Here is a 144,179-nt window from a genome sequence, read left to right on the forward strand (position 1 = left end):
AACACAAAACACTGGGTCAACGACCCAGGGACCCTAACAACTTTTAAGCTCCATAGATGTTCGGGCAACTCACTAGCTGGTTGTATTGTTTCATTTTCACTCATATGTATTCAACCTTGCAGTTATAGTTAGCTGTGATTTGGGCCTTGTTGGAAAAACTTCAGTTCAGCTGTCTTGAAAAAGAAACACATGTCAAAAAGAACATTTAAAAAGTGTAGCTAGATGTGCATTTCAATGTAATTTGTTATGTTTTTCATGGAACAATAGTTGTACCTCTTGTATTGTTGTAGATGGCATCATACTGTAGCAATACAGTGCAATAAATGTTTTCCTCATATTTTTCAGAGTGCACCCAGCAACTGACAAGTTGACCTTGAATGTATAATGCAGTAGATGAAGCAGTTATTCTAGACAAAGCTGGTTACAACAAAATTCACAACCTTAAACCTAAGAATATGCCGAGATTGTTATCTTTAAGCGTTCTGTCCTAAATCCTGGAAAAGATTGAAGTTATTAGGGGAAAAGTATCTAAAATCCTTTTATTCAGATGTCTAAAGGTAAGGGCAAATATGTGACCACAGTGGGGTTTTTTGCCAGTTAGGAATAATTCCCTACTCTAAGACGGTAGATAAATACGGGTTTATTTTAATTCATCTGCAGCTGGAAGTCAGAAAACAAGCTGAAATAACACATATCACAACCCATTTCTTTGCGATTAGCCATGCTTCTCAGCCACTAAAGGGATTTAAGACACGATAATAAAGATAAAAAGGAAACATTAATGATTTTGTTATGTTAATTAAAGGCAAGAGGATTAGCAACAACACAGGAGCCTTGTAAAGAAATAAACAGACAGGGACTCTGACATTTTTCCAAAAACATTTATAATAATAAATGAATTTGGTCCATGCTGTGATCAAACAAATTGTATGGGAATTGGGGGGGGGGGGGGGGGGGGGTAAAACATGAAAAAATTAAATAAATAAATAACACTTCTTTTTTTTTTTTTTTTTTTTTTTTTTTTTTTAAATGACATCAGAAACAGCAGTATGCGACATTACGTGATGGCAGAGCTTCAGTTCATCCTTTGTCATTTTTTTTTTTTATTTATTTTTTTTTATAATAAATAGGACAGGGGGAATGAATGAGAGAGAGAGGGGGAGAGAAAGAAAGAAAACCAAAGAGGAGAAGAGACGGTGAGAAGGGGGGGGAAGAGAGAGAAAAAAAAAAAAAAGAACTCCTGGGTCACCTGTATGGAAAAAAAACAAACAAACAAACAAACAAAAAAAACAAACAGAGGAGACAGCAAACAACAAAGAGCAACATAATAATAGAGAAAACAAAGCACCATCACAATAAACTAGCTAGTCATAGATATCAATATTTACTAAATAATAAACGATATTGTGCAGCACGCAAGATAGACAGCGCACAGTGTGCTTTGAGGCAGCAGCCAAGAAAGCTTTAGTCCGTGTCTGTGAATACCCATGTGTGCATACCTGTGTGGATCAGCATGCTTGCATTCCAAAGGTTTCTCCATGTAATGATCTGCTAGGGAGTGTGGGGGGGCCACAGCCCCGTCCTCCAGGGTGTGAAGCGGGTATGGAGGAGATCAAAACTCCAGACATCCAGAGGCCCCCAGAACACAAGAGACCATGGAAGACCAACAGAGGGGCAGCCGCGCCACTGTCCCAGTAAGAGCTGAGGAGAGTCCCAGATGAGGGCTCGCCCAGCAGCCGCGGAGCAGAAGTCAGGGGGAGTTGCAGTGACGCGCCCGTGAGCTCCGCCGGCCCCCAGCTGCGCCTGAGTGACCGAGCCCTAGGCCGAGAGGCCGGGGGCACCCCACCTCCAAAGGGGCCCGAGCGAGCCCCAGGCCCCAGGCCCCGACAAGCGGCCGCCAAGGAGTGAGCCGGTGTGTACCCAGACGCCCACCCCCAGACACAAAGAACCACCAACACACCGACACCTGAGGGAGTCCGCCACCGGCAGGGGAAGTGGTGGTGGGTGGAGATAGGCCTCCAAACCTTGGAGGGCCTGAGGTGTCCCCAGAGAGGTGGCGTCTGATACCCAACCTGACATATAGACACAGACATACAGGCACACACAGATACAAACATCCATTCCCACCCTCATGCTCTCATATGCACTCACTCCACACTCAACCAACGTGGAGACAGACATAAAGAGACGCTGTACACACAATCACACTCCCCAAGCGTACTCTACAAACCGGGTCTAGGTACCCTTGCCCCTGGAGGGGGGAATTGCACCCAGACCCAGGTGGTGTTACCCTTTTCCCTGCGGTGGGGAGAGGCAGACCACCCCGACTCCGCAGCAGCAGGGAGGCCCCACACCCCAGACCGCAGTCGGACGGCCAACTCCTCCTACTAGCCCTCCCGCTCCAGCAGGCCGCAGAGAATGGGGGTGGGAGAAGACTCCAAACCTCCCTCCACCCGCTCATTGTAGTGTTGATGCATATGTGTTCTAAGGTGCAATTAAAACCCAGGAGGGCATGGAGCTACCTGCCAAGGAGCAGCAGGTAAGCGCATAGTCCCTCCTCCTAAATAACACTTCTCACTTGTCTTGAGGGGCAGTTAGAGTTTGAATTCTGTGGTGTGTAAAAGTGTAGCATTAGTAGTGTGCACTGCTGGTCAAAAGTCAGCAGCTACTGAGATAAGTTGTTAATTTGTAAAGAAAAACATTGATTTTAATAAAAATTAAGAAATTGATGAGAAATGTTATAAATTACAGTTAACGATTAATAATAAATAATATTGCCCTGTCTATACAGAAAACATTCAGATACTCGCTTTCTGTAACCACTTTTTTTTAATGTTTAAAGATATTGTTAAAGACTTTCTTATACATCTGAAAACTGTTGTAATGCAATATTTTAATGCAATAGATTTGGCTGTTTAGGTATCTGGAGCATCAGACTATGTGGATTCTGAAAATGATCCAAAAAGATCTAAATCTAAATATTGTTGGATTCATAATTACACCAGTCTCTGCATTCCCAATATACACATCTTAAACCTTGGGAGAACTTAAGACAGAACAAATGAAGATACAGAGTTCTTAATGCCATCTGTCAAGCATGGCAGATACTTTTTATTGGTTGTAAAAATGAAGATTTCTACAGGATAAAATTAATTTTGATCAAGGAAGGCCATCATTCCAATTTGCTGTGTCAAAGCCTTTGGATGTCACTTTACTGGAGGCAATTTCCTTCTACAATGACCCACATCTCACATCTCCATACTCTGCTGTAAACTGTTAAGACAAACCGCTAACAGCTTGTATTTTGTCTATAATGGTGTGGCCAAAGCAGTCACCAAATCACAGTCCTAATGTTGTCCCTCTTGTGGGAAGAGCTTGATCGTATGATATGCAAAAAAAATGGCAATGAAACCAACTTTCATTGCCAGGAAGCTTTTGAAGGAAACATGGGGGAAATGTCTTCATTTACTTTAAACAACTGACAGAAAATAGTCTTCAAGGCTGGCATATGTGCCGGTACAATAGCTATGTGCAGCTTGCTGTTCTTGCACAGTGCCAGGTGGCTATAGAGGGAATCTTTGGGGATGTGACTGTTGTCCATGTGGTGGACATGACTAAGCCAGCATCTGTGTTGCCTGAGCAGCCTGTACAGGCTGGTGTGGGACAGAGCCCGAGATGCAATGGAGGCAGTAGAAATGGAAGGTGTTGAGCCTGGTGCCACCATTCAATAGTGTGCTGATGTTGCAAGTGCAGTAGACTTTCATCAGAGAACCATCATAAGAGTACCCATATGGAAAAGATATATATAAATCTTATAAAGTTTGTATCTGTCTTGTGTGAAACTTGTATGAAAAGCATGTAAGAGTGAAAACAGATATAAGATCCCTTGAAAAATTATATAATGAAACGTGTATGTTTTGGATACTTACTAAAACAATGTATGAAAGTAATGAGAAAGTGGCCACTTTCATGAGTAAATCATGTAAGCCTTATATGATTTATATGGCCACTTTCATGAGTAATCACATATAAGTTTTTACTATTTCTTTTCCATATGGGTATGCACAGGGAGAACATGCAAAGTTGACTAAGAAGCTCTAGCTGGAGCTTTCCTGTTGTGAGGTGATCCATGCATCCATATGCCACGCTCACCCCTGTATATGAAGAACGATATTAATACTACTCAACTGATTATTTTTGTTTTTAGCATCATTGCAGTATGAAAATATACAATAAAATTTAGTGAAATGCACTGAACAGCAAAATTAAATGTAACGTGTGCTAACATTTATCTTTAAGTAGGTGTAGAGCAGACATTTTGACTTGTGATATTAATTAATGTACTTGTTTTTTATCTATATACACTGTCAAGTGTCTTCTTTGAAAAATGTAGTCTGTTGAAGCTTTCTTTATTCGCTTACCCAATTCCATTTTGCAATCAATGGTGCCCTTGTTTATTCATAATTTCAGCGCACCCTTTCCTTTACTGCAGTGCACTTTTTCTCTTCCATAAAAGCTCAGAGCCATCGCTCTCCATCTAGCTGTTTGCTGTGTAGTTTAACTCAATGTTAGCAAGAGAGGTAAACCATTTAAGGTGTTAAGAAACATGTTGTTTTAAAGGATTTTAACTAGGAAGGACAAATGGTTTGGATTACCAGATGTCTTAAAATGTTATTTTTACATTCGGTGCATGCCTGATTTTCCAAATTCAGCAAGTAACAGGATTACATATTTGTAATCTCAAGTTTGGACAAAATAATCAGTTATAAGTATATATTTCCATAAGAAAGCATACATAACTGCAGATCCTGTGATGACAATTGTAGGTGCCTTGAACCTTTTTGCTGAATCGGATGTTCTTTTCTGAATTTACTGACTGCTTGAAATGTACACCACCCCCTGATGATATCTCTTATACTAATATGACTGATCTCAAATTGTCTGAAGATCTTTTTAACTCCTTTGGAAGACTCATAGTACCCAAAGTATTTGTTATGCAAGGCCTCAGAGAACTTGGAGAACACTATACAGTGGAAAACAGAACCACAGACACTTTTAGAGGTTTAAATAAAAAAAAGTTCTACTTGACTCTCCTGAGATTCTTAACAGTCTCAACTAATCTCAAACACCTCATTCAACTTTTATGTTTTCTTTTTCATTTAATTACTCATTGTTTGTTATTTAAAAGATGGAAATAAATACAATTATAAATTGCTGTCATTAGATTAAGAATATTAAGTTCATAGATATTTTTTGTTTCCAAGATGATTATCTGGAAAAAAACAAACATGAAATGCATTTTTGTGAAACAATAACTGTATGTATCTGTGCATTGCTAATATATATTTTTTTGTAATATATCAATTCCTAAAGCACTTTCTGGATGGATGCAAACTGCATTTCATTGCCTCGTAGAGCAGTGCGATATGGCCAAAAATATTTATCACGATATATATTTGAAAATTTGCGATAACGATATAACTGACGATATAATTGATGCGAGACAAAATACAACTCCACAACATTACTAGCGCAAAAAGACAACCTTCCATTTATTTTCACTTAAACAAGAAGCTGGTTTTTATGTACATTAAAGCTTTATAAAAATGTAACAGTGCAAATGCAAATTCCTTGCTGAAAGTTTAACCAAAAGGCATTTCCAGTAGAAATGGGCTGACATATCCTGAGCATAACCATGTATAATATCCACTGAAGTTAAAAAGAGGTGCTTTGCAACATTAAAATGCAGTGTGCAGTATGTATTTTTCGGACCATAAGGTGCACGGGATTATAAGGCACATTAAGCGAAACAAAGCAGTCAGATAAATCAAACTTTATTAAACTCATTCTTCTTGCTTCCTCCACTTCTGTACCATTGATTTATTAATGTTGAATTCTCTGGCAGCTGTTCTATTCCCATGTTGTTGCAGTATATTAATGACTAACCTTGTATTGTGGATGGATTATCTCAGTTGTTCTCCTGACTGAAGTTTGGTGTTTACAGCATCCTGCCATGCGATTGCATTTGTCTCTAACCATGAGGAACCTTCACGTTAACTTTTATAAGTGGAAAAGTGTTAGTGTTCGTCCTCCAGCTTCACTGTTTATGTTATGCTAACATAGCTGTGTCGCTAGCGATCACGTAGCACATCATACCAGCTAGCCCAACTTCAGTAACCCTACAAACGTCACTGCTGTTTAGTTTCCTGTCTTCATTTATGTTAGAAGTGATAGCAGAGCTGTACGTTTGAATTTTTTCAGAAATCTCTCAGTCAGAACATGCAATATCATGCTTAGGTAACTAGCGAAACTAGCGAGCTAACTTCCGCTAGCTTGCTGCTAACTTCTAACTCCGTTAAATGTAATAAATTTTGTTTTCACGGATGCCTGGAAGTTAAACTTCATAGTTACACCTGGTAAAGCAGCAATGCTGATCGTTTTATTAAAGATGAAAGAATTTAGACAGTTTTTAACTCTCAGTGATGCTGCAGTGTTGTTTGACCTGAAATATACGGAGTTTTAGACCCAGATTACTCCCAGATTTAAGAGCATCTTAGTCCGACAATAACGACGGCCGCTTGCATGTTCTGCAAAAAAATGTGCTTTGTCGTGTATCTGACGGACAAACACCAAACCAGTTCCACATCACTGAAGTTGCACAATTTTTACAAACCAATTCTGGTTCATCTGTTTCACTCAACAATCGGCCATGTGCGTATGAAAACAAAGGCACTGCGCATGCGCGTTTTACTCATACTCTATCGCGATATTTCATTTTCCTATCGTTGCCTAACATTATACCGGTATTACCGTGAACGGTATAATATGGCCCAGCCCTATTGCCTCGTACTTGTGACATATGCAATTACAATAAATAAAGTTGAATTCTTAATGTTGCATTAAGGAAAACCAATAGTTTGCTTAATTTATTCAATAGAAGTAGTGTAATTTGTTTGTTTTCAAGTGTCAAAGAGGAAACTGCAGTCCCCGATCACATATAGTTTGGGACTCTGAAACAAATTATGTTCATTAAGTAAGAAAATGATTACAACCCATTAGTGAGGCTGCTAATCAGCCCACTACTGTAACCTGCAGCTGTGCCTGCCTGTCTGAGCTGCTCTTTGCTCTTTGCCATTCAAACCGTTTCCCCATTCAGGTTTATACATACACCATTTCTACTGTGGAAAAATATAGCACTGTCAACACTATATATGTTTCATTATTTATGTTTGTGTCCTGGACGTCGTAATGAGAAGATTATTGGTATTAATATATTTATCCCATATTTATCCCTGTGACCTGCTATGTATACAGTGTAATCTCCTATAAAATTTAAATATGACTGTCCACAGACATTTAAACATTTTAATGCAATAAAACTTCAGCAATACTCTGCTGTTTAAAAAAAAAAAAGGCATACCAACATTCTTCTTCTTCTTACCCCTCTACTTTTGGAAATGAACACCTTTAACACCTAGAGCACGCAAACTAAACATAATTATCATAACTACCTGAGATTGCTCTCACAGTGCTCTCCTTTTTAAAATTCAGATTTGCAGCTGTGGCAAATGTGTTATTTTTTCCTTGTAATTTGTGACATCATTTTTTAAATATAATTTCACTTTTTTAAGTGTTATTAAAGGTAAATAATAGTTTAAAAACTTTGTTGATTTGACCTTTAACAGCTTTGTATTTATATAGAAGGTCAGTATTTGTTTGAACCAGTCTGTTGAGGGTAGGGCTGGGCCATATCATACCGTTCAGGGTAATACTGGTATAATGTTGGGCAACGATAAGAAAATGAAATATCGTGATAGAATATAGGTAAAACGTGCATGCGCAGTGCCTTTGTTTTCATACACACATGGCGGAAAAAGCATGGCGGCAACGGAGAATGAAAAGGGCGAAAACGGATCGTTGAATTAAACGGATGAACCAGAATTGGTTTGTAAAAATGCTGCAACTTCAGCGGTTCACTGGTTTAGCTTTTGTCCATCAGATACACAACAAAGCACTATTTCTGGTATCGCATGCTAGCGGACCGTCGTTATTACCGTGTTTTTGGGAAAATACGGCACATTTAAAATCAATCCTTTGATTTTTCTGAAAATCGACAGTAGCCCTTATAATCCCGTGTGCCTTATGTATGAATTCTGGTTGTGTTTACTGACCTCGAAACAACTTTATGTGGTACACGGCGCTCGAAAATCTGTCACATTTTAGTACGACTTTGCTACGCTACGAACCCGCACCGCTTGATGGATTGTCGGAGCATTACGGCTATCGTAGGCAGGAGCCTCGCGGAGTGATACGTACTGTACAGTACGTACGTAATATTATGGCTCCGGTAATATTATGTTGAAGCACGTGCTTCAACATAATATTACTATGTTGTATGTGTATAACCTCTTTTTTTTAAGTTTTGTGGATATTATACATGGTTATGCTGAGGATGTGTCGGCCAATTTCCACTGGAAATGCCTTTTGGTTAAACTGTCATCAAGGAATTTGCATTTGCACTGTTAATTTTTTATATAACTTTAATGCACATAAAAAACAGCTGCTTGTTTAAGTGAAAATACATTGATGGTTTTTTTTCTTTTTTGCACTAATAAAGTTTTGGAGTTCTAAAGTATTTTGTCTAGTGTCAATTATATCGTCAGTTATATCGTTATCGCAAATTTTCAAATGTATATGGTGATAAATATTTTTGGCCATATCGCCCTGCTCTATTTGAGGGTAATTTAACCCTGCTGTTGTTAAGAGCAGAGATGGGCAGTAATGCGTTACTGTAATCCGATTACTTTTTTCAAGTAACGAGTAAAGTAAGGGATTACTATTGCTAAAAAGGTAATGCGATTACTGTTACTTTCCCGTAAGCATGCCGCATTACTGCGTTACTAAAACCGTGATTTTTTTTTTTTTTTTGCGAGAGCGTCTCATGACAATGACGTGTGTTTTATGTGCATCTATTTAAAAGAGTGAGTAAACACAAAAAACTATTTTATTTTATATGCTGGAATATGCAGAAAATAGGTTTAAATGTTAAACAAATTTCTTCCGGTCAGAGAATGTTGCATATAATTTAATGTTTGCTTGATGCATAAAGTTACAAGATTGTTTTAAAACTTTTTCATTTGATTACATTTTGTATGATGGATTATGCAGAAAAAAATAGAATTGGGCTAAAAGATCTATTGCTTTATTACCTATTCAGGTTGTAAATCATTTTTTTTAAAAGTAACTAAGTAACTAATAACTTTTTGAAAATAAGTAATCGATAAAGTAACGGGATTACTTTTTTTTGGGGGGGGGGGGGGGAAGTAATCAGTAATTAGTTACTGATTACTTTTTTCAAGTAACTTGACCAGCACTGGTTAAGAGACATGTCAAAAAGGGTTTGATAGATTCAGTGAAGTATGGGAATCCTGGTTCATGGTTATGTTTACTCACACACCGGAAATGCACGGTCAGCATTAATGTTGTTCATTGTGCTTTTCCTGTCTGCCATGAGAAAGAGGTCTATTAGGTGTTTAAAGGTTAACGATGAGTATAGCGCCATAGATGCTTTTGTGGACACACCACCTGCTGTACACTGTTCGTCATGGTCACTGATTTGTAGACAAATGTCATGGAGAGCTGTGGACAAATGGAAAACCTAGTTGCTGAAAAATTACAGGTAGTGTGAAATGTATGAATCATACATGAATGTATGATTGGCTCACAGATTATCTCACTGTCTGAGGGGTTAATAATTTATGGTCTAAGTTAAAAGTTATATATACACTGATTATTTTTATGTATTTATTTATTTTTCATTTCCTAACATAATGAAACTGCCTGGCTTGCATGGTCTTTACCGAGGTTACCAAGTTTTGCTTCTGGGTGGATAAGGTAAAAATCACATATGAACGGTTCTGCTCTATGGAATATTTTATAACCTTTATCAGTATTCTAAATGTGTGCACATAATTTGTAAATCTCCTATTTTTAGAGATGGCTGTGAAGATGTGGGCTTTTAATTATTTAGCTGCTAAAGCTTATTATCAGGGCTGTTTAATGGGGTATTAAAGTATTAGTCTGTTCTTTAAGAAAAATAATATTTTGTCCTGCTCCTGAAAACATTTTTTTGTAAATCTTAACAGAACCATTATTGAAGTTATATTTCCACCTGGGCAGTGGGTGGCTCTCGCCATTTAAATTATTTTAATTTCCCAACCATTCGAATGTCACGAATATGGTCTTCAGCTTTGGGATTGGCTGCCTGCAACAGCTAGCACAAGCTGGTAGTCTGTGTGCCATAGCTGATTGTGCCCGGGCTCCCACTCCTTTTTTTATTCTCCTTTTCATATTGAGGAAAACTGTTTCTACATTATACCACTTCCCTCTAGCAGCCTTCTATTGAGGAAATGCAAGCTGATCTCCAGTGCTATCAGAAGCAGGTGTTTGGATCTGCAGGAAAGGACTACCTTGGTGTGTTCATCTCATCAGAGAGCAGGACTTGCTTAATGACAGACTGGCTGAGAAGAAACAAAATGACTTTATCTAGTGAGGTAGGGAGCTGTGAAGAGGGCGTGGGATAGGGAAGGTGGCTAGTGGTATGACACTTCAGGGAGCACACCCCATCCCGGACATGCCCATAAAATGTATGAAAAATGATTAGGCTGTGACTAATTACCCGTTTAGTGTCGTCGAAAGTTGTTAAACAGACCATTGCCTTTTAATACCTAAAGTAAGGAATGGGATTAATTAAGCAGAAATGTATTCTTCTACTCTGCCAAGTCTCTTTCTCACAGTCTGTAAAAACACTATGTGATGGGGTTTGCACCTCAGGGAAATAGCTGGTAATGGCCTGAGAAAGGGATCTCCTTTTCTCAATTCAGTACTTTTTTTTGGGTGACTGAATGAATGAATAAGTGCATGAGCAGCTGCCTCTATAAAATGGAGGGCATAGGGAAAAAAATTAAGTTTCTAAGGCATAGGATTTATGACTGCACAACTGTTCCCCTCAAATCTATGACTACTGAATAAAAAATCCATAATGGCTTATAATGTATTATATCATAATATACAGTGTACTAGACATATAAATGATTAGGGCACTGAAATAATACAAATTGTTTAAAAAAACAACAACAAAATAAAACAAAACAGTGTGCTGTTATAATATAATAATACACATGGGGTCCTTCTGCATTATTTTAAGGTCCTTACCTCACAATATAAAGTGCTTCGAGGCCACTGTTGTTTTGATTTACATACATAAATAAAATTGAGTTGAACTGAACCTGTCTAGTCACATGACGGCCACGTACTGTCACATGAGTGAGTGGTATTCACGCTTCATACCAACAGCAAGCATTTCATAATCACAGCACTAGATGCACCATCACCCCTATTTTAGGGTGAATTATGAAACACTACAGATGCTTGTTTAAAATGCTTTAAGACCTAAATAGTGTTTGAACTTGAGGCTACTAGGGTTCTCAGTTATTTATACTGTTTGAATGATATAGCCTAAAAAGGTTATTTAACCTCCTAAGACCCAAACTCTTCCACGGCATGCATTTTTAATTTCTCTTTGATTATTGGGCACATTAGGGCCCGATGAATGTAAAAACAAAGAATTACCAGATTTTTTTTTTTTTGCCTGATTTTTTTGTTTCTAAGAGAAATGAGAGCAACATATAAGGATATTCATTTGAAATTGCGATAGAACAGTAGCATTATAATGTCCTTGTAAGTGGATATCAGGCCCTTGTAGAGCAAAATTGAGTATTGTGGTCTAAATAACCCAGAATGTGATGTCCACATATGTGGACGCCAGGTCCTAGGAGGTTAAACACACACATATGTACACAAGACCATATTGTATGGTGTAACCTCTGTGTACTTTATCAATTTATAAATTCAACTAAAAGAATTGTAAAGAAATAAGCTACATATGTTTCCTTAAGATGCTCTGATCACCAAGAGCCCAGTTAGTGAGTTACCTGTCAGTCTGGATGAGTTCATGTTATTTACACCTTATTTGTGGCTTAAAGGTTAGTGTGACAGTTAAGTGTTGCACTAAATTAATGTAACTCTACCCACTATAATGCTAATTGTAACAAAACTGTGGGAAATGTTCTTACCGTATGGTAAAGAATTATCCAGCCTACCATAATCTATAATGGAATCTGTAGTGGAAATAAGAAGATCAATATCAGCTGAACAGGTGAAAAAAGTATGAAGGTACAATACTTGACACCTTTTTAAAACTACTTTAAAAACTTCTTTGGAGTTTTTCAAGCAGTTTATGTTTTATTTTTTGTTTATTTGTTTGTTTTGAAATGTCTAAAACAGCTGCTAGCAAAGAAAAAAAAAAAGAGTTCAGCTTTCACTGCTCTTTTTCAAAACTTTTACTATAAGTCAGAGCAGTGGGAATATATTTTCCCCTAAAGATTTCTATCAAATAAATTGATAACGAGTAGAGTATCTAGATGTTCAAGGTCTGTATTGGCTAACCGCGTTAACACTGAAGTATGCCAGTATGTGTGTAAGAAACAAAATCAAGATGAGTGTTGTGTGTGTATCATACTGTGAATAATTTGTCTGCCCCTCATTAAAAGTTAGCAGCTACCACATTCATTATTTGACAGTTTCTCATACAGTGCCTGGAGCATTGTGTTTTTAATTGCAATACTAATAGGCCAATGGCTGTGACAAACATGATGTGGTGCAACATTATCAACACAATCAGCTGTCATATAAATCCTGTAATTAATGAAAGTTGTTGCTTTTAAAAGTCATGTAACATAAAAAGTACAAATTTTGGTCAGTGTTGTTTCCCAGAATAGCTACATATTTAGCATGTAAAGTTTAGTGGCTGTAATCTGCTTTGTATGAGGAAAGATATTATGCACTCGGTGGCATAGCTGAGTTCGATTTTGATCTAGTTCTCCATTGTTATTGGTTCAGTTTTTGTTTGTATGAAAATGAGCTGTAGCTGGATGCGCCTTAAATTTCTTGTTCAGGAGTATGTCTTCCTGTGCCTATTATGATGACAACATAAGTTATAGCTATATATAGTATACAGTTTAATGTTTGCTTGACGATAATTCAGTGTGGAGTGAATTACCAGTTAAACAGCGCTTCTATTCCATCCTGTGCATATTAAGACAACATAACATTGATCTGGTACAGGTGTTGATTAAACTCTCCACACAAGAGCAAAACTCATTTGATAGCTGTTTGCTATTTGGAAGTTTTCAGCTATCAATGAAACAGTATAATAAGGTCCATAAGTATTTGGACATCTACAGACTGTACGCCACCACATTGACTTTTAAATGCTGTTTCATCACATATTGACTGTTTAAAATCCAGTGTAGTCATGTACAGAGGCAACATTACCATTCAGACTAGAACTTTTGTCTTCATGGAAGACTTTTCTTATGCACACTTGCTGAGCTGTAGTATTGGGGGTAGAAATCTTTGACAGTTATTACTGCACAACTGACTATTTAGTTAATTAAGCTTATAGTTGAAACTGATTAGCTAAGGAGCTGTATTGAAGTGATTTATTATAGTGCAATGCACGTATTCAACTGTGAATGGTATGGACAAGATAACAGGACTCATGGAACAGAAAAAAAGACCTCTGAACCGGTTTTGGAGTAAATTAGGGTCAATGTAAAACTATTTGTTAGCACCAGCATTTGCATATCATATCTGGCCAGGCCACTTATGCCCTATGTATTGCAGTAGGAAGTGTAGTAGTTCCTTCAGTAGTCTCAGGATGCTTATTATGTCAGGATTTGTGCTACAAAAGTTGCGATACTCAGCAGGAATTGCATAATAACAACACATTTCAGATCAGGAGACTCTGTAAATCAGATTCTTCAATTAATGTTAAACCACCTTGGATGAAGCTGGAACACAAATTAGGCTATACTAGCCAAGGGATCATCAAATAAGGCTTTATCTTGTTCATCTATAGCAACGAGTGAACATACGTGAACTAATATCAGCTGAGCAGTGCATAAAACCAATCAGTATCTTAGCTTTTACTTTTTCTCTTTACTCTTATTTATTTATTTATTTATTGCCACTATATACCCTGGTGAAATGTCATTTAGATATGAATGTATGAAAAATATAGATAGTGCTCAAACTTACAGAGCACCCACTACTAGCGTATGCAAAAAGGTATTCATAATTCGTACATTTCCCTTGGGAATAAGATGTTGATACAGCTAGCTTTTTATAGCTCTGTGCAAGGTGGTAAATTCAGTCTGGAGACAGCAGAGATAAGTCTGTCAGCTGCAAGATTTACATTTTACATGCTCTTAATGTCCTGGTTTGACTGCAAGGATGCCAGAAACTCTTGCCAGATTGCCAAACACCAGGCCAGAAAAGGGCCCACACAGCTACTTTACAGCTGGCCTTCTAGGCTTTATAGTCCATGGTGATGCACTGAGGACACAAGCAAAAGAGAACATTGATTGGCCAGCTGGACAAGGCCAAGATGCCATAACTTCAAACTTCCGACTGATTGATTTTTATCCAAGTTGCATTACAAGCCTATTGCTTCCTTAGGATCAATTTTAATAGAAAAGCAGTAGATCTTTGTTTATAATGCAGCTTGGCAGGTCACCAGTTGTGCTACATCACTTATTCCGCTTTATTTAACTTTTTTTTTTAAATGTATAAAATTTAAATTATTTAATAATTTCAAATTAGTATCTATAAAGAGGGCCAGATGTATTTTCAACATAACAAATTTTTGTATTGATTTTGACTCTGTACATTAGCAATCATACAATCAGGTTTGATTGAAATGCAGACTTTGCTCTTTAATTCAGCAGGTTTAACTAAAGATTTACATTAACTGCTTTGGAATTGGAGCCATTTTACAAGGCTCAAAAATAATAGGACATTTGACTGACAAGCAATTTTATGGCCAGGTGAATCATATTCTATTATAATTCAGAGTTCATTCTAAGTTTTGAACTTGCACATGGTAGCTGTTGACTGGAATTCTGAAAATGACATCCAAAAAAGATGCTAATGCAAGTGATCGCAAGTGGTTGTCACTGGTCTAAAATTAAAATGAAACCTATCAGAGCTATAGCAAAAACATTAGGATTGGTTAAATCAGTTAAGAGAGGGAATGCACTCGTCAGCTTATTAACAACAACATACCCGAAAGAGCACAGGAGACAGCTAAAATGGATTGCAGAATTCTGTCCTTGGTCAAGAAAAATCCTTCTCGAAATCTAGTCAAGACAAAAAAAATTATCAAGAAGATACGCGTTTCATTGTCACAGTCTGCAATCAAGAGAAGCCTTCATTTATGTAAGTGCAAAGGGTTTACAAGTTGCAAACCACTGGTTAGACTCGAGAACAGGAAGGGCAGATTAGACTTTGCTAAGAGGGGATCTTTGTACAGATGAAACCAAGATCAACTTGTACCCAAATGATATGGATAGAAAAGTATGAAGAAACTGAAAGGGTTAGAGTTTGGAACAGTTTGTGATCTGAAGTACAACCTCATAACATAAAACCTCGTCATTAAACATGGGGGAGGCAATGTTATGGCATGTATTGCTGCCACTGGAACCGGCTCAGTGGTGTTTATTGATAATGTAACTTACTGATAGAAGTAGCAGGATGAACTGGAATTCTGAATATGACATCCAAAAAACATGCTAATGCAAATGATTGCAAGTGGTTATCAATTAAAATGAAACTTATCAGAGCTATAGCAAAAACATTAGGACTGGCTAAATCAGCAATCTGATGATGTGACTTGCTGATAGAAGTAGCCCGATGAATGCTAAGACCCATCCAATTTTACAGCTCAAGAAACGTTGGTAAAAACATTTTTACTGTTTTGTGTGTTTTATTCACCTTTGTAATCTAACAGTAACTAGTTTTTTTGTCCAGTAAATATAACAATAATTGCATGGTATTATAAGAGTAGTAATGAGCTTTAATGAGTTATGACTGTAAAGTATGGCAGGCCAACAAAATAATTGGCTAAGCCTAAAAAAAAATCAAAAAAAAAATCTGTGTGCTTAATTATGGACTAAACTTACACGAAAGCACTGAAGTTGTAATTAATTTTGTTTATTCCTTCAGTTTCCTTCTAGCACCTTATTTAATAAAATCCCTCAGCTATTAATCTTTTGACATACCTCTGAGCTACTTTGTGCACTCATGGTGGCTCACTGACAAACCAAGCCTGACATTTGACTAATTGCAGTCATTTCAGAGTGATCACTGCTATAATGTATTGGAAATGCACAGCAGCGTAACACAACATGCAGGCACTTCTCTCTGTCTGGTGACCCACTTTATAGTTTGAGTAAAGGGGAAGCTGTTAAAATGCTAAAAGATTCTTCTCATTAAGTACAGTTGTAATTATTGCAATCAGAGCCTTTTTACAAGGTCCACTCTCATTTTTGCAAACAGAATGCAGGAATCAGTCTATGGTACATGGTCGTGTAGCACAGCTGAACTGTAGCTTTCTCCCCCTCCCTTCTGCTCCACAATGGAACAGCAAAAGAATGACTCTTACCTGTCCTTGCCACCTTTAAAATATCTGCGTTTTTGATGAAGACCTCAGTTAGAGCCTCCTGGGCTAGAGCGGAGAGCTCATTACAGCCAGAGGAGTGGAGGATAGCGGAGAGAATGAACAGAGGGACGTAATTGCGTGTGTTAGTGTGAGAGAGAAGGAGAGAGAGTATAGGGTGTGGACTGTGGAGAAAGTACTAAATATGAGAGACTGGGAAAGCCCTTTGTAAGGTGAAATAAGGGGCACTTGGGGACTTGCCGTATACATTGCACCTGTCTTATCATCATTTGACTCTTATTTGTTGGTCTTGCAGTGCTAAACTGTCAGCAATTCCCTGCCTTCTTGGCCTTTACCTGTAAGATCTCATGGAAATGCTGACAGACTGCCAAACCAGAGCTGTCTAGAAAAGGCTGCTGCTGCTTTTACTTGACTTCCATGCGCTGTCAGAATTAGATCTATATGCACAGACCTGCACTTAGGTAGTATTTCAGACTGACACTCAATTAACAATGGATTTCTCTAAATTATTCTTTCCTTCCCGTAGTTTAGTAAGAACTTGGTAATATCTGTTTTGTGTTCATGGGGGTTCCCTGTAACATGCATCTCCCATTCCCGCAGTGTGTCAGTAATGTTTCCTGTAATTATATATTTTTCTGGACCAATTCAATTGTCTCTTGATGTATTCCTCGCTCAGCTGAGCATGTCATTACACACATCATTTGTGTGCAATTTAATGCAGTATGCAACAAGGTTATATTTCTATGGTGGTTCAATTTGAGGGCTCTTAGTTTTTCAGCCACAATCATTTCTCTCTGTCTTTTTTTTTTCTTCTTTCAACTGGCTTTCAAAAAATTGCCTCTGCAATGATTCTGCACTCCTGCCTTGCTCGGTCATGCCACATTTTAAATTCACATTGGAAGATATTCCAATTATCAGTCAGGTAATGTGATGAAAATGGTAACTTTCTGTCTTTAGCCTGGGTGTGCTGATCAATTATTATCAAGTGCATTACATAATGAAATTATATCCATCTGTTTGGTATTTCTCTTTCCCCAGGTGGAGCAGTTGTAGGAATGATCATTTTTCGTTGGCTTTTGACTCTGTGCAGTAACAGGAAAACTAAATACACCCTTTAAGCTTCAATCCGGTTGTTCAGTGATGACGCGACGAATCCTACTTCCGGGTCTAAAGTAGTCTGCGTTTAATATGGCTTTTGTGTTGTTAACATGTTTAATGTTATGTATTTTCTTCTATTTGATCTCAAAAAGCTCCTAAAACAGTCAGTGATCCCTGTTGACCTCCCTCGGCTTTTATTACCGCTAATCATTTATTTAAGCTCAGTTTTTAAAACCTTAGGATGTAACTACAGCCCAGCCCATGCAGCAGTATATGAATGACTAACCTCGTATTATGGATGGATTATCTCAGTTGTTCTCCTGGCTGAAGTTTGGTCCTTTTACAGCATCCTGCCATGCGATTACATTTGTTCCTGACCACCGAGAACACTCATGTTAACTTTTATCGAGTGGAAAAAAAGTTAGCTTGTTTATATTATGCTAACATAGCTGTGTCGCTAGCGGTCACGTAGCACATCATTATACACCAGCTAGCCCAACTTCAGTAACCCTACAAACGTCACTGCTGTTTAGTTTTCTGTCTTCATTTATGTTGGAAGTGATAGCAGAGCTGTACGTTTTAATTTGTTTCCAAAACCCTGCAGTCAGGACATGCTATATTGTATTTAGATAGAAGCTAGCGAGCTAACTTCCTGCTACTTCTAACTCTGTTAAATGTCATAAATTCCATTTTCATGGATGCCTGGATGTTAAACTCAATTGTTACACCTGGTAGAGCAGAACGCTGATCATTTTATTAAAGATGAAAGACTTTAGACAGTTTTTCAACTCTCAGTAATGCCATAGTGATCGTTTGATATATGGACCTGCAGCGGAGTTTAGACCCAGACACGGCTAGTGACGTCAGACTGAACAACCGGATAGGAATTAGGAGGTTAAGTAGCTGCCAGATACTGTTAATTAAATGCACTTGATTTAGTCTTTAATAACTGACTAAACACATTTAAAATATGTGTGTCTGTTATAAAAGCAGTTTAATTGTCTGGACTATTTAGGTGGGGAAAAAGCCTTTTCTCTGGAAAACTGAACGATAACTTCAGTTTTCAAAGTTGCATTTGAACAAACCACAAAACTTTAGGAATTACTAACGGTGGGTATGCACAACTCTATGCGTAAATTGTCTGCACGAGTGTTTCACAGAAAAATGTGTTTTTAAATATTTTTGCGTAATTATGCTTAATTTTGCTTTTTGGTCATCATTTACAGTTTTGCAAGGAATCATAACACGCGAAATGCTCAGAATTACAATAAAAAATGCACGTAGGGAAAACAAAATACTAAACGGAAAGGAGTAGGCTTTAACCTCCCTCTGTCCATTTTTATCCGCTTATCCGGGACCAGGTTGTGAGGGCAGCAGCATAAGCCCAGAAGCCCAAATGACCCTCTCCCCAGCAACTTCCTGAAGCTTATCTGGTGGAACATCAAACACTTCTCTTTAACGATAAGCTCTCTCTTTACCATCTCTTTATCTTGCTTGACTAGTGTGCAGCATTTACATTGCAGCCTCAGTCAGTTTAAACATATTCTGTTATTCCATATCTCATTTCATTGTATCTTACATGTAAAAATGACTGTCATTGCTAGATGTTGTTATCTATGGTATAATTTTTTGGCTTCATCGCATTGATGCTTGAGAATCTGGATTTTTTTTTTCGTTTTTCTTTTCTTTTTTTTAATTGCATGTAGTTTCTCATGTGGAGCTAACAGAGATAACAGACTACATGACCCTTGTCCTTTACCTATATTCTTCTTTTTCTTTTAGTCTGTTAGTGTTTTTCATATCATCTTTGATTCAATTTTTTAAAACTTGAGATTGAGTGTCTAAGGGGAAATGATATTCAGAACTCCTGTTATTTTTAGTCTGAAAGTTTCTATTTATTCATTTTGTTTTGTTTCCATTCCTGTGGAGATACTTTGGAAACTTGTGCCTCTTCTGACTTCCTCCTTGGACCTCAGACAATATTATTGAATTTTCTACCGCCAGACTGTCTCCTTATTACTTGCCTTAGATGTGCAGTCTTCTTTCTTACAACATCATCACCAGTTTCTCAGCTTTACCAGGAGGTATGCATGTATGCATTTCCTTATATAGAGAAATTGGGTAAGGCCAGCATGCGGATAGTTAGCAAATTGTATGGAAATTCCACAGGTTATTGGTTCCAACAATTCAGATTTGCTAACATACCCATGGTGGTGAGAACAAAATGTCCTCAATGTCCTGTGGACGTGCAAGAGATGTTTGGCTGCACCTCTCTTTCAAAAACCAAACCACAACAGATTAGCAAACATACCTCATTTCAACTGTCAGTAGGTGGAGGGGAGATGATCTTTTGGGCTTGTTTTTCAGCCACAGGGCCTTGGGTGCCTTGCAATCAGTGGGTTGACCATGAACTCCTCTGTATAGCAAAGTATTCTAGAATGAAACATGAGGCCATCTGTCCCACAACTACAACTTAGTCAAATTGGATTGTGCAACAGGAAGATGAGCACAGCACAAAATCTACAACAGAATGGTTAAAAAAAAAAAAAAGAGAATCAAGGTGTTGCAGTGGCCCATTAAAAGTCCAGACCTCAACCAAATTGAAATGCCGTGGTGGGATCTAAAGGGACCGGTACATACTGTAAACAAATGCCCACAAACCTCAGTTAACTGACGCAATGTTGTAACTCCATCCTGTAAAAATAACTGTTGCATTAGACAAGTAATTTTACTTTTTTCCATATCGCAGATGATAAAAGGACAATTTGCCACCCAAAATTAAGAGTGATAGCGGCAATATGTAATTTGATTTCCTGTCAAGTTTGTTTCTAGGGTGCACATTAATATAGTGTTTCCTACCCATAGTCTAGTACAAACTCTAGAATTTATTGGGTATCTTTACTTGATCAAGGCCATATAGTTATCGTCTCTTTGACCTAGAATAATAATTGGGCTCCTTTGACCTTCCATTGTTTTTTATTACATATATATCATCCTGATAAATCATAATGGCATGGTGTATGCAAAAGTGACTCTCATTAACTTTAATTACAGTGTGCCAAGTCATCTGAAGGCACTGTTTCGTCCCAAGAATCACCCAGATCCTCCCTCATGGCCACAGGCCCTGTCCTTCATCACCTGTGAAGGTGTATCTTATCTATTACTCCTGAATGGCTATTCATTAATCATTCCCTGATTCCAATCAGATGGTACTTGATGGTTAACATGGCTTTGTTTGGCCATCCTTCAGATGGTGGTATTGGTTTTTGGTTGACCATGGCACTATAGATCCTGCAGCCTATTGCTACTGGTACTTCTGTGTGCATAAGAGCAGCATTCCCCTATATATGTAGAAAACTGAGCCATGTAACTATGTGCAAACTGTTCGTCAGGAGTGTTGTGTTCTTAGCCTGACTTTGATATCCAAGTGTTTTAAATATTGGTTGGAGACCATAATCCTCTACTCATTGACAAAAAAACTTTCTACTAGTTTGACCAGAAACTGAGATGCAAAATTACCATCCCATCTCTTTGTCAATCACTAGAAGATGCTTGATGTGACTAATTGCCACAAATAGAAAATGGTGTGTGCAATGGAAGGAGATTGCAGGTAAAGAAAAAAAAAAAGAGGGAGATACAATAGAAATAGTTTGCTCTTGTGGCAGGATATCAATGGCACAAAGATGAAACAAATCAACCTTAGGTAGCCCCGGCTGTTAGCCAATCCATAGTAATCAGTGAGACTGCATTGAGCTCTCCGCTTCACGGACCCTTACCAATCAGCAGAGAAAACACAGATCTGTCATCTGTTTTCCTGTGCTCACTGATGGAGACAAAGGCCAGTGAGAGTAAAGTGTGGTAATTATTAGGGGTGCAACGATACACAAAATCCACGGTTCGGTTCGGTTCGATACTTTGGTGTCACGGTTTGATGTTTTTTCGATACAAAAAAATGTTCATGCCTTTTTAATTTGTCATTTATTAAAATTATAAATATAGATTTTTAACTTGAAAGTACAGTTTTAAATTTAATGTTGCTGAAACAACAAAATAATAATAATTTTAAAAAATCCATCTGATCGAGAAATCACTCATCTTTGGAAAAGAGAATTTATTACAGAGAAATGGCTCTTTCCAAAATAAAAGCTATACTATCCGCTTCTTCTGGGCTATATTCTCAGCAGCATATTAAACATATCAGGTCCCCATAAGGACAATCATGTGCTAACGGCTGTCTAAATGACTCGGGTAAAGTTTGTAGCATGCGTGCTTTTTGTTTTTGTCTGCTTTCACTTGTCTTTGCACTAAGATGATGTCAGCGTAAATGTGCAGTCATATTCGTTGTGTTCCCACTAGTGCTGTCAGCGTTAATCTCGTTAAAATGACATTAACGCCATAACGCGGCAAATCTCCGTTAACGAGTTACCGCGGATCGCCCCGTGCGTGGGGCTGGACGGCGTCAACACGTTAACAAGCTAACTGTGCTAATGCACTAGTTCCCACCAATTGAGCATTGCGTGGCACATCCGAAATACTGTTTTACTTTTGTCCATGACACACTTACCATCAGGGTCATGCTTCACATGAAAACCAAGATAGTTCCAAAGGCCAGATCTGAATGAGGGTGGGGGAGGTTCAATGTCGGGTAGCGTTGAGGCAGTTGCCATGTTGCAACGAGCTTAGCTTCTGTCTTGCTAGCTTGTGCTGTGCTCAGTGGATCTGCACTCGACAGTGCAGCCTCGGCGGAGTAGTCGAACGCAGATAACACAGGCAGCATCGTCAGAAGAAAAGCTGATAAAGTAAATAAAATTATCTTGTATTGTTCGATACATATGCGTACCGAACCGAAAGCACTGTATCGAACGGTTCAATAGGGGTGCAACGGTACCGTTGCACCCCTAGTAATTATATATGAAGGGTGGGTAAGGAAACTGTGGCCCATGTATATTTCTGCCATAATGACCTTTTAAAGTCTTTTGTTCCCCACATTATTTGTCAGTCATTCAACAGTGTCCCGCTGGCTATCATTAGAAAATTGATTAGGGATTTGAACTAATGCATGCCCACTGCTAATGTCATAATACAGATGGCATGACTCACTTCAGCCTTGTTAAGGAGATTTTGTCTAATCTTGTCTTATGGACTAGTCTGGCCAAATGACTTCCAGAGGGATGTGCTGTGTCTATTTGTATTGATCCCCATTAATTGCTATGACAGGGAAATATAAAATTGTATGTTAGGTGTAATTCAGAAAATACCATGCATCTCCTCAGAGAGTGTGTAGACATAAAGGCAATGAAGATACAGACAGAGACGCACATGCACACACACATTCACAAACACACATCTGTTTTTGTGTCTGGTGGCATCATGAAATGAACTTCCTGGTAGGCAGATGATTTGGCATCAGTGTGCTCAGGTTTTCATAACCTTTGGATGCCTCCCACCCTTGTCCTACAGAGAACCGAGGACAAAGCTCTGTCCTATTAGAGATGAATAATGAGCCTGTTGGCAAAAGAGACGTTGCTAATGTTTTGCCCAAAACTCTAAAATCTGTCCCCAATGATAATGTATTCTATGCCTGTGCCAAACAGGTCTATATTTGAAAAAGTGATTTCATTGCAGATATGACTTATAAAACCTGTAGAGTGGAAACGCATTGTAATATCTGGCAGGTGTGTAGGCATCAAAATAAGGGCTTAGTTTGTTTTCCTGTAATTGATGTCTTTCCTGTGTGGTGGCATAGCTTTGTTTGTTTATGCTAATAAACAACACCAACTTGGGAATGTGGAATAATTCTTTATAAAGTCTTTAGGGTAATCTTTTGAATACAAAGCTTATTTACTTCATATTTTTTGCAATATTTCATGTTTGTTTTTTTTTATTAAGTGGAATAAGAGAGTGTATGGTAGAATAGTATACTGCAAGCAGAGTCTTCCTACCGTGAAAGGTTATGGTCATCAGAGGCAAAAAGGTCAGCTTCATGGGAGACAAAGAGGGTTTTCCTATAAAGACTGCAACATTTAACTTTTTCTTTTGAAACTCCAAGTCAGGGACCATACTCACAAAGCTGTTCCCCAGGGTAGATTATTGCTTTGTAGAAGAAAATCTTTGAACGTTAACGGTCTCTGTTTTTTCACCATCAACTCTCACTCTTGGACACACAGTTTTTGAAATGTCAGTTCTTTAGGGCAACAGTTCTAATTTTTGTTTCGCTTAGTGTAAGTAAATAGATCTGACTGTGAGTTTTTGTTCAGAGATCCCAGGAGAGTGGCATGCATGCTCAGCAGAGAGACTTCTCACTGCAACCTCCCTCGAACATATTGATCAGGAATGCTTATTGGCGTCAGCCCTGTGAATAAAATGCTGCTCTATTGAGTTCAGTTCCCCACTGGGCAACTGAATGAAGAGACAAAAACCTTTAGCACTTTTTTGTGGACTGCTATTCAGCTCAAATCCTAAGCCTAATGACGTCACCGGTAGGAAGAGAAAAATTGAAAATGGCACCTTTGTAAACTGCACCTTTTGAAATGACAATGTATATATCTGTTTTTCTTTTCTTTTCCCCCCTTTCTGTCAGTTTTATGTTATGTGTTGCAGCTTCTCCAGCAGATCGAGAAGAGCGCCGGATTTGGTGTTTATAAAATCAAGGGCAGATAAATAGTGTTGTTCTCCGGCTCTTCACTCAGAATCATTTGTTGACATCAGTGAGAAGAAGAGGCTTGACATGTGCATCCAGATACATATCCCTGCTGGAATCAACCATCCCATTAACATTTAAAACCCTGGAACATGAAAAATGACAGTGTTTATACAGATTCAGAGTACAGAATGAGCAACCTTCTGTATCCACATTATAGCAATTTTTAAGTTATAGTGTGGTGTGAGGAGTGGGAAATAAACTTTTCATATTTTTATTCTTGTGATTTTAAGCACTTAAATGTTGTGGGAAAAATTATTGTTTTTTTAATCTCTGAAATCATTTGAAATAATCCAACATGTTGAGTCCACTCAGTATGTGTTTTAAAATTAGAACCTTTTGATCTGCCTCTAACTTTTCACCCTTTTGATCTGTTTGACTTCAATTCATCGTGTTTTCCCTGAGCCTCAGAATGACTTTATGTAGTCAAGTGGTTTCCCATATATCATTTATTTATTTAGTAATTAATTTATTTGTGTATTAATCTATGAGCTATGTATTTAATATTAAATAATGCACAGTCCTTCATGAGATTTTACGATAAACTTCGGGCTTTCTCAGTGGTCCTTTGTTTTCTGTTTGGTTGGAATATAGGGCAGTACAGTTTGGGTGCTCTTGTCAGAGACAGTTTGTGTGCTGCTATTTCGTAACAGTTTTTTGCGGCAGCCGGGGTTTAAGAGACCTTTCCTGGGTAGTGTGTGAGCTCCTGTCGTCCCCTTCACAGGTGAGGAGACATAAGAAGGGTCCAGACAGTTATGGAGGAGTGAGTGCTCGGAGGAAGAACGTTTGGGGGCAACTGAGCTGGCCAGGAGGCTGGGCTCAGTATCGCTATCTGGTGTAGCATAGCCACTCTTATCCTCTTGTAACTCCTCTTGCTCCTCCTCTTCATCATCGTCACAGCACAATGCATGGTACAGAATTTTGTCACTGAAGCGGACTCTTTCTCTTGTGCCAGAGGTACGGGAAGTCTTGTGGCTGTGCGTGGAGCTGCTGGCCTCCTCGCTCGATGAATCTGGAGTAATAATGCGTGGCCCATTGGGGATGGGCAGCCCGCCATTCATCTGAGAGTAGACAGACGCAGTGGTGGGGGGTGGGGTGGGGGTTTGTGTTTGGGTGAGGTTGGTCCCACGACCCATCTCCTGCTGTGGATCTCCTGGTTGCCCGCAAGATCTGCGAGCGGCTGCACCAGCAGCCTCCAGATAACTGCAGAACTCCCAGCTGTCAGAAAGGACATCTGCATTGAGGAAGTCCAATCGGAAGGCCTCTCCCAAGCCCCGCTCACTGCTGGACGTGCTGCTGGCTGTGGCCACGGTCCAGTCATCTGGCTCCAGGTCAAAGTCAAAGTCAGACGTTAGTTTATCGATTTGACCCACCACCTGTGAAAGAGAATAAACAGTTTTAGGTAAAAGATTTTTTAACCTTAACAGCCACAAAGATCCAATCATAAATCTCTGAACAATGGTTCATATATTTAAGAATTGCTACTAAATTTTTTATGTTGTGCCAAGATTTCCAGAGAATGAATCAATAGCCAACTGTAGTGACTTTTACCTCATGACCTCAAGTTAATGATAAACTTCTCTAAAGCTAATGGATTAGTTTAAGCAATATCTGGTGCAATTATGTCTCTCTTAGATTGAATTGCATTTACTTTCCTAACTCCTGTTTTGGAATCAAGATCTAATTCTACTTCTTGTTAGTTTACGACCAAGCGCTTACAAAAATTCAACTTGACCTTTACTTTATGTTTAGTCCTATAGTAAGTAGCATAAAGTGCATTTTACCTCCAATATGTCCTTGTTATCATTTACCTCCAAAGGCCTCTGTGTCCAAAGGTAAGCTTACGAAGGCAAAATAATTAGGATAAAAGCTAAAAGTTACATTTCTGAAAAAATGATGCGTAATAATGTATATTAAGCTTTATATACATAGCAAAAAGTGCACGTATCACCTGTTCTGTTTTGGCTGGACTTTTATATGCTAACATAATTAGAACACATTGCATGTGCACTTTTGCCATTTTTGCATATTTATGTCATGAATGCATATTGAAAAAGAAATATTTTTGCACTTGTAGGAAAAAATGCAACGAGGGGATAATGGTCTTACTTTTTGCAGACACAGTACATGAATAGACCGACTCCAATTATATGAAATCTCTAGATGTTTCGCATGCCCCTGAATTGCCCCCCACTGGGAAGTTTAACAAAAGCCAACATTTACTCAGTTTGCCTTTACAGCTTGCCATTACTCTCTTTTGATCCATAAATCTATAATTGTTTGTTCATAGTTTGGAAATTGTCTTTATTTCCACCAAGCTTTTCCTCAGACAGGTGTTAAAAAATTTGCTTCATGTTATATTAAGACAAAATTAAACAATCCTTTGGAATGAGCCTGTAGCATGAAAGAGACTTGAGACAGAAAAGGCACCACGTGCACCAAAGAATCCTCTCAGACCAAGCTGTGTATCCTAAATCCAGTAGCTGATTCATTTTAAAATGAGATAAACCTTCTTAGACCTATAGCTTTACAGTATGAACCCCTAATCCAGTGCTTTTGATGCCTGCCCTTTGATGTTAATTGTAGTGCTATTGTAATGCCCATGTCAAATAAAATAAACTCAAATGTTCACCTGCTGCACAGAAATGTACCACAAAAGCATTTCATTTATTGTTACCTCAAAATTAACCTCAATGCCTTTGTCATCAGCAGCAGTGTTGAGTGTTTGATGAATAGAAAGCACTTCAGTGGAAATCATGCTGGTTTGCTGACAGCACCTAAAATCCGAGCCCTCTATACTTGACATTTTAGCACCTTTAATCAGCATGTTCTGCTCTCAACAACAATCTATTGTGAAATGAAAACACTCAGCATTCATGTAGCTTGTAAATGATACATTTCCCCAAACTATTCAGCAATTAAGCACAGTGTTTTGAACTCAGAAAACTTTTTTTTAGAATGTGTACACCTCGATTTGCCCTGTAATTGCTGCCGAACAGCAGAGAAAGTGTAGTTTCACCCTGAGATTTGTTGAATATGATCTGTTTTCGCCCCCCCATAATTATTTGCAGTGCTTGCTTCTTTCTGACTCTTATGACTACAAAATGAGTATGCTTGTATCAAAAACTCCAAGTCTTATCTCTGTATGTGGAATTGCTATTGTAATTCATTCTTTGTCCAACTTTAAAAGCTGTAAATTCAAACTTGCTGCTCGTGTGCTCAATAAAAAGCTTAAGAATAAAACTGAATCAATCTTCCATCCTAAATTTGGCTCAAGCATGGTTAGATTCTCCTTGCTGCTGTTTTATCTCAATCCTGAATTTTTCTTGGTGCTGATAAGTCAAAGCACCTGCATTTTGAATCTGGCTGCATACCTCTGCACGCACAGCATTGGCTCATCTGTCAATGAGCTTCTCTGCAGATCTGCCAGTTATGGCATCGAGCACCTCATGAGTACCTGGACTGTGCTTTTCCACTGGCATGCTGCCCGGAGGGAACTAGGCTGTATGAATCCTCTAATCCTTGAATTACTCCACCTGTTTGCTGTGTGATTTGCAGACTTTTACTCATGGAGCTGTTAATGTAAGATGTTTTCAGGGCCAGAGGAGTCTGAATAGCTTTGTTTACTTGATTGCAAAACCTAATTTAATCAGTGTGTTAAAAGAATAGCTATCAGATGTATTTCTCAACCCTGCTATTAAACCCGAATTTATTATTGTTTGGTTAGTAGTTATTGCCATGAGCAACAAGTCATTTTTATATATCTTCTAATTTGCGTTTAAACAGATGGAGCACTTACAGCATACCGTGGTAAGTTCAGAGAAAGGTAACAGGTAATGCACAAATCGAGATTCTAGTTGCCAAATACATAGTGTTTGCTGTACCTCTGCAGTGACCCTGAACCTGCTTATTTTCTATTTTAAAAGGCATTCCTGCATGCTTCAACTGTTTAGCGTGACCTCTCCCTGCAGTATGTAGTGGGCTAATTTAGTTTGATAACAGTTTCAGCCTGAAGGATCTGCTGATTCTTTTTGTCACAATGCTGCACATGCTCAATGCAACAACAAAGAAGTCTAGTCTCTGCTTTTTTTCCTCCAGAGTGTGTGATTAAGGATCTATGGATGGAATTGGATGAGAAGATTATTTTAGCACAAAGGATGAATGAACACATAAGGAACAAGTTATTAACACTGTGCACAATGTGTTGGAAATAGCAGATGCATTATGAGAATGCATTACGAAGTAATTATGAAACGTGTAACACGGAACTTTATCTCATGTGGACATCACTGCACGTGGGTTATTAATCATATACTGGAAAAATAAATAAATAAATGAAAGCATTCCAGAGATCATGTACACAAACAAGCTATAACCCCCCCCCCCCCATGTGCGTATGGTTTTTATTGTCTGAAACATAGGCCTACAAGGTAAATAGTTGTTAGCTCATAAGGTGCTTATATTGAGTTCTCTTTTGTTTTTATTTCCTCCAAAAATGTAAAAATTCTGGAAGCTTAAAGTTGTGATAAACCTCTGGAGTCAGGCTGTGTATCCCCAACAGACTTCACGGCACATTCATACTACAAAGTTTATGATGCGGTGATGGCATATCCTTGTGACTGAAAAGACTCCATTTGCAACACAGTTAAGCAGTAATGTGTAGTATAAGCATGGATATAAAGTGCTGGGGATTAGACTTTAACTTCAGTCTATAATTTTCTCTCCATGCCTCTGCTGACAACTTCACTTACTTGCTTTACTGTAAAGGCTGTCTTATAGAAGCTATTAAAAAGTATGATGACTATAACAATAACTATGATTTTCTGTGTGGGAATGGTAAGCAGAACATGATTTGTTTATTTTAGATTAACGGTTGCCCAGGAAGAATCGCACACACAAACTGAGTAATAAATGGCATTGTAAATTTTTTTTCTGTTTCATTGCACACTATCAGCCAGCAGTCACAAGTCAATTGAGAGCATATCACCTGATCAACAGAGAGTTGAGTCATTTCAAAGCTCTTTGAGGTGCTTTAAAAGAGAGGCTGCCTCAGTAGCATCAGGTGAGGTTTTATTACTGTACCTCAACACCTGTCTGAAATGATGGTCTGGGTAATTGAGGGTCAGACTGAAAGAGGGCACCCTCCAGCCTTGTCTATAACAGAAAGGCAGAGTGACGGAAAAGACAGGCAAGGATTATCTAGCACAGATTTGTGTAAAAACTATTAATGAAGCCCCCCCTCAGGAGTGGTGATTTTTCTGTAATATTCAGCACCACCTGGTCTCTTGATTTATTTATTGTAGCTGGGCACCTGATTTCTTTCTCCCAAAGTGAGTGTCTTTTCTCTCTTACGGCTAATTAAAATTGTACCAGAACATTAGTACTGTAACATTTTTTCCCAGATCTGATGTTTAATATGTTGTTGAAAATTTCAGACAGAGGTCAAAATCAGCAAATGTGAAAATTTAGGTGTGAAATTGCCTCTGATGAGGAGGGTATATTTACCACATGTTCTAATCACTCAGTTGGTCTTTAAGCAGATGTTTAACTGGAATTGCTTGTTTTGATGCGCATTGATGGTTTTCTGTGTGGAAAGATTTTTGTTAGCTGTCTAGTAAACAGATGGGAATTACAATTCTTTGCAAGTCTTACATAAAAGTGCATCTTTAACATGTTTCTAATGATGCCAGTAGAAAGGGTATCTGGTTTTCCATATGCATTACATATTTTAGTGTTTACCAGAAAGTAGAAAACAGCTCTGAAATATGCTATCAGTAGCAATGCAGTTTGTACATATGTAAAAAAGAAATCAGGTGTGAGTTACCAAAATAAATGAGACATAACACCCTCACTGGGTTCATTTGAAATGCACGCAGTATGAGTGAATTTTCTGTGGATCACTTCATTACGCTGTGTTCAAGTGGCCTCTCTCCATCTGTTCCTGTGCCACCCGTTCTTCCAGGAGTCATTTTCAGAGCAGACTGAGAGAAGTTTGCAGTGCTTGTTCGTTAATTATGCAGCATCCAGCGTCTAGCATAGCTTTGCTTTTTTTTCATGGGAAAATCTCAAATGTTCAGAGGTGCTATTCAAACAAATCTAAGTGTTATTTCTTTCTCAACATGTCACAATAGATTTCCAGCCCTCCACTGTGCAGCACTTTCAGCACTGAAAGCGGTTAATGCCAGTTAGGAAGTCTCAGCAATTATCAAAATGGCCTTGCATGCTGGCTTTGTAAGTAAAGGCTTCACAAATATTGTTTTAATGCAGTTAACTCCAGCAGTTTTGCAGCTCCTTCTTACTCTGTATCCTCTCCTTATTTCCCCTCAATTGAATTCTCCTCAAGCCGAGAAGAGGGAGGCATCCAAGCCACTCATATTTTTGTGATATGGTTTATCTTATCCCCCAGAACCTAATTTATCATCCCCGACTTACTCTGAAAGGACATATTTACCAGATTCACTAGCAAAATTGTCCAGTGACTTGTAAACTTGTGCAGTCTCTTCCAGACATCTTTATTCACTACTGGATAAAATGGAATTCTGGGAGCATTTTAAAATTTGTAATGTACTGAACATTACCCTGCTGTATGTGAAGAACATGCAAGTATTTCATATCTGCACAGAATGTTGCTTGGCTTGAGAGTTTAGACTTCATTGAGTAAAAGCTTCGGGAAGAAATTTACACATGACATTGTTTGCTTGGAGTGTGATTAGGGTTGCGCATCGGGGCAGAGTAATGCAGTACCATTGATAACAACTTAACCACAGTGTCTCTGTTTCAAAACGGAGCAAACTACAAACTAATTTATGAATCACTTTAATAAAGCTTAACATTTTTTCAGCTGCCCTTCAGAATATATTTTTCCAGACTGTGTGAACTTAGGTTAATGCAGAGGAATAGATGCTGCATCATTCCCCCCTAATCATATGCATGAAAGGAGACGGGGCTGCTTAACAGAGGGTTTGCAAACGTGATTCAGATGACAAATGAATATCCGTTACTCTTCATGTCAGATAATATGCACACGCAAGCAAGGTCTTGAAAAATCTTGTGTAACATAAAAAGTGGATGAGAGACAAGATCCAAAGCATTGTCTAGTCTCAGTTTTGTTTTTTTGTCTTGTCAGATCCCCCAGTTTTTATTTTATTTACAGTTGAATAAAAATGTTTTCAAACATACAAAGAAAATCTGTTGATATAACAGGTGTGAAATACTTCCGTTGTGCTGCTTTGCCGTTAGCGTCCCCCATGTTTCCTCAGCTCTCCTGCTAGGTGTGCTAAAGAACAACAGTGATTTGAACAGTTCATCACATTGTTACAGTATCTTATTTATGGTTTTGAATCTGGAGCAGATAGTTATCTGATCCAAATCAGTGCAGTTTGGTGCATCCCTCTAATCACAGCAGAGTCAATGGTGTCGCTGATTTACGGTATGATATATAATACATTAAGTATCTTGACAGACCTAATTTCAGCTTATTTATCACATCAGAATTTTCCCCCTAAAATCTGTATTGACATCTTACCCCAGAAAACCTATTATCACCCAGTGTGTAACTGAATCATTGTGCCACTGATCTTGGACCGTTCTGTGGGACATGTTACAAAAATTAAAGAAGACCTACTTGAGATCGGTTAGCTTCTCATGCATTTCCGTTGTACAAAATTCCATAGTACTTTGTACTAGCCAAGTATATTGAGCATGGTCGGGATTTGAATACAGTTCACTCTGCAGACCAATGAGTCACTGGGCAGAAGACATTGCAGACAAGCTAGGGGGACCTGATTAGGGTCAGGCCATCTTGATTGCTCAGATGTATTGCTTAGTGTTGGCACAGGGATAAATGTCCTTTGAAGTGTTCGCTGGAAGCATTTGGTGTAATTATCCTGTCATGAGAGGGGCTATAAGCTTGAGACTTCATTAGGCACATGCCTGCTGCTTTTTCATCTTTTCTCAAAAAACACTCATCTTTATGGAGGCCTTAAAGTGCTAAACAACGCTGTGATGAGCGTACGGCCAGTACCTCCTGACAACTCACTAATCAAAAGCATCATTACAAACTTCAGCACATAATGGGCCTCATTTATCCCTGTGGGGCTTTAGAAGAGGTGGGCTTCTGAAGTCCCTGTAGGCCTGGGCAATCAACCACTTTCTTGGCCAAATTTAGGTCATTAGACTGTTAGACTGGACTGTCTTGTATTCGAACTCTATGGCAAATTTGGAAGGTTTATCATATCATACTTCGAGCGGCTATGGGTTGTACAATCAGTGAGGGAGGAAAATGGGAAGATTGTCTTCCAGCAATAGGGAGGTAGCAGATGCAGCATGTGTTGGTGCTGGCAGAGCACACTGATCATTTATTGAGGTTCTCCTTCATTGCTTCTATCCGTGTTGAGAGGCCCAGTGCCGGTAATGACCAGAAAAAGATGGTAGGGCCACGCTACGGGGCTCCTCAGTCTGTCTGCTTCCTTGAGATAGCAGGTGGATTAGGCCTGTGTACCGTCAGGTCATGCTGGTCACATGCAAGGAAAAATGGATCATGTGAGTGCAGTCAGGCCACACTGACCCATTTTAATGACTCGGAGTTTTTATTAGCAACATGGTGTCTTTCTGTCAAAGGCCAGTGAAGGTGTAAAGCGATAGTAGTTTATATGTGTTTTTGTGGGTTGGGTTGAAGGGTAAATGTATTTGACCTGCACTGGAAAATGGGGGGAATCTCTTGGGCAGAGGGTAGAATACCACAAACTGCAAGTCTGTCTCCATGCCAGCCAATAAGCAGATAATAAGTGTATCCCGACGAGGGGGAGATGGGGAAATACACAGTCCATTCTATAGCTGCATGCTTATCCCATTTTATGCCAATGACTAATCATAATTTCAATGTTTTAAATAAATTTAGATTTAGCGTACTTACAGTTGATCTGATTTGTTACAGTAACAATTTCTCATGTAATTCCTACTATGGCAGTAAATTGGTGTAAACATGTTACTACATTAACATATCACAGCAGAATATAAACACATTTTCTGGGCTGTCAAAGCTCATTTGCATCAGGCGATGTGCATAGTCGAGCAAACAGTTAATGTTGATGGAATATTAAATATATACCCATCTCATTACTGACTGAATTAATATGTTGAAATAATTGAAGTTGGGTGCATCTTGGGGTTTGAGTTATTTATTTGTGCTGTATTTTAGTGGAGAGCACCGACATATATAAGCAGCAACAGTGGTAGTCCAAGCTTTACATCGTTTGAAATGGTTTTGATCAGCATTGGCCAAAATAGTCAGGCAAACAAAGATGTATATCTGCATGTTAGTCTCCATCTTCTAAATTTGTAAATTCTAATAATCACTTGTAAAACACCTCAGAATCAAAATGATTTTATGAAAAGAAACAGGAAACAGATGCATGAAGGGGCGGACAGATTGAAAAGCCAAACAGAAGGTGAAAGACTGACAGGGAAAATAATCATAATCTTCATGCAGTTTTATTTTTACTTTTAACTTATTTTTTTATTCTTCTGTCTGCTTTACTCCTGCTTTTCTATCCATCTGTGAGGACATATTCATACCTTTAAAAATATGTTCTACAATAAAACACCATTTGCACCTCTCACATTACCACTGACATGCAGATTCACACATTGCCATTGATCACCTGCTCTCTTTCTGTAATTAAAAGTCCTTACAATGCAGTCGTCTTTCCTGGGTTGTGGCTGAAAATATTGCCTAACAACACATCAGTAATGAAGCAGGAGTTACTTTTTTTCCCCCAACTCTAGGAGTGTAAATGGAATTGCAAACCCAGCACACCAAGTTGTTAAAAAACTAACTTGAAGACAAAGGGTTTTTTTAAACAGGAGACAACATGTTTTTTTTCTCTTTCCTTAAAAGAATCTGTGGTCAAATCTATCAGCTCAGTTAGTGGAGAAGTAGAACAGGCAGCTGTATGTGTGGTCAGCTTTTGAAAGATCTGATATGTGGATGTGTAAATCTCAATGACTCCACCCACACAGCTTGCTGTTAATCACCCGTGTATCATGTATGCCAGCAACTGAACTTTATTGCAAAATGTCTCATCTTCTGCCAAGACAATGGGTGGTCTATAAAGCCTTTATCATATCACAATATTTCAAGTACAGGTGATTACAACTTGCAGGCAGCAGCATTTATAAATGTATGCAAATTGAGGACATTTCCATCCTTCTTTTCCAATAAGCTACGGCCATTAACATACTACCTAATTTTAAGTGTCAATCTCTTGAAATAAGGTGCTGGGAGCAGCAGCATTATAGCGCAATAGTAGCAATACAGCACAAGTCAAATTTAAGCACAAACGTAGATGGGGTAGTGTTTTCCCCAGAAAGTATAAAATAACTGCTTAAAACTTTAACATAACAAAAATGAAGGTAACTTAAGCCTGTAACTCTTCAGGAACCTCATAAAATTATAAAAGTATTTTCTGCTTGTAATGATGTAACTCTGAGAAAAGTCTGGGAAAAGCCGGGCTTTTTAACCAGTTGCTTACAGCCCTGCTTTACCACCATATAGTAATGATTTCGATCCACTGTTTGCTCTTCCTGTCATACGGAGTGCAACTAGCGGAAGCATTTGGTGGAGTCTAGTCTGCAGTATGTGCATTGACAGTTCATTGTGATAGTACATATTTTGAAGAATGTATTAATACTTTGGACAAACCTACTGAAAACTGCACAGAAATACCATTTTCATATCATGAAATGCTTTCTGAACTATTCCAAATTCATTACAAGCAACATTTGAACCCCTACAATATATATTACACACTAAGTACTGAGAAAGTAAAAGAAGCTGAGAAACAGTGGTGTCTGACAGTGCATAGATGTTCTCTTCCTTTTTTCAATCCTGTCTAAAACAGTAAATAAAATCAAGCAGCAACATCAAAACAACATAAAAAGGACGCCTTACCAAGTAGAAAGGTCTACTAACATGCACTGAGCGCAGGAGATTATGTTCCTCCACCTCTTTGTTGCTACGTTATTGGTGCAAAATTAGTTGCCTCATACTAGATAAATAAGTGATTTGTTAGGGTCAGTGTTTGTTAATAATCTTTGTTTGTGATTTAAGTGATTTTTAACAGCTTGTCATTGTATGGCCACAGAACATTTTCTATTGTATGTTTGCATGGAAGTTTAAAACAAGCCCATTGCTGATAATCAGTGTCAATAAAGTAAAAATGGTAATGTTTTTCTGTCCGATTGATTATAAATGTCAAACATTCATAAATAAATAACCAGTAACACTATCTATCAGGGGTGCAACGATATTCGTATCGATATTGAACCGTTCGATACAGTGCCTTCGGTTCGGTACGCATATGTATCGAACAATACAACATTTGTAATTTATTTTATCAACTTTCCTTCTGACGATGCTGTCTGTGTTGAGCGCTCAGTGAATCTGCGTTCGACTACTCCGCCACTGTCGAGCGCAGATCCACTGAGCGCTCAACACAGACAGCATAGTCAGAAGGAAGAGCGCAGGGCAAGCTAGCGAGAGAGAAGTTAAGCTCTCCTTGCAACATGGACCTCCCCCACCCTCATTCAGATCTGGCGTTTGGAATTATTTTGGTTTTCATGTGACGTATGACCCTGAAGGTAAGCGAGTCATGGACTAAAGTAAAACAGTATGTTGGATGTGCCATGCAATGCTCAATTACATGGGTGGGAACTAGTGTGTTAGCGCAGTTAGCTCGTTAACGTGTTGGCCGTCTAGCCCCATGCACGGGGCGATCGGTGGTAGCTCGTTAACGGAGATTTGCCGTGTTGTGGCGTTAAGGTCATTTCAACGAGATTAACGCTGACAGCACTAGTGGGAACACAACGAATATGACTGCACATTTACGCCGACATCATCCTAGTGCAAAGACAAGTGGAAGCATACAAAAACAAGCAAGCATGCTACTAACTTTAGCCGAGTCATTTAGACAGCTGTTAGCACATGATTCTCCTTATGCTGCTGAGAATATAGCCCAGAAGAAGCGGATAGTATAGCTTTTATTTTGGAAAGAGCCATTTCTCTGTAATAAACTCTCTTTTCCAAAGATGAGTGATTCCTCAATCAGATACAGGGCTCGCAATATCGCTAGCCCGACGTCCCGGGGCTAGCGATTTTTTTCAGTCGGGCTACCAAAATCTATCTCTGCCCTGCCCGTAGGATGGAAAAATATATGTCAATGCTTTTGCATTCTTTCAGAAATGTAGCTGGGTAATTATGTCATTGGCATCGGTGAGCCACTGTCAATATGTGACATATTGAAATCGCGTTTGAATTTGCGCTTGTTTTTTTTGCTTTCAATTTGCAATCGTGCGAACTGTGTATAGAGAGCGACAGCACCGATCTGTGAGTGATGATAATTTGTGCACCAATTCCTCTGACATCGTCTTATCAATTGTTAGCTTACTATGCAAACATGACAAGTGAAATCTCCCGCAGCAAGCTTAAACATGTGAGAGGTTGATCGCGCAGAGAATCGCTGAGCTTATGTGAGTGCATGTGTAAAAGCAGCAGGAGAAGTTATGACAAATCAGACTATAAGGCAAAAAGAAAGTGCAGCTTTATGGTTTCATGGACAAACGAATATCTTTGGCTGCAATATGATGAGCTAAATAACCAGGGCTGCACATAAGTGGTCCGCAGGTGTGCATTCGCTGTCAAAATAAAAAACACGCACAAGGGTTAGGGTTAAATTTAAAAACTGTACTTTTGAGTTAAAATATATATTTATAATTTTAATAAATGACAAATTAAAAAGGCATGAACATTTTTTTTGTATCGAAAAAATATCGAACCGTGACACCAAAGTATCGAACCGAACCGAACCGTGAATTTTGTGTATCGTTGCACCCCTACTATCTATATATTTTTACATAATGCATCTGCCATGATGAAGTCTTGAACAAACATTGGGCTAAAGTACGATAAATCAACAGACTACTTGCTGCATGTTTCAGTTCACTGTGACTTTCAGTTCACTTGTTCTACATTTCATTTTGTTTTAACATAAGCTTAGTTTCCATTGCAGCTAAATGTTGTCTGACAATGGCTGAACTGTTCGGGGCTGAGAGAGCAGCAGCTAACCCTACTATTAATACAGGGCATGCAATCAATATGCCAGTGGCATTTCTAGGTTTCCTTGGCCTGCAGCGCTTATCTTAATGGAGGTGTGCTCCCATTTTCTTTTATAGTGTGAACACATATATCATTACCCAACAAATATAGCTAGATCTACAGGCCTTTGTGAAAACACTGAGGCACAGAGGAGAAAAAAACCCCAAAAAACTAATGCAATTTATTTTTATTTTAACCTTCTCTCTGAGCCTTTATGGAAGCAATGATGGACCTCAGGAATATTCAATTGCTGTTTCACTTCTGCTCCATCTTCTTTGGCCTTTAGTGAAGATTGGCTATCCAGTGTTTGTGGCAGCATTATTACTCAGAACCATACCACAGAGGATGATGCGGTGTGCATTAGTGGGCAGAAACACATTTCTGTGGAGAAGCATTTTCATTCATCCTCCTTCAAGCTTACCTGGAGTTTCCTTGAAATGATACATGCTTAGTCAGATAGTACATTGTCCTACTAAAAGAGTGTGACCATGTTCAGGTGCAACTGCTATGCCAGCCAAGGATGAATAATTTGTAGCTCCTGAAAACTTTGCAGCTGTTTGAAAGCAAACTCATACAATATGGACAATGACAATCTTTGCCAGAATGACAAATGCTAACCTGCTAATCTCTATCATAATAAATCAAATCATCTTATGACCACATTTTTAACTCCTGTTGTAGATCAACTCTTTTTTGGGGGCTACACTGTTTACCTGGGGAAAGAAAGTCTCTTCTGACCTCTTATCAACAAAGCATTTTCATCCGCAGCCCTTTAACTGTGACTCACTGTCTGGAGGAGTGAGGTGTTTAAAATAAGCGTGGTATCTTACCTTCCCACAATAACCGCTATGCTATCCTATTTACAGTGATATATATTATCTAAAGGTGTTATTGACATAATCCTCAACTTTAAAATAGTTCCAAAAACACACATCTAAAAAAGACACATCTCATTTAGTACAAATACATTTCCACAGTAAATACGTGATCTTTCAAAAGAAATGTCTCTTTAATAATTGTGCTAGTTTCCCCTGAATCACAGATTGAAGCAGAGAACCCTCTGCACTGAAGGCTTCAAGATATAACAACATGTGCCTGCTCTATTAAGAAAGACACTGCAGATTAAATTTGTGTACTCGTAAAATGTTTGTTTGAGCTCTTACACCCAAATGAGTTTTACTTGTTGAGGTGCTACCACTTATGAACCAGAAAATATGCCCATATCTCTGTGAAATCACCCTGGCTTCTGTTACTGTGTTCGCAATGTCCAGTGGAACAAATCAATGATTGCTCTCTTGATGACCTAGAGAGAGTTTTGACTATAATTTTTTTTTATAATAGAATTGTTCTTGTGAACATCCATTTAATACTTTTACCATCAAAGGTAGAGCCCAGTGTTTCTCTTGCAGGTGTGTAACAGCAGCATCATTATGCTGGAAATCAAACAAGCTAAGACCATGCACTTACACATGCTTTGACTGAACGATGATAGCGCCCCTCCTTCCCCACCGTGGTTATGAAGTAGGCCACAGATATTGGCGTGGCTTGCTCTCCTACCTCTTTCTCTCAAAACAATTTGTCATTGCTTCCAGGGTTCTGCCATTTCTATCTGTGACAATCTGTAGGGCGGTCGCCTCAGAGAGTGACAAAACCTGTCACAGTGCGTCACTTTCACTCTCTCTTTGGCAAGCGGCAGGACATCTTTGAGTTGGCAGCACCTTTATCAGATATGGCAGTTCCTAAAGCTCTGCCTATAACAGCAGGCAAGTTGGAGGAAAAGAGCTGGTGACTTTACAGAGACCTATTTGCAAACAAAATCACTGGGAGACATTTCCCACAAGGCACCATCTGGCTGCCACATATACCTGCCTCCATCACTCCCTTGCCACCACCGGGTTTCCTATTTATAGGAACTCTCCTGTCCACCCACCCAAAGAATGCATCTTGTAAAACAGCAACTAAAATCTAGCAAACTGTAGATATTCCTTCAGGCAATCAATCATCAGGGTGACAGATGTCAACACATCTCCCCCTTAATGTGTGGATAACATCTTCTTAACAGTCTGCTGTCGCTAACAATGGAAATGAACAAGCAGCCGGCTTCTTGCCAGACTTCGCAGAGATAGCAAGTCCAGCAGTGACCTTCTTTGTCATTATCTGAACTCTTCTCCTATATTTAGCTTGGCTCTAAGTCGCGAGACAAACTGTGAAAACGACAGAAACGCCTAAACTGAAGGTACCGTGTATGATATAATGTTTGTGTATTGTGGATTTTCTTTAGCAGAATTTGCGATGATTTTGGAAGTCAGCTGTCAACCATCATTGAAGTATCAGAATTATCAATAAAGCAATTAGTGTTTCTGTAAGCGTTGTAGGTTGCATTCTGATTATTGGTATTATGTTATTGAACGTGCATCCCCAAACGAGCACAGAATACTGAGAGCGAAACAGACGTGCACTTGCAAGCTTGTTAGACATTTGCAGTATTTTGATATGGTCCACAGTGACTACGTTTTGAATGCTTTAAGGACACTCACAGCAATGTACTACTTTGATTGGAATGCTGAAATGTTAAATATAATTAAACTTAAGCAAATAAAAACTGCAAAATTCATCCTGACTAATAGATGTTCTCTCTGCCTCCATGCACTCTTTATCATGTTTTTATCTGCACATTTCACATATCCTCCCCTTTATTTTTTTCCTAATCCAAGGTTTTATCATCTGAGAGCAATACTGAACTTTAAACAACTTCCAATGTAAAATACAGCCTATGAATTAGTCATCAAAATCCAGATGTTTTGTCATTGTTCCCCATTAAGTAAAAGCCTCTTTCTTTCTTTCTCTCTCTCTCAGTTTTGGATAGATTTCATCAAGCATCTCGTCAAGAGAACAATTAGTCAATGTGCATGGATCAGTTCCTTTAATTACATATTGAAATACTACCCATAAGCCCAAAAACATATTGATTACGTGCCTGAAATGAGGCAAGAATACATATATGTCCCCCTTGGAGAAATATCACAGCCTATTTTCTGCTTAACAATTCTCTTGATTTGTGATTTAATGTGTCTATCTCTTTCTGTGTGTGTGTCTCTTGATAATTATATGTTGCCGAGTTGGCAGGGAAACACGATGGTGTTTGGAGAAGCGTTACCTCGGTCACACAACCCCTTTGGGCAAAAGGAGCCTGGTAAACACATCTCACAAAAGTGAGAGGAAAGAAAATATTTAACTAGGACAGTATTTTATTGCATATTTAAATAAATAAATAATTTAAAGAATACATTTAAAATTAATATATGCATGACTCATTTGTTTTATACTAAGCCAGAAGTCTGCCCTCGTGCCCTTTGTGGACTGTCAAGCTCAAATACGGCATAGTAGACAGTTTAGGGGCAAGAAATCCACGGCTACCCAACCCAAATATCTTCTGAAGTCTGAGGGGGAAAATGCTGTCTGTATTGACCTCTGTAAACTCTCCTGCTGAGTTCTTGGTCTTAGTCACTCATTTTGAGCCTCATTGAATAAAAAAATAAATATGTTTTTGTAAATCTTTAATAATGTTTGAAAATGGAGACTTAACAGTGGTATTGTTCAACTTGTCCATTGGCTACCAACTGGCCAACCACAATTGTTTCACAGTCAAACCCACCTCACCTTATCACATGCAGTTTTTTGCAACCAAGATGGTGACCTCATCTTAAAGCTTAAAGCTTAAAGCAACTTGTGATGTCACAGTAGCTATATCAGTCGTTCATACTGCCCCTGGTTTTGCTGTGGTATTAATAAAACCAACACAAACACACAGTGCAGCGGGGTTCCCTTTACCTGCATTCTCCAGGGACATTAAAAGGGGCAATTACAGCAGACAAATAACCAATGTACAGTGAAGGTGAACGACAGGAGAGGCAATTTCCCATTCTTTTCTCCTCTCACTTCATCTCCGTTTCATGCGTTGAATTTCTAGTCCATAAACACTGGGCCCATTGTACTGTGTTGACACAAATTGGAAAGAGTGAAGAATGGAGATGTATTGTTCTACGTAAAGCATATTCATCTTTTCAATAAACTTGGCTTTGGCAAGGGAAGAGAGAGTGCGAAGTCAGGCGCAGCATGTAATTAGTTGGTAGAGGTATGGTATGAGGGCCTTGTTGAGCCATCTGTGGAAAACATTTTTGAGAATCGTTCTGACTGAGATTTTGTCGCTTCGTTGTCTTCACCTGCACTTGTCCATGACCCCCTCTCCTATATGCTTTGCTTGCCAGCAAATCCCATCCTCCAAATCTACTGTTTGCAACTCTGCATGATACAACAATCGGTGTTCGCCAAAGCACCTTCTGATACATTCTCCTCGCTTTTCACACACACCGTTCTACAAGGTTCCTGGAAACATTTGAAAAGGGGCTTCATTAATAATCCATGGATTTTGTGTTCATGCATAAATGCGGCGCCAACCTACAAGTGCAAGTCCGTAGTTGGCCACTGTTTTGACACCTTTCATGGGTTTCTCGCTCTCTTTCTTGCAGCCGAGCTTTGATTGATGACAACAAAAGGAGTGGTGAAATCTGAGGGCTGGATGGAGAGATAACTGGCTGGCTGAGAATGACTCAGTCTGTAGCACAGAGTCAGTCTGCTGCAGCCTGGAGGAAGAGACAGCAGTGCAAGAATGAGAGGGAGCAGGAAAGGGAGAAGGTATCACAGGGTAAATGAGGCCTTGCAGTTTGGTAGTGCACATAGCTTCATCATCCTTGGCTCATGTTTGGGAGGCAAACATGACTGGGCTAATGTTGCTTTATTTGAGGAGAGAAACATCACAGAGTCAGAGTGATGTGACCAAACACACAGCAGGGCCTCGCCAGCAGCATTCTATCTAATCAATCTACTGTGGGAGGACAGAAAACACACAAACAGCATGCACTCACAGAACACACACACACACAACACCCCCCCCCCCCCAAAAAAAAACCAAACAAACAAACAAACAAAAACAAAACAAAAACAAGACTACAGTATATACACACGCATTCTCATACTCATAGCTAAACTCATATCTTCTGGCAGATACTCATACACCCACACAAACACATGCATCAATCACTAGCTCTTTTTTCCCCTATAAAATAAAAAAACACTGTCATAAAGGCACAACGGATATATATGTACAGTGCACGCCACGTCAGACTGACTGCCAGACTGGCTCATGTTACTTTGATCCTGATGGGAAATGGTGATTATTTGAATGGCAGCATGTCAATCTGACCTCAGGGTTATTGAGATGTTGTTTTTTAATAGACCAGATATAACCCAAAAAAAATGCATATGGCAGCCCTGACTGCATCTATGACATCATCATGCAAATTCCCCTCTTACGTGACCTTGGATTTATCTGCACGGACTCAGAGAACACGTGATGTGATCAGGTCAGTCACGACAGGAAAAAAATGTCCCCATCCCTTGGCCCTTTGTAGTCATCGCTTATGAATCGTATTTTTTCTCAAAAGGTGATGGCTGCCAGTAATGTTATACTGGTGGGAGGTGCAGTGTGGACATTGGTGTTGGGGGCTCTGGCGTGCTCTCCCTCTTTAAATAGCCCCAGATCTAATCTGCAGACAGCAGCAGAGTTCTGACAGATCTTGCCTTGGTGCCTCCTCCCACTAGGTGACACATTCTTTATTTATTTTTGCTCTCCTCCGCTCTGGTATTCACTCCATGGAGCACTAGCCCCTCAAGCTATTGTCAGTTCTGTTCTCCATCCATGTCTGAAAAACCAAATGGATTTACAGGGTTTACTGTCAACCCCTCCCTTTTTCTGGGCTTATGAATGTGGCACAATCTTCTCTTTCCAATCTTTTATTTCCACACTATCTATCCCTTCATTATGACTTGTTCCTTCTTCACTTTGGGCCACTCCACTGACACTGCCTTTTCTTTGTTTGAGCATTTCTTTTCCGAAATGAATGTAATAATATGTCCTAATCTGAGCATGATATAGTAGATTATCTTAATAAATAAAGTTTATAATGCATTAACGGTTCTCATGAGCGTTTTAAACCTTAATACAAGAGAGTGCCTCTTTTTTTCCCTTTAAAATCAGTAAAAACCACAATTCTCTCATTACTCTGTAATAAAAATGATAACGTAGGTCTAACCTTAATGAAGTATTCATTTTAAATCAAACTAAACCTAGCCAAAATGTAACTATCATCTTGGTAGATCGTAATATGTATTTGTTTTCCAAATGGAGATTGACAACAGCGATGACAAATAATGTCATCTTGTTAATACAGGTGTCAGATCAGGAAATAGTTGTTGTTCTGAAGGGCAGTAATTTCGTTAGTCAGTTTGGAGGACTTGAGTGGTTGACACCAATGTAAAGCTTCTGCTCCCTTAGGCTGCAAATCCTAAAATCTGCAGTGAACATCACTTGTCGGATATAATCAATGCAAATTAATAAGTGGTGGTAAAATTGACATTTTCAGTTGCACATTTTTCATATACTAGATAGAAGAAGCACCTTAAGTGGAACCGCACACTTTATTATATGGCTGAGAAATGACCAGATCTGCAGATTATGATGGCACATAGAAAACTGTTCGCGCCATGCAATTCTAGTCAAAAAGCTGCTATCATTTTATAGTAGTGAGATATTTTCCTTGTAATCTGTGTGAAGTCACTGTTCAGTATCAGGTTCACTATTGCACAGCCACAGTTCTCAAAAAGTTTGGGAGCAGAAATTTAAATAAAAACTGAATGCAATGATTTGCAAATCTTATAAACCCATATTTTATTTACGGTAGAATATAGAAAACAAATCAAATGTTGACAATAAGAAAATGTGCAATTTTAAGAAAAAAATAAGGCCATTTTAAATTTGATGACAGCAAAACATCTCAGAAAACTTGGGACATTGGCATGCTTACCACTGTGTAGCATCCCTCCTTGTTTTAACAACAGTCTGTAATTGTCTAGGAACTAAAGAGAACAGTTGTTGGACTTTTTAAGAAGGAAAGTTGTCCCATTCTGATGTAGGATTCTAACTGCTCAACAGTCTTCTTTGTATTTTCTTTTATTTTCTTTTTGTTGCTCCAAATTGATTAAATTGGTAAAAGGTCTGGACTGCAGGGAGGTCAATTCAGCTCCTGGACTCTTCTAATGCAAAAGCCATGGGTTGTGTGATTTAGCATTATTTCACTGAAACCTTCCATGAAAAAGATGCCACCTGGATGGGAGCATATATTGCTCTAATAGCTGTATACATCTTTCAGCATTGATGGTGCTTTTTCTCATATGAAGGCTGCCAATTTTATAGACACTAATGCACCCCTGTACCATGAGAGATTCTGTCTGAGTGAGAGGGTCCTTCACCACCTTTTCCATGTTTTCCAAAAAGAATTTCTGAGTTTAACTCATCTGACCAAAGAGCAGTTTTCCACTTTGCTTCAGTTCAATTTAATTGAGCTTTCCCACAGAGAGGATGGCAGTGTTTCTGGATGATGCTGGCGTATGGGTTCTTTTCATGATAGAGCTTTCACCTGCATTTGTGGATGCAGGTGAACTGTGTTCACAAACAGGGATATCTGGTGTTTCAAGTGTTCCCGAACTTATGCAATGATTCCCATGACAGAATCATGCCTGTTTTATTGTTTTTTGGCCTTTATGTGCAGAGATTTCTCTGGATTTTGATTTTTTTTAGATGATGACTCCAAAATGCTTTTCTTATATCAAATTCAAAATAAGATTTTTTTCATGCAAAGAGTTCTTGTTGAACCTTTCACGTTTTCTTTTTGTATTGTAAATAAATATGGGTTTATGACATTTAAAAATCATTCTGTTTTTATTTTCATTTTAACAGCATCCCAACTTCTTTTGGAATTTGGATTTTAAAAGCCCTGCAGAGACTGGCTTTAACTAAGGTGCAGACATGAAGTTGGCCATAAATAAGTGCAGTCACTGTAGAAATACCTTATGAGGAGTAATACCTACTGTCTATGCTCCAAAATAAATTAGCAAACTGGCAGGAAAAGCAATATTTCTTAAACTATATTTTTTCAGACTTTGATTTCTTCATCCCAGAAAAATACCTCGGAGTTCACATCACGCAGGACCTGTCATGGTCCTGTCACATCAACACTGTGGTGAAAAAGGCCCGACAGCGTCTCTACCACCTCAGACGCTTGAGAGACTTCCAACTGCCCTACAAGGTGCTCAGGAACTTTTACTCGTGCACCATAGAGAGCATCCTGGCGGGAAACATCTTAACCTGGTTCGGGAACAGCACCATGCAGGACAGACGAGCTCTACAGAGGGTTGTGCGGTCAGCTGAGCGCACCATCCGCTCCGAGCTCCCTGACCTGCACTCAATCTACAGCAGGCGGTGCTGGACCAAGGCCAGGAAGATCGTGAAGGACCTCAGCCATCCCAACAACAGACTGTTCTCTCTGTTGAGGTCAGGAAAGCGATTCCGCTCCCTGAAGACCAACACAGAGAGACTGAGGAGGAGCTTCTTCCCGCAGGCGATACGGTCTCTCAATCACACCACCACACAGTACTGACCCACACATATGGTTCTTACACACACACTGGACTTTCTGGACTTTGGTTTTGCACAACACTGGTCACTATATTCTTCATTTCCGGTTAATACTTGTACAGCTGCTGTTATTGTGTATATATTTATTTATATTTAGATTTCTTCATACATTCTTATATAGTTCTATATTGTGTATTGTGTATTTTGTTGTACAGTTATTTTATTTTCAACTTTAATTTATATATTTATCTTTATCTTATTCTTCCCAGTTAAATTTACCCTTCATTCTAATTTGTGTTGTACAGTTATTTCATTTTTAACCTTAATTTATATTTTATTCCTTCCTAGTTAAATTTACCCTTTTTAATTTTTCATATTTATTTCCTATCTTATTCATAGCCTTTTCCTTTTTTGTTTTCTTTAGGTCACGAGCAGTTGTCCAAGCATTTCACTACATATCGTACTGTGTGTGACTGTGTACGTGACAAATAAAAATTTGAATTTGAATTTGAAACAAACAATTGGCAATTGCGAATAAAGATTCTGAATCATACAAATTTGTTTGTAACATCAAACCAACATGCACATTTTTCAGTCTGTTTCTGTCATTTAAGGCAAGTAGCCCTCCATTAATAATTCCTGCTAAGTTTCATCTAGGGGTTTAAGTGTTCAGGCAAAAGTAACCACTGCATCAGCAGAAGACTTCAAAGCCACTAGATAATCCTAAGGCAGTGGTCTCGTCATGTGTTTCCTTTTTATCTGTTTCAATGTAAATACTGTACATACCACCCCTATTTATTCTGTGGTGACAAGCCTGGAAACGAGCTCATATACAATGCCGCATCATATCTTTGCTTTGCTTTTCCGTGTTTTAGTAAAGGCAGCGACCATGTGCACTCTGCTGTGATCAAAGACAAGAAAACAAAGACTATAGTTCTACTTTATACATTTGTGTGATGACGTGGTGAAATCCATTTCTATGAGATATTCTCTCGACCCTCCTCACTCCATGCACAATTAATTTGATACAAGCTAGAAGCGTAAATCCTAGATGATTATGCTGTGTTCAGGACAACAGCAATGAATATTTTCATCTTCCCAGGACTCAAGAACAGCAGGAGATGAGGAAATTAGTTTTGTTGTATTATGTAGATGCCTGCTCATTTTGCAGCATCGGCAGGATTCAGCAGTTGAGACGGCGGTATTAGGGATGGGGTGGGAGGTTAGGCAGTTAAGGTTGTTAACAGTAAAGCACACATCAAATTTCACAGTACACACTTTCGTCTCATATTTTCTTTGTTTTTTTGGAATGAGAGGTATTCCACGTGTGGTCTGTGGATGATTGTCAGATTGAGTCTCTTGGGCAGTATATTATTGGAATAAGAATATAATCGTTGCAGACCACCCAGTCTTCTCTCCTTAGACCACAAGCACAATTAAAGGCACAGTCTTGCAAGCTGGGAAGTGGCCAGCTGTTCTGGGTTAATAGATGGGTTTGGCCAGACGTCTGCGAGGTGACCGCTAGCTGGCAGCCTGCTGCTGGATAAGGTTGCAGATTGTAAGTGGACATGTACTTTGCTTCCCTCTGTGTGCAGTTGTCGCTGAAGATGATGAAGCACCCTGAATTTTCCCTCCTTCACTGTCTGCAGCTCTCTTGTCTCGCCCTTATTCTACCCTTCCTTACCCTTCTTTCACTAGCCAAGGCCGAAGCAAGCATGCTGACACGTAGGCACTATCCTACTGTACCAGCTCCCTGACTTCAGACCCCAGATGGAGTGTCTCTGTTGACTCAAGGGAGTTCAAGGACTGAAAGAGCATGATAATAAGAAAAGCAGAGCATGAGAGAGACTGCAGAAGGCAGAAACCATGCCCTTTCATAACCCACGTCCCATCTTTGAAAAGAATAACACATAGTGTCAACAGTGCTTACTTGGCACTGTCCTACTGTACTTATACTTGCACTTGCCCTCAAACCTGGAGTTAAATCAGTGAAGGCACAGTCATGATCCACTTTAACCTGGAATCACATGAAAGGGCATGCTAAAATATGTACATTGCTCTAAATATTCACCCAGTGTGTCCTGGTTACAGCTATTTCTTATTTCAGCACTGCTCTGCTTAGCTTAGTGGTTTCATTTGGCATCTGCTCTCATTACCAGAGCAAAAAAAAAAAAAAAAGGAAGGAAGAGAGAACAAGATGGGGGGTTGGTGTGTTCGGTCAGGCACTAATGTTACTCTAGCTTTTCCTGTAGTTGTTGGAGTAGTCTTGTTATTGGTGTTGAACTGAGGCCTTGGTCAGAAATGAACAGTCCTGTGGGCTTCAGGCTGCACGAATAACTAGCGAGGGTTCCCATCCAAGCACTTAGAGTAGAATGAATTATCCATGTGTTACTTTTATGTTATTAAAAATCAAAGATTAAAACATGCTATGTTTGATTGACAAGTCTTTTAATATGCACAAAGGGTTACCATTAATCACAACACAACAGTTTTATTATGTCAAAAGTTTGTCTACATCAGCAGTGTCTGTAAATGTTAGATTACAAAAAATTCTGAATCCAGAAATATGATTGATCGGGAAAAACAAAATGCTGATTTTTTTCCATCTGCAACTCTTCAATGATGTATGTGACTATACTGTATCTGCTCAATTACTTACATAGTCAAACAAATGGCTGGGCTTCAGAAGTGTTCACTGCATCTAATGCAAAATGAAAGGAAATCAGAGTATGCTAGTGGAGCAATGAATAATAGGTAATGTTTGCAGAGTGTCTGATAGATCCCATCAAAATGCATATGAAATATTCATTTAATGGGCTACACTTTATTTGGATAGTCCAGTGGTGAAAATCGGCATCCCATTAAGTGACTTTAATGTGTCGCTAAAATGCCTAAGGTGTTTCAAAAGCTGCTCATAATTGTGTGAGAAGGAGTCAATATATCTCAGGGCTACAGTTAAACTTATGGTTCGGGTTACTTTAGTTGTACGATGTTCTGAAAGCCTGAAAGCTTTAATGCAGTAAAAAAGAGGGAGGAATACAGGAGCGGAGTCTCTTGCAGCTCTCTTTGGCTTTGCACTGGCCTTATTAGTATTCTGTCTGCAGCAGAGGACAATGGTCTAAATTTAACCAGAAAAATTTAAGGAACTGGCCTCACCATCTTTAAGAGAACAGAGCTGACCAGACCTGCATTGTTCCCACACCTGCTGGAGGACCAGTGTTTGTGTTTTTTGCCTGTGGTCATAATTCCAGTACTTGAGCAACAGTCCTGTATCTAGACTGGATTGGGTGCTTCTAATGACATGCCTCAGTGCTGTTGGCAGGGTGCTTCAGGCCCACACTTACACCAGCATATCCTACTGTTGTATTGCTGGGATTTTGCTCAGAGATGGCTCATTAATAAATACGTACTCTCTCAAGCTGCATGTCATTATTGAGATACACTGATTAGTAAGTAACTTGAAAATGTATCTCAAGACCTCCAGTATGCAGACGATTGTGATTGGTAAACTTGTGTTTACAACTGCAACCATTAATAAGTCAGCACTTAGTGATAGGTATTGTATATAACCAATTTTAAATTGGTTCCAGTACCAGACTTGTCTGCACTAAATTGCTGATAAACACCTAGACAACAGTAACGGGTATCTGTTAGGGTTAGAATGTTACATATTCAAGAAGACATTTGTTTTCCAGCGGAAAGGTTCTAATTGATGACATTTTCTGCAGGTATCATTTTCCTCTCTCTGACACATCACAGGCATCGAAGAGATGATGAATCATGGGGACAATTCAGAAAAAGTCAACAATAATATTCTTCACGTCTTAACAACTACTCCTTTTACAAAAATCTTTGAGAGTAAAAGGCCAGTAAAAATCATTTTTTCACAACACCTGCCCAATAGCGCTTAAATAGTTACCAAAATGCTACTCTGTTTTACACAAACGCAATGGCTTGTTAGGCTTATTGAATCAAGAGCAGGCTGACATGAAAAACCCCACCCCAAATAGTTTAAGCTTAGTGTGAGATGTCTAGACTAGTACCAATAAGAATGTCAGTGAGGAGTATCTATTGATAAAGTCCTAACAGTACGCAAATAGGACAAATGGAATAAATGCGAGAAAAAAGAAATCAGAGTATTCTATGTAATGTCAGAGCAGCCATAGCTTTTAGTCACTCATCTTTCTATTGTCACCCTGAACATGTCACTACTGCCAGATAGCAAAGGCATATCCTCATGCAATCACTGCAGTCCACCCAACTCATTAGCCTCCAGATATCCAGCACTGATCTCAGAAACTTACCGTTCTGCTCCGAGTAATGAAAGTGGCGATAAATGGAGAGCTATGTGGGGAGTGGGAGAAAGTGAAAAAAGAAAGAGCTTCCATCTATCAATTAAATGACAGGGGCCAGAGTGTATGTGGTGAATTAAGAGAATTCGATGGCCTATTTTTCCTCTCACAATGGAAATCATCAACACTAAATACAGCAATAGCAGATGAAGGCAGGAAATCCAATAAAGTATAAAATAGATGGAAAATACAGCCACTGGCTGCCGCAAAAGTTTATAGCAGGTTTGTCATGAGAAAAATTCTCTTCTGCTTTAAAACGAAGTGTCACTATAAGAAGTTGCTTAGATGCGGTGTGGTGCACCTTTCATCAAAGTAATGATGTTGCTAAATTGAACTGCTATGTCAGATTATTTCTTTCTTTATTGCCCTCAATATTGTGAGCACACACCACCACTCGCAAAGGCCAACATTTTCTCCAGCAGTTCTGAGCAATGAAACACTTCTGACAGTTATTTTGACAATCTGGTGTGAAAGGAGGGTAAGAAGTGGGTGGGTGGGCTGTGTGACAATGTTGTTAGCGGTGCCAGCGCTCCTTTTTCCGTCCTTTCCTTGAAGCTTGTTTTCGCTTTTAGTGGTTCGATGCCCCTCAATGAGATGATACCCGAGGCAGCCTCCATTTGTTTGTTTTTGTCTTTCCTCTTTTTCTTTTTTAAGATTATCAAACTGAAATTATCTGCTGCTTTTCCCTTTGTCTATCAAAGTGAGTTACATGCATATTGAGAGTGCAAAATAAAATCCAGTACATTGATCTTTTTGGATCAGAGGTTAGTAAAAAAAAAAAATCTAATAATTTTCAACCTTTGTATATCTTATTTAAATAAACTGTTCACAATGCCTGCATATATTATTTATTTAATTGTAATTTTGTTCAGGGATGTGGTAGAACGCATTTTGAAGCCCCACATACAGATGATGTGTTTTGATAGGCTATGTAGCTTAGTTTAGCTGTGAAACAAAGTTTATTCCTCAAGGATATCCACTTGTGTCCGAGAGTTAGAGATCAATAGTGTATCCTCCGCCTCTACTAGGCTCACTGATTTTTAAAAAAAGAAAAAGATGTATATTTGTGAAGTGAAAGTAGCATTTATTGATCTTTATCCCTTTTTTTGTGTCCAAGTGCATAAAATCTGATGCAATCAATTTTAAGTAATTACTCAGATTGCAATTTTTGCAGCAAACAGCATGACAGGTCAGATGATATGTATGAAAGAAATGTACGATGAATAGTATTAAGCCAAAAAACATGTATTAAAAACTGTTAACCCGTGTCAGTAATAGTAACCACCTCTACATTATCTATCATCCATCCACCATGATTATCTTATCTATTAAGACAGCTTCAGAAATGAGAAAAGCCATAGTTTATGGCTGGTTTGGTACTCCTTTCCACTTTGTGAGCACAAACTCATACATATGTATAGGCTTAGGCAGGCAGGCAGGAGTGGGCTGAGAACAGCATGAGGCTGTGTTTTGCACTGTGTATATCTAATTGCCTGACCACCAACAGTTATAGCCAGATTCAAATCCAACACTAAATGTTTCCTGAGCTGTTCCCTGCTTCCCAATCCCAAAGCCAATCTCCCTGGAGCCCCATGGTGGCGGGGCAAAGGCCCATCTACCTGTGGCGCATAGAGGCCGCAGTCAACCTTTAGCAATCTGTCAATCAGGCAGTGACTGTCAGAATGAATTTCAGCCCATCAAGCCCCTGCTACTTCTCCTGCAGAAGTTGGCTTCAGAATCCTTGCCCAACTGCCAATGCTATGTCCCTGCAATTAGGCTGAGGAGAGGTAATGGTGTCGCCCCCCTCCAGGTGTCTGGATGGGCTGCATCTGGTCAAAGGAGGATAGGGATGTTGACAGAGTGCACATTTCTCAGAGGTGTACTTGTACAGGAGTGCCACAAAGCCTTCATGTGGTTACGTCAAAGTAGCAATTTAAAAAAAACAAATCTTTTTGCTCCAGGCATCAATTAGTGGAGTTAAAGAGCTTTGTGTGAGATTTACATTCACAGCTATGTTATGTTCAAAGGTCATCCTGTCTCCAGCTTGTTTCAAAGCAGAGCATTAAGAAAAGGTTTTAAAATAGCTAGGTTTCATTTGACGTAGACGTGACGTCGACGTAAAGCGCGAAATTTGACTGGCGGTCGGAAGTGAAAAAGATAAGCGCAAAATCACAGACAGACAGTACGCAAAATGCCTATGTCCTGTTGTGTTTACGGATGCTCCAGTAGGTCGACCAGAGAAACTGATAAACGGTATTTTAGGGTACCAAAAATAGCCCAACGAAGAGGAGAAAAATGGAAAATTCTAACCGAAAAACGTAGGAAAAAATGGATTTTAAATTTACGTTTACAGTCGGGAGGAGCAGAGTCTGCCAATGCCCGTGTCTGCAGCGACCACTTCGTCAGAGGTAATGTTATGTTTGCAAACGAACTTATTAGCATTAGGTTGTCGTTAAATTCTCGTTTACTTAGTGCTTTTAAGTTAGTAGTCTAATATTGACTTGATTGGGACTATAGGCTGCCCAAGTGCTTTGGATGACGAAGAGTCGGAGGACTGGGCTCCGACGGTCAATCTCGGCTACGAACGAAAACCCAGATCGGAATCAGTTCTCAAACGAGAGAAAAGAATGAAGCTTAAGGCAGAACAGCATCGATGTGCAGAGGCGATTTTGGATATGCAACAGACGGCTGAGAGCCCGGATTTGAGCCTAGTGACAGTGGAGAACAGGCTACTAACCCTGCCATACAATTGCAATGAGCTGCAATCACTTCTCCATCCTCCTTTGCAATTACCCAAGTCTTCAGAGGTGTCTCGTTAGACCTCTGAGAATGGTTTACCTTGAAACAAACAACTGTCACTCTAACGAAGTCCTAAGGATGTGGCATGTTTGTTGACGTTAAAGCCGCTACCGCTAACTGTTAGCGTGTTTAAGATAAAGCAATATAAGAACAAACACTCACCCTTGCAAACACCAAACTGTATCCATCACGGAGACGTTTTGTTCCAAGGTTGTGGACCCACCCGCTGACAAAAAAATTGTACGCCTCCAGACTCTTGAAAGCTTTCATTTGCTGCCTAGTGTAGTAAGAAGTCTGGAGGACCAAGTAGTTGGTGATATCCACAGCCTCGATAGTAGGCAAATCCTTTACTTCTGTGGTGTATTCGGACATTTTCAAAGAATACGGATCACGTCCGATATATTTTTTAACTATCTGTTTATATCTCTCCCGAGAAACGGGGTCTAAAGTTGCACAATAGCTGCTCTCCTGACTCTCCACAGTGTCCTCCATGTTTACTTCCGCCCTCCACTCAAAAATCGCGCTGCCTCCGCACGTCATCAGAACCACGTGACCGCAACCCAACTATTACAATCTTTAACATGTCTCTTACTCTTTTATTTACATATGAGGCCTGATGGTTAGATGCCTTTCCCTGAACTTCACTGACAATAAAGTAAAAAACACTTTGTAACAAGTTATTAAAGACTTAAGAATTAGCACCAAGTTATCTTTCTTTAATACATTTTAGAGCATCATAGTGACAGCTCAGCAAAGTTGGGGCTTTATCTTAAACAGAATGAGAGGGCACATACATCAGAACAAATTTGTATGTTAAGTGCTGTATGTACTATGTGCACTAATATTTTATAAATATCACATATTAAAAGGAAAAAATAATCTCCAGTAAAAGTCATTGTGACTTTAAACGCTTTTTTTAGTGTTTGCATTGTCCTTCGTAATTTAAACGTACAGAAAACACAGATCCCTTTAAAGTGTGTGTGCGCTATCATAAATTTAGCCACTGGCAGCCCATTTAATATTTCCTCCATTTAGGTCATAGCAGATGTCATTGACTAAATGTAGACCACTGCTATTTATGGTTGTTACAAATGACTGTGCAAAGCATTAGTGACGCAAGACAGATGGATCCGATGCTTCTTGGGGGCAAAGGACTTGTGAATTCCAGTATCAGTTAAAATATAAGTAACGTCTACAAACAAGCAAGCGCACAGATGGGTAAAGAGATTTTTTTTCTTTCTCCTTTGTGAACCCTGGCAAATATGCTTTGATTAACAACCTCTAGTTGTCAGAAGCTGGAATGACGTGTTAAATGGATAGCTGTTTATTTTTATTCTTATTATTTTTTGAGCATCTGCAACTGACTTGCAATCATAGAATTATGGGATGAACTGCTGACCCTCTGGCTCATGCACCCCAAAGAGACACCCCCACCCTTTTTCAGAGCTGCGGCTCTGAAAAAGAACTGTTGTCTGCAGGCCAAGAGATAAGCCTTCACTGTGTCTGTCTCTCTTTTCTTTTCCCCCCGTCTGTCTGTGGCTCCACCTCTCTCCTCTTCGATTTCACACTGCCGCCTTCTCTACTTCATCTCTTGATTTTTAGTCTGTAAATATTTTCTCTCCACAGACAGACCCCTATACAGTCTGTTTTGGACGTCGGATGCTGTGCTGTTCTGTATCCTCGTCTTCTTTGTTTTGTGCTGACAGATGCCTCCCCAATCAAAACCACCAACGGGTGACCTGTGTCTTCACCCTCACCTGACTCTGAAAGTCCTGACTTTGGGCAAACCACTCCATCAAGCTGCCCTCTTTGCAAAAATGAACAGCTGATTCTAGAAGTTATAATTTCAGCTATGACCTTAGCAGCCGCTCCTGAGGTCATCAGTGCAGCTCAACTCTGCTTGATCATTCCTCACCACCTCCTTACAATCCATATCAATGGCTCTAAAGCCAAACAAGGACGGCCTCTAAACATTAGGACAATTAGTCACGTAGTTTGCCTTTTGGGAATTCACAGATGCACACAGAATTGGTAATAAACCTCAAGCAGCAGAATGAGCTTTACGATTTATGTGGTAGTACAAAAAAATGTATGACAGTCATTCCAGTCATGATTGACCCTTACGGTGTGTTCACACCGAACGCGATGGACGCGAATAGAGCGTCAGGTTTAGTCCTTGATCACATGGATTGTAAGGATTTTTTTACACTGGTCCACACATTGATAATCATACTGTTTTAATGACTAAACTATAAATCTACCATTTTTATTTTCAAGAAAGACCGCAGAATGGATTAAATATAGGATATAACATTTCTTCATTGTCATCATATGTCACCATAGCAGCAAGTGTGGTTTAGTAACTTAACACTTAACAAAACCCGTCCATATCTTCTTCCAGCCAAAAGGTCATTTTTAGTATCTCTACCAACCATCTGATTTCCATCTGTATTTGTATGTCTGACTAGAAGCCTCAAAACTGTGACTCATAGTTGAACTGAGGGTAGCAGAGAGGGTCTACTTGTCAGGCTCTTCTTTTTTTTACATTCCTTACCACACACAGCATGCAAATATAGATTTTACTGTGTCAAAGTGAATGTATTGTATGTGTTATGTATGGCTTTACACCTGAGTTGGTGTTTATGAATATGAATTTGTCATGCATAATGAATTCTCTAATGAAATGACCACAGTTAACCATGGACTACCGTAGCAGGGTGGAGGGTTTGATTATATTGTGTGATGTATTTTCAGTGTAAGCTGAAAGAATAAATGAAAGTACTAATTACACGAGGTCAGTACAATCCTGCTAATCAGTCAGTCAGCCAGTCAAGCTTTAATGACAGGTATCAAGATGAACATCACATCAATAAAATCTTAGTGGCTTTTCTGTTGTTTTTTTTTATCTTAAAATCAGTACACTTAGTCATCCAGAAGACCTTAAAATGCAGCTGTTGTTATTAAGGGTTCACTGTTTTTCTATTGGAGCATGCATAAGTGCATGGGTTACATCAGCCCATGCACTCAGCAACAATTTTTTCAGTTTAATATATAATATCTGGGAAAATATTTTTAAATTACCTGACTACCCGAGAGCACAAGATCTTATTGAATTCATTTTGTCATGTAAAACATTTAGTAACATTTAGTTTGGGGACATTTGGGGCAGGGATAGCTCAGTAGGTAAAGTGGTCGCCCCATGATCGGAAGGTCGGCGGTTCGAATCCACTTAACGGCTACCCTGAGGTACCCCTGAGCAAGGTACCGTCCCTACACACTGCTCCCCGGGCGCCTGCTTAGTGGGCTGCCCACTGCTTCACTGAGTGAATGGGTCAAATGCAGAGAAAAACAAGTAATTTCCCCATGGGGATCAATAAAGTATCCATTATTATTATTCTATGTATTCTATGTACTACTAATCAGCATCTTCTCATTAACGTTAGCATTTATTCCTTTCTTTGTAAGTTATTTAAATTAAGATACCTCATTGAGTGATTATATGCCTAATATTCTCCAAATCCTTATTTCAGAGATGTTAAAATGCATTAATGGTTTAAATAATAATTTAGATAGCTGGATGGTCATGCAATTGATAATTACAAATCTAGCTAATGAGGCTGAAAGTTTTTGTATATAATAGAGTCATTTTACAACAGAAAGGGCTTCCCAGAGATTTGAATAAAAAAAAGTGATCACTGGAGACACAAGTGGCCATAAACAGTTTCTTTATGTGACACTACAACACAGCTGTCACTTATTTCACACTGAAATGAAGCGCCAGATCATTTGAATCCTGCTCAGGGCAAGAGACAGAAGATATTTTCTATAAAAATGCATTAATGAGCATTATTGTATCAAAAAAGAGTCCATGACATAAAAGAATAAAAATGCTTACAACAAATGATTACTGTGCCCACCTTTCTCAAAAAGGGGTTTTGTTGTCCTTTAGTGTATACGTTTTTATTTATAGTCAAACATTTGACATAATGCAGACATTGGGTCTGTGGATAATTACAAATGTGAGTTTGCTTGATGCCATGTAAAAAGGCTGAGGTTCAGTATTTGCACGATTTTATTAAAATTGGGTTCTGGATATAAAGCACGGAAAAATTATATTTCTTTTAATCTTCCTGTTACTTTAACCTCTTTCTAGGAATTAATATATATGGGGTTTTTTCACATGAAAAATGTATGAAAATATATCATTGGCATAGCACAATTATGAAAATAGAGCAGACACATAATTGTTATTTTTAATCTATTTTTGCATAATCATAATGAGTATTTTTCCAGTGTTTATCTCTCTAATCAGAACCTTGTAACTTATGGTCCTCACAGCCCACACAAACCTGCAGTCCCCTCGCCAGACAATATCCTTAAAAATAACAGCAGACTTAAGACTCATTATATTTTTACCCTCTTACACCTTGCTGCATTGCATAAAAGTCCGTATTCTTCGTCATCTTATCACCATAAACCGCCAACTACACAGGTGACTGCGCAGATGACAAAAAAAATTAATCACCCAAACAGTTTGTTGACAAGTTATGTCCCCTTCTGCTCTTAGCTGTGTGTCTGAATAATTAGCCTGTCCTCTCTGCTGTGTGTGTTTCATTTTTGCCTGCCCTGCATTAGATAGTGTGTTGTCATGCTATTGACAATGACAGTGGTGGCAGCCATCCATGCCGTGCTTCTGTCAGTGTGAGCTGCCAGTGCAAAGCAATGAGAGAAACAGAGTCAGAGGACGGCTCCAAAAACACAGAGCTGCTTTTGAAGGCATTGAATTTAAAGAGATTTGAAGGTGCTGTTCTTTAGAATGACTGTAGTATGTGTTAACATTACCAACATTATGAGACAGCCGAGATGTAATGACCTGCCATTACATCTTGCTCTTCAGAGAACAAAGTGTTTCTTCTATCACAGAAGAGCTGAATTTATTCTGGAAGTCTAACTCATTCTCATGGCCAACTTATTCACCTGCAGCCTCAGCACCTGCTCCACCAACACTTACTGGCACAAGCCTCAATCTATGTTGGATAGATGGCTTCCCTTTGGATACCATCCGCAACAAAACCTAATACCAGCTACCCGGTATGCAAGCCAACAACTAGCCACCTCGCCAAAACCGTTAAAGATGTAGTACACAAAGAAGTAGAGAGGAAAAAAAAACGCATTAATGTAGGAATGTAGAGTCATACACACGGACTCTCTTAAGTACTTGTTAATTCATTCAGCTCTCAGCATGCAAAAAGGCTCCCTGAGTGGACAGGTGCTACGCCTTGATGAAGATCTGTGTGTCATTCTGTTTTGCTTGGCTTGTTTTCTATATGAATGCTTAGATTTTGTGATTCATAGATTTAGTAAAGATGTCTATGAGGCAACTTTGCAGGATTCACTGTTTTTGTGATGATTAATATGGTTGGCTCTGTAGTACTTGGAGCACTGTGTAGCTGGAAGGTAATGATATCATCCCAAAAACTGCACATCACTTAAGGTCAGTAGACATCTGCATTCTTTCTCATTGTGAAATATAAAACTTGACTTGCATACTAAATGAAAACAAAAAAATTGAGATTTATTTGATAAGAAGGTTCTGCATAGGTCCACAATGGAGATTAGCATAGCATCAGACATTGTAGGCCACCTGCTTAAATATTCAGACAGATCAACTCTTTACAACGTGAAGTAATTAATGACATTTAGATGTTAAATGGATCCTGGGCTAGTTGGCATTAATTAGGGGATTCAAAATAATCCCAGTAAGAGAATTTAATGTTATGGTATTTGTAGAGTTCCGATGCACACATTGCAAGGTGTGTTACCTTTGTATTTCCTATTATTCCCAGAGCCTGTGATCTTGCAATCACAGAACCGAGTGCAAATTCAGCTAATCCTATTTGCCACCACACACAGTTGTGTCAGTTTTATGCTGAATTTCCAAAACAGTGGAAACAATATAAAAAAAAATCTACTTGAAGTAAATGTTACGAGTCTTAAATTAAATTTCAACCTTACCAGACAAACTTAACTGGCCACTAAAATCCTGATCTAAAGAAAAACCTACTCTCAGACTGTGAAAAGCCCCTAACAAGCTCTTCTACTTCAAATTTAAACAAAGCATTTCCAAAGTGAGACAAACATCGACTAAAACCAACTATTTTAGGTAGGAACTTCATGAAAGAACCAAACAGGATGACACTAGGCATAAGCTTATCCCTCAAGAACATTTGCATTTCTAGTTAGCCGTTGGGGGAAATAAAGTAGCTGAGGTGTTTAAACATTAAAAAGGATAAGGGTGTTTCTCTGAGAACATTTTTCAAGATGTAATTTAATTTCCCTGTTGAGCAGACACTGAATTAAGAATTTAAACTAGTTTTTTAATAGTATTTGTAATCTGTTTTACTGTATATAGTACACCACATCTGCTGTGATTTGTATCAGTAAAAGAAACAGATCTTTGTGTATGTTCAAAAGAACATAAGGCCTGCATTGCACAGTAACGTAGCATTTTTAAATTGTATAGTTTAGTGAGGAATTGTTTCTATTCTAAATACTCAGTTGCTAGAAATGGGTCTGGTAGTTTTGTTGAGGAAAAGCACATGGTGTCCTCAGTGACTTTTTACTCCCATAGTGTTCTCATGTTGCCTTGGCAAAATGCTTTTCAAGAGCCAAATTGAGCCTTCGATAGGAGACATGCCTCTTTTATACACTCTGTTATCATAGTACTGAAGCAGTAATTTTTCTGCCGTCATTTATCCCCAGAAAATTCTCTACAGGTTCTGTACCTATATTCATCACATATCCAAAGTTATTTTGTGTAATAGTAATGAAATTAAAAATATGCAATATAAAAAACAAAAAGATAGTGGAAAAAAATACACTTGAGTACATATTGTCAGAAACTTATGTTTGAATGGTAATAAAACGGCCAGATTCAAAATTAATGTATAACTCAATAACTTTCTTACAGAATAATTGACCATTTGTGTTTTGTGATACTAAAAACTGTACAAGTTATCACATAAAGGTGTTTATGGGATAATGGAGAATAAAACCTGGCTTTACCTTACCAGAGGACTTTCATCCTTCTTAAACTCACAAAGTGTAAATTCATCAACTATATAAAAGAGCGAAAGAAGTAAAGACAACACTGGCTTGTCCCTGAATATGATAAATGTTCCTTTATATAATTATTTTTTGTGCAAGACCTTATTTGTTTAATTGTGACAGATTACTGCCAAATTTTAGAATCCTTTTTATTATGATTCATTCTGAGTGATACAGTTAAGTGGGCTGTTGCTCGAGCACTTTACAATTAAAAACTTTGCTCAGTAAACTTTCCACTGTACAAAATGCTACTTTTGGACTAATTAGTAAGTCAAGTAGGGATCTTCTTCTTGACTTACCTTGTTGCCACAGCAGCCATGTAACCCTAGCATCCTCCTCTATCATACCAACCATTGCAGGTACCTCTCTCTCTAAATCCATGACTCTTTTCTGTGGTCTTCCTCTTTTCCTTCTCCCTGGCGTCTCTCCCTCTTCTGTACATGACCAAACCACCTCAGTCTTGTCTCCAGAACTTGGTTTCCAAATTGCTCAACCTGAGCTGTCCCTCTGATATTTGTACACATGAAAAAATCAAGTTAGATAGCTTTACAAACTAATAGCTGATACTGATTAAAAATAAAACACCCAATTGCATTGTCACAGCTGCATTCTGGCTCTATATTGTAAACAACACATTTTTAATTATACTAAGACAGTGTGCAACATTACACATGCCAAGCCAGAATTAGAAGTGAGTCATACTGTTGTAACTTGTCACACAGTTTCTGGCAGGATTTTCTAACATGCATAACAAAATACCAGATGCACAATAATTTTCCTATGGTGGAAATATCAGAAATGCTGAATATCAACAGCACTAAAACACCTGTTGTGTGTTATCTGAGAGAACCTGTTTGGTGTTATGTGTCAGGACGGATGTGTAAAGACTTGAGCCCTTGAAAGGCTTTAGAAATGGTCCAGTTGCTTAGTAGTGTGCCATCTAACTTGAGCTATTTCTGCTAGTGAAAACTGAACAATCTCATTCGAAACTGGGTTGATTTACGATGCATCACAGACTATGGCTAAAAATAAAAGGAATGACAAAAAAAGCCTCCTGATGATCCCTCAGTATAACACAGTTCCAAAGATTGTAGCTGGATTAAGCTGCACCGCTGGTGAGTGGGTTGGTCCATGCTGCCCTGAGCGTTTTTACAGGCAATGGAAATAGAGAAAAATATAGCGCCTCTTCAAAATCTGATCATAATAGTAATCGGTTTATTTTACATTATGTGTATCTCAACAGTTATAAAATCACATATCCACACCTTAGTAAAACGCAATCTGATGGCCTAATGGAGAGAAAGCTGTCCCTCTGCATACAGTATGCTTTGACACAATGAAATGATGTAGCTATTCTTGGAGGCTGCTTGTGCACTTCGATGGATGCCATTTTTCACACCATTAACTACAGTCTACTGGTTTTATTCACAGCACAGAGATAGGCCAAAACAATCCTAAACACGCCCACGAACGAGCACAATTGCAACAATTGATCTAAGCTGTTCCACCCAGTCTATCGCAATTCTGTGCAGCAGGAGAAACCATTATCTCCATCCGCCCTTCATCTCTCCCTTTCTCTCTCTTTTTTCCCCTCAGTATTTCTTTGCTTTGCCTGTAACACCCTTTTTTCATCCTGTTCGGCTCTATCCTTGCCTTGGGACAAGCAAAAGGGTTTGTGGCTGAATCACAAAGTACAAACATGCATGGTAAAATTTTTCACTGTAACTAGCCCACAGTAGGTGTGTTAGCTGATAAAAATCACTGAACACAACAAGCACAATTTTTGGAGTGTTTATCTCAGCAGAGGTCTAACCTAAAGCCCTCATTACAGTCTGTGCTGAGTGCAGGGTTCATGGAGGGAGGCAGAGCTCAAAGGGCCAACTAATCCAGTGGGTCTCATAGGCACGGTGGGCTAGTCAATATGCTGGGCCTGCATCCGAAAGAATGCTGGAGCTCCACAGCAGAGCTAGGTAAAAGAGTCTCTGGAGAATGCTTTGCGTGGTGCAGTTTTTATTCTTTCCACAGCTCTCAAGGTTAGATGCCGTTTAAGTCTTAACACATTGTTTACCACTAGTCCTTTCCTTCTTTGATCCCGTTGCAGTTCTCAAAACCGCTTACTTTTAAATATTGTGATCGTGCAATTAAACTAAAAACAAAAGGTAATGTCCTTTTATTAAAGCAGTGATCTTTTTGTCACTTGCTAACAACTGTGGACATATCCGAATTCATTTAAAATCAGCCAATTGTTACGTGCGCGTGTTGTTGGTTTGTTTCTTAATGTGTGTATGCAAATTCACCTGTGCAGGGGCTCGGCTGTGATTGGTGGACCTAAGGAATGGCCTGATGTAACTGGTTCCTGCCGTGGACGTAACTATAAAAGGACGACTGAAGAGCTGCGGTGTGGGGGGTGTGGAAAACTTCCCGTGCACTTGCCTCAGGTCCAGACGGAGCAGCCGCAGCCGTAGCCGCAGCCGCAGCCACTTAGTTAAAGTCGGGCATGTGTGTGAAGTGCGGATCAAGTAGGGGTGAGCTGCCGATTATTTTGGGAAACCTTCTTTTCTCCTGTGTACTTTGACCAGGGAGGTCAGACTGTGTCACTTCTTTGTTTTCTTTTCCTTGAACAGGTCAAAGGGGAACCGAAGCCTAGGTTGGGTTTTGTTTGTTGTGTTGGCCTTAGCTCACCCTGAAATCATACACTTCCACTACCGTGTACTGAGTGCCACTGCTGTGAATAAATTATTGTTAAAAGTCCGATGCTGTGTCTGTTTGGGCGTGGGAAGTCGCGGGACACCCCGCTCTTGTTACGGTCATTTCGAGCCGGGTTGTAACACAGTCAGCAGATGATCTGGTTTTTCACTGAATCCAAAAGAGCAATTTCTTCAGTCCTGAGAATAATTGAACCCTTGCTTCCTTCCAGGAATGGACAAACTCATGGGGAGCTCAGCTCAAGGCAGCAACACAGATGTGGAGATGGCAGGGTGTTCTGAATTCAGCCCGAAAAAAAGGTACCTGCTTTTTCTTGTTTTCCTGAGCAAGGAGAACTCTGCTGGAGGCACGTCACCAAGTTTAATTTAGGAATTTAATTTGCACACACAAAAGAGGTCAGTCAAGGAAGAACAAATTGACAGATACAGCAGGCGGGTACTTGTCATTTCTTCCAAATGGCTTTTAATAAGATGAAACACTTTGGCCCAGGTATGTCAGGTTGAAGGGCACTTTTCTCTCTGTGTGTTTTTACGCTTTTACTGTTGGCAACTGAGTATCGTTGACCTGCAAGGAGCAGCTGGTCGGCATGTTCACATGTCAGAGACTTGGCCCAACCCTGCCTCAATCTAAAGTAAATGGATTCTGTAGTGGAGAACAGGCTGGGCCATCCTCAGTGGAGATCAGTGGGCTGTGGTTAACTGGGTAGTAAAATCCACAATGCAGTAAGCCAAGTCAAAATGGTTGTTTTGTGGAAAATGATACATCAGAACACAGCTTTGTGACTTATTACATTGTAATTTCTTATTGTAGGCGTCTGTTTGGACAAACAAAATGAATCCCATCCACGTGCCAAGTTGATTAGCTATCATGAGTATTAATAGAAATAGACTGTTTTTTTTGGTTTTTGCTCTGTAGTAAGTCCAGCACGATGGCATGGATGTCTTAGAAAAACATTTTAGTTATTATCCTGAATTTTCCCAAGATTTCATTTATCATTACGGCTATATTTTTTAATTTGTTGTAAAGATATTTCATTAGACACGTGTCAATTGGGGTCAGATCTAAAATTTGGAAATAAATGGAACTCATCTATTTTATCACATCACTCTGCAGTGGCCCATTTTCCACACAGGGATTTCCTAATGCCATTGCTATGCCCTTAAATTTTGCAAATATTCTCTAGTAATAGGCTCAACAATGTTATGGTATGAGAGTGTGTTTACCACTGTCCTCTATATTGTTCTACTCACTGAGTTAAAGTGCTAGTGATTGCAAGAGCCACTCTTATGGTTAAATGTTGAAGTGTTCTTGCTAAGCAGTTTTCTGCTCCCTGCTCTGCTCAGCAGCAGCAGCAGCAGGGGAGGGAACAGAGTGAGAAGAGGATATGGCTTCTTCTTCTTCTAAAAAAAGAGAAAAAAAGGCCCTTTGATTTTGGTTTGAGTCTCCCTTGGGCTGCCTCTGGGTTTGGAACAGATTTCATTCAGCGCTGAGCATGGTAGCTTCAGCAGAGGGGCACTGTGCCCCCACCCCCACTTCGACATGTGTCATAACTGGTTTCAGACTTGATCAGGAGACACAACTGGCTTGTTGGCTTGGCAGATGGCTCTGAGGCTGAGGCCAGGTGCTTGGTTACCTCACTATCCACACCAGGCTTTAATAACATGGCATTTACGTATGCCTCGCACATGAAAACAATATAGTAGCCTTCCCGATCAGATAATTTACATGGCAGTTTTCTTTGACAGACTCCATTTTAGCACAGATGTCTTGATTTGACAGCCAGGCCAGAGGGATCATGCAGATGGTATTGGGTGATGAATAGAAATTAAATAGACCACCCATTTGTGCCGCATGCATCTGCCATTTAGAGGCGAACTTAGCTTGTTGAGCACAAGTTCTCTTGTTAAAAAACCAGCAAAAATTAAAAAGTAAAAGATGCTGGTGCTAATCACAAGGAAAAACGGTGATGACTGCTTTTTGTTGTTGTTTTTGTTTGTTTTTGGTCACTTGGAGCCTTTAATGACACACTGAAATCCTTATTATAAGATTCTGAAACGGCTTATTGACCAGTCCCATTAATGGAACTGTTACTTAATACATCATCACTGGGGGGGAAAAAAAGCTGACATTTGGAGTACACAGATTTCACCTGACGCTTGCCTTTTGTTGCTGCCTCTGTCCTCCTCCTTCAGGGTAGTTAGTCGCTCTTAAGCATTACATGAACATATGCATAAAGCTACCAAAAGCTACCATCACTCTTATTGCCTGTTCTTATAGTCCTTATCTTCAACGCTATGCTGCTCTGTTGTTTGTTAATTGTCCCTTGGGGATAAATAAAGTCTTCTGATTCTGATTCTGAAAAGGCTGACTGATCGAGGCCAGTTCTCTGGATGTGTTATCCTTCTGATAATTGCCTGTTTTTCTAGCTTATATTCTCTGCTCTCTTCCTGATTAGCTTCCTGTGTTTAAATATCTTGAGCTTCAATATAATTTGCCAAAACCTTTTACGTTAGTTGATGCCACTGGTGCTTTTTTATTAGTCCTTTATTTATCCAAAAATCGAATTCCCAAGAGTGACTCATGGCAGACGTCATGGCAACAAAAGTCAAAATACATGTACCAACATAAGTGCATTTAAAACAAATACAATACACTTTTCCTCTGCCTCATTTTTATTTCTGTAGCACTTCATTAAATTCTTTTAATTTTAATCTCCAATTTCCCAATTTTTCCAATAACCCTCACGGGTGCACTCTAACATTTGCATTTCTATATTTGCCTTTTTTTTTCTTTTAAAATTTTTATTTGAGCAAAAGTTAGAACTCAATAACTTTCAGAGGTTACTTTGCATTCTGTTTGCTGCCATTTTCGCAAAAAGTCCAAGGTTGACATGATATCCAAATGAATTATTTCCTCTAGTCTCGCCACTCCTGCCAGTATTATTACTACAAATGGAGTAGTTTATCAGTATATTACCTTCCAATGTCCTTCCTTTAGGTCCTTTTCATTTTACCTGTCATGGAGCCTTAATGGGATTCACAAGTAAGACAGGCTGCAGTTGACAGTAATAGGCTTTTGAAGGGAGCAATCTTGAAAAACTACTCGTGCTCCGTGTTACATTTTTCTTCAACATGTGAGGAAGATTTGCTGCCTGAGACATTGCTGCAGCATGGAAAGGAAAACCTTGATGTTTTACACACTTCCAATTTCAAGATTTGTACCATAATCACATTTTTATGTATACTAGGATTATTCAGAATTTATACTGGATAAGTTCACGGTTATATTGGAATGTGCTTATGGGTAGTTTTAGTAGTATTATCATAATCGGTTATATTTATGTGAGTATATAACCATATGGCATGGTTTGCTAAAATGTTTAACACAAGATCTGAGGAACTATATGTATTGTTCTGTGTGCAGCTGGTGCTTTTTCACTGGCTGCCATGTTATTTAATTTGTATGACTTAAAGGTGATTGTAGTGTTAATGTTTGAGCCAAATGACTAGCGTGGAGAAGAATTCTGTATATTGTGTGAAGATTTTGCAGAAGCATGCCTTTATATGAAAATTTGCTTGAGATTGCTTTTTAATTTAGCAATCATTGAGTCTTTCCTGAAAGTTTCCTGAAATAGCTCCATCTTTGTGAAATTTGTTTCCAGAAATATTTTGTTTTCATAACAAATAAAAAAAAAACTGAATGGCATGCACTTACTATACTGTAAATTTGCATAATACGGATTTACATTAAACTTGGTGAGTTTGTTTAGGCTGTATGGGTGCTCAAACTGTATCAACAATTGCGAACCTATATTTGCTGTCATTTAAGATGTTGAGCACATCCTCTGTTGAAAGAATCCTTATTGATGGGGATGGTGAGGTCTGAAAGTCAAAACCAGTAAGACCCAAAAGTGACCCCATGTTAAGTCTTTTTCTCGCTTTATGAGAAATGGTAGTCACTCGTGGGAAGACTGAGTGAAGGTGGAGAAAAGCACTGAGTCATTTTTAAACTGTGCCTTATTTTCCTCGTGTATAACAGCACATTGACTGGGTTTAGTGTTTAAACAGCAATTTAATGGATGTTTATTCGTGCCAATTATCTAGTGTTATATTGAGTTGAGAACCTAGATGGTGATGACGTCTCTTGGTGGAAGGCTACAATTCTGCAGTGATACTTATTTTTAAAAGAAAACCTATATTGTTCTCGAAGAGATTCCCCTTAGAATTTTTCTTGGATTTTCCTCGGTGCTTTTTTGACATCTTTTGACATCTTATTTTATATAGAGTATTGAAAGTGTTCTCCTTTTTTACTTTACCATAATCGACTAAAAACGCAGAGGATACATTATTTAACTGTAGGTACATAATACTCTAAAATCCAGACAGTATAATTAGAAAACCTCCCAAAAGTAAGTGTTTTAATTCATGTGACATTTAACGTCATTGACTAAATGATCTAAATGAACACTGCAGGCAATATGGAGGAAAAGAAAATTAAATGTAGGTAGATTTCTTTTTTTTTTTTTTCTTTTTTTTTTTTGGCAACGTGACTAATAATGTGTTAAAATTAGATGTTTTAATCGCTTCTTGGTTTCAGCTTTTGACCAGCTGGCACAGTGACATGGTACATATGTGATCTTGAGCTTTGAAAGCGGTACCGTGAAGTAAGTTTAGTAACACACTCGTAGGTTCCCAATATCTGGGCAGCTTTTTCCTTTAGAATGTCAGCTTTAACTCCTCAGAGCTCTTTCTTCAGCTCCCCAAAGACCTTGTGGGTGATAATCAGTCATTACCGCTCCTCCACTGAGTTATTTATTTCACTACATTCACACTGCAATTCATCATTTATTTATATGACAGTTGTTGTCTATTATAGTGTTCCTTTCATGTGGCCAAGAATGAGAGATTTTGTGGAACATTAGGCTTCCATGCATCTGATAGCACAACACTGATTCTATTTCTCCATTTCCCTTTGATACAGACTCCCACCCCAAAGGTCAGTTAATTGTAGGATATTTATACCAGTATCACAGTTGCTACTTCAGTTAATATGATTCCTTAACCATTTTAATATGTGGGAATGTGCTCTTCCAATAAAAAAATGACATTTGAGCCACTTTGCAGAGCCTTCTCTAATGGGGTCTGGGATAAGAATGGTAATATGCACTGGAGCTGGCAGAGGCACAGCCTGTGTTTTTGTTTATAAATAGCTCCAGCCAGCATTATTCCACTTGCAGTTGTCCCATAACCATCAATCACTTCTGCTCATGGGCCGACTTCTGTTGTTCACCAGAGAGAAGGTGCACTGCAAGCGGTGCCCTTGCACCTCCAACTGTGCAAGTACATAAAGTAGAGCGTAGTGAGTAGGACAGAGCTGGGAGTCAGGGAGAATGTGGGGGGGAAAGGTTCCTGTGGGGTGATGAACTCAGTTATGATAGCCACCCACACCCCCTCCTTCTTCGGGTGATTATATGCACCAACATCCACCATTTTGCCTTTTTAACACATTTAGACACACGTGTCGATCCCAGAAGCAGGTGGGAGGCTAATCATGTCATGAGCTTGGAGGATATGGAATGGGTCGGACAAAACTGTTTACTGAGGTTTCATTTGTCTCTGTCTATATCTGCCTTCATCTCTTTCTGCAGAAGAGCTTTCCAAGAAGAGCTCACATCTTTGAGGACACTGCAGGATCCTACAGAGATTTCCCACATAAACAGATGTACTACTGATTATCAAACATCACGCAGATTTTTTTTAAGTCTACGTGGTTGTACGTGCATATAACAACACTCACAGTGTCTCTTTGAAGATCCTTGTTCAGACCTTGTGGCGTATACACACGCACACACACTAAAATGCACATATTACAGTGTTACCATGGCAGTTTCAAAAATACAGTAAGAATCCAGCTGATTCTTAACAAAATGGTTATGTAACTATTGCAGCGCTAAGTCATGTATCTTATCTAAGCCTGTGTCTGTATTTCCTTTCAGCCTGGCTTTGCTGCTTTTCAGCAGCTTTTCACATCTACTGTACCTCCCACAAGACGCCAGTGAACACATGAAGGACATTTGTAATTGCCCATAAGCAACTGTGTTCTTGTGGGCTTATTGTAAGAGCAGAAAAGCCTTGGTGTGGTTGTAATAAACAACATTCTTTTGTTACAAACACACAGAAAAGTTAGATCTCATCACTGTCAAATCTTAATCAATATCTCTATGCTAGAAAAAGAATTTTACACTTAATTTAATGCAGCTTACAAGAGAAGCACGCCCACCTGGCACCCATTATCTCCCTGCCTGCTTGTCTTCCTTACTATAGTCCTCTCTAAATGAAAAAGCGTGATATTTATAAACTTATTTTGATGCTCACCTCCCGGAGTTCCTTGGCCACATCCTTGAGCTCTTTGAGAATTCCTTCCAGCTGATCAATCACCATCTTCATGTGGCTGCGGATGCGTTCTCTCGGGCTGGGGGTCTCAGAGGTGTCCCGGGCCGGAGCTCTGCTGAGGGACATCCTTTACAGGGTGACGTGGAGCCAGTGGCCAACAGGCTGAGGGCGTGGGGGAGCCGAGTCGGGGTCCATGTCTTTGGCTACAAGGAGCCTCAGTGCTACTGATCCGAACAGGGGCCCCGGCCACGCAGGGAGACCTCAACATCTTAAAAGCACCTCGGCAGCCAAAACACCTTGCCTCGCCAGCACTCTCGGCACAGGGTCACACTCTGGCATCCATGCCTTCTTGAAGACACTTCCAAAAATGAAGAGAAAAGGAGCATGGGAAAAGTCAAATGCTGTAAATCCATCGAAAAAGAAGAGGGAAAATTCATGGGCTAAAGCTGGTATGAAACTCTTACATAATCATGTTGAGCCAACTCATCTCATGTGTCAGTGTATATATTTGAAATTGTTCTCAAGGAGATGCTATTTAAAATGCCTGTCTATACAGGGAAAAGACTTTTTCTTTCTTCCATTTGTCCTGAACACTCTTTTTTACATGTAAAACACAGTGGCATAATGGCAGGCTAACATACAAAAGTGAAAACAGGAAAAGGGTTCACGATAACCTTTTTGAAATAGAAAAAGAAAACTCCCAGCAGTGGCTCGATTCTCAAAATGATCGTGTTCTATTTTATTGGTAGCGGGCCAAGATTTGCCTTCTAAAAATAGTCCATTAGTGAGGGCTACTGTTTAAAAGACAGAAAGGACAGCTCCTGTTTAAAAAAGAGATTATTCCTCTGTCAAGTGTGGTGTAACCTCCTCTGAGGAAAAAAAAGACTCTCAGTAGAAACTCACATCAAAATAAACTCTGCTTCTCATCCATTTTCTTTGCAGTTGATGACCTAATCATGTTGTCCTTCATTTCTTGTCCATGACAGGGAGAAATGTAAAAGTGGGTCTTTTCACACAGTGTCAAATCTCCCCCAAAATGCAGGGCTCATTCCAGGTGGCGTGGGATCAAAATGAAGTGATTTCTAAGCCAGTGCAGTGTGACTTGCGATGCGAATTTGTGGAGGCATAACAAAAAACTCATTGTGCCAATGAGACACAGTAACAAGCTGACTTGAAGGCAAATGAGCACCTTCCTCTGGAATTTCGGTGATAGCTTGTCTTATGTAAAAATGTTTTTGAAGTCCTTTCTCAAAAGACTGACCCACAGCTGTCCACAGGGGTGTGCCCAAAAACCAAAGGAGCAGAAAGAGAAAAGGATTCTCTCGTCTCCTTCAGTTGTTGCTAAGGGAACCCGGTCTGCCTGCTTGTGCTGTGATTGGATAATTATTTTACTTCTTATCCGTGTAATGTATGTTTTCTCTGTGGACTCTTTTCAGAGAGGCAGAGAGCTCCGTGCCATCCAGCAGGACAAGATAAATCCCATGAAAGCTTCCCAAAGGAGCCCCAGAGAACAAGCAGGGGGGAGAGCTTCTCGCCAAATCCAGGGCGATGCCACTGCCACAGGGTATGCTGGCCAATCACACATGGCACCTGGTCATACAGGAAGGAAAGCAATCACTTATTCGTTCATGTCTCGTCTTCTTTTCTTTTTTAAAGCTTGCTCTAAATCATAGCAGCATGAAAAGCAGCATCAGTCGGGTGAATAAGACTCAGATATGGTCAGGGATTAACTGCGTTGATTATTTCTTGCTTCTGTTAGAATGCATCTCGTACTTCAGCAGCACTTGCCTCACCTCCACATGCTCACACACGCTCACACACGCTCACACACATCCACTGGGACGCACACCTACTCACCTTTTCTGTGCATCACTTTGCTGTTGCTATGCCCAGAGCTTACTGTCCAGGCACAGCAGAATCACTGAAGCTACACACAACCTGCTGGTTCTTTAGAAGTCCCTGTGTCGCACACACCAACATCTTCTCTCCTTCTTGCCGTTCTCACTCCCTCTTTTTCCTCTCTGTCTTACACACGCAGACACACTCCCTCTCTCCCTTACACACACACACACAGAGTTCTCCCCCCTCCTCCCGTACTTACTGTCTTGACAGAGGGAGAAGCTTCTATTAGCAGGGTTATTTCACTCTGAGGCTGTGGCTCATCAGAGGAGGAGTAGAAGTGGAGGATGAAGCTGTGGAGGAGGAGGAGGCAGGAGGCATGAGATGGGAACGATGAATGGCCCTGATAGCACTCTGAGAAGGGAGAGCGGACGCCGAAGATGACTAAGAGCCAGAGTGGCAAGAAGAGCCCCTGCTTCGGATTGTGATGCTGCTGCGGCCGCTACCATCACTCAGATAGCTATGCTGCCGTAACACACCACCCGTCATCCCCTTCAGCATTCGCCTGCATCGGGAGGCAGCAGACAGATCAACTGAGCTGCTACTGTGAAAAAGGAGCTGTGTGATTCTTATGACAGCCTCTCCCTCTTTGTCTATCGGCCTGGTTTGTCTCTCTCTGCCTCTCTCTCACACTTCCCTCTCTTTCTGTCACTCTTTCTCCATCCCTGTCCCTCTGCCCCTACGCCCTCACTGTGTCCTCGCTCACTGCCGGATGAAGGGAAGCTGATGCCAGAGTTTATCGTTGGGCTCAGGCTCCTGCCAGCACCACTCGGCTCTTCTGCTTGGCTCTGTGGAGGAGGGGCTTGGTGCTTTAAAGGCACAGTGTATCACACAGTCCCTCCTCTGCCTCCCTCCTGTCCTGTCTTCTCCTCTCTACTGGTGTCGACACTCCCTCACTATCTCCTCTCACACTGCCTATCTAGCCTTTGTCACAGTTCTGTCGAGGGTGTTATCTCTCTTAAATCAAGATGAAGTCTTCCTCTGCTGCCAGACAAGCAGTCTCCAGGGACAGGGTGTCCAAAGAACCCTGGCTGTTGCATCATTAATATACAAAGCAGGTTGGTGTTTGATGACCTCATCTCGCTGAGAGACAAAAATAGGAAGGGAGGACCAAGCTGACTTTTTTCCCCCTCCCTTGTCCTCTTTATCAAAATTTATATTTCTACACAATGCATAGCCACACATAACACAACCAGAATCAACCTAAAATGAAACTAATATTTTAAAAGCCAATTGAAAATGTCAGCTTCCTGAAAATGCAGTTTTTGGCAGATAGCTGTGGCGAACAGACAGAGGCTCTGTGCAGATGCTGATATATAGCTCTGTGGTCACAGAGGTCTGGTAATTGTTTTTAGAGTTCAGACATAAGGTCTGAACGGAAATACAACCAGAGCAACTATATTTAAAAAAATAATTAAAATCATCAGCTGTGACTGTGTGACGCTGATTTAAAAAAGTGATAATAGCTGCAGTGTCTACAGAGCATTTTTAAGCCACATTAGCTGTATGCAATGATGTTGTCCTCAATCTTTTTATTTTGTTTTTATAGCTAGCTAATGTAACCTCTAACATATAACGTTAGTTTAGTCATCATAATCATAGTGTCGATACTGTTTTCACACACCTGCCTTACAGTAAACAAGCAACTCAACCCTATCACTTCCACCTACAGTAGTATGCCCCAAAAGTTGATTCTGTTCATCTGGACGCAGCGTTTTCAGTGGGAGAAACATTTTGTCGCTCATCCAAGTGACTTCTTCAGTCTATACTGGTATATATAGGCTGCTATGTTCAGTATACTCGTATGGCTTCACATTCTTTGGTATAACTGTCATGGGAAATGCCGAGTTGATTCAGGGTACTTGGGTCTTTCATGCAGAGGAATTTGTTTTGAAGTCTTCTGTGGTTTCTAGTACCAGCATCACAGACATTATGCTGATGCTGTAATCCTAATTACAGTATTAATTATCTTTTGTTGTTTTCTTTGATCAATAAGTGATGTAGTTTGGCTTAAAAATAATGTCATAAAGAAATGCTTCAAAGTCTGCATTATACTTTCCTAAGTACACAGTCACGCTGTGTCATCCTAGGACTTCATCAAATTTTTAATATGTCATCACGTTCAAAAGTACATTGTGGTTCCATGTGGCGATAAGGGAGTGGATCCTGTTCCTTTTCTTTTTTCATTCACACATGACTGGTGCAGTGTTGCACAGACAAGATGCTTCTCACAAACTGCTCCCTGCAATGAACAGGTGTCCTTGAGCATGTTTCCTTTGTAGCTTCACTGCTTCGTTTCTCTGCACATATGGGAGGCTTCCTTCTTAGAACACAGCAACAGTTTGCAGCACTTTTTCCCCCCAGTCATTTTCTTTCTTCGTGACATTGCAAAAATCCTTTTTTGCTTGGGTATGCATGGTGTATTTAATAGAGCTGTGCCTAAAAGAGAGAATGTAAACTAATGACCTCTCAGTAGAAAGGCACAGGTGCACAACGCAGATAGCTCCATGACAATGATGCCTTGGCTGGAATGGAGTTGGATTATTCCCCCCTGTAAAATATATATTTTTAATGCTAAGATCATCACAAGTTGTGAGTTTTACTAGAAATCTGGAGTGAGTCCAGCAAAATATTGGTTCCACTTAATATTTCTGCCTTGGATTTATTGTGCCATGCCGTTTATAGAGACGTTTTATGGAACGTAATTTTTTTCTAGTTGGGCACAGGCTGACAAACACAAAGATGCATATACACAGAGATACACACGAATACGTGCAGGCAAAGACCCACAAACGTACACACCAAATACATATATAAACAGCAGAGTGGGTAGTATCTGTGAGAAACTATAGTAATAGTTTCCAACCATAAGAATGAAGCCAGGAGAAATTTTATTTGCATTGCATTGTGTATTTCCAAACAAGTTCCAAACCAGTAAAGTCAAAATATTTCTCATTTAAAAGACTCAAGATGCTTTTTTCAGGCTGTGGAGGGGATTTGATATCTTCATTACAGTTGGATGTCTAGGTAGGAGGAATACTATAGTATCTTGGAGTAAAATATATAACCGGAGGAAACAGAGAGGTTGGCTATATTCTAAAATAATGAATTCAACCTACCAGTGCCACAGAAATTATATGTTGTCTTTCCTTTCTTTGATTTCCACAAAAAACAAATGCATTGTTTCTTTTTGTTGGCCAGGTTCAGTCTTGGCAGTCTTGTCATCACCTTGAGGTTGCCAGGAAATTGGCAGAGACTTCAAGAACTTACTGTCATTTGGATAGAGGTAGGCTAGCTGTTTCCTCAGTTTTCCATATTTGTTTGAAACTTTGTCCTGGCTTGTAATTGGTCTCATATTTACAATTCTACACAATAATACTGCAAGTACATATAGGCTACCCCATCTTGGATAAAACACTAGCACTCTCTGGGAAAAAAAGATTTGCATTGCATAATGAAAAACATCTGCAGAGAAAACTGCCCCAAAAGGTAACAGATGTGCAAACAGTTGTGGCCAAAAAGACTATCAAGCCATCAAAAACTTGGATGGCAAAGTGTTTTGACTAGAAAATATACTTACATATTATTAAGTTTAATAAAGATACATATACTGAAAAAATCTTAAAAGTAACTTTGTTTATCACCTTGTTGATCTGTATGGTATTTGTTCTCCCTCTATGCTTCTGATTGCACACCCTCCATTCCCTAGCAATAATTTTCTTTTCCTTAATTATCAGCTATTTACTGCTGATACGGAGCCATGCCTTCTGCAAAGACATAAGTCTTATGTGCGTAAACAAAACTTGCTTTTTAGTGGACCACAACTCTTAATGCTTTCATTTTTTTACAGTAGCAGTGGCTGACATTGTCCCTCTCCTATTCCATTGAATTTCAGAATACAGTATGTAATTATGCAGCTGCCCATTCATAATAAAGTGGTCCTTCTGGTTTGATGCTTAAATAAACTAGCAGAATTCGATTCTCTTTTTAGCAACTATGTTTGTTACTTTGTGTGTTGGACCTCTGCAGTAACAATCAATTTCTTTTGGTAGAGATCCCCCATTCTGATCATTCATCAAATAAATCCCGAGCTGGTGTTTTACTCTACTCTGATAGATTTGTTGTAATATTTTTGAGATTTTTAATCACTTGGAGACATATGAGAAAACACTGCCTCCTCCCTCATCTGCCAAGTGATAAGCTACAATCTAAGGTATTGTTCTTTTAATTAATCCTTATCCATTATGCTTTTCCCTCTCCTGACCATTGTGTGGCGCTGTTGTGCAGTTGTGGCATGTTGCATTTTATTTGCCTTGATTAAAGACTAAAATGGTCGACAGACATTAAAAAAGTTGAACGTTTCTTGTTTTTTGACTGATGACCTGAAGTGATTATTGTTACAGGGTACATCCACTGTGTTAATAAATCAGATGAAACCACGATGCACGAACTCTGGGGATTAATGGACGTTTCAGTGCACATTCACCATATACTCATGGATTAAGCGCCACCTGGCACTTAGTTTGTGTCATAATTTTGTTAAATGTATGTATAGTTATAGCATTTCAACTGATAATTTGCACACTCTCTAAGAGGTTTAAGTATTTTTCTATGTAATCTCTGCAAATCATAGTTCCGTATTTGGATTTTTAGCTTTATGGTGACTGAGACGGATTTGAGAATCTAAGGAATTGGAAGGCGCATCTGGCATTTAAAATATGCATGGATAAACATAGACATTAAGGCTTGTTTACAATTTCCAGTGTTGTCCTTGATTTCAAACAGACAAACACTCGGGGACAGAGAGCTAGGACCCAGCCTGTCTTACAGTGGCACCACCATATCCTCTTGCCTGTCTACTGACCTTTTGATATTTCATCTGGCATCCTGTGTGTGTTCTATCTCTGGGTGTATGTGTTGTGTGTCTGTGTGTGTGTGTCTTTTTTTGTTGTTTTTCTTCCCCCATCTACAGAACTGTGCATGTAGACAAAAGAACCCTGTGATGGAGCAATGCTCTCAAACAGTGAAATGAAGCTTAAGTGTTTGATTGATTTTTCTTATTTAAAGTGTGGATGTTGCATGCAGCTACACTAGGGGCCCTGGCAAGAGAAAACCTGTTGTCTCATTATAAACCATAGCCCTGTTTCATATTCAAGCCACGTTTGGAGTTGAAATTTTCAATTGTGCTATGTCTGTTAATTGTATTTAATTATAGCCATGCACTATTTACAGTGTGGCTTGGCTGGGGTGGGGCCATTAACAGCAATGATAAATTTCATGCTAAAAGCAAATGAAAATTTTTTTTTTGCATGCTATGGTTGTGTTGTGTTGGAAATAAAAACAGAATACAATGGCTTGCAAATTACAGACCCATATTTTATTCACAATAAAACAGAAAACAAATCAAAAGTTTAAAGTGAAACATTTTACTATTTAGTGAAAAAAATTGGATCATTTTGATTTTGATGGCAACAACATGTCTCAAATTGGGATTGGAGCTACAAAAAGATTAAAATGTAAGTAGTACTAAAAACAAACACCTGGAGGAACATTTTCAACTAAGCACGTTAATTGGCAACAGGTCAGTAACATTACTGGGGTTTTTTTGTTTTTTTTTAAAAATGGTGGAATATCTAAAAAGTAAAGATAAGTAAGATACTACATGCATTACTGACTATATAAACTTCTGTGTGGATAACACTGTACCTACCAGGACTGTACGGTGTTTCTCCAACAACAAACCTTGGATTACCCCAGAAATTAAAACCGTCCTCAAGCAGAAGAGGAGGGCCTTCAAATCCAGAGACAAAGAGGAGTTGAAAAGGGTGCAGAGAGAGCTGAGGGGACTGATAAGGAATGGGAAGGAGAGCTACAGGCAGAAGATGGAGAACCAGCTTCAACAAAACAACGTTGGTGAAGTCTGGAGAGGCCTCAGAACCATCTCGGGCCACAAACAGCAGAACTCTCTGCCTGGGAGGGATGTGAGATGGGCAAATGAACTGAATCATTTCTTCAACAGATTTGACTCAGCCATGAGGCAGTCAGCAACATCGGCTGCAGACTCACCCACCCCCACTGCTGCTGTTCCACCTCAGACACTTCACACCTCCTCTATTCACCCTGCTCACTCCCCCCCACCCCCAACAACAGCATCCAATACACACTCAACACAAGGCTCCAGCCTGTCTCTCTCAACCACCCAGGTTAGGAGGGAACTGAGGAGGATTAATGGCAAGAAGGCAGCGGGTCCAGATGGCATCAGCTCGAGGGTCGTCAGGTCCTGCGCGGACCAACTGTGTGGGGTGATGGAGCACCTCTTCAACCTGAGCCTGAGGTTGGGAAGAGTCCCACAGCTCTGGAAAACCTCCTGTGTTGTACCAGTGCCAAAGACTTCACGCCCCAAGGACCTCAACAGCTACAGGCCGGTGGCTCTGACATCCCACCTGATGAAGACCCTGGAGCGGTTGGTCCTGGCTCAGCTTCGGCGCCTAATAAGCTCATCACTGGACCCACTTCAGTTTGCCTACCAGCCTGGCATTGGAGCGGATGATGCCGTCATTCACCTCCTACATCGTTCCCTCGCTCACCTGGAGACCGCTGGAAGCACTGTGAGAATCATGTTCTTTGATTTCTCCAGTGCCTTCAACACCATTCTTCCCTCGGTTCTAAAGGACAAGCTGGTGAACTCTGGAGTGGACCATCACCTCACTACCTGGATTTTGGACTACCTCACCGACCGACCACAGTATGTGAGGACTCAGGGCTGTGTGTCGGACAGGGTCGTCTGCAGTACGGGGGCCCCACAGGGAACGGTTCTGGCTCCGTTCCTCTTCACCATCTACACTGCAGACTTCTCCCACAATTCCACCCAGTGCTTCCTGCAGAAGTTCTCTGATGACTCTGCAATAGTCGGCCTCATCACTGATGGGGACGACAAGGAGTACAGAGGTCTGACCCAAGACTTTGTGGACTGGTGCCAGCTGAACTACCTCCAGATCAACGCCAGTAAAACCAAGGAACTGGTGGTAGACTTCCGCAGGCACAAGCATTCTCCACTGCAACCACTGAACATCCAAGGTATGGACATTGAGGCTGTGGACAGCTACAGGTACCTTGGTGTTCATCTGAACAATAGACTGGACTGGACTCATAACTCAGACGCCCTCTACAGGAAAGGGCAGAGCAGGCTGTACCTGCTGCGGAGACTCAGGTCGTTTGGAGTGGAGGGCCCACTCCTGAAGACCTTCTATGACTCTGTTGTGGCTTCTGCTATCTTTTATGGCGTGGTCTGCTGGGGCGGCAGCATCTCTGCTGGGGACAGGAAGAGACTGAACAGGGTGATCCGAAGGGCCAGCTCTGTTCTAGGATGCCCTCTGGACCCAGTGGAGGTGGTGAGTGACAGGAGAATGGCGGCTAAGCTGTCATCCCTGTTGGACAACGTCTTCCACCCCATGCAGCAGACTGTGACAGCACTGAGCAGCTCCTTCAGTGGGAGACTGCGGCACCCACGGTGTGGGACGGAGAGATTTCGCAGGTCTTTCCTCCCCACTGCTGTCAGACTCCATAATAAAGACTTTAACTGATCAAGCACACACATCCATACATATGCAATAATACTAAGTGCAATAATCCTTTCTGTCATCGTTGTATTTTTACTCAGTTGTATATAGTATTTGTATTTGTATTCTATTTTTATCTTATTGTATATTTATTTTATTTTATTCTACTGTATATAGTATATTATTTTATTCTATTCTGTACAGTTGTGTACTGTATTTATTCTTATTGTATTCTAATTTTTGCCTCATAACTTTTGCACTGTCCACTTCCTGCTGTGACAAAACAAATTTCCCACGTGTGGGACTAATAAAGGTTATCTTATCTTATCTTATCTTATAACAGAGGTTCACCACACTGCAAAAAAGCCTTCTTCTGATGTTGTTTTGATTTGCCACTGTATAAATTGAATTGAATTGAACTGAATTGTGATCCAGCAACATTTGCCAGAGAAGGCCTTCCTTATTTCAGCAACACAGTACTAAACCGCATACTGCATCTAGTAAAACGCCATGGCTTCGGAGTAGAAGCCTCCAGGTGCTGAAATGGCCTGCCTGCAGTCCAGAACTTTCACCAACTGAAAGAATTTGGCACATCATGAAACAAAACTAGGAGAAAGAAGAGCCCTGGGGGCTGTAAAGCAGCTATAATTGTACATCAGGCTAGAATGGGACAGGATTTCCCTCCCAAACAACAACAACTGGTCTTGGCTTTCAGACATTTACTGACTGTTGCTAAAAGAAGAAAGGGTGTTACAAAGTGGTAAACATTGCCATGGGGCGGGCGGGGGCGTGGTGTGGCGGGATGGGGTTTCTTGAAATTAATGTGTGTTCCTTATTTCTTGAAATATATGACAATGTTGCTACTGTTAATTTCAGAAAATAAAGTGGAAAATTAAGTATTGATATATATTATAGATAAACTATTATGACAACTCAGCTACATATTGCTTTTTTTTTGTGATGTGGGCTTTAGTAGTGTATTAGATTTCATAAGCTTATCTTAAGTTTTTATGTGACATTTTGAACAGAAATGTACGTGGTAAATGACTGCAACTGTAGCTGAGTGAAATGTACCACATCTGCCTGTGAGCTTTAAATCAAATGAATTCCAAAAGTACCTCAAACTGTACTTGAAGCTTTTAATGTGAAATGGCAACAAAAAGTGCTCAGCTCCCATTAACTCCACCACAAGAGCATGAGCACACATGACGAGCCCATCAGTTAACTGTGACTTGAACACAGCACGATTGAGGATGGGGACTGTCATGGTTCTTCCCTGCTTATTATGGGTCACTGTGGTTATCTCCTCCTGTGAGGATGCAGTGGAAATAGAAATGAGCCCAGCACGTTGAGACATAATGTGGCTTCCATTATATATGCTTTCACTGCCTTAGGGATAGAAAGCCATATGCGCTGAAAAACATGATTGCAGTATTCTTCCTTCAGTAACTGTCATTGGTTGAGGCAGGGCTGGACTGGGACAAAAAATCGGCCCAGGCATTTTGACTAGAGACCGGCCCACCAGGTATTATAGGAAAAACCATAAAGCCTTTGAATGAAAACAAACGCTGTTGTCACAGTGATGTACGCTGTCTTGTTGGTATATATGTATCAATCTAATAAACTTAAACCTACAACATCCTCCCTATTCTGGTATTCTAAACAGTACCGAAAAGTAGACTGCTTGGTCGAGTTAACCTCCTGAACTATCTACAACACATGGTGAAAACCTGAAATTAAGACAGAGAAGGCTAGAGGTGAGACATGATCATTACTGATGACAGATTTAGATATATTTTCATAAACCATTCATTTGCCACATCAATAAACAGCATGGTAGGGCAAAATATTTTTTCTAACATGGCAACCTTTAAAAAGTGAAAGGAGATAGAAAGACAGGTGAGAAAGAATAAAACTTAATTGACTTTTTGATGGCATTTTACACACAGTACTGGTACATTATCTAGAAAATGTGGGAATATACTGGCATCATATACGGTACTTAGTTACTTCTGAAGAAAATTTGATGGGACCCTAAAAAAATTAGTATGTGCAGTAATGGATTTCTATACATTTTACATCAGATGAAAATGTTTGTTGTAAGATTCAGATAATTATTTGTTAAAAGTAAGACATTTTAAATGAGAATAAGAAAGAAAAGTATTTCTTTGTGCCCCCCTTTTCCCTGTTAATGCCCTACCTGGGCCCCTGGCAAAACTTTGCTAGATCCGCACCTGCACAGTTACCAGCTGTTGGCTACTTAGAAAAGGATCCTGGTGTTATTTGTCTCTCAGAAACAGTTCATAACTTCCCTTCAACTCATTCATGTCACCTAAAAGGTAAACCTGTTTCTCCATCACAGCTCTGATGATTCAGTAAGGACATCTCCTGGTTTCATCTTCATGTTTCCCTCTCACCACATATCCAAACCGACATCATGACCAGCAGCTTTACAGCTGTGGCTCCAGCAAACATCAGCTGATACTAGAAATTAATATTAAATAAATTCTAACAACAGCTGATCAAGCTTAAACGTGCTGCTGTTGTTTAGCGCGACATCCACTGGTTTCTTCTTTCTGGCGCAAAGTGAGCGATAAACAAACGAGAGAAAAGCCGATCAGCTGATCATTGATCAGTTTCATGATTGAAGTAGAAACAGGAGAGGGAGAGAATGAGAGAAGAAGAGGCAGCTGTGCAGCTCCAGCTTTGTGTCTTTTTCATTGTAGCTGAAGTCCGGGACAAACTGCGTTCCTTTTCACCTCAACACGAAACGCGCAATATTTTCTCTGAATACGAGACGATTCCGTTTTTTAAAACGGAAACTCTAATAACTAACCTTACGAATAAAATAAGATAAAACAAGTTCAACATCAATAACATCATAGCACCCGCCCAGCAGTATAGAAACTCCGTCATGCTAGCTAGTACGCAGTACGAGTTATTGTAACTGACTGTAATAAGTCAGCATAACGAAAATAAACTACACCTAAACTTGGTTTATATCTGACCCAGATAGACTGCAGGTCATAACTTCTTACCTGAAGTTCAGTTCACCGCCTCGGGTCTCTGCTCCTCCTGCCTTTCCATCATCCACCTGCCAGCGTGTTGCATCTGCTGGCCTCCACCACTTGCTAATGTTACTGAATCTGTGGAAGCTCTGCAATAGCCACCACCAAACAATTGAGTTATTTTTACACACCTCCCAGCATCTGGCCAATCCACCACCTTTCAGTGTTTATATCGTTACGGGGAAGAAAAAAAACAAAACAAAACATCGGCCCATAAAAACGAAAAATCACCATCGGCCCACCGGGCAAATGCCCGGTATGCCCGATGGCCAGTCCAGCTATGGGTTGAGGTATCTCTTGTGAATGTATTTACTGCTGTACTGAAAATCCATGTTGCATCTATCTATATGTGAGATGTGCAGACTGGTCCTGTTTGTTTAGGTGTTTTGATGTTTTTTAATCATGGAAAAGTTACAGTTTAGTCGACTAAATTCTTCCCATACACAGTTGAAACCATTAGTAATAGTGTATTAAAGGGTTAAGGCAGATAACCGGTAGGTTTCTTGGTTCATCTTTTCTTGTGTTGGCAGATTGTCTTTGATTTATTTTACTTACTTTTACTAATTGTAAAGTGAATTTTGAATGAGCTTCTAAGAAATGTACAATTGAGCAATTTAGCAAAACAGTAGCAAATTTCTTCATCTTGCACTTCTGATGGTGTTAAAACTTTACATTGTCACATGTGTTTATGTCTTGTCAAACCATTGTCTGTCTTTTGTCTGTGATCCAAAAGATGAATGGGATATCTAAAGGAGAGGAATTCAAAACTACAGGTCATACAAAATACCTTGAATATAAAGTTATGCAATTTACATTCATTCATTGAAATTGCTGTTTAATCTAGCAAAGTATGTTTTGTCATTTTCTTTCATTTGCAATGTAAAGAAACCTCCACAGTTTAACTAATAGGGAAAAACTGTTGACACCTGCAGATGTAAACAGACAAAAACCACTTTTTTGTGTGTGTTCATATGTGTATGAAAAGAGTTGCTAATTTGCAGGTGCTACTCTCATCCCCAGTTTGCTGCCCAGAAACACTTACATTAGTTGTGACAGCTGGTATCTCTCATACGTCCACAGAAACTGGATGACCATTTGTCATTCAAAAACATTGTGTTCATGGAAACCAATGACATGTTTACCAAAACATTCACAGCATACGTAATAAAGGCCCAAATTTACAGAAAGCTTAGAAGAAAACATAAGCCAAAATAATATTTAATCCCATAATTTTTGTTTCACTGTTTTGTCCTATTATCATGCATCAGTATAAAAGTCAGCCCAGTTCTATCTGTATCTTCCTTTCTAGTCTTTCTTCACTTCCCCCGCGTGTTCACTTTGCTCAGGATGCCCTCTGTGTCTCCTTGTGAAATGCTAAGTAGTCATCCCCCTTTAACCCTGCCCTTCTCTGAGAAGCTAAAGTATCTTTTGTGTTCGGTTTGCCAAGAGCTATAAACAAGTGTAATAGAATTGCAGAGGGGTTAGCTGAGGTAGCCGACTGTGCATCTCCCATCACCCCTGGCTCCCCAGCCGTGTGCTAACAAGCCCAGCAGCATCATTGTGAATTCATAACAACTCGCACCAATGTGGGTCATCTCTGCTGTCTCCACATTTTCCTTGTTGCCCCTCCTTCTCTCCCTTTTCCTCGTCTTACTTTTCTTTTTGCACACCTGTTTGCGTATTTGACAAGTATGTTTTGTCTCACTGCTGCAAAAGACTTGAGAAGACAAATATTATTCTTGTGTAAATCTACCTCAAAGAGAAAATAATCCTCACTATCCTCACTAGGTGTTTGTCACCTGTTCACGCAAGCTTAATTAAACAGAGTGCTCTGAAGTAGGATATTATGGGGGAAAAGCTTCAACAGAAGGAGAGAGAACTGCTGTCATTTTTCTTGTGTCGTATCTGTTTGATCTGTTTGATTTGTTGTCCAACATACTGAATCATCTCTGCCCTCCAGGTATTCAGACACTACCTGTGTAATAGAATTGCACTGCTGCTGTGGCAAACGTGGTTTATCTTTGTTGATAAAAAGTAGGAAAAAGGTGTTGAACAGTGTTGATCTTTTATCCTTTGCATTAAGGGACAGAATGAAATGAGGTCTGATTAAGATTCCAAAACCTTACTTTTACTCCTCCAAACCTACCTCTTGTCATTGTGAACTATTTGGAAATAGTTCAGTCTTTGTCTTATCTAAGAGTTACAGACTGGATGTGCAAATATTATGTGCGTCAAAAATATTTTTCAGACTCACCTGTTCTTAATGCTGCCATTCTGACTGTCTAATCTTACAAGATGATATTTTTTTTTCTCGATCAAGCTCGAGTTTTCAGATTTTTTTATGCCAATAAACAGATTTGACTAGTTGGACCACTGCATCTGTAGTTAGTAGAAGTATAGATATGTGTGTTTTGTGCAAAGCTAACTGAACCCTTTGCTAAATTAATATATTAATAAAATAATATTAGGGCACTGAGGTGCTCTGAGGTTTACCGCTCTTTCTGGATTTTCTCAACTGAATTCAACACGACGTAAGCAGATGTTTCATGAGTTGTCCTGGCTAATTTCCACTACACTGACAGTATACTGTTTATGCTGTCTTTATACTAGATGCTATTAAGATAGATACAATGAATGAATCTAAGCATCGGCAGTTTAAATTCAAATCATTTCTAACCTAACTCTTATCATGAACACCACAGCAGCTGTGCACCAGTCCAACACAGTGCTTTGCTGTAAATTCCTCCAAGTACAGAAAGCTAACCTATAATATTTATCTTGCACTAAACTGAAGAGCATTGACATTCAACATTTGAATAACACAAAGTTTGTATGCCTCAGTTTGTTCCCAATATTAAAAAAACATAACTTCTCATCATATATAAATCCAATATCCGATTTAACAAATCGTGTACGTGTGTACGCTTTACATTTCCATTTGATCAAATACCACTGAGCAGGGCAGTCCTTTCATTTAACTATAACCTCTCTTCTTCCTCTCCTGTCTTACTTACATCTTACTCCATCTCTTAGTGAAGTCATATCTCATTCTTTTCTCTTCCTAGTAAACACGGCAGCTGTACATTTAGCTAGTAGACACAGTGTGCAACAAACTGCACACAAACAGTTTGTGTGTTTGCTGATGTTTATGAAGCTGATGGAAACGCTGCATTTGAAATTACTTGCCACTTAAAAACATTAGTCCCTTTATGCTCCTCTTCTGTAGCAGGACCTTAAATGCTGAAGTACCATAACCACAACTTATGGACATCTGCACTCCTTCTGGTGTTGTGCCAAAAAAAATAAAAAAGCCACCAGCTCACTCTGACTGTAGCTCTATAAATTATGCATAAATTATATGGTTTTGCTTCCTTCATCTTTTTCCACGTGATTGATTTCATGTGTTACTGTTTAGGCTTAAATCGGTTTGATGTTTGAAGGGGTGAGGTGTTGGGAAATAATACCTCCCCTTAAATGTTGTAAACCTAAAGTAACAAACCTGATTGAAAATGTGAGGAGTTGAAAGTACAAATATTTATATTAAAATTTAGGGATTCAAAGTAAAAAGTTAAATAAAATTTAAAAGTACTTACCAATATAAGAGAAAGTATTTGCACTTCATTACTTCTCACCACTGCAAGTATGAATATCTGAAGCTTACACAATTAGCATCAAACTTTAAAAGGTCTTTTTGTTAGTAATTGTACAGAGACAGAAAATATTAATTGATAATTAAACTATATTTTCGTCCAGTGTTATTGTGTTTATTGGCTTTTTGAGGGTTTTCTTTTTCAGTAGAATTGTGTTATCTGCCTCACTGATCTCTTGAAATACCATAATTACCATTTAACTGCTACAGAATTTCTGACTTCGTGTTGTTCTTTGTCTTATATCAGCAATAATAATTTGCTGGCACTATTCAGCAAAGCACAAGTGCACAGGGAAATGCTGTAAATTAAATGTGCACCTGGTGTCATTACTAATGGCTTTGCTCTAACAGATCAACCCCTGAGACAGTTTTCCTAATCAGCATCAACAAAGTCCTCACAGTACATCACACCAAACCTTTAGGTGGTGCCTTCTCTATTCCTCAAGAGGAGTCAGTTAATTCAGCTATTTTGGGTCTGAAAGGAAAGATGCAGTCAGGCAGTAGAGGAAGTAGCTTCTCAAGTGAAGGTGCCAGTGAAAATGAATGTGAATATGAAAATGTATTGTGAGGCTAAATTATTCAGCTCAACCCTGATGTCTACTGCCAGTTTTGTTTCATGGCCTAAGGCACCCCAAGTTTTTCTCTCATTGCCATGGTCTGGAATCTAGCAGGAAACACCAGACACCACCAAAAGTGTGATCCTCTAATAAACATTTGCACTGTTAGGTTGCAGGCAGCCATGAATTACATTAATCAGTAGAACAGTGGATCAGTGGATTCATTATCATCTCAAATTCACTTTTTACTCACGCACTCCGCCTCATTATGGTTTCATGGAAAATCTTTTGTTTGAAAGTTTTTTCTTAATGATGTTCACAAGCAAAGTAATGCCTATATGCTCCTTTACATCAGTATTATCTTTGCCTTGGCTTGACTTACATGGTTGCAGTTTTCTTGTAAAAGCTTTACAAAGCTGTAAACATAGCTTAAAAAAGCTAAAATATTTCTGAATAATGTTGATCTGACTCACCTGTGGGGCATATGAAATATCTCCAATTGTTTCAACAACAAGATTACAGATTGTTACAGAATTGTCATGTTGCTGTGACATTTCTCATTTCTTTATCTGGCTTTTCTTGTCTTGCAATCAAGGGGCTCACACCTGCGGTTTGCTAGAATTTGAACTTTAAGCTTATAATAACAATTAAGCTTATAATAACAATATATAATGGTCCATGTTCACTGAATGGAGTGGAAGTAGTTGTTAATGAATAATAGTGATCATGCTTGATGTAAACGGCCTCTCTGATCTTTCTGGTGTTGTCTGTGGTGTCCTTGTCAGTGTCATTAACTAATTTCCAGCTGAAATTACAACATGTTTACGTCAGTCTTATAGCCACTGGTAACAGGAGATTAATGTTTAAGACTCTTGTAACAGCATCTCCATGAACAACAACATCATCACAGCTGGGTTCAACAATTCGGTGCCTACTGAATGTGTCAGAAGAGTCGGCACCTACTGCAGTTCTTTATTACATACAGTTGACAAGAAGCACGGAAAGTAGAAGTAATCCACCATCAAGTAACATGCTTGTATAGGTAGTCATTAGATCAAATTAAGTTGAATTTGCCAAAGACATCACTAAAAAAGAAACAGTGTTTTATAAATATTTTCATTATATATTCATTATAATAATATCAGTTAAAATCCTGAGAGTTGGGTAATCTCCCCAGTAGTGATAAAAACTGCAGTTAGTCTGATCCAAATAACGTTCACTATACAGGTTGGTGAAGCTTCAGTCTGTCGGCAGCTGATTTCAGGCCAAGTGAGGCCTCCACCCTCCAATTCTCCCTGCTCTCATCAACACATCACATAGACAGAGTGCTGTGCCCCTCTATCCTGCCGCCCCTCTTCACCGACTCATCACAGCCGCTCAACATGTGTCAGGCTAGCCAGCAGCCTCCATCTGTCTCCCCTAGAGCCAGCCAGCCATGTCCATCCAGGGGAGCCACACAGGCAGAGAAAAAGTAATTCCCAAGACAAAGTGCGTTATGCCATGCAGCCGTTCCCCTTGAAAATGAGAACTCCATTTGGGGAGCTGGGGTAGTTTAGCAGACAGGCCACTTGCTTGTATGTCAGAGACTAGGAAACATAGCCCCGGCCATGCATTGGAGGGCTGCATGGCTTTAGATAGTGAGAGGAGATTAGTCATCCTGAGCCGCATGCTTTTATGGTGTGTGGCTTCTTTTAAATATAGAATAGTATAGAATAACAAACACATGAGCCCATACACACACAGACAAAACTGTGTGTATGTCTGTGTGTGTGGACAATACCAGCTGCTATAAGACTGTTTATTGCATAATAATAATAACAATAACAACAATAATAATAATAATGATGATGATGACAATGATTATGTTTGCATATTTGCGAGTGTTAATTACTGATGTTTTTCCCATTTATATGATTTTAACTTGATTAGGTATTAATATTGTTTTGCTTTTTGGGCTCTGTGGTGTTATGTGTGTGTTGATGCTCCGGTGGGAATGTAATTTCCTGCAAAATAATTTATAGAGGATTAATCTATCTTTCTAATAGATATTTTGCATGCATTCTGTACAGTGCCACAAATGTATAGCACCGATTTTGTGTATATCACCTTCGTCATTAACATCAATAACATCATTAAAACTACATTAGTGACACCTTTAAATATTTTACTAACTTGGCAACAAGTTTAATCTCTTCAAATGTATTTTTATTTAAAACATGCAGTTAACAAACTCTCAGTTGGCAGTTTTGTAAAACAAATACCTCTCATGCTCTTCTCTACCTAGTTTCTCTAATGCAACTGCTCGCTCTCTGTCACACACATGCAAAGCTCACACACAACATCTCAGTGGGTAACCAAAGGAAAAAAACAAAAAGATTAATACCCACTGTGTGTTGTCTTTTGGGATTTGAAATTTTAAATATCTAAATGCATGGAGCAGACATTAATGCCTGCATGCACTGTGCTAATAAGAGCATGAATAATATAGACAATAAGAAGGAGAAAACAGGGGCTGAATGTTACTGTTAAAGCTGAAAGATGTAGCAGCCAGGAAAGGAAAGTAGAATCTTCAAGCAAAATGGATGGACTTTTTCTTGTTCTTATCTATAATACTCATCCAAAAATTTACAGTAGCTTTTTTGATAACAAGCTGACATGGAACCACTGGCAGTCTCTTGGTTGTTATCGTGTCACTTGCAACAACCACATAGAAGGAATCCTCTGATTTCGAGTAGATTTTTGGAGCAAAGTGATAAAAGCAAGATTGTAATCAAGTAATTTTTAAGGCCTTTTCCTTTTTTGCTGTGACCTGAGCAAAGTCAATAAGTTAAGTAGAGTACTTTCACTTTCACAATTTGATTTATCTCTGCTTACAGTACAGATTGTCAAGAGAGATATACAGATAGGGGTTGGAGAAATGAAGAAAGGGGTGAAATCTTTCAGCCACAAAAAATATCAGTGCCACTTGCACAATGACAGCCATATAAAACACTTAGGGACACCTTATCAGTGTTCTGCTTAAAATTAATCTTGCAGTTTTGATTTATTTTTAAAGTCAGATTTTCTTGAAATCTCTCGAGGCAACTGAGATGCCATTTAAAAAGGTGACATTACCCCCATTCCACTGGCAGTCTGCTTATTTACTTATAAATCATATTTCAAGGCAGACTGAATAATTAAGTGACTTATCAAGTTGTTTATGCAGAGCTCATCCGACACTGTCAAAAACTTCCCTTTGGGTGTGTGAAAGCTAAAGAATTATGAAAAACAATTACATTTTTTAATGGAAGGAGAGTAGAGTATGACATTTAGCTAAAAAAAACACATACAAAGAAGTCTCTGCACACTGACATTAAGTTATTTATAGTATTATTGTAGTCACATGTTTAAGGTGTTTTATTGTCACCTACCGTATTTTTCGGACTATAAGGCACACTTAAAATCCTTTAATTTTCTCAAAAATCGACAGTGCGCCGTATAATCCAGTGCGCCTTATGTATGAATTCTAGTTGTGCTTACTGACCTCGAACTGATTTTATGTGGTACACGGCGCTCAGAAATCTGTCAAAAACTGTTTTAGTACGACTTTGGTAAGCTACAAAGCCGCACCGCTTGATGAATTGTCAGAGCATTACGGCTACCATAGTCAGGAGCCTTCAGGCCCCAAAGTCAAACGAACACTGTGGCATCACTGAGAGTTAAACAATTCTTTCAACTTTAATAAAATGATCAGTTTTGCTACCAGGTGTAACAATTAAGTTTAACATCCAGATATCCATGAAAACAGAATTTATTAAATTTAATGGAGTTAGAAGTTAGCAGGAAGTTAGCTCGCTAGTTTCTACTTAAACATGGTATACCATGTTCTGACTGAGAGATTTCTGAAAAAAATAAAATGTACAGCTCTGCTATCACTTCCAACGTAAATGAAGACAGGAAACTAACCAGCAGTGACTTTTGTAGGGTTACTGAAGTTGGGCTAGCTGGTATATAATGATGTGCTACGTGATGGCTAGCGACACAGCTATGCTAGCATGACATAAACATCGTGAAGCTGGAGGCTGAACGCTAACTTTTTTCCACTCGACGTGAGGGTTCCCGATGGTTAGGGACAAATGCAATCGCATGGCAGGATGCTGTAAACGACTCAAACTTCAGTCAGGAGAACAATTGAGATAATCCATCCAAAACATGAGGTTAGTTATTAATATACTGCAAAAACACGAAATAGAGCAGCTGTGAGAGAATTCAACATTAATGAATCAATGGTACTGAAGTGGAGGAAGCAAGAAGAATGAGTTGAGTAAAGTTTGACTCATCTGAGTGTTTTGTTTCGCTTAATGCACCTTATAATCTGGTGCGCCTTATGTATGAAAACAGACCCGTTCATCGACAGTGCACCTTATGGTCTGAAGAATACGGTATGTAAAAAGCATTCAAGGTTATGCTGAAATTCTCAGTTTTCTTCCACTAATGGCCAAAAGGAGAAGAACATTATCCAATTTTGTTTTACGTATCTAAAATATCCGCTACCTAATTCTCCTGCACGAATCAGGGATCATAAAATTTTAATAGCAGCACTACACCCTTTATCTGAAACTGGAACATGCAGTAAATTCTGGAATGTTCTCGCTGTTGTTTTGTCAGCCTTCTAACAGCTGAATCTCCAACAGGCACGTATGCCTTTCCTTTGCACAGATCTCCGTCTATTACAGCATGCTCAGCGATGACGCTGATGGTTTTTCTGTGGAGAGATTGGGCTGGAAGAGAATCTTGCTGACACGCAGGGTAGTTTTTCTCACATCTTATAATCCCAAAAAAGGGCCATTCATTATATTGCCCTCTGAATTATATGCTTAGTATTAATCACAGAACTCTTTAGCTGAAGCTCCTCTCAGTTTAAAGATGGTTTATTGTATTGCTGAAGTGCTAAATACATGAGTTTCTGGGTGTGTACTTCAAGCTTTGCTAATGTGAGTTGGTTTTCATTTTTAGATTTACCACTGTGCTCATATATGCATTCTTATTCCTTCATAAGAGGGAAAAGAAAAAGAGAGAAATGAAGTGCTTCTGAGTTCCATTATATGTGGTGGCTGAAAGCAGCCTCTGATAACTTGTAAGTGCATGGAGGCCGCAGCTGTGAGGAATATCAATAGCAGGGAGACAACGGAGTGATTGTTTGTCAGTGTGTGGTGATGGTATGTGTCTGTGCTCATGGGGATTTTGTGAAGTGAATACATCCATTTCTTTCTTTTTCTGCACGTGTGTGGCTGTGTAAATCTCTGCATGGATTCGAATCAATTTACATGTATGCAGTCAAATACCTCTACGTTGGCTGGTGGAAACGGGGGGATGTGTAGCATAGATGTGCGGCTTTATTCTTCATCTTTTATAAACCACTTGAGTGTCAGGTTTCCCTTGAAGACAACAGGGGTTCTAACAGGGTGCAGTCATTCAATCCCAGAGCCTGTCACTCATCTCCTCACTGTTCATACAATGCCCTCTGCTCAGCTGTCTTACTGACCAGCAAATAATGAGAAGTGACAGCCAAGGACAACCCTTTGCTCAGCCACAGCCTTGGAATTGAGTCACCATGCAAAATAGAAGCGTACCCACAAACGCACACATGCACATACACTGAGGCAGCCAGATGCAAATTTCCTCAGACTGGCATGTGTGCATACAAGCCTGCACAAAACTTGCACAATCCCCCATGTTAAGAAATTAATGTTAATATTCAACATCAGCATTTCCCCTAGATGCTGGTCTGCTAAATATTTAATAATGCATTTTATTGCATATGAAAAAAATGCATTTTGTGTGTTTAGTATTAACAGTAGTAGTAACAGTCTGGTTAACTCTAGTAAATGAACATAGGTTTGTTGACTAGGGATGGGTACTGGTATGTTCTGACATAAACGGTAGTAACCAGACCGAAAAGCAGCACACATTTCGGTGCTTTATTTTGGTGCTTTATTTCGGTGCTTTTTTTCCCCTGAGATGCAGTGTTGCCAACTCCTCAGTAAGGAAAATCGCTATTGGTTGTCCTAAAAGTCGCTAGAAGTCGCTAAATGACGTCATCGCCTAATTTGCATAATTGGTCATGCTAATCTAATTGTAACCTATGTTGTTGGAGAGAGAAATAACATTGTGGAAGAGACATAAAGTGAGTAAAAAACGTCCTAAATGCATTTAGAGTTTATTTAGAACTACAAATTAAATTTCTTTTAGCAATTATTGTTTTTTTTTATGTCACAATTCCAACCCTGCTCCTTTACCCGGGCTTGGACCGGCAAAAGTGACCCGAAATAGGCACTCTGGTGGAGTTACTTTGTGTCTGTGTTTATAAGTAGTTTTAAACCTTGTGATCCACAAAACACCATAAGAGTAAAAGAACTGACTGCGTTACAGCACCCGCTGCTTGTTGAGAGTAAAAGCGATACGCGCTTTCACATCTTTTTTTAAAGACGAAAACTCGCTAAATATAGCGACAAAGTCGCTAAGTTGGCAACACTGCTGAGATGTCATACACTTTGGATTCTAGCCAATCATTTTACCTTTCCAAGGATAGGCAGGCCGATGTACATACGTTCTTTTAGAGCAGAGCTACAGATTAAAAATGCCCAAGGCAAAGTGGTCAAAAGTCTGGCTGTACTTCACAGCAAAAGATGCAAACTCAGCAACCTGCAACAAGTGCTTTAAGGTGATACTGTGCAAAGGAGGTAACACCTCGAAACTGATGAAACACCTGGCGATGCATAACATTTTTTTAAAAGCAGAGAAATGCACCGTATTTGATAGCTTGCTGCAAGACCGAGCACCGAGCACATCTACTCCCGGTGTGGTGCCTGTTATCGGACCCGGAGTTAGCAACATCCCCCAAGTGCTGCTCAAAGCAAAGTACCAGTATGCTAAGCTTATCTCTTTAACATTGCTAATTATTGATTAAAGGCAAACACATTAAAATGCACTCACACATTCACAAAGACTAGGATTGCGGCACAACCTAAATTATTGTCACGGTGTGACGATGGAGTTGCAATCTTGTTGCCTTTGAAATTGTTGCTTCAAAGACAGGGCAAGGTCTGCAACCACTCGCTGTCACTGCCCGTTAGATGTGGGAAGTAACTAAGTACAAATTAGTGATGGGTCGTTCGCGAACGAAATGGCTCTTAGAGCCGGCTCTTTGACGTGAACGACGCGAGCCGGCTCCTTATCGCGAGCTGTCACGTGGTTTTTTTTTTTTTTCTTTCTCTCAGCCTCTCTCTCGCACTTTTTTTCCGCTTCACTCTGCACGCGAGCCTTGTGCTTTACGCTGGGCAGAGGGGGGAGGGGCGGTAGTTACACTCAGTAGCACAGGAACAGAGCCAGAGAGAGAGAAAGAGAGGCAGGGACAACAACATTAGAAAGGTATAGTAATCATCCACAACTATTTTCGGTTGCAGATGATAAAGGATTGAGAAAGTTTATTCATGCAGGTCCATATGACAGAGAATATGCATGTTCTTTTAGTTTTCATATTATAATTTATATTTAATTGTGTTGTGGTTTGCAGTGTTTTGTGTTCTTTTCACTTTAAATTTGTGAAAGGAAAAAGCTGAAAATTTAAATAGTTAAAACTTGAAATGTGAATAGTTGATTTTTGTATTATATGATTTATTTATTACATTTTATGTGGAGTGAATAAATAAAAGTATATTTACGGTGGCCCCTAGAGACAAAGCACATACAAACTTCAAATCACGTACGAACTCTGAAGCATGTACAAACTCCAAAACACGTAAAAACACGTACAAACTCCAAAACACGTAAAAACTCCAAAACACGTAAAAACACGTACAAACTCCGAAGCACATAAAAACTCAGAAGCATATAAAAACTCAGAAGCACATAAAAACTCAAAACACGTACAAAAGACAACAGAAGTGCTCCAGGATGCTGGGCGCAGTGTTGAGCCTTTGTTATCTTGTGGCTACACAAGCCAGCAAGTACCAACGACCGGATTTGGTGTGTGGTAATAACAGGTAAATGAACTTTTTTTTAAATTATTTGAATATATATATGAGTGCCTGTGTATAAATACACAAACAATACACACATGCTTTCAATTGTGTAATTTAAGTGATCTAGTAGCTCTGCTTTGGAAGTTCAGTTCATGCTAGAAATGTGTTTTGGAGTTTGTACGTGTTTTGTCTCTAGGGGCCACCGCATATATTTATATATAAACATATATAAATAAAACCACTTTTTACGTTAGTAATTCCTTTTGTGCATAATTTTATATTATTGTTAATAATAAATTAATTAAAGCAACAAAACAACCTGAAGAGCCGGTTCGGAGCCGAAAGAGCCGGCTCTTTTTAGTGAGCCGAACCGAAAGAGCCGGATCTCTAAAAAGAGCCGGAAATCCCATCACTAGTACAAATGCTTTGTTACTGTATTTAAGCAGGGTTTTCAGGTATCTGTACTTGAGTATTCATTTCTGTACTTTTTACTGCTCACATTTTCAAAACAGGCACGTCACTTTTGATTTGAGACAGTTGATGGAAGCTTTTATTTCCCAGCACTGCGCGCCTTTGAACATCAAACCGATTTGAGCCTAAACAATAATGCATTAAAGGCAATCCTAATGGTGTATCAATCACCAGGGGTTATTGCAAATCAAGAGATGAAAGAGGTAAAAATCATATAATTTATGCATCATTTATAGCGCCATAGTCAGGGGGGTTTTTTGCACTCATTTTTTTGAATGAGTGCAGATGTTCATAAGTTGTGGTTGCGGTACTTCAGCATCAAGATTGCCCTATAGAAGAAGAGCGAGCATAAAGGGAGCACTGAAAATACTGTGCAGTTTAGTGCAGGATAAACAGGTTAGCTTCCAGTAATGTGATGGATTTAAAGTGTGTTGGACTTGTGCACAGTGGTTGTGGTTTTCATGGTCAGAGTTAGGTTACATTAAGAGTAGCAGAGATTAATATGAATTTTAGCTGATGATACTTGGATTCAGTCACTTAATTCCAACTTCATACAAACGTTATAGTGTCTAGTGTAAAGACAGTTAACTGATCACTACACACTAAGAAAATCTACTGTAGCTTACAATAGAAATTATTGAGAGCCATGGCTGAGCCACTACAGATGATTTTAAGGTCCCCCCACCTGTTGATTCCCACTTTAACCCCTGACTGTACTCTTTTTCCTGTTTAGGTGTGGAGGTAGAGCTGGGCGATATAAGATTTTTTCATATCCACGATATGTTTTTTTCATTTCAGGCGATAACGATATATATCACGATATAAGCCAAACAACTATATTTGTAGGATTTAAACGTGCCGTTGCTCACAAGTAAAATGTGAAATAATCAGCAGCTTATTTTTATTTAAATATTTATTTCCCATAATAAGTTCAACAGGGTAGATGTACTTAAGGAACATGAGACTTTTTCAGATAAATAAAGGCAAATATTGCAAACTACACAAAAGGCAGCCGCTAAAGCGTTTAAGATTCAAAATAGAACAAACGAAACAGACTACTAAATTGTCAATTCCACTTAGAAACAAAATATTAATTCTAAAAATAAATCTTAGTTTGTTTTAAATAGAAGAACAAACAAAATTGACTAACTTTTGTCAATATCAAATAAACTGAGAACTAAAAGGAAATTCTCAATCTCTCCTTGTTGTATAGCTTAGCTTTTCAAACAGTTTTAACAGTTACTTTAGTCTGACAAAAGCCGAATGACGAATTAGCGCTTCCAGTCAGAGACTGAGGCTACGTACACGGGTATTTTTGAAAACGGAGATTTTCCGTTTTAAAAAATAATCCCGTCCACACATAAAGGCAGAAATGAAGGAAAACGCTGCTATGAACATGCCAAAGCAGCAGGTGGCGCTAGATTCCTAACCGTGCAGAAATGTTGGCCAATCAGAAGTTTAGAAGCCTCGGTGGGAAAAAGTAAACAAAGCTGGGGCATAGAAGCAGAACCGAGTCATATGTGTGGAGGGACAGTAACTGTGTGTATATGTAAGCATTTAAGCACCGCAGAGAGTAGAATTAACAGTAACAGTATTGTAGAAATTCATTTCACCGTGAGAGCATGAGGGTGGGAATGGATGTTTGTATATGTGTGTGCCTGTATGTCTGTGTCTATATGTCAGGTTGGGTGTCAGGCGCCACCTCTCTGGGGACATCTCAGGCCCTCCAAGGTTTGGAGGCCTATCTCCCCCTACCACCACTTCCCCTGCCAGTGGCGGACTCCCTCAGACATTGGTGTGTTGGTGGTTCTTTGTGTCCGGGGATGGGCGTCCAGGTACACACCGGCTCACTCCTTGGCGGCCGCTTATCGGGGCCTGGAGCCTGGGGCTCGCTCGGGCCACTTCGGAGGTGGGGTGCCCCCGGCCTCTCGGCCTGGGGCTCGGTCACTCAGTCACTGCAACTCCCCCTGGCTTCTGCTCCGCGGCTGCTGAGTGAGCCCTCATCTGGGACTCTCCTCAGCTCTTTCTGGGACAGTGGCGCGGCTGCCCCTCTGTTGGTCTTCCTTGGTCTCTTGTGTTCTAGGGGCCTCTGGATGTCTGGAGTTTTGATCTCCTCCATACCTGCTTCATGCCCTGGAGGACGGGGCTGTGGCCCCCCCACACCCTCTAGCAGATCATTACATGAAGGAACCTTTAAAAAAAAAAAAACAAGCGCGTCCATGCTCACAGGTGTACACACGGGTGATCACACACACAAACTACACCCTTTTTGGCTCCTACCTCAAAGCACACTGTGTTCTGTTGATCTTATGTGCTGCACAATAATGTTTAATATTTAGTATTTACTGTCATATTCCCATATATCATTGTGATGTTGTTTATTCTATTACTCTTGTTCTCTTCTGCTTGTTTTCTTTTTTCTTTCTCAGCAGGTGATCCAGGTGATTGATATATGCATTTTTTTCTTTTTTTTTCTTCTGCCCGTTCTGTTGGTTTTTGTCTTTTGCCCTTCTCCCCCGTCCCTCTTCTCAGCTGTTTCTCTTTCCCTCTTTCTTTCTCCCCTTCTTTCCCCCAGTCAAGTCTGTCCCGTATTCAGTAAGTGAAAATAAAAAAAAATTTAAAAAAATGTGAATGTAAACACAAAAAACATTTTATTTTTTGTGCTGGAATGTGCAGAAAATAGGTTTAAATGTTAAACTAATTTATTCAAGTCAGAGAATGTTGCATATAATTAAATTTTTTGCTTGATGCATAAAGTTAAAAGATTAAAACTGATAAAACAAGTTAAAAAAAGAGACTTTTCCATTTGATTACATTTTGTATGATGGATTATGTAGAAAAAGTAGAATTGGGCTGAAAGATCTATTGCTTTATCACCTCTTCAGGTTGTAAATCGTGTTTTTAAAAAGTAACTAAGTAACTAAGTAATTAATTACTTTTGAAAATAAGTAATCAGTAAAGTAACGGGATTACTTTTTTGGGGAAGTAATCAGTAATTAGTTACTGATTACTTTTTTCAAGTAACTTGACCAACACTGGTTAGGAACAAATGCAATCACATGGCAGGATGCTGTAGTTACATTGTAAGGTTTTAAAAACAGCTTTTATATGAATTGTGGTAATAAAAAACAAGGGAGGCCGAAGGTGATCACTGCCTTTTTTTAGGGGCTTGTTCAGATTAAATAGAACAAGATACAAAGCATTAGAACATGTTAAAAACACAACAGCTCTGAGTATTTTGGACCTGGAAGCAGGGTTCATACATCATCACTTAAGGACCGGATGTGCTTCTCGCTCGTATTCCAAGGTAGCCTGGAAATTGGCCAAGGAATTACTTTTTCTTTCTATTTGTGCTGTTTTGTTTGTCCTGTTTTGGGTTGTTTTTTTGTTTTTTTTGTTTGTTTTTTGTTAGGGAGTCTCAAATAAAATAGAAAACCGAAAAAAAAGAAATTCATTTCACCGAAACAATAACGTGGCGCACAGTGCGACGTCAAAAAATGCGCACACCTTTGACGCTGCGTTTTCTCCGTTTTTCTAGTCCACACGTAAATGCAAAAATTGAGTTTTCCAAAATATCCACCCTGGCCGGAGTTTTTAAAAATCTTCGTTTTCAGTGACCAAAAACGCCGTTTACGTGTGGACGAAAGGCGCAAACGCATAGAAAATTCTGCGTTTTCAAAAATACCTGGGTACGTGTGGACGTAGCGCACCAGTTTATTGTATTTCCAGACTTGCTTTCGGCACAATTTACAGTGAACGCTACTCTGTTTTTTGTCAGACTTGAAATAGCCGAAATACCTTCACACTACGGAACTTCTATGGCTCTTCCGTTCGACAATCTCTCCGGCATTGGAACCATCATCTGTTTTCTCTTCGGTAACCTTCGGTCACGCTCGGTTGATTTTTCTAGTCGGCACACTCATTTCCTCCATTACCCGGGCGGTACGGTGGCTGGCTGCTTCCCAAACAAATACACATGTGCGGCTTGGCACTAGTGCTGTACGTAACAAGTCACGTGACGTGACGCTGCGGCTGTGATTGGTTCGGCTCTGCGCTACTTAATTTGGATTGGCTGTTCTTTTTTTTTTCTTTTTCTTTTTTTTAAGAGGACAAGAGCGGCGAGGTCTATCGCAATAGTTTAATTTTTCTATCGAGAAAAAGTTATATCGCAATACATATCGTTATCGTTCTATCGCCCAGCTCTATGTGGAGGCAAAGTCACTATCTACAATGTAGGCAACAGAAAATAGAGCTATTTTTAAAATGTCTCCTTCTTTTTCACTGCTCATGTTCTATATAGCTGATTCAAGCAGAGTGTATTTGAAATAATACATGGGAATGCAAATGTTAATATATTTTACAGTATTAATGTAGCACACGGTTCTGTTTGCTTTGTACAGAAGTAGCTGGTAGAAACTGAAAATGGGCTACTTCTTACTTTCTTACTTTGAGTACATTTCAGAGGCTGTACTTTTTGTCTTTTACTTGAGTAAAGGAATTGACTCAGTACTTCAACTTTTACCAGAGTATAATATAAGTATGTTCTCTTCCACTAAAGTATAGAATGTCTGTACTTTTACCTTTTCTGTTTGTCATCTTCAAAGTGACTTTAGTGGTCAAAATGGAGACAAAGCTGCAGTAAGATAGAGTTAGTCTGCTGTCAGTTTGCATTTGAATGGGGTCAAGTTGTCTCATTTTTGTCTATTTGTGATAATATGTTGATGAACTTTCATAATTCAGTTAAAATAACAGCAGACATTTGCATTCAAAAGAAAATCACATTAAGTACTTACATTTAAGCTCCTTTTCGATTCGTACATACTTGGATCAACACGTTTTTCTGTATTTTCCATTAGGTACCATGTGCTTTTTTTAGTACCTGCTTACCCGGGGTTCCAAGTGATCTGAACAGGTACTAAAATGTGAGTTGTCAGACTGCATGCCAACGATTGGCTGGTCAGTAGCATCACTCGATGAGTCATGAGAGTGCTTCATTCATGAAAATTAAAACTGCCATATTTGAAACAGTGCAACGAGGGAAATGGCTACAAAAAACTACGCCTTGGTCTCAGAGTCTGATGAAAAGCCACAGACCGAGCAGCAGGTATATTCTTGCCTCGATGTCCACTTTTTAAAGCGTTTGTTTTGCATATTAATTACATCGCAGGACACTCGGACGTGTTACTATAATGACAACCACACAGGTCAGGTAGTACCGGATTGTAATGGACAACCAGTCGATCCGAGTCGAGCTGTGGTGATCCGTGGCGAGTTGATTACGAGTAGGTAGTAATGAAAAAGGGGCTTTAGAGTCTAGCCATAGCCTCACAGATTTGAAACTGAAATTCATTCTTAAATCGTGATGCAGTTGCTGCAGGATGGTGATTTAACTGCTAAATGATATTGGTGCTTGGCAACCTTGGTTTTATTTAGGAATATAATAAACCTTTACCAATCAGTCTGTGAGTGATTCGCGTCAGAGTTGGGCTTCAGTTGTTTTTAGAGACATGTTGCCTCACACTAGGTGGCCTGTGTAGTCACTTTAAGATCAATTGCAGACCTCTTGCCCATCTCATGAAAAACTGCCTGTCTAGGATGATCTGTTTAACCTAATTATGGGCAAAATATTCCTCCAGCTGCTGATTGTTGTTAGTACCACTTATTTTTCCAGCCTTTTCTTACTCCAACTTTGAGACATGTTATTTTCTGTCTTTTATATCTTTTTATATTTTATTTCTGTCTTGCATATCATTGCATTCTGTTTCTATTTGTATCTTCATTACAACCTCCCAACTTTTGGGAAAAATGTACATTCTCAACTGCTGGGAGATCAGTTGGTCCCCACAACTAGCATGTGAAAAAATTTAGTGCAATCACTCGCTCAACCTGCTCCTCTAGTAGCAGGTTGAGCTTTGGATCCCATTTTACTTTAGTGTGCCATAAGTACTAGGTACTAGGCAAAGTGCTGCTGCCTAGGAATGACTACATGAAAGCCTACACTTTATATGCTTCAACATGCTAAAAAAATACTTTTTCACTATCCACAAGACCATGTAAAATAATAATAAAAGCCAAAAACTCGCCTTACTTTATCATAACCACTAACACACACACACTTCTGAATGGGTTAACCAGCCAGAAGTGGAAGACACTCGCTGTCATAAATGACAATGGGGACTTGATAATTACAGCTTACTGCAGAATGTGCTGCACACAGTTCTAACCCTGACATGCTGAATTCAACATCAAACATCTGCATATTTAACTTTAACCCACAGGCTTATGTTTGCTTCAGACACCCCTATTTGAACGATAACATGTCCATGTCTATCTACATCAATATTTTTTTAATAAGGGTAAAAATCTTGCCTGCAAAATGTACTTTTAATTATTTCATGTAACGATGCAGAATGGTTTTTACTAAACATAATATGGTTATTAAAGTGCTCTTGAAATAAACAGCAGGAGTGTTCTGTGTTTATCTTGTTGATGCATTATTGATCATCCCGCCTATTATTCCTGGCCAAAACAAGAGTTAAGGTGAATCTCGCAAGTCTCCCAGGTGCTAAAATTGATACTAATGGAACTGCATCTTATGTATAATGAGACAGTGCTATGGGCCCTTCAAAAGCAAGGTTGGCTATATTAAAAATTTATCAGTGAAAAGTACCTCTCCTACATTTAAGTATGGTGTGTTGCTGAACTGGTAAAACATGCATTATTCAAGAAACAACTCAGATCATGTTTAGGCAATCTGATGAAAGTGCAAAGCCCACATCGGGCTGATTTAGTGGTAGCATTGCTAAATACAGAGTGACATAACACGGCAATATGAGGAGCAAAATGCAATAAAATCACAAATTAATAATGAATGCAGACTTTTGTTTCTGGTGGTGAAATGGGACTTGACTTTGTAATTTTCCTCCCTAATTATGGCAGAATTGTGTACTTCTAAAAGCCAGTGCAAATTTTAAAAGCCATGGGAATTGTTGATACAGGTTTTAATGGCAGAATTTGCAATATCTTTGCATATGCTTTTGGGCACAATTTAAATGGAAGCCTTTCAAGGCACTTAATTTGTGGTGTGGGCAGTCCAGAAGATTCAGTAAAAAGGAGCAGACCTTTTACTGTTATGGAATTTTGTGCTAATAAAATGGCTTCATTTTTCAGACATGAAATGAAAAGAAAAATAAACCTAACCTTTATAGTAAACAATGACTGGCTACATTGAGACCTTGCAGAGACACTGACATATCCAGACATGAAAGTAGCGAGTCCGGGATGACTTCACAAACTTTAGTGAGCTCCAGCAGTGGCAAGCTCCCTGGGGCACGAAACAGATCGTGCCTCACACAAGCTGGATTGCGTGAGGCCAGAGAGATGCTTGGCCTTGGTACACAGAAGCTGAGGCCTCGAGGGCTAAAACACCAAGCAATAGACAATGATGTCCTCTATCCGTCTCTCTTCTCAAAGCCGATTAGAGTACTGGAGGGCCTAGGAGAAGTGACTATATCATCCCTGTCCGTCTGGAGACAGCTTTTTCTCAGCCAAACCTCCAGACATGGACTGAGAAACCTCTGCGGGATTCACTTAAAATCACACAAAGAGTAGTTCAGTTTAAGACACTTTGCATCAATGCTGATGGTGGTTAACCTTGAGGGAAAGTCTTTATTGCCTCAATCAATTAGTCAATATATTGACAAAAACAAAAATACATTATTGCATTTAAGTGTCTCTGAAACATACATATATATATATATGTGTGTGTGTGTGTGTGTGTGTGTGTATATATATATATATGTGTGTGTGTGTATATGTGTATATATGTATATATATATATATGTATGTGTTTGTTACTTAAAGCCTGTCCAAAGGAATGACAGATGCTCGCAATCAGGGTGGTTTGTTGTAGTAATTGCCAACTTTTAGATTTGAGTGGGTAGAATAAATTTTTCATTGACGTCTCTGCTTCCTTGTCATGTGTGGACGCAGCCAGTCTTCTCAAATAGAACCAAATAATAGAAAGCCTATAATTCCTGTCAATCTCTCTGCAGTGTTGGGATGGAGGGAGTCACATGTGTCCAACAGGACTCTTTAGTGCTTCATCCAGTAAATGCCATAAATACTACAGTGAAAATTATACCCCAGTCACAAATAACTGTTGACATTATATTGTACACAATGCTGCAGACGGGGGGTGGGGGGTGGGGGTTAAGGAAAATTATGAAATAGCACTTACAGAACATGGTAACATGTACATGCCTTAGTCTTAATTTAATTATGTCCGTTTTTGCCTCAAATTAACTTAACAATTGACCTTGTCCAAAGAAAGTTCTGGCACAAGTTTGGTTTTCCACAGCACACATACAGTATTAGTTCAGTTAGCAGTAGTCAGTTCATTCATAATATTCAGTTCAAAATTCTATTGGAATTCTATTTAGTTGTGATTGTTATGTTTAGTATATATATATAGTAATAGTTATAAATATTTTGTTAGCAATTCCTGAGTTTGGCAGTTTATCTAAAAGACTTAATAGACTGTACTGTACAGCGAGTCTCGCATTTGGCTTTATCAAAATTATATAGTTTCTTTTATTTGGTTTTATTGCTATTATTACTTTTTACATTAATTACTTTAAGTTTTAAAATGACTTTAATGCAAGTTTACACTTTTGGCCCATTAAGTGTGTGCAGGTCTATATAAATGTGCAAATTCTTCTCCATCACTTCCCTTAGCCACTTGCCTGCAACTAACTCTGCTCTCTCCTCATGGTTCTTTCGTTAGATAGAAACAGTAGACAGGCCCACAGTGCAAACTGTTCTTAACTGTACTATACTGTTCTCACAGCACAGGGGAATGTAAAGGATGTTAAAAAAAACCCAAAAGAAAACACCAAGTGCATCAAAAGAGCCACTGTACTACAGAGGAACAACTATGTGCTTTCTCATCGCAAAGCATCTAAAACTGTTACCGGTTGTTGAGAAGCTCAAACTTTGACGTAATATGTTGTCTCTCTTCCACTCCAAAGATGCCTGCTGTGTCATGCATTTGTCTGTTTCATCGGGCGAAATGGAGAAAATACTGAGTCACACTGAACTAAAATGAATTTGTGTACATAGATAACAGGAGACTTACTTTGATTACACACCTTGAGGCGACTGGTGTTTTGATTTGGTGCTAGACAAATGAAATTGAACTGATATCAGGCAACTAATGGTTTGCCAAAGTTACATAAACCTTGTTTTTGATTGAATGCAAAACATTAGCCGAGCTAGTTGACAGGATTTGTTCCTAAGTTCCAATGAAGCTTATCCATGGTGTTTTCAGCTCTTTTTTCTTCATGCTTTCTAGTGTATAGAGAAAACACATATAGAGAAATACCAGTTTCAAAAACGTGGTTTTCATTAGAGGGTACCTTAAATAGCATTTTCTTTAAGATAAAGCCCAGGAGGTTACACATTAGTCAGTCCTAATATTGTACAGGTCAGTATGTTTGCATAATAAAGGAAACAAACAACTGCAAATTGCTTCATAGCATTTGTAAGGTTTTTTTGACAGCCAAGAGTTATTGCTGTCATGGATGATGGGCTCAGAAAGACTATCTGAAAAATCCTAACTGTCAGCGAAAATAATTTTGACCACTTGTAACAGCGTAACAGATGAGAGTTTGACTCTGTAGCTAAAAGACAAGCTATGGGTTTTTCATATTACCATCATCCATGTTTCACTTATGGGGTTGTGCCATGGCTAGGGCCCCCTCTGTGGAGTTTGCTCCAGCTTCCCTCCACAGTGCAAAGGCATACACGTTAGTTTAAATCTAAACTGGTCCAGACTTGGATCATCAGAAGAGAATTGATGGCTGGATTTTCTCTGGCGTTTAGGACTTCCTTGACCTTGGATTAACAGTAGCTCATCTTACTTTCACAACAGTACTAGTTTAAGAGCGTTTACTTTCTCCGATGCAGTGGAATTTGTATTAGAATGAGTTGATTTCATCACACTTTTAAATCCCTGACTTCTTCAAGCATCCAGACTGTTTTTTAGAATAGTCAGTAAATTCAAATTCAAATTTTATTTGTACTTGACTACTATCTAACTGTAGCTACCTGGGTATGTTTGTTTGTTTGGTTTTTTTGTTTTTTGCATGCACTATTGACTACCACAAGGTTGTTACTCGACTTACAACATCTTGAATGCAAAAAGAAAGAAAGTTCTGTTAACTTTTTAAAAATCAATGCAATACAGAGCAATATTTTTCTTTGGAACAAACCATCTTTGTCTGACTCTTACTCTGTCTCTTTGCTCATCTGCTTGTCTAGCTGATGTGTCTATCTAGAAATAGCTTGCATAATAGAAAGGACCAAAGCAGTGCTCCGCTCTTTTGTTCCTTCTCATGTTGTTCTTACAGCTAAGAGGGAATAGCAAAATCATTCTGCTTTGTTAACACTCAAGTCAGGCTTGCAATACTCTGTTCTCAAGAAAATATTCACCCCGCACTCACTCTCTTTGTCTGGCTTGTTCTAGGTAACCTTTATCCTTTTTTGAGGGGGGGGGTCTTTATCTCACACATACGCACACACATACACAGCGAGACACTGCTGTCCGGCAAGGGTCCATTATCAGACTTGGCACACATGCATATAACTTGTTAGTCGAGCTAATATTATATAAAGTACACTGTAAAATGAACAACAAACAAGAGTTGTTTAAGGTTTTCTCTCTTTCAAAAATATGTCCCATACCTGAAATGCAATGTATAGTGCAGATTGCCATCTAGCTATATTTCTTATCCAGCAACACTACAATAATTGAAACCACAGACAGGAAAGGTAAAAAAAAGTTCATCGGAGGAAGCCCTACTGCCAGTTGTTTCAGGAAATGACCATGCAGTACAGATAGAAGTGTCAACCTAATTAGACCCGAAAAAGCATAGCTCACCTAACAGATGGACAAGCTTCTGTCTTGGACAGTGCTTCTGTTCTGCTTTACTGACACATCTAAACCGTGCATGATATGTAGACTTGCATCTGTTTGCACACATAAATTTGCATACTACTTAGGTATGATGTTCCAAATAAATTCAAATTTGTTTCTGTTGTATTCTATCTTTTGTTACACATTGTGTTTCTCCTTATTTTCTGTTACATTGATGAATGTTCATATTAAACTTGGACAGACTTTGAGATAATGAGGTCAGTGTATGTCAAAGTATTCTCTGTGAATCAAAGATTAAGGCTTCAGACTGGTCTAAATGCTCATTTTTCTATTCGTGGCTCAATATGATGTCAAGGAAATTGCATATTTTTATAAGGTCTCAGCTGTTCCCACATACTCTTTAAAACCCACAATGTTAGAATAATATTTAACATTTGAATTATGTTAAAATAACCGTGGTCTTACAGGTAGCGGAAAAGGTGAACCTAAGCTGCCAAACAAGAAGACCAAAGACAGGCCCAGAAGAAACAAAGATTTATGTGTCTTCATTTGCTAACCTACCCTAGCGGAGGAAAGGGAAACATTACTGTGCTGAAGTTTTTTCCAATTCAGCATGTCATATTGAAAGGTATACCACTCCATGATAGGTGTGAAGTTAAAGGTGTGCAGCTTCAGCAGTCTGTTCAACAGGTTTATGCTGCATGTTGGATTTAGACTATGCAATATCAGCCCAGCAACATTATGAGATGCCTCATAATGTCAAAACAATATGTTTCACAATGTGTTCTGGTATTAATGGAATTCACTGTTGCTGTTTTTATTTGTTTCTTTTTTTTTATGTATGCTTTTCTAGTCCTTTCTTACACTTTTCCTGCAAGGTTGATACATTTTTGCTTTAGGTGGCATTCTTTATCTTTTTCTGGAGGCGTGTTCTTCACACCCCCTTCCTGATAACAAATTGGAGATTTGTAAAGGGTTGCAGTATTATTAGTCAGTGACCGAAGTTTAATCTGTCACGTCTCTTGTGCAAGTCTTGATCATTTTTTACATTCATGACTCTGTAAGCCTAATCTAATGGCAGTTGAAGGGTAAACCTATCATTTACTTTGTGTTTTATCAGTTTTACGTTTTCTTCACTTTTTGTGACATTAACTGATAAATCAAAACTCAGCATAATAAGTTAAGTAGTACAACGTTTATGAAATTGTCCACAGAATATTTAGTCTTTTTTTAATCTACTTTCTGGTGCTACTTGTTTTCTTATGCTACCACCTTGCCAACCTTCAGCTTCACTTACTGTTAATCAACTTTCCTTCAATGTTGAGGGACTTTTAGAGCAGCACAAAACAATAAGCAGAACAAGCAGAGCGCATGGCCCACCCGTTAATGGTACTATTTCATTCCATTTAAAGGGGCTATATTCAACCCAGCTGTTTAAATAAGCATTGCTAATGTACCTCTGGGGCTTGGTGATGGGCATTATCTACCAAGCGGGCTCCATCTGGCAGGCATACTGATTTTTATTTGTATTCCCCTACTGTTTTCACTCAAGTTTGCTTTATAGAGAATAGGGCAACAATACCGTAGCTCTGCTGTAGTTTGAGGATCACAGGGGTTCTCCACCGAACAAAACAGTGCCTCAGCTAGGTCTAACGTGTTCTGCTCCCAACTCGTCGAATAAAAACAGATCAAGAATATCTTTCCAGACAGTCAAGGATATTTATGTTGACTGGAAGCATGCAAATCAGTGACTAGAAACAAGAGGCAGTTCCTCTAAAGACTGGCATTTGTTTTCCACAAGAGATCTTGTTGTTAGTTGAGGAAACGTGGACAAGATTACAGCCCTCTGAGCAGGAATGCCACATTTGTGTTTGCACAGCTACAGGGGTTAGATCTCGCTACAAACCAGGGAGTCCTAGACCGGGATGACGAGCTTGTGAGGTCTGTGTTCAGCTTGGTCGGTTTGTCTCTGACTTCAGTCTTTAGAGAAATGTAATTTGCATCACATACCTCACCAGTCGACTCTCCTGTTTTATCAAAGCATTTTTGGAGGCATCACCCCTTCTGACTACTCTTGGTCTGGTTGTAAATGTGCAATGGCATTTATGCTTTAAGATGGAATGCACTGGTGAAGGCAATGCCTCAGCTATTTTGTCTCAAAAGCAAAGTATCAGTTTCAATTTTTTATGATTCTATGCACTGTATATTGTGGCGCAGCTCAGTTATAGAGGAAGGCAGACATAGTGTCAAAATTACTTAACCCACTGGAGAGCTGATTCTGACCCAGTCTGTCAACACAGTCAGAGGTATGCTTCTTCCCTCTCCATCAGTTTGCCTTTCACAGAGAAGAGGCTGCATAAGGCAGATGAACCAGCATTAGCTAGCCTAATTGGACATGAAATGGTATTGGCCTCTAGCTATTGCGGTCCAAGTTGATCGTGGCTTGCCATTACACATTATCATCTCTTGATTGAGGATAGGTGAACATGGATTATCATTGAGGCTTGACATTATGATAAATGTCCTCTTTCTGATACTTGAAATCTGTACATGCTGGAACCATCCTGTGTTCTGTTATGGTGATATACACTCAACAAAAATATAAACGCAACACCTTTGTTACTGCTCCCATTCCCCATGGGATGGACGTAGAGACCTAAAATTCATTCCAGATACACAATATAACCATCCCTCCCAAACAGTGGTCGCAAATCAGTCCAAATGTGTGGTAGTGGGCACATCTGCTATATTGAGATAATCCATCCCACCTCACAGGTGTGCCACATCAGGATGCTGATCTGACATCATGAGTAGTGCACAGGTGTACCTCAGACTGCCCACAACAAAAGGCCACCCTGGAATGTGCAGTTTTTTGCGCTATTGGGGGTCTGGGGACCCAGAACCGGTCAGTATCTGGTGTGACCACCATTTGCCTCATGCAGTGCAACACATCGTCGCATGGAGTCTATCAGATTGTCAATTGTGGCCTGTGGAATGTTGGTCCACTCCACTTCAATGGCTGTGCGAGGTTGTTGGATATTCGTGGGAACTGGTACACGCTGTCGTATACGCCGGTCAAGCACATCCCGAACATGCTCAATGGGTGACATGTCCGGTGAGTATGCTGGCCATGCAAGAACTGGGACATTCTCAGCTGCCATCTGCCCTGAACAATGTGAACCATGATTCATCCGTGAAGCGTGTGACACCGGAGCGGAAAGGCTGATTATGTTTCCAAGATGGTTTGTGTTTTTTAAAAGGAAGGAAACCTTCCTCAAAGCAGGCAGAGCAGTGGAGCCGCCAAGGGAAAGCACACGATACAAAAACTGTAGAATTAAAAATATAATTTATTATATTTAAATAGTTAAAAAGGTAAAATGAATTAAAACAACCTTGGCCAAGGGAAGACACAATAAAAATCAATAACACACAACATTAAAAGTCCAGTGGAATCCACCACGGCCTAAAAGTCACAGGAAAACTAAGAAATCCAGCGTAGTAATAAAAGAGGGAAACCCAGCAGAGTCCTCGCCTTCCTCCTCGCATTCCACGTCCTGGTGCACTGAAGAAAGGGAGGGAGCGGCAGTCACTATTCCTTTGGCAGTTTACTTTATAAAAAAAGGATAAGTCAAAGACTTACCTGGGAGGGCAGAGCTCTCAACTCCGCCCGCCGCTTCCTTAAACTGCAATCGGCACCGCGGTCTCACTGCTTCTGTTCTCCCGCAGTGCACGAGCTGGTTCTTGTCGTTATTGCCACTTGACTGCCGCTACGCGTCCCTAGTCACTGGTAATCTCTTTTCCTCCCCAGTCGCTGGTCATCTCTCACTCTCCAGTCGCTGGTCATCTGCTTCATCTGATCATCTCTACTCTCTGATCGTCTCTCGCTCTCCCCTCTGATCGTCTGTGTCTTTCCTCTGTCTGTCTCGCATTCTTCGTGTTGCATCCCCTGTTGAACACCGGCTCCAACCCTTTTATGTGTCATTGAGCACTCTGTAAATTACCTTTTCTTTTCTCTCAGGTGTATCCAATTAGTAAAAACGGGGGAAAAGGCGGAGTCTCTCCAGGACAATTTGACGGCAACGAAAACATGCAAACTAAATAAAACACTGCACAAAAATATAACCAATACATGCAATATAAAAAATAAATCTGTACACTTCACATTAAAATACAGCACAGCAAAACAACGTCCGTCCTTCCCTGGATGACATCCCCCCACACTGAAATATTAGCAGTCCCTGCTAATGCTCTACCTCTCTATAACGCTCTGGTGGAATCCCACGCGTGGTCCTACTGGAGCGTCTAAGGGACATACCTGAATCACTCTGGTGAGGTGACACACAGTCAGTAAGGGGTAAAAACCCATAAAACACTGGCGCTGGGAAATCCGAAGGGCCTGTGGTCGGCTCCTCCGTAGGAGGGGTAAAGTCTGTTTGAGGAGCAAGGCACACTTTTAAGGCATTTCTATGTAAAGTTTGTATATTACCCCCCTTTTCTGGTTTGACCTTATACACTAAGCCCGTATCTCCCACCTGTTCCAACACCACATACGGCTCAGGAGACCACCAGGAACACAGTTTTCCTTTGCCCTGTCTGTTTCGATCACGTACCCAGACTCTCTCCCCGGGCAACGATGGAAGGGTACAGCCTCTTTTCTCATACTGGCTTTTGTGTTGGGAGGCTGCACTACACATCTTCTGCCCAGCCAATCGATAAGCTAGGGAGAGCTTCTGATGATGGGAACACACCCACTCACTCAAACCCTGCCTCGCCTGTTGGGGGCCCACACCTAACACCACATCCACAGGCAAACGTAAATGCCGACCAAACATCAAGTAGGCAGGTGCGTAACCGGTGGAGCTATGGATAGTATTGTTATAAGCATGAACAAGTTCCGGCAGATTTCCTACCCACTGGCTCTGCCTAACTGATTCTAGTGAGTGAAGCATGTTCAATAGGGTCTGATTGAAACGTTCTACACTACCATTCCCCGCAGGGTGGTAAGGTGTCGTGCGGCTTTTAGTTATACCATAGGTATCACAGAGTTGTTTCATTAATGCAGATTCAAAATTAGACCCACGGTCGGAGTGGAGTCGGCCTGGGCAACCAAACGGCTGTATCACATACTTCCATAAAGCCTTTACTGTAGTCTCTGCTGTTTGGTTTATTGTAGGGATAGCCCAAGCGAACCGCGTAAACAGATCAGTCACCACAAGTATGTTTTGATAAGTGTCAGTTGGTCGGCCTAAGGACAGAAAATCCATGCCTACAACCTCCAAAGGGTATGAGACTGAAATAGGGTGCAGTGGAGCCCTAGGTTCTACCCTCTCCTTTTGTAGACTACAGGGGACACAACCCAGATGAAACTGACGTACCTGCGCTTCCATGTTAACCCAGTAGAACCGCTGCCGTATCCGAGAGAGGGTTCGATCTACCCCCGCATGGGCAGCAGCCTCATGGATCTTCCGCCACACCTCATGGCACCTGGAACTAGGACACACAACTTGATGACGAGTCTCCTGGGTATATTCGTCCGACACTTTACGGCACAATACTCCGTCTTTAATAAAAAGTCTTTTTTGCTGCTGTAGGAGTCGCCGCACACCATGCGACAATGCCTGACGTTCTGACTTTGTAGGTGCGACCTGAGCTTCCAGAAGTTGTTTTACCACTTGAATATCCGGATCGTGAACTTGTGCTTCTGCCCAGTCACTCCCCTCTACCTCACAGGTCAATTCAATGGCTGCTGAAGTGACTCCACGCTCTGATCCAGCCCCCTCCAGGTGCTCTGCTGGGACAGTGGGGAATCGAGAAAGGGCATCAGCATTAATATTGCTCTTACCCGAACGATACTTGATCTCGTAGTCGAAAGAGGCCAGCTGGGCAACCCAACGTTGTTCTACTGCGCCCAAGCGAGCAGCCTGTAAATGGGCCACAGGGTTATTATCAGTATACACAACGAATCGTGCACCAGTCAGATAGTCTTTAAACTTTTCGGTAACCGCCCACTTAAGGGCTAACAGCTCCAACTTGAAAGAACTATAGTTTGCGTCATTCCGTTCCGTGTGGTGTAAACTTCTGCTGGCGTACGCTATTACCCTTTCTTGGCCCTCTTGAACCTGCGCCAGAACGGCTCCCAGCCCGCGGCCACTGACATCTGTATACACAATAAAGGGAAGAGAGTAATCTGCGTATGCCAAAACAGGTGCCTGCGTTAAAGCTGCTTTGAGGGCCTCAAATGCTGTTTGACATTCTGGGGACCACTGTACTTTACGACGGTCTGTTCTCTTGTTCACAGGGACCCCTGTCAATAATGCATTTAAAGGGCGTGCGATTTGAGCAAAACCGGACACAAAACGTCTGTAGTAACCAGCCAGGCCCAAAAAGGATCTGACCTGTCTGATGGTATCAGGGACCGGCCAATCCATCACCGCAGAAATCTTATCCGGGTCTGGTCTTACACCATACTTATCCACTACATGCCCCAGAAATTTCACCTCTTGTTGCAGGAACTCGCACTTGTTCGGCTGTAACTTCAACCCATGACGCCACAGCCTCTGAAACACTTCATCTAGATGCTGTAAATGAGACGAAAAGTCAGGTGAATAAATGATAATGTCGTCTAAGTACACCAATAAAGACTCGGCAATCTGTCCACTCAAACAGTGCTGCATCAGGCGCTGAAATGTAGCGGGTGCATTGCACAGACCAAACGGCATCCGCTCGAACTCAAACAACCCAACTGGGGTCGTAAAAGCAGTCTTTTCTCTGTCCGTCGGGTCCATTTGGACCTGCCAGTATCCACTGGCTAAGTCCAGGGTGGAAAACCACTTCGCTCGAGTAAGGCTTGTCAATGTCTCTTCTATTCGTGGCAAGGGGAAAGCATCTTTATGCGTCACCGCATTCAATTTTCTGTAGTCCACACAGAACCTCCAGGCGCCATCCTTTTTTCTCACCAAAACAATGGGTGCAGCCCATGGGCTACAGCTTTCCCGGATAACTCCCTTTGCCATCATATCTACCAAGAGACTCCTCATTTCCTTATACATTGCGGGGGGCAAAGGACGATACCTCTCTCTAATGGGAGCTGCATCACCTGTGGGGATACAATGATGCACCAGGTCAGTCCTCCCGAAATCTTCGTCATCTTTAGAGAACACCTTCTCCCATTTAAGCAATAAAGCACGTAGCTCGCCCTGTTGCAGTTCAGACAGGTCAGGTCTTTCAATCAGTTTATTCATCTCCTCAGGTAATCTCTCCTCCTCCGTGGGGGCGCCACTATCAACCAGAGCCACCTCCACCACACCGTCCGTCCCAAGGGACAGGCTCAGGTCCTGTGAGCCATGTACGTCAGCTTCATCCACGCAGGATAGCTTTCCCAGTTTCTGGTAGCGACCTATAAAAAGAGGATAGGGGTGTGGGTTACAAATCCTCACTGGCACTCTCCCGGCCCTTACCATGACAAGGGTTCTCGCCACCCCCACATCAGGGGTTTCAGGCAGTGAGGATAGGTGAACATGGATTATCATTGAGGCTTGACATTATGATAAATGTCCTCTTTCTGATACTTGAAATCTGTACATGCTGGAACCATCCTGTGTTCTGTTATGGTGATATACACTCAACAAAAATATAAACGCAACACCTTTGTTACTGCTCCCATTCCCCATGGGATGGACGTAGAGACCTAAAATTCATTCCAGATACACAATATAACCATCCCTCCCAAACAGTGGTCGCAAATCAGTCCAAATGTGTGGTAGTGGGCACATCTGCTATATTGAGATAATCCATCCCACCTCACAGGTGTGCCACATCAGGATGCTGATCTGACATCATGAGTAGTGCACAGGTGTACCTCAGACTGCCCACAACAAAAGGCCACCCTGGAATGTGCAGTTTTTTGCGCTATTGGGGGTCTGGGGACCCAGAACCGGTCAGTATCTGGTGTGACCACCATTTGCCTCATGCAGTGCAACACATCGTCGCATGGAGTCTATCAGATTGTCAATTGTGGCCTGTGGAATGTTGGTCCACTCCACTTCAATGGCTGTGCGAGGTTGTTGGATATTCGTGGGAACTGGTACACGCTGTCGTATACGCCGGTCAAGCACATCCCGAACATGCTCAATGGGTGACATGTCCGGTGAGTATGCTGGCCATGCAAGAACTGGGACATTCTCAGCTGCCATCTGCCCTGAACAATGTGAACCATGATTCATCCGTGAAGCGTGTGACAAGCGCACACCTCTCCAACGTGCCAGACGCCATCGAATGTGAGCATTTGCCCACACAAGTCTGTTACGGCGACGAGCTGGAGTCAGGTCAAGACCCCGATGAGGACGACGGGCATGCAGTTGAGCATCCCTGAGACGGTTTCTGACAGTTTGTGCAGAAATTGTTTGGTTGTGCAAACCAATTGTTCCAGCAGCTGTCTGGGTGGCTGGTCTCAGACGATCTTGGAGGTGAACCTGCTGGATGTGGAGGTCCTGGGCTGGTGTGGTTACACGAGGTCTGCGGTTGTGAGGCCGGTTGGATGTGCTGCCATATTCTCTGAAACGCCTGTGGAGACGGCTTATGGTTGAGAAATGAACATTCAATGCACGGGCGACAGATCTGGTTGACATTCCTGCTGTCAGCATGCCAATTGCACGCTCCCTCATTGCTTGTGGCATCTGTGGCATTTTGCTGTGAGACAAAACTGCACATTCCAGGGTGGCCTTTTGTTGTGGGCAGTCTGAGGTACACCTGTGCACTACTCATGATGTCAGATCAGCATCCTGATGTGGCACACCTGTGAGGTGGGATGGATTATCTCAATATAGCAGATGTGCCCACTACCACACATTTGGACTGATTTGTGACCACTGTTTGGGAGGGATGGTTATATTGTGTATCTGGAATGAATTTTAGGTCTCTACGTCCATCCCATGGGGAATGGGAGCAGTAACAAAGGTGTTGCGTTTATATTTTTGTTGAGTGTATGAGGAGGGGCATTGTTCTTCAGAGTGCATTCCACCTTATGCATACAGCATGTTTCCAGTTTCCATCATGCTTTCACAAAGTGCCCATCAAGCATGGTACCAAGAAGAAAATGACTCTGGGTGTTCAGTTTCTGCTGTCATTCGTTTGAAAGAAACACTGCAGAGGGCTTAGAGGCTGTGGGGTTATTTTACACTGCAACCGATGAGCACTACTTACATGGTGATTGCAAACTGCACCAGCATCCAATTTTCTAAAATGAATTTGCGAATGCCCTCTCTCTCGTGCTCATGCATGTGTTATAAGTGTGCTGTTGCTTAAAGATGACTAGATTATCTTATGTTGCAAATCACAGCTTGTATGTTGCAAGTTTCATGAAATTGGCCAAGGTTCAAGTCAGCTGTAGAAAACATGTAACATAGCTTTATCTCAGCCCTACTCATTGTTCCAGCACTGCACAAAACCGACAGCACATAGTGGCAATTTTGTTGGACAAGGCCATTGTGCATCTGTCTCAATATCCTATCTCCAAGCAAATCCACTTGCCCTCCCTTTTGCATTCTGATATATTTTCTTCATTTAGTACACGCTTACAGTAAGTGCCTACCAGAATATAATTTTTTAATCTGGTTAACGCAGATTCTGAGTTAGATTAATGGGGGATTCGTTATTAGTAATACAATTCACAAATACTCGTTGCAAATCATGTACCAGAGTTGCTATATCCATTTCTTTCATTCATCATCTGCTGTGATTTCTTGGATGAATCCTCTACAATTATGCAAGTGCTGAACAGAATACGGATCTGACATAATTAAGATAAAGCTTCTGACACAGCAGCGGAATATAACAATGGTTCACCATCCTACTATGGTTTTAGAATAAAAAATTAAAAACATTTTACACTGATTAAAAGTTTGGAACCTGATTTGACTGTTTTACGTGTCCTGGTCTCACTTTTTTCTTTGAGCAAGAGAAGATATTTCTCTTGGTTTACAAGTTACTGTAACATAAGAAATATAGTTTTTGCAGTAATTTTAGGGAATGAAAACAGTTAAATAGAAACTTGTTTTTCAAATAACTTGTGATAGATGGCAAGTTTCACTTACTAAAATTATATTATCGAAGCTCCGCCTTATTTCTTTATTTTTTGGGGGGTGGGAGTTTAATGGACATCTAGTTAGGGGATTAAAAAGCAATGGCATGTGTTTTTCCAACTGACCATCCAATTCAGCAGTCAGACATGTCCACAAGTGAAACTACTCAAGAGCAGTAACCGCTAAACATAAATGCATAAACTTGTAAATAAAATGCACATTAAAGTGAAGCATTACAGCTTTTTTTCGAAAAAGAGGTTCTAAACTAAGTGTAGTCAGTCAAATCATTTATAGTGGTATATTGTGTATTTGATAATTACATTGTGTGTAGTCTTATGGAACTCTGTCATTTTGTCCTGTGTTTTATGGTTATTTTAAATGTACAGCTGTTGTTTTTAAATGTGCTGTAGAAATACACTTGACTTGAATTGAACTTTAAATATAGCACACTGACAGTAGTGACCATGAGAGACAGAGATATACAGTATATGACTGACAAGCTTTATTTAGACAAATAGAAAAGCAAACTTCATAAATGCTTGTAGTAAGTTATAGTTGGTAAATGGCCTGTATTTATATAGCGCTTTACTAGTCCCTAAGGACCCCAAAGCGCTTTACATATCCAGTCATCCACCCATTCACACACACATTCACACACTGGTGATGGCAAGCTGGATAGAACACCATAACTCTGGGATTTGACGCTGTAGAGTCCTGTCATTCCTTCATTCATTTAACCCCTTCTCCTTCTCTTTTCACCTTTGCCTGGTATTGATCTCGGTTCATGGGAGCGGTGATGCATGGTGACTAGACGGAATAATTATCCAATTTCAACTCCATCGCACAGGAGAGCACATTACTTTGCTGTAACCTAGACCACCACAATACAGACCAATCAGCTGACAGATTACACTAGGGACAGTGTGATCTGCAGTAATTTATTTTAATTTTACCTGGGGAGCCCTGTGTGTCAACTGAAAGATTTTACCATCAGTCTGATTGACAGATGACATAATCTCTTGATGGATAGTTCAGAAGCAGGATGTTGATGTTGTTGCCAATGATTACGGCTTAGTTTTGTGTGCATGGGTGTTTTTGTGTGAGTGTAGGTTTGTGTGTTCAGCACACGCTCCACTTGGGCATCAGAGAGTGATGAGCCATAGAAAGCATTAGACATGTAATCAGTAAGGCTGTTCATCTCTCCATTTGGGTGAGTGAAATCCTGAGGGGCAAGTGTAGAGTGTGCATACCCCCCTGAGAGCCCAGAGTACTGCAGCTTCTCATGCTTGCCTTTTTAGGGCTATTTAATGTTCACACAAGAGAGGAACTGATGCAAAAAAAAAACAAAAACCCAAAGCCCAGAGTAGATTTTGCTTCATATCACTCTCTTTCTTTCTGCATCTGCTCTACATTGCGCACAATCTTGCACAGTCTCTTCTACTTTGTTCTAGACCACTCCCTGTTCGTCTTTCCTCACTTGCTTATACAACCCCTCCTCTTCCTGTTGAGCATTTCATTATGCAGTTGTTGAATATACTGCAACCAATTGTGCCAAAGGAGTTGGTTTGCTATAATATGAAAATCTGACCTCATCTTGCCGAGGTCATGGGCAATAAACACCTGACAAGAGGGTGGGCCGACAGCGCTTCAAATTCTAATTTTCTCTTAGCATCTTGTTGGTTCGCAGTGTTACCAGGGTCAGCTTGCTTTCCCCTCCCTGTGGTCAGTTCGAGCCAGAAGAGTGTGGAGCATTTTATTTCCAGGCCTGTGCCTCCCTCCCTTAGCATCCGGATTTATTGATATTGACCTTTTGCTGAAATTAAGCGTGTAGATCCCTGAGCAGCAAGAGCAAAGTTTAAACCAATTAAAGAGCACTTCACCAATCAGCAAGTCAAGGCTAGATCTGTCTCACAGGCGGGCCTGGTAAAATTAATATTAATTTGCACTGTATCAAAACCTGTTCACAGGGGCAACACTGCCTAAGTAATCTGATTAGGCGAGTCATCTAAAAAAGACCAAAGGATAACCTTGAAACACTGTGACAGCAACGATAATAAAGAATCTGATCACATAGACCCCCACAAGGGACCTATATAAATATATCAAAAAATGGTTCCTGTCTGAATGCAAAACAAATGTAATTATATTAATTAAGACAGGTATATGCATAATTGTTTGCATTCCAAGTGACTTTTTATTCTCTCTTTTAATGAACAGAGGAAAGGAAATAGTGATGTTTGAATGTGACAGGACAACAATTCTTAGATATGTGTATTTCTAATTTTCATGCACAATCTGAATTTGCACATAAAAGAACTGAATGGTAATGCTGGGGAGCCCTATTGTAAAGGGATTGGCAAATTTGTACATTGAGGGAGGGTTGAGTAAATGCCAATGTATAGTTTTTCTGAGTACATTTACATGCCAAATAAAGCACATTTAAATGTCTAACTGTGCGACTAATTGTGCTTTTGTGTGTTTTCACATGCATGACCAAAACCTAATATGGTGAAAGATTTTCTGTCAAATGTGCCATCTGTACATGTAGCTGTTGCTCTCAAATGATTAAGTCAGAATCTGTCCAAAATTGCATTTACCTTTAAAAAATAACAGAAAATAAATGGGTTTTCTAAATGAGTTTGCACCCACATCACTCTTGAACTGTGAAGAGATCCCTTTAAGTGTGGCGTGAGTTCCTGCTCGGAGTGAAGAGTTCAAGTATGTTGTTGTCTTTTTCACTGTGATCACAAGTGATTGGAGGAGTAGTGTGAAATTGACAGAATTGGTGTTTAAACCCTCACCCGCAGTTCAGTGATTGTAAGTATTTTGTCATCGTTTTAAGTTCTTTTGCTGTGTGTCCTCTGCTGGGTGTCTGGGTTCAAGGGTTGAGGAGCTTAGAAATCTGGAAGGAGCTCAATAATAAATTGCTATTACATTACCTTGAAAGGAGGTGGCCATTTTGTTAAAAGTGCAGGTAGTAGTAACAATAGAACAGCGCTGTGAACAGCAGATGCTACCCTTCGACCTTCTCAATCTGTGGTTAGAGTGCTGGCTAAGAGCCTAGCAGCCACTTTCCAAAATAATTCTGTTAGTTCCAATTCTCGCTGTTCTGATGGTACTTGTTGTCTTTGAAAATGGGTCCGAACTCCTGTGTCCTTCATGCGTGTACCTATCAATCTTGTCTCTTTAATATCATTAGCCAAAAGCAGATTTTTTAAAGGTATACCTTGCTTTCCTCATACAGATCCTCTTTTTAGTAGTAGCTCTTGAACATCTGGAGTAGATAGCACTGGATGTGCATGGTCATATATATTGGTGTCTTACTTTTTTTGCCTATTCCTATGTAGCCCTGTTTGCTTAGTTAGGTGTTGGAGAGTCAGTTTGAAGTTCTCTATTCTGCTCTAAGGCCCAGCTTCTCCCCAGGTGTTGGCTGTGTGTGTTCTGCATACAAACAAACCTGTCACTCTGAAAGACATGGTGTACAGTTAAGCACAGCGCCATGCTACTGTCAGATTACAGAGACACCTTTAACAGTGCTATGCAAGCAGGGAAAAGAACATGGAATTGTGCCTTAAGTGCATTTTGATTGCAAACGGGGACCTGGAGTTGTATTGGAGTCTCTTTGAGGGCCAGCAGGAGGCCCTGCTCCACAGCACATCAGCAGTGGTGCAAAGCTCTGCCTCTTGTTCTCATCAAACTAGTGTGGCTTGCCTTATGTATGTGCATATTTATATCCGTTTGCATTTATTCATGAGTTTATTTGTTCCCTTTAATGTCACGAGAAGCTGACTTTTGGTGGTGGACTTGGCTGTGAAAAATCCACTGGAATTGGATCTTTTTGACTCGCATCGAATTCATTTTCATATTATTAATAAAACATAGCACTGTTTTTTGTTTAACTTTAGTTGCAAACATTCTGAAAAACTGTTATTATTTTCTCTGTATTTATTAGGACAGCAAGATAAATATATCAAGACTAATACAACAAAAAATGTAATTTCTGTATATTTATATCATAAATGATAGTACTACCCCAATGTGCTAATGCTTCACATATCTAGACACATACAGATGAAGAGCAAATGCATTAGAAACACAAATAAAACAAATAAAAATATAGCTATGATTCAATTAAAGCCAGTCTGTACAACATATCTTTTTATGCAGCCTGTACTAGATGAAAAAGACACTAATAAGGCAGGAGAAAGACTAGCATCAGCTACAGGTCTCCTTTTGAGAGATAGCCTGCACTATTTGAACATATTAATGTTTTGTGAATTGTCCATTGGCAAAGCAGAGATACCACAATGGTCACATTTGATCCATTTCATATTATTTATCCTAAAAAATGGTCTCTTGTCTTGCGCTCTAAGTAGACTATTGATCATCTGTTGTGGTCTGTCCAATACATCTGCTTTACATAAGCAGATGTATTGTGGGGTACAAAAGTACTTTACTAACCCCAAGAATTTGAAATTAGTAAAGTACAGTGAAGTTTAATTCAGGGGAACCTAATCTGTTCTCGAGCGAGTCACGTTTGAGATAAGATATCAGTACATATGAAATTACTGTATGCTGATCAGTCAACTCTTTAGGAAAATAGCATCATCGTTCCAGAGCTGCATGGATATTAAGAGGGTATCTAGGGCAACAGTTTTTAGAGGACCTCTTAACCCTTTGGCTTTTCTTGATGAGCATCAATAAGAAACACATTGATTAACAGATACTGACAAAAACCCTGTACTTGCTGACACTGTAAGTCTTAAAAGTGGCCCCACTTGTTTAAATTATGTTTTCCATATTCATTCTGTCTTTGCTCATAAGACCATTTAGCATCGGCAGGGTTGCAGAATAAGAAAGAATAATAGAATAGAATAGAATAGAATTCAACTTTATTGTCATTGCACATGCACAGGTACAGGGCAACGAAATGCAGTTTGCATCCATCCAGAAGTGCTTTAGTGATATAGATATATTACAATATATATTAGCAATAGTATAGATATGTAAGTATACTACAGAAATGGGTCTATTATGGTATGTTATAATGTACACGGTATGAAGTATGTTGTGAATATTCTATAACTAAGTATGTAAAGGCTGTAGTGAGTACAAGCTATGTACAGGCTATGAACAGGATATAAATATGAAAAACTATACAGAATATGAAATAAATAACTTTACAGAATCTGAGATATACAGCTATACAGAAATGGGAACTATGCAAGTTGTAAACAGTTGTAGGATTAAAGATTATTGAATGTACAGAATGATTATTTACACAGAGCTATACAGTAGTGCAGTTAAGATAAGTGAGGGTGTAGATAGTTTCTACAGAGGCTATATAAAGTGCTAGTGGTTGTGAGTGGTGGTTCACTCCATGTTATTACTGTGTGTTTGAGGGTACAGTTGTCCATTGTGGGTGTGTGTATGTTCAGTCCATGAGTTTAACGTGGGTCAGATGTCAGGAGGCAGAGTTCAGGAGTCTGACAGCTGTGGGGAAGAAGCTGTTCCGGTACCTGGTGGTCTTAGTCCGGAGGCTCCTGTGGCGCCTCCCAGAGGGCAGGAGGGTGAAGAGTCCATGTGATGGGTGACTGGGGTCTTTGATGATTTTCCCAGCCCTTTTCAGACACCGCTTCCTGTAGATGTCTTTTATGGCAGGAAGTGGTGCTCCGGCGATGCGCTGGGCAGTTTTCACGACCCTCTGCAACGCCTTCCGGTCCGAGGCAGAGCAGTTCCCGTACCAGACTGTTATACAGTTGGTCAGGATGCTCTCGATGGTGCAACGATAGAAGTTCACCAGGATGTCTGAGGACAGGTGGTTCTTCCTCAGGGTCCTCAAGAAGAAGAGGCGCTGGTGAGCCTTCTTGACCAGCTTGGAGCAGTTGGTCGTCCAGGTGAGATCCTCGGAGATGTGGACTCCCAGGAACTTGAAGCTGCTCACACGCTCCACAGCCGTCCCCTTAATGTGGATGGGTGGATGTGGGTCAGCATTCCTCCTGTAGTCCACGATGAGCTCCTTGGTCTTCTCGGTGTTAAGCAGCAGGTTGTTTGTGTCGCACCACTCAGCCAGACGATCCACCTCCTCCCTGTAGGCGGCCTCATCGTTGTCACTGATGAGGCCAATCACCGTGGTGTCATCTGCAAACTTAATGATGGTGTTGGAACCATCAGCAGGTCTGCAGTCGTGGGTGAAGAGGGAGTAGAGGAAAGGGCTCATCACACAGCCTTGTGGTACACCGGTGTTCATTGTGATGGTAGATGAGCAGTGGTTATCCAGCCGGACATGTTGGGGGCGGTTGGTCAGGAAGTCCAGTAACCATTTGCAGATGAGGGAGCTGATGCCCAGGTCTGTCAGTTTCCTGATGAGTTGTGAGGGGTGGATTGTGTTGAATGCTGAACTGAAGTCTATAAACAGCATTCTGGCGTAGGTGTTGTTGTTGTCCAGGTGTGAGAGGACAGAGTGCAGTGCGATGGAGACTGCATCCTCTGTGCTCCTGTTCTGGCGGTATGCGAATTGGTGGGGGTCCAGGGTGGGGGGGAGACAGGATTTGAAGTGTGCTAGGACCAGCTGCTCTAAGCACTTAGTGATGATGGGGGTGAGTGCTACTGGGCGGTAGTCATTGAGGCAAGATGGGTTGGAGTTTTTGGGTATCGGGACGATGGAGGTGGATTTGAAGCAGGCCGGTACCACAGCGTGGGCCAAGGACAGATTGAATATGTCTGTGAGCACTCCTGCAAGCTCCCCAGAACACGCTCTGAGAACACGCCCGGGGATGCCATCTGGACCTGCAGCCTTGTGGACATTGATCCTGCTCAGCACCGCTCCTACATCGGTGGGGGAGAATAAGGCTTAATGATGGGGCAGTGATATTGATCAACCTATTAACCTTTTGTTTAGATTCTAATTTGTTTTTCATGTCCATATTTGTGATTGGTGATGTGACAAAGCTTCCCTTTACGGTACTTTTATGCACAACGATTTGCTTGAGTGACTGGAATCCTGTCCAACCCCCCACTTTATTGTAGCAAGTATAGAAATTTAACATATTGTAATGTATGTGCTGCTAGCCTAATTTCTTAGTCATCTTCTAGTCACACAACCTAATACAAGTTAGTTATAATATATTAAATCTAAATTGGTTCTTACATATTATCAGAAGAGCAAATTACTGCTATCTTTTTAATTCAATAAAGACAAAATGGATTTTGTTTCCATTAAAAATCAGGTCATTAATTGGCTGAATTTTTGAATTTTCATTAAATAATTACAAAAACAAATGCTTGTTTTTTTTTTTTGTTTTGTTTTTTTTTTCTAAATGACATCAGAAACAGCAGTATGCGACATTACGTGATGGCAGAGCTTCAGTTCATCCTTTGTCTTTTTTTTTTTTTTTTTTTTTTTTTTTAATAAATAGGACAGGGGGAATGAATGAGAGAAAGAGGGGGAGAGAAAGAAAGAAAACCAAAGGGGAGAAGAGACGGTGAGAAGGGGGGGGAAGAGAGAGAAAAAAAAAAAAAAGAACTCCTGGGTCACCTGTATGGAGAAAAAAAACAAACAAACAAAAAAAACAAACAGAGGAGACAGCAAACAATAAAGAGCAACATAATAATAGAGAAAACAAAGCACCATCACAATAAACTAGCTAGTCATAGATATCAATATTTACTAAATAATAAACGATATTGTGCAGCACGCAAGATAGACAGCGCACAGTGTGCTTTGAGGCAGCAGCCAAGAAAGCTTTAGTCCGCGTCTGTGAATACCCATGTGTGCATACCTGTGTGGATCAGCATGCTTGCATTCCAAAGGTTTCTCCATGTAATGATCTGCTAGGGAGTGTGGGGGGGCCACAGCCCCGTCCTCCAGGGTGTGAAGCGGGTATGGAGGAGATCAAAACTCCAGACAGGGGCAGCCGCGCCACTGTTCCAGTAAGAGCTGAGGAGAGTCCCAGATGAGGGCTCGCCCAGCAGCCGCGGAGCAGAAGTCAGGGGGAGTTGCAGTGACGTGCCCGTGAGCTCCGCCGGCCCCCAGCTGTGCCTGAGTGACCGAGCCCCAGGCCGAGAGGCCGGGGGCACCCCACCTCCAAAGGGGCCCGAGCGAGCCCCAGGCCCCAGGCCCCGACAAGCGGCCGCCAAGGAGTGAGCCGGTGTGTACCCGGACGCCCACCCCCAGACACAAAGAACCACCAACACACCGACACCTGAGGGAGTCCGCCACCGGCAGGGGAAGTGGTGGTGGGTGGAGATAGGCCTCCAAACCTTGGAGGGCCTGAGGTGTCCCCAGAGAGGTGGCGTCTGATACCCAACCTGACATATAGACACAGACATACAGGCACACACAGACACAAACATCCATTCCCACCCTCATGCTCTCATGTGCACTCACTCCACACTCAACCAACGTGGAGACAGACATAAAGAGACGCTGTACACACAATCACACTCCCCAAGCGTACTCTACAAACCGGGTCTAGGTACCCTTGCCCCTGGAGGGGGGAATTGCACCCAGACCCAGGTGGTGTTACCCTTTTCCCTGCGGTGGGGAGAGGCAGACCACCCCGACTCCGCAGCAGCAGGGAGGCCCCACACCCCAGACCGCAGTCGGACGGCCAACTCCTCCTACTAGCCCTCCCGCTCCAGCAGGCCGCAGAGAATGGGGGTGGGAGAAGACTCCAAACCTCCCTCCACCCGCTCATTGTAGTGTTGATGCATATGTGTTCTAAGGTGCAATTAAAGCCCAGGAGGGCATGGAGCTACCTGCCAAGGAGCAGCAGGTAAGCGCATAGTCCCTCCTGCTAGCCCTCAATGACTAAGTGTATTTAAAATTGAGAGGTGGGCAACGACGTCAGGGGTGAGGTATACACCCTGATGGTAATTTGGACTCCGTGATTGTGCCCACCCCCAAGATCCTATATGTATGTGTAATGAGAGTGTGAATAATGTGAATGTCTAAGTTGTGGGATAAAATTGAGGCAGAGGCAGCCAGAAGGGGACGGGGGGGGGTAGCCTCCTCTGCACCCTGGTTACATACCCCCACTCCAAGGCCCTGCATGTGTGGGTGGTTGTGGAGGAGCGGGAAGAGGGAGGCAGCTGGAGATGGGGAGGGAAGGACAAATGCTTGTTTAACAAACATTGAATGATAACACTGGCATGGTAAATATTAACTGCCACTAAGTAGTTATCAGTAAAGCTGCCAGTTGTAATTTGGAGTGGGACTCTGGTAATAGTGGGATAGGAACATAGCCAATTATCTGCAAAAAGTGCTATATTATAATTCTAGTAACAATGTACTATTAAACTCTGTCTGTCTGACACAAGATAATGAGCGGTGTCCTTTAACTGTCAGGGAAGATTAAGAAGTTATTAGAAGTTAACATTTTTCCAAAAAAAGGACACATTTAACTGTTGTTTCACATGTGTAAATGCATGTACGTCTCACTTTAGAAATGCATTATGTAGTGTGTATCAGTGTTCTGTGAGCGCACTACACAACAAACAAACTTCATCTCTTAATGAGTATTGATTGAATAGTTTCACTTGATGAGGAGACATCTATTTTGCCTCTAATAAGTGCTAACCTCATTAGAAGTTTTGCTTTTTATTTATCGTTCAGTTTGGAATAGTTCTGAAATTTTAGAATATAATGAATGTGACAAGACTGAACATACACAAAAGGCACTTTATAATTTTGCAGAGGTCCCTCTGCATGCACACACTTCACTAAATTAAAACCATGTGAACTTTCTTTTTGCAAATACAGGGAGTGCAGAATTATTAGGCAAATGAGTATTTTGTCCACATCATCCTCTTCATGCATGTTGTCTTACTCCAAGCTGTATAGGCTCGAAAGCCTACTACCAATTAAGCATATTAGGTGATGTGCATCTCTGTAATGAGAAGGGGTGTTGTCTAATGACATCAACACCCTATATCAGGTGTGCATAATTATTAGGCAACGTCCTTTCCTTTGGCAAAATGGGTCAAAAGAAGGACTTGACAGGCTCAGAAAAGTCAAAAATAGTGAGATATCTTGCAGAGGGATGCAGCAGTCTCAAAATTGCAAAGCTTCTGAAGCGTGATCATCGAACAATCAAGCGTTTCATTCAAAATAGTCAACAGGGTCGCAAGAAGCGTGTGGAAAAACCAAGGCGCAAAATAACTGCCCATGAACTGAGAAAAGTCAAGCGTGCAGCTGCCAAGATGCCACTTGCCACCAGTTTGGCCATATTTCAGAGCTGCAACATCACTGGAGTGCCCAAAAGCACAAGGTGTGCAATACTCAGAGACATGGCCAAGGTAAGAAAGGCTGAAAGACGACCACCACTGAACAAGACACACAAGCTGAAACGTCAAGACTGGGCCAAGAAATATCTCAAGACTGGTTTTTCTAAGGTTTTATGGACTGATGAAATGAGAGTGAGTCTTGATGGGCCAGATGGATGGGCCCGTGGCTGGATTGGTAAAGGCAGAGAGCTCCAGTCCGACTCAGACGCCAGCAAGGTGGAGGTGGAGTACTGGTTTGGGCTTGTATCATCAAAGATGAGCTTGTGGGGCCTTTTCGGGTTGAAGATGGAGTCAAGCTCAACTCCCAGTCCTACTGCCAGTTTCTGGAAGACACCTTCTTCAAGCAGTGGTACAGGAAGAAGTCTGCATCCTTCAAGAAAAACATGATTTTCATGCAGGACAATGCTCCATCACACGCGTCCAAGTACTCCACAGCGTGGCTGGCAAGAAAGGGTATAAAAGAAGAAAAACTAATGACATGGCCTCCTTGTTCACCTGATCTGAACCCCATTGAGAACCTGTGGTCCATCATCAAATGTGAGATTTATAAGGAGGGAAAACAGTACACCTCTCTGAACAGTGTCTGGGAGGCTGTGGTTGCTGCTGCACGCAATGTTGATGGTGAACAGATCAAAACACTGACAGAATCCATGGATGGCAGGCTTTTGAGTGTCCTTGCAAAGAAAGGTGGCTATATTGGTCGCTGATTTGTTTTTGTTTTGTTTTTGAATGTCAGAAATGTATATTTGTGAATGTGGAGATATTATATTGGTTTCACTGGTAAAAATAAATAATTGAAATGGATATATATTTGTTTTTTGTTGAGTTGCCTAATAATTATGCACAGTAATAGTCACCTGCACACACAGATATCCCCCTAAAATAGCTAAAACTAAAAACAAACTAAAAACTACTTCCAAAAACATTCAGCTTTGATATTAATGAGTTTTTTGGGTTCATTGAGAACATGGTTGTTGTTCAATAATAAAATTATTCCTCAAAAATACAACTTGCCTAATAATTCTGCACTCCCTGTATTTGCTGTGTAATGTTTACATTCAGACTTTGTCTTATGATAAAGATGTTTATGCTATGAATTGCTGAGTAACCTCTACATTTTTTAAAGGGTTCGGTCCTCTCAGTTGGCCTTGAGATTTGTTCAGACATTGTAATGTGTGCGAAAGAATCATATCGGTATGTCGTCACTGGATATTTATGCTTCCGAGAACTGTAAGCATGCAGTAATGACAGTAGTACCAGTAGTATTATTATAAAGACATACTACAAGATCAAAACATGCTGGGTATTGAAGAGAATAAAATAATAAAGTGTTGACTTAAATGCATTCACCTTAAAGGTTTTTTTTTCTGATTTAGACTTCAGGATACTTTCGCAACCTTTCAATCTCATGTTCAAGAAGACACTATTTAATTTGATGTCAAAACAGGAAGCAGGTCAAAGAGGAAAAATAAGGTGGAACTCATTCCTTCAGCTGTGCACATCGAATAAAGCAGATCAAAGTCAAACATTAAGAACAGAAATTCATCTCTGAACTTTATCCTCACTGTAAGTGTGTGTGTACTCCTGTATGTCTGTCTGTTTCTGTGTGTGTGTTTCTTTTGTTATTTCTCTGACACTGACAGAGAAACATCAAACAGAAATACAGTTTTTTTTTCAAGATGTTTGGTCTGTCACATGAAAGTGATCACATCTATTGGTCTGCAGTGAGATATGACTGTATCCCACTGTACTTTTTTTGTATAAGTTACCAACCTACCTGTACTAGCAAACGTTGTTTTGTAAGGTTGTCAACATTTTTGAATTCACTCTTGGAGCCACTTTCTGTTCATCCCAAACACACATGGCTCAGTATCTATGGCAATTCAATGCAAAGCTGCAGTGTAATTCGCTTCAATGTTTACAACCTTCTCATATAACATTGATCGACGCTGCATGGCTGCACAGGAGGCTTAGTACACACTCTGTATGCTTGGCGGTGGAGTGCTCCTGACCTCCTATTGACAGTTCTTATACTGGGTGTCACCTTGTGGATCAATTCCCTTTGCACAATAGAAAAGCGAATGCCACCCCACCTCTCGGGAGCCACCATACACAGTATGTCAAAATTTCATATGGAGGATTTTTTTTGGGGGGGGGCGGGGGGGGGCGGTAATCGTTTCCCCCAATGCTGGGAATAAATCTGCCTGCAAAGCATTATTCCAATCAAAAACATAATCTCCTAAATGTTTGTATTCATCAACCCTGTCACCTCTGCTAATCCGCGCCTTTGCTTACTTCTCATTGGCATCCTGGACTTAAATGCTGCTTTCCACATAAAGTCATGAATATTTAACATCGTTGCTGACTCATAGAGAGTGATTTTAATGCCAGCACCGAACAAAAGATTTTCATTTTTTAACATGTAAATGTGGAAGAGACAATTACAAAGCAACAACAAGAGGCTTTTATTCCATCAGTGATTCACAACCCTAATCCCTCCTCTCAGGCGATTTGTCCTCCCACTGGTGGAGATTGAAAATGTGACGTGTCTCAAGCTTATGGCCCAAACTGCCATACCCTATTCATACAGTATTTGTTTATTATTCTGTCCGACCTTTATTTTCCCTTGGCCCCATGACAAATCGTGTTTAATATGAAATGTCTTGACTGATATACAGCCGAGTGTGTTTTGAATACAGAGCAGACTCGCCTGCTTGTGTATTCCTGTGTTATATTTACTTTGATGGCAAATAAACAGAACCAGTCATTCTTGAGAAGTGGGATACATTTCAACTGTGAGACCAAAAGGAGGGATGTACCACAAATATTGTATACTGGTGGTCAGTGAGTAAACCCGTAGGAAGTGACCTTTCCAGTTTAAGGTGAAAGGTGAAAGAGAGAGAGAGAGGTCAGCCTGACTATGCCCTCTGTTCATTAGTCCCAGATTAAAGCTAGGCTTACTATAATTCCCTTGTAAAATAGTCTTTGGAGGTTGGAGCCATGATTGATGAAAAAAGCAAGAAATGCTTATGTCAGATCTGCGTTTGCCCTCAGTGGCCCCTTTAAAGTGATAAAATGGACATGTGGTGGCATGAAGGATTATTTGAGAATGGAGCCTACGATGACAGGCTTTTAATACTAGAGCTGTTATTACAGCTCTAGTATTAAATTAGAGCTTTTGTGAGGCTTTTGTGAAGTCAACAGTTTAAAAGAGTGACTATATAGGGGTGTTTATACCAGTAAAAAGAGCAAAAATCCAAGACATGGTGTGGTTCTGATGATATACCTGAATCTCTGTTGCAGTAATTTGATTTCTTCTCCTTTTTTAATTAAAACGTTACTCCAGCTGAACCAAATGCAAACTCATAATAGTACAATTAATTGTAGGCTATCACATTTCATTTGTCTGTAAAAAAATCTCCCTTGTTGTAGCCTTAATGAGGCAATTGATTTCATTTGACACATATTGACGTCGGTTGTTGTTTCTTTATTTTGCTAAGGGAAATTATGCAGATTGCAAGGCGTGAGCAAGGAAAGGGGACAATGCCTTAAGATGTGTCTCACCAGCTGTGTAGCATATGGTATTCTCATGCTTTAGTATACATTATGCAGTGCTCCATCCCACAGTGACTGAATAATAAAGGTACCACACTGTTACTGCTACAGTGACGTTACTAGTTCAGGTGCTTGAAAAATACTCACAATAAAATATCTTGCTTTATGTCATTTCTTAAAGCTAAGAAGTGCTAACCTATAAACTTTATTGTATCATGGCAGCACATTTTCATTTAAACACTATATGATTCACTGACTGAAATCTATATTGTATACTGATAATCATTTCTAGGGTAAAACCAGTCTACTTACATCATGGTTATGTTATGGGAAAGTGTGATGCTCTTTCTTAGTTTGGGGCTTCTTTTTTTGCACTCTACTAAACCATTTATTATTAACACCAACCCAAAGCAATTTGCATGGCTTAGCCTTCTCCCTGAAGCTGTTTCACAACACAGCATAATTATAAATCTACAACAGTCACTCAGAATGTCTACACATTTAAGGGCTAAAATCCTCTTTAAACTTGCTCAGCATTGTTAGTGTCATGAAACTATTCCAATATTCCTGTCCCACAAGGCACTTCAGTTATCTGGATTTGTACGTAGCGAGCCAAGGTGTATTGTCTTCCTCTTTTATTATTGATGGCACTGTGCTCTAGCCCCTGACAGAGCAGGATGAACTGGTCTGCAATGAACCTTGCAAAAGAGTCAACGGCTTTGCATCAATCCACTTGAAGTGAACATTAACCACTTAAGTTATATCAATCCAAGGAGAGGAGAAAAGGAGATTAAACAGGAATCAGTGAGTATTATAGCAGGAATATTTTTTTTAACAAGTTATTGTAATGATTGCATGTAAGAAGTATATGCAGTAGGTGCTACATTAAGGTATAACTTATTGTGAAATTTGACAAAAGGTTGTAAATGCATTATGGTATGCAAAGCTACAGTGCTATGAACTATTGCCCCTATTCCTGATTTCTTAGCATTTTGCTTATTTGCCACACTTAAATGTTTTAGATCATAGGTGTCAAACTCTGGCCCGCGGGCCAAATTTGGCCCGCAGCCTAATTACATTTGGCCCGCGAAGCCATACCAAATTACTATTAGAGCTGGCCTACTGGTATTATACAGCTAATATATGTATTGTTTAGTATTAAGCTTTGCTTGTTCCATATTCAGTTATTTGACTTTGTTCCAGTTTTGAATTTTGGCCCACTGTGTATTTGAGTTTGACACCCCTGTTTTAGATCATCAAACTAATTTTATTATTAGTCAAAGTTAACTCAAGTAAATACAAAATGCAATTTTTAAATGATGATTTCATTTCTTAAGGGGGAAAAAAAGCTAGCCAAACCTACTTGGCCCAGCCTTGTGTGAAGAAGTACTTATCCCCCTTGTTAAATTATGAATTAACTGTGATTACTAGGGGTGCAACGATATTCGTATCGATATTGAACCGTTCGATACAGTGCTTTCGGTTCGGTATGCATATGTATCGAACAATACAACATTTGTAATTTATTTTATCAATTTTCCTTCTGACGATGCTGTCTGTGTTGAGCGCTCAGTGAATCTGTGTTCGACTACTCCGCCTAGGCTGCACTGTCGAGCGCAGATCCACTGAGCGCTCAACACAGACAGCATAGTCAGAAGGAAGAGCGCAGGGCAAGCTAGCGAGACAGAAGTTAAGCTCTACTTGCAACAGGCAAATTGAACCTCATTCAGATCTGGCGTTTGGAATTATTTTGGTTTTCATGTGACGTATGACCCTGAAGGTAAGCGAGTCATGGACTAAAGTAAAACAGTATGTTGGATGTGCCATGCAATGCTCAATTACATTGGTGTGAACTAGTGTGTTAGCGCAGTTAGCTCGTTAACGTGTTGGCCGTCTAGCCCCATGCACGGAGTGATCGGCGGTAGCTCGTTAACGGAGATTTGCCGTGTTGTGGCGTTAAGGTCATTTCAACAAGATTAACCTGAAAGCACTAGTGGGAACACAACGAATATGACTGCACATTTACGCCGACATCATCCTAGTGCAAAGACAAGTGGAAGCAGACAAAAAAAAGCAAGCATGCTACTAACTTTAGCCGAGTCATTTAGACAGCTGTTAGCACATGATTCTCCTTATGCTGCTGAGAATATAGCCCAGAAGAAGCGGATAGTATAGCTTTTATTTTGGAAAGAGCCATTTCTCTGTAATAAACTCTCTTTTCCAAAGATGAGTGATTCCTCAATCAGATACAGGGCTCGCAATATCGCTAGCCCGACGTCCCGGAGCTAGCGATTTTTTTCAGTCGGGCTACCAAAATCTTTCTCTTCCCTGCCCGTCGGGCTATTGTAGGAAAAATATATGTCAATGCTTTTGCATTCTTTCAGAAATGTAGCTGGGTAATTATGTCATTGGCATCGGTGAGCCACTGTCAATATGTGACATATTGAAGTCGCGTTTGAATTTGCGCTTGTTTTTTTGCTTTCACTTTGCAATCGTGCGAACTGTGTATAGAGAGCGACAGCACTGATCTGTGAGTGATGATAATTTGTGCACCAATTCCTCTGACATCGTCTTATTAATCGTTAGCTTACTATGCAAACATGACAAGTGAAATCTCCCGCAGCAAGCTTAAACATGTGAGAGGTTGATCGCGCAGAGAATCGCTGAGCTTATGTGAGTGAGCGTGTAAAAGCATTTCAGTTCTGCTGAGCCAAATAAGACAGGTCAGGGTGAAGAAGTGACAGCCAAAGAAAAGCTTACCACAAAACGGAGAAGTTATGACAAATCAGACTATAAGGCAAAAAGAAAGTGCAGCTTTATGGTTTCATGGACAAAAGAATTTCTGTGGCTGCGATATGACGAGCTAAATAACCAGGGCTGCACATAAGTGGTCCGCAGGTGCGCATTCGCTGTCAAAATAAAAAACACGCACAAGGGTTAGGGTTAAATTTAAAAACTGTACTTTTGAGTTAAAATATATATTTATAATTTTAATAAATGACAAATTAAAAATGCATGAACATTTTTTTTGTATCGAAAAAATATCGAACCGTGACACCAAAGTATCGAACCGAACCGAACCGTGAATTTTGTGTATCGTTGCACCCCTAGTGATTACCCACATTTTATTGGAAAATTGAGTTCAATTTCACTAGCCACACCCAGGCCTGATTACTACCAGACTTGTTGAATCAAGACATGACTTAAGTAGAAGACATCATGCCACAATGTAAAGTCTTGAAAGGGTTACACAGCCATTTCTAAGGCTTTGGGACTTCAGCAAATGCTGAAATAAATGGTGAGAGCCATTTTCCACAAATGGAAAAAACTTGGAATGGTGGTGAATCATCCTATGAGGGGCCAGGCTACCACAATGACTCAATGAGCACATCAACGACTCATCCAGGAGACTACAAAAGAACCCAGAACAACATCTAAAGAACTGCAGACATATCTTCTCACAGATAAAGTCATTTTTCAGTATTCAACAATAAAAAAAAGAGACTGACATTGACACTGACTCACATTTGCCAAAAAAAACCGCCACCAAAACAAACTGATGATCGCCAAGAATTTTGGGAAAGTAATCTGTGGAGTGACGAGACAAACACTGAACTTTTTGGAAGGTTTGCAATTTGTTACACTTGCCATAAAATTAACACAACATTTGACAGAAAATAACCTTGTCACAAGATTCAAAGATGGTGGTAATTTAATGACCTGGATGACTTGCTATAATTAATGGATCATTAATTCTACTGTCTACTAGAAAATCCTAAAGAAGAATGTCTGGCCATTAGTCCCTGCCCTGAAGCTCAAGTCCACTTGGGTTATGTGGAATTGAGCGCACAGCAATGTGAAACACTCATGGCCAGTTATCACAAATGCTTGATTGCAGTTCTACTTGCCAGTTTAGGGGGCAATTCCTTTTTAACACAGAGTGAAGGTAGGTTTGGACAGCTTTTTTCCCGTAACAAACAGAATCACCCTTTAAAAATACTGGTAGCCACCAATCCTATCCCTCATCCTCCTAGTAGATAAACCAATGGTAAAAATTTTAAAATCCTTGGTCACCTTATTCTCAAGTTGTAGCATTTATTAGTATTTTCAGAACAGCTGACTTCTGACCTTGAAGTCAAAGTCACCGGAATTTGAACTCATCCAAAAGTTTTAGTAGCTGCATCTATGGTATCAAATTGAAGCTATGACGCCACCTAGTGGGGTGTAGACAATACCCACGAGGGGTAAAAGCTGCACTTTGTATTTATTTATTTTTTTAAATAACCAGGTCCTATCTTATCTTAATAACCTTATCATACCATATCACCCCACTACAGAACACAATTTTAGGGATAGCCTGTAGTTTTCAGACCCCTCTTCTGTGGAACCAGTTTCTAATTTGGATTCGGCAGACAGACACCGGCTCTACTTTCAAGATTAGGCTTAAAACTGTCCTATTTGCTAAAGCATATAGTTAGGGCTGGATCAGGTGCCCCTGAATCCTCCCTTAGTTATGCTACAGTAGTTGTAGGCTGCTGGGGGATTCCCATGATGCATTGAGTATTTCTTCTGCGGTCACCTGCCTCACTCACTATGTGTTAATAGACCCCTCTGCATTGAATCATACTTGTTATTAATCTCTGGCTCTCTTCTACAGCATGTCTTTCATCCTGTCTTCCTTCTCTCACCCCAACCAGTCGCGGCAGATGGCCGCCCCTCCCTGAACCTGGTTCTGCCGGAAGTTTCTTCCTGTTAAAAGGGAGTTCTTCCTTCCCACTGTCACCAAAGCACTTGCTCATAAGGGATCATATTATTGTTGGGATTTTCTCTCCTGTATCATTGTAGGGTCAACCTTACAATATAAAGCAGCTTAAGGCGACTGGTGTGATTTGTTGCTGTATAAATAAAATTGAATTAAATTAAATTATTTGGGTTATCTTTGTCTAATGTTCAGATTTGGATGATGACCTAAAACATGAGAGAAATCTGCAAAGAAAAACTAATAAAGCAGGAAGGGGGTAAATACTTTTTTACTACACATATCTGGACACATGGAGATAAATTGTAGGAAAATGTCATTCTTGCCTTCTTTGTTGTTTAATGCCTGTTTAAGCACGAGTAAAACTGGATTATCTGCAAAATGTTCACATCTGTGGCTTCCCTTTCTTGTCGCACTAAAAGCTCAGCACTTGCTGTGTTAAAAGAAAGATGGATTCTCTATGTCCTTCACCTCCATTTTTCACCTTGTCTCTGTACCACTCTTTCATTCAACTAAACAAGGCACAAGTGTAGTTCACATGCTTGTCCTCTCTAAGGGGACATTGGTTCATTCATTAAGACGTGAAGCTCACTGTTTTCTCCAGCTTACTTGATTGACAGAACAGCTCTTCTATGCCTCTCTCTTCTCTCTCTCACCTGTCACAGCTCTGTTCATCCCACTGACATCTCACCAGCTCTCTCACCGGATCAAAGGATTAAGCCTGCGAGGACAGCAATTGCTCTGCTTTACCTGGAGGTTAAGACAGCAAATAACTAAAATGTAAATCGCAAAGCAGATATTCTCAGTGTGAATGAGTGTAATAAGGAAGATAGTATTTAGCAATTATGCCGCAATTATGGTGAAGTTTGAAAGTCTGTAATGCATTCACCTATGCACTTGGTCTGACAGTGCTCTCTACAGTTTGACGCTTGACCCGCTTATGCTCTAACAAATGATTTAGATACTATTGAATTGATGCTAAGAAGACTTAGCTCTTTTGTTAGCAGTGCAGCACTGTAAATATATATTTTGTTGCATTGTATATGTTTAAACTTCAACACCCCATTCAAATTGTATTATGTTCACAGATAAACATGGTATAGCCAAATGTGTAAAACCTGGGTCCATGGTGACTCCCATCTCTCACCCTGTGACACCTGGGATAGGTTGCAGTCCCACTGTGACTCTGAACTGGATAAGTGAAAGAAAGTGGGTCTATAGAGCCATAAAGAAAAATATGAATTTTAAAAGATTTATCTGTAATCACCAATTTTACTTTGTACATCACCTGACTGATTTACAAATTACAGTATAGAGTGAGACTATTTAACTTGCACAAAGCAGTGGTGACATCAGCCTTGGGTACCAATAGTGGTATTTATAGAATATGGAAAGAAATGACTTGAAGCATCTCCCTTGCGTAAAAGAGGTGATTTAATTTGAATTGAGAAATATGGAGAATATACAGTATGCTTTGCTATACTGTAGCAATAATATGACAAAAATAAACCTGTCTAAAAAGCATTTGGAAAAAAAAGAAGACTAAATGGATCACAAACCTGGTATTAAGTTATTTCTCATAACTTATCCAATCGAAAAGAAGATGTGTAATTGTACAGAAATCTATGATTCTACTTTCTAATGATCTTGTGGTTCCAGTCAGGACTTTAGGGAATCCACAAACCTGCATGTGATGTTACAAAGTCTAGGTCCCTTTTTTTCATGAACAGCATATGCTGTGTGCTAACTTAGCAGGATGACCAAACCTTTGTTCATTCCCCAAATGGCAATGGGCAAGAGATACGGTACAACCTCGACAGCTCTCTGACTTATTTCAGAGCTGAAATAAAATGTAACAGTGCATTCTAATTTTAAGAAAGGCTCATTCTGATGTCTGTTTGCTGCAAGCGTTGCATCAACACAATATGTAATTTTCACATGACCTCTGCATAAATCAATATATTGAAAGGTGTACATGCAATATTATTCCTACAGTATGGCAGCCTATTGGTTTTTCAAGATAATAGTGCTCTGAATGCAACAATAGCAGGATTCTTCCAATTAAATTTGGTCAGTTCCACTCCTAAAAATATTTTCCTCTTTTGTAGTATCGTGCACATATTTTACTATTCATTTCATCTTCATGAGCTTGCTAAAAGAAAGTCTTTGCCAAGCAGCCAAGCAAAGAAAGATATTTGCATATCACTGAATAGTGTCGTCAAACAATGTAAACCAATGGCTCTTGAGCTTTAGTGTCTTTGTTAGTAGCCAAGGATCTGAGGCTCAAGTTATTCTCGACCACATAAAAACAGAGCATTGTGAACTGAGATGAATGTCGAATTATCTAGAGACCTCATATGAGGGTGAACAACCACCCCTTAAATATCAGTGCTGCTTATAAAATATGCTGAATGTTTAGCCTTCTGGCTTTATTTTGGGGGGTAGATAGTTTGTGACTACAGACAAAAGTACATATGTTGGTATTCTCTGTTAAAGGAACAGTCTGACTCTGCGCAGGTTAGCTTGTAGAATAGCAAAGTGCAAATATGTTTTGCAATTAGTATAGTCCAGATAAACAATGGTTGTTATTTTTTGCATTTTATTTTTAGTCTTAGTCAATCTTTTAGTTTAATGATTGTACTTTTTCTGCACATGAACAAAGGCTGTAGTTGCAACCCCCTCAAGTCAAATATGTTTTTGTCTTACTTTATGTCTGTGGAGGCACACCCAAGCAATTCCCCGGTTGTTTTTTCCTTGACTGTGCTCCAGTGACCCACAGTATGTCTCTTTATCTTTCATGCACACATTTGCAATAATGAGGAAAAGATGGATAAAAGTTTTTTGGGTTGTGGCATGATTCTCCATGCAACTGATTTACCACAATGGCTACACAGTTAGGGTTATCAGTGGTTACTGGTTTTGCAAGCTACTTTTTTATTTTCATGTGAACACATTTTCGTAACAAATGAGTGTGTGTGGATAGAAAAATATCTATTTGTGTGCTTCCTCTCTGTATACCTGCTACCCAGCAACTGTACTTTCTGGAAACTATACCATATACCAGACTGACATTTTTGACATTTTTCAGTGACTTTTCACATTTGCATTTGTGCATGTATTTGTTTGTGCTGTTCCATACAGACTGCATTATTGCTCTATCAGCAGTTGAATGTATAATTCTTATAGTAACCCAAGGACAGTAAAGCAAATAAAAAAGCAAAATGTCAGCTTTTTTTTTATTTTCACTCACAAACATCTCTTCTTTTGAGGTGATGACATTGTATGAATAGTGTGTGCTCAGCAAAGGTTTTGATGGACATGGAAAATGAAAATTTCCAGAGTCCAGTAGATTAAAGACTGTGGGATGGAGAGGGTAGCCTTCTTGTTGGTTTGCAAAATCTTTAAATAGGGTCTGATATTTTAAACATACTCTTTTGTTCAAGTGGGAGCAAGAACTACTAAGGCGCTACAAAGAGAGGAGGTTTGACAGCACTGCTCACTAGTCTCATATTATGCAAGTGCTGCATTTTAAAACTTCCCTTGATTGTTGCTGTAGTCACATAAAAATCAAAACTTTTGCACTTTTTCAGTTCTAAACCGTGCATCTAAACCACATGTATGCAGAGTTATTTTCCTTTAATTGTTCTATTTCACTGACAAATAATTGGGCATAAGGGAAGCCTAAATCAGGTCTCAGAGGTGCAAATTGTAATCATGGTCACAAACTGCATCACATCTGCCAATGGGGGTCATCAATTGATGGAACAAGCGGGACCCACATCATTCACAAAAATCAGAGCCAAAATACTGAGGCCACCAAATCAAACACCCTCCATTACTTAGTTACACCTTGAAATTCTGTCCATAGATATTAGAGCTGGTGATGAAGGGCAGCCTGGTTGAGTCTAGTATCTGACGTATTGTGGGAACTGAAAACCAAACTCTTGTCATGACCAAATGGTCTGTAACAATAGGCCTAGTACCCTATATTAACACCAGAGGACCCCCCAAGGTATGCAGTGGAAGGCCTACTCCAAGTCAACAAAACAGAAAAATCTTGTAGTGAAAATAGGTTTATAAAACAGTTTGCAATGCAACTCCCCTTTCACAGCATATTATAAAAACTATTTTGGTGCATCATCAGCATACTTTAGCCTTCATGTCCTAATATTTTTCCTTCTTTAGTGTGAGATTTGATAGTTTGAACTTAGTTAATGCTTTTAATGCTGGTAATCATCACCAGGGATGTGACTTCTCATTAAAAAACATGAATAATTTCTAACCACTGGCTATAACAATACTCTGCGCTGTGTTTAAGGGCAATCAAGGATATGTAGTTAAATATTAACCAATTCCAATTTCAAACACACAAGGGGAAAACGATTTAGAACTGCATAAATTACATTTTGACTCAGATAGAATGTCCATTTGCACTTACCTGAAAAACATGCTATTAATTAAGAAATTTGCAACACCTTTGTAATATGATTTCCTAATTTTACATTGTTAAAAGCATTGCCAACCAACACCTTCTTTTGTTTTCAATTTGTGATTCAGATCCATAAAAGATATCTAGTGTAACTGATCCACCAATTATACACAGCAATTGGGGTACTGCTATACTATAATGAACAAATTAGATATCTGCACTCAGTCTCTTTTTCTAAAGTCTGCCTTTCTTTCTCTGCTCTCAACACTCAGGAAAATATATGATGAAGCAAGTTTTAATTAATACATGAATTAGACAGAATAGCTTAAACCCCTTATACACTAGTCTTTTTAGCCCATACCATTCACATTTATTTAAAAAAAAAGATTGGGAAAAGTTCAGTTTTACAATAAATGATTCCCTCCATTTTAAAATAATGGTTTTTTTTGAGGCAAATATTGATGTTTTATTTATGACACTGGGGAAAATGAGCCAGCTGAAGATTATTTCTTAACCAGATAAAAGTGATGGTAAACTAATTCTGTGGTTACTTCTGGGAAATATTGTTATCATATTTTGGTTTACCATTGTTTTCAATTATATATCCCTGTGGCTACAGTCTGCTGCAGTCATATACGTGGGAGTGCTAGCTTTCACGCCTTATTAGTTGTGCCGAATGAGAGAGGCTACATTGCCTCAGGTAAGGAAGCATGGTGGTGATTTCCTTTTTCTTAACAGCCTTATTGGCATAACTGTGCACAGATCTGTGAAGGCTTAGAATGAATATTTGACTAACTTCTCTCAGTTCAAAAACTTTAGTTAATGCATAATATTTGTCTGGAGAAGATTTTGAAAGTGCAGCAGTTAAATTTTTCACCAAATACAATGAGTTTTTCTATTGTATTGACCTATTTTTCTTATCGACACCCTGTACTAATCAACTTTGACATGATAGACAATGGTCTGAAAAGCCCCTTGGATGATGTTAATACGAGATAATACTGTATTTGTCACAGATTTTGGAAATTGATTTGTCACAGCAAAGGGTGATTTTTTGCTAGTAGTAGTAATGATAACAGCAATAATAGTAATTTCAAAATCAATGAAGGAAAATGTAATTAAATTATTCAATTTAAAATGAAAGAGCAGATGACACTGTTAGACCGATACATGGCATTATAAAGAGTAAGATGGTAAGTAGGATTGCTTTGACAGTCTCAAGCACTTTGAAAGTCCTGTGGTTTGCTCATTTAATAAAAACTGATTTATGAATCGATTATGACTCTTGTTTTCTTGTTTTGTACAGTGGGTTTTAATACATCAACAATTAAGAGTAGTATAATTATTATTTACTGCTTATGAAGAGCATGATCTCAATAGCCTACACAGTAACATATTTCAATTAAATAGTTTTCATCACATGAAACTTCTGTTCCTCAATCGTCCCTTTCCTTCAGCAGTCTTTAAAGTGATCTTCAAGTTGTGTCACTTAATGTCAAGTCTTGTAAGGCTGATAATTTGTAAGGCACTTTAGATTCAAAGCACTGCCAACACCTTTCAGGGGTAAAATGAGAAAGGAGATTGCAATGGACTCTGTCCCTTTTCCCAGGGACAGTAAATCTATGCTGAGGGTACTGGAACTGTCTTTGATCACAACTAGTGTTCAGAATATAACACGTCTTCGTTCCTCACAGAATCTGTTATAGTTAACGTAATTTTGGAAAAAATTTGGAATGCAAGATGCACAAGAAAACCACACGGTTTTATGTTTCAAGGGCTGAACATAATTAAGTACATTTCAAACATTCCTTCTTGCTCAATTCTGATGTTTAGATTATGGTTCAATAGTTTCTTCTTTCACACACTACACACATTTTGTCAATATGTGATAACTGTGGTGTTATCATTTGTAAATGTGTTATTTGTAACATTTTTTTGTTTGTAGTGCATTTTTCTATTGCTTATGACACATTAAACGTAGGCCATAGTGGTGTTTTGGGCAAAATGCTCGTAGAACAGGCAGAGCAGGATGGTCAAAATGAAAATACTTATTTGCTGATATGTAGGAATATTTACCATGTTCTCCGTCTTAGCATATAAGCATATGTCAGTTGTTGCAGTTGGTTTGGTAGGTATTTAGTAATGTGATTAGATTGAATTGGATAAAAATATGAATCAAACTAAAGTTAGTTCAAACATCCTGAGGGAAACATTAATGTTCTTGTCATATTTCATGGCAATCCATTTAACAGATTTCAAGAAATGTCACTCAGAATCCCAAATATCAGCTTTGTGATGACGTTGCATTAGAAATCAGTGGACTGGAAACCATGAATGTCTGTAAATCTCCATATAGAAGATGTTTGAATATCTCTTAATTACATAAAAATTTGTATCTTCTGGTCACTATACCATGAAGTTTAAAAACAGATCATTTAACTTCTGTGGATTGCGAGGTGGGTTTTCCATGGATCCTACAGGTGGTTGATTAGACTGAGATCTGGGGAATTTCGAAGACAAGTCAAAACCTCAAACTTATTTTTCTCCTCAAATAATTTCTGAGCCATTTTTGCTTTGTGGTACATTATCCTATTGAAAGAGGCCACAGCATTTTTGGCAGTAGACCGAGGTCAATATGGTCACACGGATTGGTCTGCAGCTATGCAGCCCCATTCACAAAAAACTGTGATGCTCTGATATCTTTCTATCAGAACCAACATTAACTTCTTTTTTTTTTTTTTAAAGCCATCTTGTCAAACTATACTGAGTACTCTTCCTTTGTGGAAATTGGCTGGAAAATGGATCATGATCACCTCATCAAAAGAAAAACAGAACTATATACCACAGACAAAATATCTCATTTTTCGTGTACAATAAATTGCAATGAATACCTCAGCGTGTTAGTGCATAATACTGCATCTTTTCATGTGCTAAACATATATGTATCCTCTTTTCCTTTTTTTGGGACGTCCTAGTAGTGTGAAAATGGCAAGTTTTTGTTGTGTGACTTAACATGTCTGATACTTGGAATTCTGATGTGCTTGCACATTTTGTGAAAAAAAAAAATCTATTTTATTTTATGGTTTCTCTGCATCAGAGATACCCTGACTGCGATTATAAAAGCAATTTCACCTCCTGTGTCTAAAAACCCTCAAAGAGTAATTAGCCAGAGACTCCCACCAGCACCCAATTATCTCATCAATTAAGTTTCTAAAAGCAAGTGAGAACTTAATTAGGGAAGTATCTATATTGGCAAGATGATCAAACCCAAAGCTGTCAGTCCCATAAGAGGTGACCAAAGGTCTGGACCACCATTGTGTCGTTCTCACCCTAATGAAATCCCTTTCTAAATTCAGCAGTGTTCCCACTGCAACTCAAATAAGCCTCAGTATCTTACTAGCAATGTCAATGAAACCCTCAACCAAATTTCATCGATATATATACATAAATATATGCTTAGCTATACTTTTAATTTGCACTTTGAACTCTATATCAACCCTTACCTGATATGCTATGAATGTTCTGGTTTGGAAATTAGCCTGTGCAAACTGAATATAAGGGCCAAGGCTAGATCAATGAGCCTTGAATAAATTGGCAGTTTTTTTCCAGTGGAAATAATCAGTTCCATATCTCCTCACCTCAGCGGTGCTATAAATGAGAGGTTTGGTGATAAGACACAATTTTCATTGCCTTTTGACCTTTTAATTATAAGTGTATAACTTTGTAGGAATGAAGGATATAGACATTTAACACTGAATTATGTTTAAAAGTTTACCTTTCTTCTTGGAAAGGGAATTGAGCATGGTGCATCCTGTATATATAAATTAAGTTTGTGTAAAAAATATTCTTTGATGTCTGTCTTATGTGTCTCATTAGTTTTAAAGTGAATCGTATTAAAAGCTAAAACTGAATGCAATTCTTTGACTGCAGTTGCCAAAGCAGGTAGCAGTTTTGTTTTGCTATTGCAGACTTAACCCCCTTTTTTAACCTACAGTATATGTATCTCCTAATTTGGACTCATAATTTGGAATATATGAACTTTTTAGCTTCATGAATATCTTTAAAGGTTTAATGAAATACCACATATCTAGTGTTTTTGGGAAACATAATAGGGCCAATATTTCTTTCACATGATACAGAAGTAATCAAACAAGAATGTCAACAGTCCTGTGCAGCCCCATCAAAGTCCTACATATTTTTCATTTATAATAGACAGGGAATCAAAGAACCCACCCTTCGAACTCTGAGCCAGTTACACAATGTCTTCTGCTGCCCCCACTTCACTATCTGTGTGCCTTTCATCCCATCCTCTTGGAGAGGGACAGCGGATTCTCTTTCTTCTGCTCCTCGGCCTCTCTGTTTGATCTCTGTAATTCAGCTAATGAGGCTGGGCCTCTGGCAGGCAGCTGGCATGCACACTAAAGGCAGCAGCACTGAAATATGCCCCTAGATCTCAGTTAGCTGCACAGCGCCACCCCATCTGACTCAGCAGCCAACTCTGAAACATCCAGATACTCGTTGAACATGGTGGAAGAATCACATTTAATTACCTACCATTGGAAAGTCAGCAGAATTTTGAAATAATCAAATGTAGGTCAGCTTGAGCTCAGCAGTAAAACAACAGGAAGCTATGAACAGAACCTGTCAAGGTGATCTTGACAATTCTTTCTCTCTTGATTTTTTTTCGCACATTTATTCTTATGTCGCCTAGAGCAGAATATTTGTTTAAAATCATAAAATATTTTACCTTGAAAATTATATGATACTGAAATTTTTATTCCCATTCAAGTTTGAAACATGACAGCACCGACTGCATTATTTGGAAAAAAAAAAAAAAAAAAACCCAAAAAACCCCCCCAAGTTATTCTAGTGCAGAATATGAAATGTGCTACACAAATTTCTCTCTGGTGTTACAGATTCCCAGATATCTGAGTCAGCAATCACTGAGGCGAGTGCAAGCCTTTCAAAAATGCTAATCTATGATTCCTTCCAGATTAGGACTCATGCAGAGCAGTAAATGCAAAAATATAAGCAGCTGGTGGACATCCTACTTCTGTGGCCTAAGCATCTAAGTAAATGGAAACCTGATGCTGCATCCTTTTATTGTTGGCCTTGAGAAAAGTACAGTCTGTGGGGATATTACAAAAACTGTGTATTACAATTATCATAGAGGACGTTTATGACTATTCCTTGAACAATTTTAATAAATCTTAACTATATGTCTCCTGGCAGTGCCCCACCTTAAAAACAGGTTCAGTGTTAGTGCTCACAAAACTGGGCAAAAAGATAACATACAGTACCTGTGGATATGAGGAAGATTCTCCCATGGTCGGTGTCATTGATGACTGATCTCACTGCTGTTTTAGCATTAGACCTGAGGTTTGTTCACTCAAACTGGAAGCTTCTTTCCTCTTGGAGTGAAAGTATACTGCTCCATTCCATGTTTGAAAGCCATGTCCTAGAGCCAGGCACAGATGGTGTGAAACAAGCCCTGAACTGTAGCGAAAAA

General features: G+C 39.8%; 1 protein-coding gene, 1 long non-coding RNA gene and 1 pseudogene across 3 annotated transcripts; 1 reads left to right on the top strand and 2 right to left on the bottom strand.

Annotated features, from left to right (window-relative positions):
• Window positions 1-18,359: 18,359 nt before the first annotated feature.
• Window positions 18,360-72,117, bottom strand: insyn1 (inhibitory synaptic factor 1). Of its 2 annotated transcripts, none has more exons than XM_086269837.1 (3): window positions 71,521-72,117; window positions 69,402-71,009; window positions 18,360-25,753 (listed from the first exon to the last, which is right to left on the bottom strand). In XM_086269837.1, exons 2-3 carry the CDS (start codon window positions 69,543-69,545, stop codon window positions 24,935-24,937), a joined length of 963 nt encoding a protein of 320 aa, XP_086125963.1. In that variant the 5' UTR covers window positions 69,546-71,009; window positions 71,521-72,117; the 3' UTR covers window positions 18,360-24,934. The 2 variants fall into 2 exon arrangements, with proteins under 2 accessions (XP_086125963.1, XP_086126023.1); XM_086269897.1 differs by lacking the exon at window positions 71,521-72,117 and adding an exon at window positions 71,277-71,484.
• LOC147338726 (uncharacterized) lies at window positions 62,563-74,715 on the top strand. Its single transcript, XR_015125848.1, has 4 exons — window positions 62,563-62,846; window positions 63,239-63,326; window positions 70,856-70,983; window positions 74,520-74,715. It is a non-coding gene; the product is annotated as an uncharacterized LOC147338726 (long non-coding RNA).
• A 37,126-nt stretch (window positions 74,716-111,841) lies between these two features.
• On the bottom strand, window positions 111,842-113,090 carry LOC147338727 (uncharacterized; annotated as a pseudogene).
• Between the last annotated feature and the right edge of the window lie 31,089 nt (window positions 113,091-144,179).

Source organism: Aulonocara sp. 'chitande type north' Nkhata Bay, linkage group LG1, assembly GCF_057382095.1.
Source record: "Aulonocara sp. 'chitande type north' Nkhata Bay isolate Kocher_YH1m ecotype deep benthic linkage group LG1, A_spYH_male_GT1.1, whole genome shotgun sequence".
NCBI classification, from domain to species: domain Eukaryota; kingdom Metazoa; phylum Chordata; class Actinopteri; order Cichliformes; family Cichlidae; genus Aulonocara; species Aulonocara sp. 'chitande type north' Nkhata Bay.

Coding starts and splice junctions, on each gene's coding strand:
- insyn1 (XM_086269837.1), bottom strand. CDS start 69,545: ATGTCCCTCAGCAGAGCTCCGGCCCGGGACACCTCTGAGACCCCCAGC. Junction 25,754..69,401: donor TGGCCAAGGAACTCCGGGAG/GTGAGCATCAAA, acceptor TCTCTTTCACAG/GTGGTGGGTCAAATCGATAA.